At 41.4% G+C, this 127,500-nt stretch overlaps 2 protein-coding genes across 8 annotated transcripts in view; both read right to left on the bottom strand.

Annotated features, from left to right (window-relative positions):
* gnai2b (guanine nucleotide binding protein (G protein), alpha inhibiting activity polypeptide 2b) overlaps nucleotides 1-26,300 on the bottom strand; it is a 104,641-nt gene extending 78,341 nt beyond the window's left edge. Inside the window, exon 1 of one of the 2 annotated variants that reach the window (XM_037534778.1) lies at nucleotides 25,483-26,300. In XM_037534778.1, the coding sequence (XP_037390675.1) occupies nucleotides 25,483-25,600 (118 nt within the window). In that variant the 5' untranslated portion in view covers nucleotides 25,601-26,300. The remainder of the gene's footprint in view (nucleotides 1-25,482) is intronic. The other variant, XM_037534777.1, reaches the window with a different exon arrangement.
* An 11,340-nt stretch (nucleotides 26,301-37,640) lies between these two features.
* slc38a3b (solute carrier family 38 member 3b) lies at nucleotides 37,641-83,015 on the bottom strand. Of its 6 annotated transcripts, none has more exons than XM_037535061.1 (18): nucleotides 82,807-83,015; nucleotides 79,248-79,591; nucleotides 67,902-68,033; nucleotides 67,470-67,487; nucleotides 67,250-67,331; nucleotides 64,666-64,781; nucleotides 58,612-58,685; nucleotides 58,171-58,263; nucleotides 55,433-55,514; nucleotides 49,191-49,273; nucleotides 47,834-47,892; nucleotides 46,322-46,498; nucleotides 45,949-46,028; nucleotides 44,892-44,992; nucleotides 43,954-44,078; nucleotides 43,691-43,835; nucleotides 40,758-40,861; nucleotides 37,641-38,665 (listed from the first exon to the last, which is right to left on the bottom strand). In XM_037535061.1, exons 3-18 carry the CDS (start codon nucleotides 68,003-68,005, stop codon nucleotides 38,561-38,563), a joined length of 1,548 nt encoding a protein of 515 aa, XP_037390958.1. In that variant the 5' UTR covers nucleotides 68,006-68,033; nucleotides 79,248-79,591; nucleotides 82,807-83,015; the 3' UTR covers nucleotides 37,641-38,560. The 6 variants fall into 6 exon arrangements, with proteins under 6 accessions (XP_037390958.1, XP_017538914.1, XP_017538915.1 ...); XM_017683425.2 differs by lacking the exon at nucleotides 79,248-79,591 and adding an exon at nucleotides 77,744-77,929; XM_017683426.2 differs by lacking the exon at nucleotides 79,248-79,591 and having other exon boundaries at nucleotides 82,834-83,015.
* Nucleotides 83,016-127,500: the final 44,485 nt, after the last annotated feature.

Here is a 127,500-nt window from a genome sequence, read left to right as displayed (position 1 = left end):
GAGATTGTCAGTGAGGTAACTGAATGAGTGATTCAGGCAACAGCCAATGAGAGAGCTGGCAGAGGGAGCATAAAAAGGCAAAGAGATGTGCAGGCATGCGGAGAGAGGAGAGCTGCCTGGTGAGTTCAGGCAAAGAGTCCCTCTCTTTATCATTTTAAGCCAAATGTCAGTTTGCAGTGAAATATTTCTCCAGCTCTCAGTGTGATATCTGTGTTTCTCACCACTAGCAGCAAATCAGCACTGTAGCATCCACCCATTTTAAATCTAGACAATCTACTAATCATGGCAGATGAGCAATAAAATAATAATAGAGAAGCAATACATTGGATTTTGGCACATGGATCATAGAACATATCCTTGTCTGGAAAATATGGAATTTCTACCATGCTAGCCTAGTGAAAGTAAAAAAAAAAAAAACGTTAATTTGTGGCACTGAGATATAAAAGCAATCAGGTGATACCAGTGCCAAAGTTCCTGACCAATAAACAAACCCCCACATTATAATTTGGTCAACTTTAGGCGTTGCAATGTGAAACCAACCGAATCTAATGATAAAGATGTGATCTCACAAAAACACAAACTCTGGTACGGACCTCAGCAAATGATAACGATGTGAAAACAGCTCTAATTAATGTTCTGCTAATGTGATGAACTACACATTCACATAGTGCAACAAAAGTAAGCTTTTATCTTGTCTAACAAGATGCTCACTGATGACTTTTCACTTTGAACGCAATATTAATCACAACATGTAGCAGTAAAACTCCAATATTTATTTTGTATTCCTAAAGAAAACAGCTTATTCTAATTATTGGGTCAAAGCTGCTTCTGTTGGCAGATTTCGGGAGTCTAGAGCTTTGCCAACCAAATGAACCAACTGCCACGATGGGAATTAAATGGCTTTTATGACTGTTTCCAGTTTTTCACCTGTTATCATAAAACCGCATTAGATAAGACACTAGAGCATCAACAGCAGCCACTGGACTAACAAATTCAGCTATTCACTGGGATAATTGCTGTAATGAGATCAATAAAAGCTTCATTAAATTAGAGTGAAAGTGACTGATAATCTCTCTGCAGAAGAGGCTGTGGGTGCCCCGCTGAAAGAACAACTACTTCCTGCTGCTTTGAGCAAACTCTAGCGGGTGGAGACAGAGACTTATTTGGAAGAAAAACAATTTAAACCAAGTTACCAAGCAGAAACCATGAAGGAAGGAGGAGAGTGGGAACAGACGGTTGTTTCTCATTCAAACATTCTCATTTCTCACATCTTCATTCTGATACATTCTTTGAGCATCTTCCGTTAAGATTCTGCTAATTCTAATCATCTACAGCCCATGTGTCAAACATAAGACCATGGGCCAGAATCCTACCCAGTCTGCAAAAGGGATTTAATTTTCTATTAATGTTAGTCGTTTCACAATGCTCTGAAAAACAAACCCAGCATGCACTGCAATGTAATATGTGCTCTGACTCTCCAACCCCAACAGCAGTCTATGGGACAACAGTTACACCTCCGATCTACACAGTGCTACACAATTCCACATCAGTCATACCACCAAACACACTAGTCAATACACTACCTGCATTTCAGCTGTAATTGATCAGATTAACGAGTTTCTTTTTATTGTTTTGATGTTTATTTGAATTATGAATGTGACTTTATTCTAATGTATATTGTGATAAACTCACTGCTGAGGTCAACTGTTTAAACATTTGCTTACATGCCTAAAACTTTTGTAGGTATAAAAGACTGAGCTCCTGGAAACATTTATTTTTTTAATATAATATTTCAAGGTCCTGCAAGTGCCTGTATTATAAATTGAAGTTTTGAATAAACAATGGCCAGATTGGGTTATAGCACAGCATTAGTTAAACATTAAATAAAACCTTTTTTTTTTCTCAGGCACACAGATTTGTTGAGATTTTTAATGTGGCCTCTTGGTCGAGTTTGGTACCCCTGATCTACAGTAATGGGCGCGCCCCTTCTTTTGTTTAATTTCCAGTCAGAATGGTCTTTTAGTACAAGTTACTCACTTTTAAGCATCACAAAGAAAGCAGAAAGGACAACTCAATGCTAAGGGATGAAAGGACATGCAGCTGTCAAGAAGATGTTACTGAGAAAAAAGGTCATAGACAAAAAAGAACAACAATTGGACCAGAACACCAAAATTTACGGACTGTGAGAAGCAAAAAATGCAACCAACTTCTAAGACTGAACTTTGGAGGTGTGGAAAAACATTCCTGCAGATTTCTTTGAACAAAATCTACTTAAAAACCTTTTTGACTGGACATTAAACCAATGAAAGGGTGGTGCCTGACTGCATGTATCACACATTCGTTTTTTCACTTTACTGAGTCAGAAAACACACCAAGGTGGTGCGAAAGAAGAGGCATTTAACCACGACAGTAACTGATTTCTCAGTGATCTGGTGTGTCTGTAGTTCATTACTTTGCCTTGCAAATCAAACAAAAAGTTAAAATGCTTCTAGAAAAACAACCTAGATTATCTGGGCACAAGAAACCAGCGGAGAACCAAGAGGAGCCAAACATGCCACGTTGGACTGACTGTGGAAGGTTCTACAGTAGGCCGTGCAAGGCTGGGAACACTTCCAATTACAGCTACTGCCATCGCTCTCTCTCTGTCTCAGATTACAAACCCTCGCCCTTCGCTCTCTATCTTCTTATGAGCTAGCTACTAGCCACATCTGCTGAACAGCTGCCTCCATAAACACAGGGTCCAGCTGCAATTTGTTCAGTTATATATAAACCACCTTACATCATCCCTGTTGAGAAAGGGGAAATAACAGGTTTGCTGCAATGAGTACTGAGAGCTACTTGCTACTTGAAATTAGCACAGCTTTCGTTATAACTTCTAAAATAAAAACCTTATTCTAAAATAAAAAAAAAGAATCTTTCCCACGCAGTCGTGTGTGCTTATTAAGGATTTGTGATTTCGAAAACGCAGCACAAACCAAGAGAGATCTCCATGCCTTCCGACTGGGTAAATGTCTGTGGAGTGGTCAGAGCTTTTATCTCAGACCTGAGAAACAGGACTCAGAATGCAAGACAGGTAGTGTGACAACACTAAGGCAGTAAAGCATCCTGACAGATCTTATCTGACATTACTCTCTGCAGGTTTTATAGGTAGCCGACACAAAGAATGGGCACCTTTACAGGCAAATGTGTAAAAGAAAAGCCCAAAACCAGCACTTACATTTTATTTGTGAGTTTACGTAATATTCTGCAGGGCAGCATCACATCCATCAGCATCATCAGTTTCACGGAATTCATGACTTTGTGTCCTTCTTATGCTTTTATCCAGCAGTGTTTTCACTACAATGTCTATCATGCGTTATGTAAATGCATCATACAACTATTGGGAATCCAGTAATTACATGGCACTGGGCTTCCTAGATCCAGTTATCTGGCCTTTTACTGCCAGCTTATTCGCCAGCTAGCAGCCTGACCTCATGTAGCGCTTGTAGTCTTCAACATGTCATCAGAAGAGGGTTTCACTGTGGTACCACTGTAGGATGCAAGTAGCAACACTGAGCACAGATATGAGTAATGATGGTGGTAGTGATACATTTTTCATTTTGGCCAAAGAATCATTATTCAGTAATTATTAAATAATTATTTCAAAGCTACTAATCTGTCACAATTATTGCATAACTGCCTTTTCACAACAGTTTAAATGAATCATTTTTCCCCAGTTATGAGCGTTCACAAACATGTTTACAGCTCAATAAACAGAATGTAAATTGGATGGATTTCCATTTAGTGAATTCATGCAAATGCATATACATTAAGATTTAGAGAAAGAACGATGTTTTGTGTCTTAGGAAAACAACAAAACTTCTGACTGTTGCTAGAACACTTTCATTTATTTATTATTATCATTATTATTATTATTATTATTTTAGAGGGCAGCGGTGAGCGATGTTTGTTTATTTGATGTTTGTTAATAAAACCTTTAGAGGGCAGAGCTGACTAACATTTATTTGATGTTTGTTAATAAAACCTCTAGAGGGCGGAGCTGACTAACGTTTATTTGATGTTTGTTAATAAAACCTCTAGAGGGCGGAGCTGACTAACGTTTATTTGATGTTTGTTAATAAAACCTTTAGAGGGCGGAGCTGACTAACGTTTATTTGATGTTTGTTAATAAAACCTTTAGAGGGCGGAGCTGACTAACGTTTATTTGATGTTTGTTAATAAAACCTTTAGAGGGCGGAGCTGACTAACGTTTATTTGATGTTTGTTAATAAAACCTCTAGAGGGCGGAGCTGACTAACGTTTATTTGATGTTTGTTAATAAAACCTTTAGAGGGCGGAGCTGACTAACGTTTATTTGATGTTTGTTAATAAAACCTTTAGAGGGCGGAGCTGACTAACGTTTATTTGATGTTTGTTAATAAAACCTCTAGAGGGCGGAGCTGACTAACGTTTATTTGATGTTTGTTAATAAAACCTTTAGAGGGCGGAGCTGACTAACGTTTATTTGATGTTTGTTAATAAAACCTTTAGAGGGCGGAGCTGACTAACGTTTATTTGATGTTTGTTAATAAAACCTTTAGAGGGCGGAGCTGACTAACGTTTATTTGATGTTTGTTAATAAAACCTCTAGAGGGCGGAAGCAAGACTTTTTTGCCATGTCTTCCTTTATATTTATATTTACAGCTACATAAAATGAACTGAAAAAAAAATACAATTGTTCAGCACAATTATTTGTGGCAAATAATCGTCACCTAAAACTTTATTGTGACAGGCCTACAACTACTATGAAACTAATATGTATGCTATGTAGTTACAAGACTGAAGAATCCATACAGTTTAAGGTGTTAAAAGTATATGTAGTTAAAAATATTGACCAGAGGCCATGAGGTCTGACATTCAAACACCACTGAAGACTATAAAATAGTCAATGGAAACCAGAAGAGGCAAAAGACACTCATAGGGTGTAAAATCTATAAGCTTTATTAACTGAGGTTACCACAACGAATGACTCCACTAAACTTTCAGTCTTTAAGTCCTACTATACAATTGCTAGAATGACTCTCAGCCGCGCTCAGAGAAGACGTAGTGCAATGTGTTCATTTATCTGTGATGGGTGGGCTCGTGACAATGCATTGATCACTGGCCTTGGCTGAACTCAGCTCAAGTAGAGACACATCATGCTCTCCTAGAGATGGATACACGTCTCCATAGCGACTCAGACACAAATTACCAGGCTCTGTGCTGGGACGCGGTAGGGTGGTTATATAATTGAGATGTGTGTGCCCTCACGACACATAAACCAGCTTGTTTATGAATCAGTGTTCATCTGAAAAGTCTATATTCACTTTGTTGACACTCTTTAATGAGAACATAACCTGCAGACATGTCTTACATTTACAATGATAAATATACGTGAATTAAAAAATGCAACACATATAATAATTTGCCATTTGCCATTTCAACTTCTTATGCTCAGTGAGAGTCACTGTCACTTCGACTTGATGTTCTCCTCTTGCAAGCACTGCTGTCACTCTTGAATCTGTGTCCCGTCACCTCTTCAGCGTACTTCTCCATCCATCCTTGTTTCCAGAGTGGTGATCTTCAGCATTCCTCCTATGGCTTTGAGCTCTTTATGGCCTGTAAGGACTAGGGTTGTCGTCTTCTGCCACACTGGTGATGTCCCTGGGCACAGTGGATTGGGGGTTGTTGTACACGGGGTACCATCCTGCCATGCAGCCTTCACCCGAGACGTTGAAGGTGAGCCCCGAGCCATCTGCATCCCAGCCTAACATTTCTAGCTAGGGAGTTGAGTAACTACCTCGAAAACCTCTTGTACCCCTAGATGTCTGTAAGCAGGTGCCTCCTGTGAATGTCCTCCAGGAGCTTTTGGAGCACATCTTCAACACTGAAATCCAAAGGAGAATCCAGACGTTCCTGCCCAAGTCAGAGGAGCCGTGATATGCTCTCCTGAGCCTTGTTTAGCACAAACTCTGTCTTCTCCAAATTAGTGAAGGGTGAAAACCGGTGCTCAAAGTCCCCACCAGGCACTATAAGAAGGTCATTCTTCCCAGAATCTTCAGTGGCATCCCACACCTCCTCTCACTCCTCATCACCATTGTCTTCATCGTCACCATCATAGTGATGATCCTCATCATAACCAATTTTATAGCTCTCTCTCAGTGTCTCCTCCTCTTCCTCCCTGGGCATTTCAATCGGGACGGCTCTCTCAAGCTCCAAAAGTGCCAAAGCTGGGGGGGTCAAGGCTTCCAGTCCTTCTGCCCAACATCAATCCTACATGCAAGATAATCCACTCAATGCAATCGAACAATAGATTTGAAACTAAATTTCTGGCTATGAAACCAGAGCAGCACATCAGAATGGAACAAGCCGGTGTGTTTCACAAGCTTAATTAGTGGAATGATAATTTTATCATGCCAGTCTGAGATCGCTCGAAAAATGACAACATTTGGTTGAGAGTTCCACCAAATCAGATCTCATTGATTTGAGGTCAAATCATTCTCTCTTATCCTGTTTACATTATGATGGTAGATGGTTGACAGCAAACTGGATATTCTATTGTTTTCAGTGGAGCCTCATGGAACATTCTGCCAACGTCATCAGCAGCCAGAGGAATGTTCCTAGAGTTACTCTTTTTTCTTATGTTATTACTTGTCAAACAAGCTGACCACAAACATGTAAGACGACTCTTAACCCAACAGAAACCGTATATAAACAAGCCGTGAAAGTCTCAGACAAAAAGTCAAATAGACATTATCACTGTAATACGTGTGTTTTGTAATTAAACATTTTGTAATGCTGTCTTGTGATATCTCTTTTGCCTATGTGAGAAGCACAGTTTACTTTTAATATTAACTTGCACAGGTCCTGTAGATGAAAATTAGCCATTTGGCTAAATCATTATAATAAATACATTATGAAATAATAACAGCTGCTTAATGTGTTTTATCCCTGTTACATAAACAAGTAAAGTAAATAAGGAGCTCGATTTTCCCAGTGTTTGCTGTCAACACCGGTGATGGAATAAAGCAGAAGTAGATTACACAACAGCAAAGTAAAAGAGTACATAGCATCTTCCTGCCTTTTTCCACCTTAAAAACAATCACAACAAAAAATTAAAAACATTATTTGCATAGCTGTGTGCCACCGTCAGCTGCGACTGCGGCATTAATAATTCGTACATTTATATGTGCCCACAGTTTACCCTGCAAATATGTCATTATAACATGTCTTCAGTGATAATCAGCCTCAGCCACACAATCTTTTTCCATGTCTTTCCACGTTACCCTGTATGTTTTAATTAGCTTTACCTGGGTCATATACAAAAGCAACAACACACAAAGGAGTGGCAAAGGAGATTTCTTTCAGGAGTGAAGTGTCCATGTACTTCATCACCTTTTTGAATTGCTATGGATTCAAACTATTTTGTCTCTGTCTGGCATAAAACCGACACAGAGTGACAAAAAAAATTAAGACAAAGGCTTTTAAAGTGAATTAGCAAGAGTGATATTCACTCCACCATCGTTTCCAATCGAGACAGAAACACACACCCCATTTGTGGAGGATGTGGGTGTGCTGAAGACATGCTTCATAAAATTGATGTGATTTCAAAATAAGCTCAAAATACTTTTATTGACGACAAGCTACTACAGAGCCTACTGAGCAACAATATTAAATTACCTCACACAAACATTATTACATTTATCAGTGTTAGGCAAGGCAATCTAAACTACAGGACTTCATTAACAATGGCATGGGTACAAAATAACCTCATGGATCCAAAAGTAACCCCATCCCAGTCCTAACTTATACTGCAGTATTATATAGGGACAGTTAAAAGCATGAAACGACCAGATGTCACCATAGAGAAAGAGTGCAGTCTAATACTTTGGAGACTTTTTGAAGGCTGATAAAACTTTTTCGGCCGGTTCTGACGGTTCTCACAACTGGACCTTAAAACCACATTTGCACCTTTAAGGAAACATTTACGTTGTTCGTACCTTGATGATCAAAAACTGTACCTGCACAGAACCTTTACTTCTAACAGCGTAAATGGTGGTAGTGATTGAGGGCGAATATTTTCAGAATATTTTTTCTATCAATATTGTGCTGTATGGGTTTATACCTCACGGGGTCTCTTAACCTTGTCCTGAATCTTTGAGATTCCGCTCAAGATCAATAGTTCTTACCTATCAATCTCTGAGTAAGTACATCTTGATGAATGACAGCAGTCAGTATATTAACAGACAGACTGCTGGGCCTGACAGAGTGGGCATCTGCACTGCTGTTGGGGTCATTGATCTGAGGCTTTCTATACACTGCCACCCGTCAAGTGGGCTAATCAGGGCTCGAGGCACATTTGCAGTTCTGAGCAGACACTTCAAAAGGCTCTCCTACAGAGCTTGGTTCATCCCTCCACTAGAGAGACTCAGTCCCGGTGGAGCCTGTAGGTGACCTGATATCATCGAACATGCAACTGAATTTGGCTCTTGGTTTTAGAACAATGTCTATGGATTCGAACTCAGAGCCTGCAGTTTATGTGCAAAACGGAAAGCCATTTCTAGCTTCATAACTTCAGAACGGTTTAGGGTACGAACATGATCCACATATCAGGACGTTTAGCTGACCTGCCCCTAACCAGTAAGCACAACCTCAACGAGCAGCATCAGTGAGAAATTCGGCTCGGAAAATCACCTAAAATCTTGGTATTATTCCTCTGCTGTTTGGTCTTCATTTTCCAACAAAGTGTTAAACAGCGATGATTCACACATCAGAAGACTCATCTGACTCTGCCTCACCATCCAGAGTTATTTCATCCACCTGTGACCATCCATCAGCCAGCAATCCAGCTCCAAAATCATCCAAACCCCACATGCCATTGTTATATTGCATATGACAAATATGAACATAACATTTATTATATCTAGCTGTCTTTCAGTTTACAATGATTTTAAAAATTCACTGTTTTGCTGTGCATCGGTTTTAGCACTCAGCATGAATCTAAGACAGAAAATCAATAAAAAACATGTGCACCTTACGCTAATTGTTTAATTTTGCTCATAACAACCAATAGTATGAATCATCTTCAAAAATATTATTGTACTTTCAGTTCACAGACACTCCAGACTAACAATTTCTGAAAAGGTATCTGAGGTGCAACTAAAGGGAAAATTACCAAAGCAGGTGCTAGGTAAACGTTTTATCAGAAATTACCCAAATTCATGAAGATATCAAATTTCTCTTAGCATTTAGGCCTACATGTCAAATAACGGCATATCTGAGTAGCCCAGGATCTCATGAATACCAAAATACCAAAAAAAAAAATACTAGGGTTCTACAGGTTAGAGAAAACAGTGACAGGAGATGCTCTGATGCTCTTCTCAAATTAATTGGCATGTCTGAGATGTTCATCGATGAGGAAACATGCTCACTACAGCAAAATACAGCTGCACTGGAATGAGGCCTCTAGAGCTGCCCATTCGATGCTGCCACAGAGATCTGATCAATACCGGGTGCATTCAATTTGTGCTTTCTTTAAAATGCATTACTGGATTTCAGATCCACCATAATGATGCAAGCAAGACCACTTCATTATGACAGAAGCCCAGTAATAGTATGTGTCAACGTGAAATGTGTCAACGTGAAACTTAACTACTGCCATGACACAGTGTTGCTATCCCTCCCTCTGCAGCTCGGCATGAAGTGTGGCTTAGAGAAATTTACTAACCTGATCTCGTGGAAATGTATGATGGCAGTGATGACAGCCTGCGAGAACTCATTCCGCCTGCCGCTTTATTCAGGGCACTGCTATGAATTAATTATACAGGAGAAAATCAAACTAGGGGCAGCTCAATAAAGGGGGTTGTATTTCAGCAGAGCAGATTAGGTCTGTCTTTGTCCTCTCCGTCGCTTTCCTTCGTTTTGTTTTTTATGTAACAAGAAGTGTAAATGTCGATGCAGACGTATTCGCGTCTGATGCAGGTTTCTGTTCCGCACATGTTCTCCTTTATACACAATATAGAGCCTCCGAAGACCTACAGGAGCCCCTTCCTTAGAATCAGACAGGTTTGTGGATGGATGTAATCATGCATGCATGGTGATATTTTGTTATTTTCATATATATATATATATATGTTTAAAAAAGGTATTGGCACTAGACAAATATTTAGATTTGACTGATATTTCAAACGTCCAGGGTGTATCCTGCCTTCCGCCCGAAGACTGCTGGGATAGGCTCCAGCACCCCCCCGCGACCCTGACGGAGAAGCGGCTTAGAAAATGGATCTCCTACCTCGTATCTCCATTTTTGCCGTTTTTCAGTTTTTGACGTAATTTGAAAACGCATGTTGGTCTTTACATTGTGTATAAATTTCATGATGAACGGACAAAAAAAGAAACGACCCAAATTTACAACAGCGCTTTGATGATTTATTTAATGTCCCCTAAAGAGCAGAAGATTTGGGTGCCACTGGGCTACTGAATTAAAACATCTGAATTTTATTCATTTTAGAAATGAAGATCCTGTAGATTTAGTCCCCCTTTTCAAATTTTGGTCGATGCAGTCACAGATATGTACATAAAAATCGTCAGATGTCAGCCAACAATTGTCACAGTGCACAACGCATCATTCCTTAAATACAGCAGCTTGCTGTTAAGAATGGTGCATTCTGGGACATACAGGTCAACTTTCTTGTCAAAATAGTTTAAAGGGCCTATGTCCTACATTTTTCTTGAATTTAGTTTTTCTCCCAGAAGTCTACTTATAACAATTTTGTCATTCACGTACCAAAATCAGTTCTGATTCATTTTTATATGACCATTTTCCAGCTTCCCTGTATGCCTTAGAATTAAACAGCCAGTGTTTTGTTACTGTGCCTTTTAGACTGATCTATCTAAATGAACTACACTCTCATTAGCCAACCTGTATCGCGTTTCTGCACTCAAACACTCCTTATAACTGCAGTTTGGATGGACAGAGCTAAACTACTGTACATTGAATAAGTGGATAATGTAAATCTGTTGGTTTTTGTGACATCACAGAAACTGAACTGAGTAGTGAATGGTAGGCTTTAAACTTTAACCGTGTAAACCTACTACATGAAACTCTTATTTCAGAAAACAAGCGCATTCGCAAAACTGACTAGTACTTTGAACCGTCTTAAAGAAAGCCCATCTCTTAATATTGTAATTAAAGGGGGGGGGGGGGGGCGTGAAGAGCTTCCCAGCATTCCTTGCAAATTAATTAGCTTTGTTCATTTGCTTTTGTTTTTATTTCCCTTTACTGTGGATTCCACATGTTTTTGTTTTGATTTAAGGTGTTATTATGTGTTTTGGCATTACAGTCATAAAGGTGTTTTGTGTTTCAGTTAATTAGTCCATCTCATAATTGAACAATTTATAGATATTTAGTTACTGCCATTTCTATATGGAAAAGTTTCTGCCATGCCTATATGGAAAACCTCATACTGCAAAAACAAAAGGGCATCATGAAAACTGTGCATTACAAAAACATACAAGGAAGATTCCAGGCAGTAATGTGAAAGATTTGAGGCAGTGATTACACCAATTAACAAGCATCTTCAAAGCCAACTCTAATGCAAGCACCCTTCTAACTGCACATTGCATAAACAGACTTCCTTGTTTGCCACAACTGACTCACAAGCCATGAGACACTCACAGAGCATAGCACACGTATACATGTGCAGACGTGACCCATACCCAACATGTGTCAATCACACACATGGCCTCACTCAAAATAACGAGGCCCTACCACAAATCCGCAGCAGAGGAAGGAGACATCTGTGCACTCTTCCGCTCATGATCAGTAATAAGCAGCTACTAAGTGCCAAGTTCATGGATAAATAAGACTTTAGAAACGGGTCCTCCTACAGTTCTTTACACCTATTATTAAAACATAGTTTTCTGTATCGGCTGTGAACAGCCATGATCGCATAATAAGCGGATGCTACTTCCACGTTTACGTCTCGTATTGCGCGGTGCTACATTGTTTTACCACAGACTTTCTGAATTAATCAGCCCTGAGAACTGAACATGTTAAATGGCCCATATAATGCAAAATAAAATGTTTACCCTTTTTAAAATAAGAGTTTAATGTAACATTAAACACTTAAAGATTCAACACGGTTCCCTACCCAGTGCATTCAGTCCACAGACAGAAACGTTTTGAATTCACTGTCTTTGTGATGTCACAAAAGTCAAACACATATCCAACTATTTAGCCTACAGCACTTTCGCCACACCCAATTTTGAAGTTATAGCCACAGTTTCAGCCCAGACAATAAGAACGGAACTAATTTACATATTTCACTGTTAAAGACACAGTAACAAAAACAGCCTGTGTAGTTCTAGGGGATAAAAAGATGTTAGAAATTGATCACGTAAAAATTAACTGTGCCTTTTTTTGGTAAATAAAAAAGTCCCTTTATTACAGGGTGATTCAAAAAGATTCATCCAAAGTCAAAATGATTTATTTCACTTGTAAATCATTACAGAACAATGTGGTAAATTGTAAATGGTTTAAATGAGCATAAAGTTTATTGTGTCATAAGTGCTCAGTATGAACCTCCTCCAGCTGTACGGACATCAACGCCAAAGTCAAATTCACCCCATACTGGACTGAGCATGAGGTTTTGGAACCAACGCTGAACGCTCTGAGCTGTTGGAGCTTCACTGCCAATGAAAATCCCGCCGCACAGTTATGACGGATTCATTCTTATTGAAGTGAAGAACGCAGAACACTTTCTACTCTGGGGTCGCATCTCCTTGCAGACTGAAGGGAGTCATCTTCTAGTGACACTCGTCTCAGGTAACCCTGATAACCCTGTATGCGTCCTACACACTTAACGCATCCTCAGCTTCAACAGGTGGATAAGGGTTAGAAGCAAATGTGTCTTTTGTAAAACTACACTTGATTATCTGGATCTAATCTCAAGCATATTTCAATACTAGGTGTAAGTGATGTCTGAATGTTGAGAGCTCTTCAGAAATATTTAAGGACCTCAAGGTTGGGCCTTTCTCAAATGCTCATATCTTCCTACCACAAACAAGATACAAACTAAACACCTCCTTAAGTCTCCTCCCTACAAATTACTAAGGCAATGATGTTTATGTATGATGAGATTTCAGAAGTGACTCTCCTGATAACTTTTAACACTGCAGCTGCCTGTGTGAACATAGGTAAGCAGAGGTGTGAGGAATAGTGTTATCACCTGTTCTGGGAGCTGTCACTTCAGTGAGTCTCTTCTACAGACTCCAGAAGGTAGAGGAACAGGTGTTATTTTTAATCAGTCTGCTTCATCAGTGTCAAATTTTCACTCCGCTGCTCGTATGATGGGAAAAGCAAACCACTGTCCTTTGTCAAAACTTGACCTTCAGGTTCCACACTAGATGCAAAAGATATCACGTTAACTGAATGTAATAATAAGCACTGCAAACATCAAGTACTGTCTGACATTATAACATTGAGACGGATCGCGATAGTAAAGGATCTGAGTAAGGATGTACGATGATATCAGAATCATACCGGTCGGTATAGACAGACTGTACATTGGTAATTGTTTTTAAAAATATTATCTGCATCGGACCAATGACTGATATTTCAAAGCAACATTCGAGGACACGTATATTGTATACTGAAAGAGCAGAACATTCAGGGGTAGCTGAGCTGCTTTTTACTGCATTTTTAACCCTACTGACATTTTTCGGTAAGGCTAATCCAGGTAGATGCAGTCCAAAGTGTGTACATGTATTTGCATCAGCATCACCAGACATATACGCATAAAAAATACTGGCTATCAGAATCGGCCCCAAATTCCCCTTCAGTGCATTGCTAGCTCTAAGACATAATGCTAACCATGATCATAAACCGACCGCTGCGTAGAATGCTCAAAATATTTAGGATCTTGGGCTGGTTGTGTATACAAATGTTTGGGCATCCTTGAGTAAATTCCATGTTTTTTTAAGGATTGTTTAAATGAAAAGAGAACAATTCTGCACAATGTAACGCATGATTATTGTTTATTTGCTGAATTTAACATATGGGAGGAAAAATAACTACTAATAAGGTTGTATTTTTCCTAATCATTATTTATTTAATTATGGTAAACTCAGCAAATAAACAGAAATAGTGGACTTAAATTGCCAGAACAATGTCATATTTAAATGTGTTCATCATAGAGGATGAACTTATTTTAACGAAACGTGTCATTTGACCAGGGGAGTTCAAACTTTTGCATATGACTGTATACAGTGTATCACCATAGTGAGAACACCCCTCACATTTCTGCAGATAATTGAGTTTATCTTTTCATGGGAAACACTGACAAAATGACACTTTGACACAATGAAAAGTTGTGTGTGTGCAGCTTATATAACCGTGTGAATTTATTCTTCCCTCAAATTAACTCAATATACAGCCATTACTGTCTAAACCACCGGCAACAAAAGTGAGGACACCCCTAAGAGACTACACCCCTAAATGTCCAAATTGAGCATGCTTGTCATTTTCCATCCAAAATGTCATGTGACTCGTTAGTGCTACTAGGTCTCAGGTGTGTTCGAATCTGTAGTACAGCTCTCACAGTCTCTCATACTGGTCACTGAAAGTTCCAACATGGCACCTCATGGCAAAGAACTCTCTGAGCTACATGAAGATGGCCAAGACTACAAGAAGACTGCCAACACCCTGAAACTGAGCTGCAGCACAGCGGCCAAGATCGTCCAGCGATTTAAAAGAGCAGCATCACATCCAAATGCTGTCTTTGAAAAAAAGGCCCAGGAGTGCTGTCAGCATTGCTGCAGAGATTGAAGAGGTGGGGGGTCAGCCTGTCAGTGCTCAGACCATACGCCACACACTACATCAAATCATGATATCTGCAGAAATGTGAGGGGTGGACTGACTTTTGTGATGCACTGTAAATGATTAAAGTAGTCATTTCAAATCCGAGAAAATATTCTTAGCAAGCTAAATACACATGTAGGTTATTGTGAAAAGTCAAGATTAGCTCTAACTGTTCCACAGTATCAGAGCTTTATTTCAATATATGAATTATCCATAAGCTGCAAGGCTACATAATCTAAGCATGTTTCATGCATAAGCTGTCTGTTTTGCACAGGGGTTTCTAGCCTTGGTGGTCTCGTACAGGACCTTTTTTTGTGTTTACTCCACTGAATCACATCGTGATCTAATTACAGAGCCGGTAGTGAGCTGAACCAGATGTGTCAGTGAAAGAAAAACATGAAAAATGATGTTAACTCAGAGGACACCTAAAGCCCCATTCATTCTCTGATGTCAGCGCTGAGCTTTAGGACATCTGCACATATTCTAGAGTTTCACTCTCCGCCATGAGTCCCTTTAGCCAATCAGAACAACGTAATATGTATAACTGCAGGTGCATTGAGCTCTCAATCACAGCAGGAGCTCTGAAAAAGGGCAGAAGCCCTGGAATAAATGGACAGCTAGAAATACACCAAAGCAATTTTTGAATCGCATGTGAATGTGTTAAATAGACCACAACAAATGATTTAAATGAAAAGAAAAATGAAATATTAGCAGATTTTTATCAATTTTGTTATGTTGTATGTGTGCAGTCTAAGCTACATTGTTCAGAATCAATATACAAGGTGATTCATTCGATTTCAAAATGATTGATTTCACTGTAAATCATCACAGATCAGTGCAGTGAGCTGTAAACGGTTTAAATGAGCATAAAGTTTATTATGTAGTTCTACAAGGTCTCAGTCTGAATCTCCTCCAGCTGGACGGACGACATCAACACCACAGTCAGACTCATCCCAGACTGGACTGAGCGTGTCGGGCGTCGCTGCTCTCACGGCTCTTTCAGTGGGATTTCGGGGGTCATCCAGTGCTGTGGAACCACCGCCGAACGCTCTGAGCTGCTGGAGCTTCACTGCTGATGAAAATCCTGCTGCTCAGTTCTGACGGATTCACTCTTATTGACGTGGAGAACGCAGGACATTCTGCTCAGGGGTCTCAGCTCCTCTCAGACTGAAGGGGGCCATTTTCTGGTGACAGTCACAACTCTAAGACCACCACTTTCAGTTGGTATGAGATTGGTTCCTAGACGCCTCACGATGTTCAGATTAATCTTTTTGAATCACCCTGAAGTTTGAACCCTAAAAATATTGACACCAGAGGTTCCAACTCCAAAGAACAAGGTTTATGCTACATTCAGTTATCCTCTCAGTGGTGCCCTCACCGTTTATACTGAACCCTAGAGTTGCGTTTCGTTGCAAGTGCTACTGAATATCAATGTCGGTAAATATGCATCTGTGTAGTTGTAGCCATTAACATGTCTGATCCTCCAGTTATGCGACAAAGCTGCAGTTCTGTTCATATCAGATGGCACTGAATCCCTGACTCATCACTCCATCTGGAAATAAAAATCCTCTCACAGACCTTAAATGCAGGGACTCAACAGGAATAAGAGGGAATTTCATATAGAGAATTGTTTCCATGGTAAGAACATGAAAAAACAAGAGTTCTGGGTTTAAGGAAGATAAAATGAAAGCATCTAACATCTAAAACACACATCTTCATGTGTATAGACTGTTCTGTCTCTCTCTTTTCGCGTAGATCGTAGATCGTGGGTCCTGCAGTGGAAAACAAGTACAACAATACTGCGAGGGGTTAGACGGCTAATGTGTGTAGCTGGGCTTTGTACACTGGACCAGACGGCCAAGCAGAGTCACATGGTGTTTGGTACAGCTGTAAATTAAAAAGAAACCGGTGCTATATGTACCACTCAACATCCTTGAGCTTATCGAGATGATATTTAGAGGGGTGTGCTCTAGTTGCGGATGGCAGAAACTACATCCTGTATCTTCAACAAGCACAAAATGTCACTCTGCCCTGAGCTTCTTTAACATCCGATGCTGCACTGAAAAATCAGCACTGCGGTTCAGGATGCAGCTCCTGGCTCTGATGTGCATGTGTGTGTTTCAGTTTAGTGCACAGGAGCAGTAACCGCCTCCCAACAACTTTATTTAAGCAACCACAAGAACTTCAAGCTGCAAATACTCATTAGAGACTCCTCAAATAATGGCACTCCATTTTGAACTACAGCTGTCTGAACGCTGCTGCTGATCAGCTCTGCATACACTCGCTCGCGCTCGCTCACTCCCTGTGCACTCTCCAGACAAAGACTCCATTAGGAGAGAGTGATGCACGGTAACTGGTGCCCTTGGCCAGAAATAAAACATCCCAAACCCTGAGAACATTCTCTCCTTTCAGTGGTTTAGCCCACATGCAGGCCTTTATGTGCGACTTGCCTTCCAGAGCTTTTTATCCACTTTATCCATCATTCAAATTATTGCCTTAAAACAAGTGACCTATTCAATAAAGAGCCTGTACTTCTAGCGGTGGGAAAAAAAATTCTTACATGCATCACATCTTTTTCTTGAAAGGTTCTGAATCTATTTACAAAACATCGTATTCAGATGAAGCTCTGTAAACGCAGACACAGCTTGGAGGAGGAACAAAGGAGGATACAGGAGGAACAAAAAGGCTACATGGCCCAAAGCATGTGGACAACTATCACAGCTAAATGAGCTGCTCTACCATTGAAGCCCATTTCATGTAGCTCTGTGAGCTTGTACTGTCTACCACTTTGTGGCTGAGCCATTGTTCTTTCTTCCATTTCATAATAGTAGCACTTACAGTTGACCAGGGCAGATCTAGCAGGTCAGAAAATTCATACACTGACCGTTAAAGTTGCAGCGTGACTGATACTGGCTGCCGAACTTCCCTCGGGAAGTAAGTATCATAATACAAGCTATAAAAATGTAAAAAAAAAATAGATTGCATCAAGAATTATTTTATAATCACATCTTGACACCCTAAATGAAAATCAAATTTAAGTGCACAGTGAGCAACAAAATTGGCCAACAACCAGCACCAATCCACACCAGCACATTTATGTTCTATGTTATGTTAAGTTCTACAAAAACATGTAGTCATCACTTTTCTTTATTTGAACTTAAATATGGCCAGAATATCAAGATGGACCACAGTATTGAGAATTAAATCAAGTCGTGGGCTGAGAGTGTCGTTATTCCCCTACTACACTTTAAGGTATGCACCTATGATACGAAGCTGTGCACGCTTGAAGAAATTCAACAGACTTTGTTTTAAACAACAGCACTCCAGCTCTTTTTGTTCTGGGTCACAACCTTGACACATCAATTGTTTTGAGAAGCAACACTTGCTGCTAGTGTTGTGGGCACATTTCTGGAGGCAACTAAAAACAAACCTTAAACCTCTTCTTCTCAGAGACGTTCTGAATACATAATAAATACCCTGCTCCCCAAGGACCTCCAACGAGGACAAGAAGTGGTCTATTCGTCTTCGATTCATCTTTTTTTCTCGAGAGGCCGCTTTAACAGTAGCTGGTGGGCTGGTTGAAAACAGCACCTCATGGACATGAGGAGGTAGTAAGGGCATGACTCAGTTCCCTCACACTGAGAAGTCATGTTGTTCTCTGAACAACCCACAATCGAGAACAGTGGGGCGAGAAGATGCTATAATAAACATGTGACACATCCGTTCGAGCCAAGCTGACCCCCTTCAAGTTAACAGTCTATACGGTTGCGATCAATTTGCCCAGAAAAAGGCACCAATAAATTACAGTCTAAATACAGGCCTTTAATTTGTCTATAGGAGCCACTATAAGTGGTACCCACCATAAAGAGGACACTTGTTCTTGCAAAGTGACACTTGAAAAGGTCACAGTGGATTAAAGTCAGAGGATGAGGAAAATAAAGGTGCTAATGGGACTGCAGCAGACCTGAAAACATATTTCAAATAATAACAAAATAATGGTAAAAATAATCAGAACAATAATAAAAAACTGAAGAAGAAGCACTTTTCTTCAGGACTCCTAGTGTCCATACCAGTAGCAAAATAGAAAATTACTCATTAAAGTTTTGTTAATGTAATCACTTCCAATTTAGTTCAGAACATACTTACTGTTGTAAGGCTGGGTCGACGAATCAAGACATTCACGGATAAAAGATAAACCATGGGGTTTATTAAAAACAGGATAAGCCGAAATAACGACTGACACCAGACGAGGTCAGAGACCAGATTAACAAAACACAATTCACAGGCGAGGGCGAGAACAGAATCAGACAAGGGTCTAAACAAACGAGGGTCGTAACCGAAGAGCAAATACACAGGTAGACTTAGACAAAGGAGCAAATCCAAGAATCAGGAACAAGAAACCCAACAAAGTCATAACCAGCTCAGCAGGCACTGCCAATACTTCAGAAAGAAAGAAAGAAAGAAAGAAAGAAAGAAAGAAAGAAAGAAAGAAAGAAAGAAAGAAAGAAAGAAAGAAAAGAAAGAAAGAAAGAAGAAGAAAGAAAGAAAGAAAGAAAGAAAGAAAAGAAAGAAAGAAAGAAAGAAAGAAAGAAGAAAGAAAGAAGAGAAACCACGCACGCAGACAAGTTTATATACACACAGGTGTTGATTATCAATACTCAGGTGATTGAGATCTGCTGGGTGGTGTGCGATTGGTTAGTCGTGCCACATGACAAACTGGGGCATTCTGGGAAGTGGAGTCCACAATGGACTAATAGTCCAACTGAGAACCAGGAAGCATGACAAATTAGAAATTTTACAAGTATTTTTAATTAAAATGATTAAAATTCAAGGCAGAAATTCTACATTCTTCTTCTTCTTCTTTTGGCTGCTCCCTTTAGGGGTCGCCACAGCAGATCGGAAATTCTACATTAACGGCTGAAAACAGGTGGAAGTCTCATTTTAAGGCTACTGTGAAAGGGGTTAATATAACGTGGGCCCAGTAAGTGCCTACACAGTCAGACGAAAGGTAATGTACAGGTACATTTTTGTTCATAAATGTGCAAACAATGTAAATGTAAACGGCGTGGGCATCACAATCGGTCACCATGCCATGTATCAGCAAACTGACTGGTCATCGCTTGGCTCACTGGCTTATATTTCGTCTAGAAGGAGAAAGAGCAGAAGATATGCATCTCAGTCCAAACTTGGTGAAAGAGCCGCCTTCCTAGGATCCAAATGACTGATCTACTATTGCCCATCGGGCCAGACCTTCTTTTTGAGGCTGTGCATGTGACGTTAATATGTAAATATGCATGACGTGCTCCGAATATCTCCCGCCAAGTCAGACCCGACGCCTCTGACTACTAAACTGTTATTTTGAACTTTGTAGGGAGACTTTCGGCAGTGCATGTTCACCATATCAAATACACCATACTCAAAAATGCTATTTCAATTTCAACTTTAACAACTAAATCTTACACAGCACAACTTTAAAACACCTTTCCTCATCCCTGCTCTCGAGCTGCAATGACGTCTGCAATATTTTGAATTACGCAGGGACATCCACTGCTTCCACATGCATACAACCTTCTGAGATGCCCATCTTCACTCCTGACCTATTCAAGGCTTTGTGATTTCGAAATGGACATATTAAGAAACCTCCAAGGCATTTGTGTGAGGAAACTTCCATTCTAGTCTTCTGAGGAGCATCACTGTTGCACCGCGTTACTCAACAAAGACCCTGCCCTGAAAAGCCGAGCAACAGCATAAGACAAAAAGAAATGATCTAATTCAACAGCAGAATATGTGTAGAGGGAATTTTAATGAGGCTCTTACTGATGAGACTCACCAAAGCAAAATGTATTAGTCACCGAACTAATGAGAAACATTTTAACAGTATTACTGCGATTCATCTGAAAGAAAACTGAAGTTAAAAATGTTTACCTCAGAAATACTTAATGATGTAATTCCACAGGTGGCAAACACCACATTACTGTACTGGGTGAATTATTCCTTCAAACTTTAAAGGGCTAATATCATGGATTTATTTACTTTTTACAAATAAAAACGGCAGGTAAAATTCTAAATGTTGTATGTGTCCTAGTACATACTATTCACTCTCCAAGCCATACATGGAAATTAAGTTTCAAAAACAGCCTATTTTGAATTCAGCCTTTTTGTGAGGTCATAAAACCAGCATATTCACATATATCTGTCTATTCAGCTTACGTCACTTTAGCCTGGCACACTGAACAGCCTGGACTGTTTTTGAACTAATGTATAGGATACAGAAAAAGCAGCCAATTACAACATAGGTAATTTGCACATATTAGTCTTAAAGACATAGTAACAAAAGCAGCATGTTTAATCTAAGGTTGAAAATGGACATGTAAAAGTGAGTTTTTGGTGTCAGTGAGAAAAAATAAAATACAAGAAAAATGCTGGATATGGGCCCTTTAAGTTGCTCAACAATTAGAAGACAGTGACGTTTGTACGGTGTGAGCTACAGATGGGAGAAATGCAGAGCGTACGTTTTCCTGGTTGAACTAGTGCAGTTATTTACATTCTGCTGACAGCAGAGAGCCTGTTTAATTCAGACTCTGCCTTATATTGCTCATGAATTTCTCCAGTCCTCTGTAGCCTCTTACTGAAATGCATCTACCAGGTTCAACTGTCATACCTGTCCTGGCACCTGCCTGAAATAGAAGGATCTCAGCAAAGAGCTAAAAGGATATAAAAAATAATAGAAATAACCGGCATACAAGAATTTGAAAAGTTCATGCCATAAAGGTGCTATGACTGCTGCCATCTAACCGAGGGATGCCCACTGTTCTAGTGGAAACGTTACAATCAATTTCAGTCACCGTAATGCTGTATTAACCACTGCTACTAGGAAGGTAAAAGAAACGGATTAACCTTTAACAGAAATTCATTACAGACCTCTGAAAACTATTTTTTTTTAATAAATTTCCAATAGGCACTAAAAATTCCTACTTACATATGCTGGTTTATCGCTCAGGTTGAGCAGTATTTGTTAACTGTGAACAGGAGGGCGCAATATGTGACTGTTTTCGCTCGAGACACCTCCAAAAATAAGAGAGAGAATGTTGGGAATTTGGAGTCCTATCTGGTCGGAATGTCAGAAATGCTTTTCTCATCATCAATATCTTCATCAGCATAGTGTTGATTTTCTTCTGACTCAGTAACTTAATTCATTTCTAACAAAAACACATCACACAGTGCAGAATTCACAAAACGTGCTCATTAATGTGTACATAATTCAACTATTTTACAATGGAAGTCCAGAACCAGCCGGGCCATCAGGCTGATGAACAGCCAGTAGTGCTGGTGGATCAGACTATAGGCCCGTCACTGCACCTCTGAGTCATCATCATGATGATCTCCAAGGATAATCCACACCTCATCCACACCTCGAACAGACTCACTCTGACCTTACTGCACCTCCAATCCAGGAAATCTACACCTACACAGAGATTGACATCTTGTAGATCTTCTATCCATATCTTGTATAATCTGGGAGATTTCTATATATTCTATCTTCTGGGTACCGGCATCTCATTTATTATCTACCTCATAATAACTGCACACACGGACCCGTGCACAACAGCACATTTCATAGTTTCATTTCATAAGTTATTACTGTACATTGGCCATAGTGCAGTGCTCGTGTATATTGTGCAAGAGAAAGTGGGTGTTGCTGTAAGGCTAGAATCAGGTTGAAGAGCGTTACAATTATTGTCCATTTCTGCAAGTAAAGGCAACATATTTAGCTGCAGTTCAGTTAGAAATGTACGAGACTGCTCCTCAGCAAGATGCCCTCGTTTTTCCATTCATAGTTTTCTGAAGCTGACACACTTATGATATGGTCCTGACCCTACCCTAGCAATTACACACCACCAAAGGCAAAGAAACCACCCGAAGTTAAAAAGAGCGCTCTGCAGTGTAATTTTACATAGTGCTGCACACCCATGATCTATACAAATTATAGGCAGAGCAAAGAGTCAGCCTTATATCTAAGGGTCAGGTGTTTCTCATAGGAATCCTGTCGGCCTTCATGGAGCCATACAGCAGGTCTGGTAACTGCATATCACTCCTACCTGAGGTTCAATAAATAACCAAGGGATTTCACCCTTTAACTCAAGGGTATGCACTAATTTACGCTGCCTCTTCACCAGCACAAAGGCAGCACGCTAACGAAATGAGTAAGGATTTAGTGGGGCGGCAGGAGCACTTAGCTTTAATGAAGTGTGGGAACAAGAAACTTGAACTCTTGTGTTTGGCTAAACGCTCGTCTAGGCTAATACTCGGCATGGGCGTAGCGGAGAATTGTGGTTTTCTGCAGCCAGTTATTTCTGACCTGGCCTCCTCACAGCTACCACTGTCTGTCTGCCGGCCTACTCGCCATACTGAAGTACCTCACGGTAATGGCATAATGACAAGGTATGAAAATACCACAGAAAAAGCGAACAGAAAGTAAGCGCCTTGCTGCCTCGGCATCCTGGAGTCCTGGAAGGCTCATGCATACACGCTCTAATAAGACCAAGGGTCACTGCAGTCTGAAACAGTGCTGAGGAGACAGTCCAGCAAGTCCAGTCACATTCTCCACTGGACTGCTGAGGAATTTGAGGGCCAGTGAACATTCCAGCTGCACCAGCCCTGCAGTGAACGGCACAGATGAGGTTCTGCTGCGCAAACATCAGTACTGTGGTTTTCCTGTCACATGCATCCTGCACATGCATGACTTTGAAAAGAAAAAAGGGGGAAGAGGCGGGTGGTGCTCTTTTATGCTGTACTTCTAAGTGGCCTTGTTAATGAGAGCGACTTTAATCGGGGAGTGTTTGGGGGTTAATTAGGTGCGTAGGAGACCACACCGCTCTCGGCACACGCACACGCACACGCACGCGCACATGACGTACAGATTCCCTCTGCCGGTGCTCGCTTTCATCTGCTAGCTAGCCTCTAGCTTGTTCCTGCAGCAGGCTGAGCCTTTGAGCTTGTGATTCTCACCCATTAAGTCGAAAATCAAACCGTACATGGTTTTTGAAAGAAAACGATTATGTTAGTGAGTAAACACTGTTAACGTTCCGAATTACAGTCCATATCCGGAAACTAGGCCCGTTTTGAAATTCGCTGCTGTCAGAACAAAACCTTTCATCTCCAAAATGAGAAGTTTACAGGAGAAGGAACGACATGCTGTATTTCTAACGCAAGTGAATGGAAACGGATGTTTTCACAAGTGAATTCTGGCCGTTTCTTTTGGTCCATTTATCATGAAATTAACACAGAATATAAAGAGCAAAAGGCATTTTCAGATTTTCTCAAAAACTCAAAAAGTGGAGATACGAGGTTTTGCTCTGACAGCAGTGAATTACAGCTTTTTGTGATGTCACATGTACATATATCTGCCTACTCAGCCTAAAGCCCCGCCCACTCACACTGAAGTTACAAGCAGTGTTTAAACCTGGGCTGCTTTTTGAATGATGCACAACACCCGGTGGCCAATCAGAGAAAAGGAAATAATTTGCATATATTTGCATATATTGTCTCTAAAATAAAGAAGTGGGTGGAAAAAATAAATTAGGACTGATACAAAAACACAAACCGTCCTCAGGCCTAAGACGACGTAGATGGGTAAAGAAACAGCCTGCACACTTAAGAAAGACGGTTCTTCAAGGTTTCTTTATGACCTATTTAGAACCACGAGTTATACACGGAACGGTCTGCACTCTAAAATGGTTCTTTCCACGGTGTGTCCCTCAGGTAGATGGAGAATTTGTTCACTCAGAGAACCATTTGCTTGCTTAAATAGTTCTTTACGTGGCGAAATGGTTCTCTAGACTGGTGGAGAACGTGCTGCATATGCTTCTATACAGAACCTTTTTGAAAATGTTCTATTTAGCACTGTAAACAATAGCAGAACCCCTTTTGGTGCTATGAACAACCATTTTCAAAAGGTTCTACATAGAATCATATTATCTGCGTTCTCCATTAAGCTGAAGAACCGTGTCACCATGCAAAGGGTTCAATGTAGAATTCATGGTTCCACACTCTCAAATAAGATTGTGCTTCAGTGGTTCTTTAGCAAAGAAAATGGTTCTACCTAGTGCTCAGAATGATTGAACATGTGCTGTGGGTGGTTCTGTAAAGAACCATGTTGAAAATAGTTCTAACTAACTACATAGCACCCAAAGGGGTTCTTCTGTTGTTATGATGTCAAGCTAACAATATGAGAACCCTCCTAAGGCTAAAGAGAACATTTTCAAAAAGGTTCTGTACAAAACCATCTATAGCACATTCCAGAACCATTTCATGATGCAAAGGGTTCTTGGAGCGTCCATCGTTCTATATAGAACCGCTTGCTTTACTGCAGAGCCGTTGACGCACTGCCTGTGCAGAACCACTGCCTGTGTTAAAGAGCCCTTTTAATGAGTGCAGAACGCTGAGAACGGTTCCATACTGGCCCTTTAACTTCCACGGCGCTGGCCCGGCGGTTCGGAGCAGCTGGTGCTGTGGAGGTTATGAAGGCGGTCAGCAGCGCAGTGGTGGAGCGGCCGCTGGCCGCCGGCCGCCGCTCCTCCACGCGGCCGCTGTCACTCACTCACCGAGCAGGAGCAGCTTCACCTCCCGCGCCGCCTTCTCGCCGTCTTCACGGAGGTTTTTGTCGATCATTTTCGACCTTTCGGCGGCCGCCTTGTCCTCGGCGCTCACCGTACAGCCCATGGTCAGCGAGGAAGACGAGATCCCGAGTTATTATAAAACAAGAAACGGGAAAAACACACGGCGAATAACGGACGCGCGCGCGCGGTGTCTCGAGCTCTCAGCTCCGAGGAGGCGGGAAAGCGAGCCGCTCGAGCGACGGTTTCTGTCACAGCGCGGAGCCGCGGCGGAGAGGAAGGAGCGCCGGGGGCGGTGCGGACGCGCTGACGGAGAAAAGGCCGATTTTAAACGCGTTTCGGCTCCATCGGTCGCCTGGCGTCAGAAATCCCGCAGCACGGCAGCAGCACAGCGAGTCCTCCGGCCAGCGCTGAGCGGCGAGTGGCCTGGAAGTTGCCGCAGGCCAGATCGATGGACCGGCTCTATCGACAGTTGACAGCCCGTCACGAATCCGCTGACAGCCACATCCAGATGTCGGACGGCGGGTATCACGTCTCTCACACGCTGGGGCTCAAACGGACGACCTGACGCGAAACGCCCACCAGATCAGTTCAGTCAAAACGGAGGAGCCGCTGGAGGGACGGGTGCCACCCGAGCGCCGTGCCCTTCTTCGCTTTCCCTCTGTCCTCTTTTCCGCTAAACCCGCGGCATCGTGATCCATACGAAGTCCAAATCAGCTAACCCGTCCGAACCTCCGAGCCCCCAGCTCCGCACTGCCGCTGCCACGCCCGCAGCGCCTCACAACTTCTGCGGAATAAACGGAGCGAGGCTCTCCGGAGCGCCCTGGACCCTCCCACCCGCACACCCACACCGCCGCCGGCGCCACCTGCCGGTCGACTGGGAGAACCGCAGCGAGGGATGGGCGGTTCGATTACGGCGAAAATCATAATCACGATTGTTTTGGTTAATGTGGAGATCACGATTATTTAACGCGATATGCATTGACGTTGGAAATATCATGTATTCACTGGGGAAAAAACATTTAATTTCAGGGGTCATGTTACACAAACATTTTAAAATCGTATCTCTTTGGTCACCATGACAGCCAGTTAGGACTGAATTAAGGTCAGAAGCAGTTCCAGAACGAGAGTTCGTAAGCTCATAAGTTCATCCTAAATCCAGGTGAGAAAACAGTATTACAGAATTCTGTCCCAACTTTAGCGCCGCAACAGCAGTGTCCATCTAATGTTTTAAAGCAGCTGTCATGGGCAGCTTTATTCGCTACTAGCATAATGATGTAACATTTATCAAAACATTTAGAAAAGATGGTTCTTCAAGGGTGCTTTAGTAAAGAAAATGGTTCTATATTAGACCCATGAACACTCAAAGAACCCTTCGCATGAATGCAGGATTTATTCCATTGTGAAAGTGTCCTTCAAATTACTGGAACATTTGTGTGGATGGTTCTATATAGAAGCTTTTTGAAGAGGGTTCTATATAGAAGCTTTTTGAAGAGGGTTCTATATAGCACCAAAAAGGATTACAGGCTTAACATTCTTATAATAGCAGAACACTTTTTGGTGCTATATAGAACCATGTAAAACACATTCTCCATCAATCTGAAGAACCACTTCAGGGTGCAAAGAATGGAACCCTTTAATTGTGTAATATAATATATATATATATATGTATATATATCAGCTTTTTTGAGTGTTTATATTGCAAAACATTGCTTTTATTTACGAGATGTTTTTCTTTTCTAACTCTGTATTAGAAAGAAACTGCAGATACTGCAGATATGATCTCCGCTGCCGTCTTATTACCTTCGTGTGTTAATGTTAATGATAAAATATAGGGATTTGGTGAATAATGAGAAGACAGAGCTGAATGTGTGTCTGTTTATTAAGAGGAACAACAGCTTGCTCAGCTAAAGGGTTTTGAAAACTGAAACTGGACAGCGGTAACACTGTTAAACAGCAGGGGGCGCTATCACAGTATTGATAATGTCAATTTTATTGCACTTAATTTTGATCATTTTTTCTTTGGTAGTGTGAGCTGTAACTTACATATTTAACATGATTTTGAGTAAGTGTGTACGTTTCAGCTGTGTTCATCAGATTGGTTGCCAGGTAACTGACATGACAGCTGATTATCGACTTTGAGTAGGTTAAGTTACCTGGAGATGAGGTGCTGTAAGATGCGGCTCATTCTGTAATACAAATTCTGAAAAATCTTATCACCCCTGTCAGATTTTAAAACAAAAAGATAGGAAGTGTCTGTGGTGCTGCCCCAGAGGAAGAAACAAGCTGCTTGTATTGCAGGTGCAGACACATCTAGCACGGCTTTATTGTTCTTCCTCGTCTGACTCCTTCAAACCAAACTGTTTCCTAACAGCTGAATTGGTTTTTACCTTTCTTGTTGCCAAAGGCTCTCTTTCCGTCATCTTGGCTCGAGCTGAGCTAAACGTGCAGCAGCCTGGCTGACTGTTGGAAACAAAACCTTGTATCTCCATTTTTCAGTTTTTGACATAATTTCAAAGGACCTGTTCTCCTTTACATTGTGTGTAAATTTCATGATGAATGGACCAAAAGAAACAACCCAAAATGACTTGGAAAGACGTCTGGTTCCACTGACTTACATTAAAACTGCAGCAGGTTTTTTCTTTCTCCTGTAAAGATAGCATTTTGGAGATACGAAGATTTGTTCCGACAACAGCGACACGTTTTGTCAATATTGTGGGTGAAAATAACTAAATACATCCTCTACATTTTCTGAAAATTCTAGTGCACAATTTCAGTTTAACACACTGGACTACAAAATCAAACATATAGTACAAAATGTGCTGTAACACTTATTAAACAAACTGAGTGTGCATTAAAATGTTCTCTGTTCTCTGTAAAGGGTCTGTACTGTTTTTTAACATCAGCAAAAAGTGTATTTTGACCAGCAGCGGCCGAACGTTTCATATGACTGTAACTCCAAATGAGCTGCCATTATAGAGCATTCACAGCGTTTCATGTGGCTGTTTGTGTGGGAAACAGCAGGAACAGTAGTTCCTATCTGACACCTTTAATTGCTGTTGTGCAAATGGAACAGACAACAGGTGGAAATTACTGGCAAGACACACTCAATAAAGGAGTGGTTCTGCAGGTGGGACCACAGACCACTTCTCAGTACCTTTCTGCTTTCTGGCTGATGTTTTGGTCACTTTTGAATGTTGGTGGTGCTTTCACACTCGTGGTAGCAGGAGACGGACTCTACAACCCACACAAGAGGCTCAGGTAGTGCAGGCCACAATGACCTCCAGCAGGCCACAAATGTCCATGTGTCTGCACAAACGGTTAGAAACCGACTTCATGAGGATGGTATGAGGGCCCGACGTCCACAGATGGGGGTTGTGCTCACAGCCCAACACCGTGCAGGACGCTTGGCATTTGTCAGAGAACACCAGGATTGGCAAATTCACCACTGGCGCCCTGTGATCTTCACAGATGAAAGCAGGTTCACACTGAGCACATGTGACAGACGTGACAGAGTCTGGAGACGCCGTGGAGAGCGATCTGCTGCCTGCAACATCCTTCAGCATGACCGGTTTGGCAGAGGGTCAGTAATGGTGTGGGGTGGCATTTCTTTGGAGGGCTGCACAGCCCTCCATGTGCTCGCCAGAGGTAGCCTGACTGCCATTAGGTACCGAGATGAGATCCTCAGACCCCTTGTGAGACCATATGCTGGTCCGGTTGGCCCTGGGTTCCTCCCAATGCAGGACAATGCTAGACCTCATGTGGCTGGAGTGTGTCAGCAGTTCCTGCAAGATGAAGGCATTGAAGCTATGGACCGGCCCGCCCGTTCCCCAGACCTGAATCCGATTGAGACATCTGGGACATCAAGTCTCGCTCCATCCACCAACGCCTCGTTGCACCACAGACTGTTGGCGGATGCTTTAGTCCAGGTCTGGGAGGAGATCCCTCAGGAGACAATGCACCACCTCATCAGGAGCTGCCCAGGCGTTGTAGGGAGGTCATACAGGCACGTGGAGGCCACACACAATACTGAGCCTCATTTTGACTTGTTTTAAGGACATCACATCAAAGTTGGATCAGCCTGTCGTGTGTTTTTCCACTTTAATTTTGTGTGCGACTCCAAATCCAGGCCTCCACTGGTTAATAAATTTGATTTCCATTGATGATTTTTGTGATTTTGTTGTCAGCACATTCAACTTTGTACAGAACAAAGTATTCAATGAGAATATTTCATTCATTCAGATCTTCTTGCCACAGCTTGCATTGATGTGCCATCCTGGATGAGCTGCACTACCTGAGCCACGTGTGTGGGTTGTAGAGTCCGTCTCATGCTACCAGGAGTGTGAAAGCACCACCAACATTCAAAAGTGACCAAAACATCGGCCAGAAAGCAGAAAGGTACTGAGAAGTGGTCTGTGGTCCCACCTGCAGAACCACTCATTTACTGAGTGTGTCTTGCTAATTGCCAGTAATTTCCACCTGTTGTCTGTTCCATTTGCACAATAGCTGTGAAATTGATTGTCAGTGTTACTTCCTAAGTGGACAGTTTGATTTCACAGAAGTTTGATCTACTTGGAGTTATATTGTGTTGTTTAAGTGTTCCCTTTATTTTTTTGAGCAGTGTGTATATATATATATATATATATATATATATATATATATATACACACACACACTGCTCTTGTAGTGGCCTTGTCGTGGCAGAAGGGCTTGTGTGGACATCGGATATCCATGCATATCGGGCACAAGAAATTGTGTACCCTGCCCAGGAAAGGGTCACCGGGACCTACCCTTGGAGCCAGGCCTGGGGGTAGTGTTTTCCACGGCAAGCGGGTCACAAGTACCCGGCTGTTGACCATGCAGTTGGAGTTTGTCCTGGTGGACGAGAGGGTTGCCGCAATGCAAATTAAAATCGCAGAGAGGAAAACTGACTTATGTGCTTATGCACCAAACAACAAGGTCAGAGTATTCGGCCTTCTTGGAGCGAAGTGGGCGGGGTTCTGGAAAGGGTCCTGCCTACAGACTCCATAGTCCTACTGGGAGACTTCAATGCTCATAGTTGGCAATGACTGGGAGACCTGGAGAGGCAGTGATTGGGAAGAACGGCCTGCCTGATCTAAACCCTGAACTGGTGAATTGTTATTGGACTTCTGTGCCAGGCATGGATTGTCCATAACGAACACCAAGTTCGAACACAAGGATGTTCATAAGTGTACATGGTACCAGAGCTCCTTGGGTCAAGGATCAATGATCGACTTTGTTGTCGTTTCATCTGACTTGGGACCATATGTCCTGGACACTTAGGGTGATAGAAGAGTGCTGAGCTGTCAACTGATCACAATCTGGTGGTGAGTTGGATCAGATGGCAAGGAAAACTGATGGTCAGACCCGGTAGGCTCAAGTGAATAGTGAGGGTGTGCTGGGAACGACTGTTGGAGGCCCCTCTCGGAATGATTTCAACTCCCACCTCCGGGAGAGCTTTTCTCATGTCCCAGGGGATGTAGGGGACATGGAGTCTGAATGGACCCTGTTCAAAACCTCCATTGTGGAAGCTGCCAGGCATAGCTGTGGCCAAAAGCTTGTGGGTGCCTGTCGAGGCGGTAACTCAAGAACACCAGTGGTGAGGGAGGCTGTCAAGCTGAAGAAAGAGGCCTTTAGGGACTGGATGGCCCGAAGGACTCCCGACTCAGCAGAGAGGTACCGACAGGTGAAAAAGGTGATAGCTGCAACGGTGGCAGAAGCAAAATCCAGGGCATGGGAGGAGTTTGGCGTTGCCATGGAAAAAGACTTTTGGTCAGCTTCAAGGAGGTTCTGGACAAGTGTCCCGTGACTCAGGAGTGGTCGGGGTGGCTGTGCCCAAGCTTTATTCGGCAAGGGTGGAGAAACTCTGACTTCAAATGAGGATATTGTCATTATAAGAACTCCTTAATCCGGGAGACATGCCACCCTGAGAGGAGTCAGGGCTGGAGGCCTCTGGCATGTCAAGCTCCATTTCCCTGAGGTAGTTGGCAAGCTCTTCAGTGGAAAGGCACCAGGGGTGGATGAGATTCATCTGGAGATGCTTAAGGCTCTGGATATTGTGCGGCTGTCATGGCTGACACTCCTCTGCAATATTGCATGGACCTCACGAAAAGTACTCTTGGACTGGCAGACCGGGGTGGTGGTCCCCATTTTTAAAAAAGGGGACTGGAGAGTGTGTGCCAACCATCGGGGTGTCACACTGCTCTGCCTCCCTGGGAAAGTCTATGCCAAGGTGCTGGAAAGGAGACTCCGACTAATAGTTGAACCTGAGATTGAGGAGGAACAATGCGGATTCTGTCCCAGCCGTGGAACAATAAACCAGCTTTTCACCCTCTCGCGGATTGTTGAGGGGGCACTGGAGTTTGCCAACCCAGTCTACATGTGTTTTGTGGATTTGGAGAAGGCTTATGACCAGGTTGCCCAAGATGTCTTGTGGGAGGTCCTCTGGAAGTATGGGGTACCAGGGCTACTACTCCGGGCCATTCGATCTCTGTACTCCCAGAGTGAGAGCTGTATTCGTATACTCAGCATTAAGTCGGACACTTTCAGTATTAGCGTTGGGCTCCGGTAGGGTTGTGCCCTGTCTCCACTCCTGGAGGCTGGAGGGTGGCATCTCTGCTGTTTGCAGATGATGTTGTTCTTTTGGCTGAATCACATGGTTGCCTCCAGCGCTCACTGGAGCGGTTTGCAGCTGAGTGTGAAGTGGTTGCTATGCAGATCAGCACCTCCAAATCTGAGTCCATGGTCTTAGCCTGGAAAAGGATGGCATGCCCACTCCAGGACTTGCCCCAGGTGGAGGAGTTTAAATATCTCGGGGTCTTGTTCACAAGTGATGGGAAGAGGGATCATGAGATCGGCCACAGGCTGGGACAGGCGGCAGCAGTAATACGGTCACTGTACCAGACTGTAGTGGTGAAGAGGGAGCCGAGCCATAAAGCAAAGCTCTCTGTTTACCGGTTGGTCTACATCCCAACCCTCACCTATGGTCATGAGCTGTGGGTAATGACCGAAAGAATGAGATCGCGAATACAAGCGGCGGAAATTAGCTTTCTTCGCAGGGTGGCGGTCTACACTCTATTTGATAGGGTGAAGAGCTTGGCCATCTGGGAGGAGGTAGAGCTGCTACTCCTCCACATTGAGAGGAGCCAGCTGAGGTGGTTCGGGCATCTGATTCGGATGCCCCCTGGACGCCTCCCGGTGGGGGTGTTCCAGGCACGGCCTACCGGGACAAGACCGGGGTCGTCCTAGGACCTGCTGGAGGGATTTTGTCTCCAAGTTGGCCTGGGAGCGGCTTGGGGTCCCCGAGAATGAGCTGGAGGAAGTTGCGGGGGACAGGGTCATCTGGGATTCTCTGCTCTGCCAACTGCTACCGCAACCCAGTCTGGACTAGTGGTCAATGATGATGGATATATATATATATATATATATATATATATATATTGGGGGGGACACATTTTTCTACATATATCAAATATTATACTATACATATATAAAGTTCAGCAGACACAAGTTATTTTGTTTACTCAATGTCAGACTGATTTTATAACATTTATAGATTTGATTGAGAAGTACAGTTATTATCGTACAGGGAGGAACATTAAAGAAAATCACCTAAATAACCAGAGAAATGGAACGTGAATCTTTGGCACCCTCATGTGGTCGGAAATCATTTACTGTCCCACTGAGAGCCACTATAGAAGTTCTGTTTATTGGACTATAATTTCTACATGGTCAGTAATGCAAGCTTGGTCTGACACTTTTACAATGGGGTGCGGGATGTCCAGTCTTTTAGTTGCACCTACCTTGTTGGTCCACTTTGTGTTTGTCCTTATAGTTCACCTATATGTACCACACAGACTCTCATAGCTTTTCTATAATCTATAATCACAGGACAGATATTGTTTTTACCTGTATTATGTGCTTTGCATATATGTAGTGCCTTTTCTGGCAAAAGAGAAACATTTGACCTAGAAACAGAATAATATAGCTTCAGAAATGGGTAAAACTTTACTCCCAGAGAAAAAAATGTAATGAGATTGTACTGATTAATTTTTTAAACAGTACAAAAGAGTTTCCTCCAAAAGACATTAAAGACTTGCAATTTTATTTATTATTTTAAGTTGTTAGTAGTGGGCTTTACAAGAAATGCTCATTATTTGTTAATTCCTTCTTAATTAGAGAAATAAAAACATATTTTTAGTTACGTCAGCTGTTAGTTTTTGCTAAATTGTTACAAAGTGGATTTGCAGCATTGTGGAATAAAACTCTTCAAATTCACTCTTAAAAATTAAGGTGTCAAATGCAACCAGAAAGGGTTCTGAAGCGATGCCACAGAACAACGTGAACAGCCCACAGAACCTTTCAATGGACGGTTCTTTAAAGAACCATTTTTGGAAATGAGATGCGAGAATGTGAAGAACCTTAAAGAAAGTTCTGCTAATGTAAAGGTTCTTACAGCAATTCAAGATCCATTCAAGTCCCTTAAAGAACCTAAAAGAACATTTAGGAGTACAGTTGTTTGCAAAAGTTTGAACAACCCTTTTAAAATTAAATGCTTTGTTGATTTTCTAGGTAAAAACTATTTAACACATCTTGTAGGTAACAAACTTAAATTAGGTATTTTTCATCTGCTGAGTTTAGCATATTAAAATATATATTAACTTCTGCACTGAGCACATTTTATGTTTAATATGTCAAACTCAGCAAGTAAACAGCAACTTATTTTCGCTTAAAAAATGAACGTCCTTTGATCCAAGGGCATCCAAACCTTCATATGACTGCATAAATGAGAAAAAGAAACAACAGACACAGGCTTAAAAACAAATATATTTTATTTACGGTCAAACTAAAACCAGTCCTGCTATTTACACTATACAAACTAGATATTAATATCAGATAAGAAGAGATAACACTTCTGTACATCATGTATGTATGCATTGTGTTTAACCATATAGCCACAAAATAAATGGTAAGCAAAAGGTTATTCATGTTTAACACAAATCATAAGGCAGGAACCGTGTAGTGGTTCCAAAAGCAAGATCTCAGGAAGATGCAGCAACAATGTTGCTTGGGTTCCTGACGAAGGGCTTGTCTAAGCTGCACAGAAATGAACAGGCCATTTCTAAACCTAATATGTGAATGAAAGAGAACCGCTTTAAAACAATCTGTCTTGAAATGAACCTAAAATCAGGTAAGAATAGTGAAATGAATTATAATAACAAAATGTATGTTATTCAAAGTGGAACATAAATGACAATCAATTCACTTTTTCAATGAAAAAAATAATTATAATCACCAGCTTTATTAGTTACTGGAAAAGTCATTTAAATAGGAGGCCTTTTTTCATTCTTTCTGTAGTTACACAATGTTGAATACTAAAAATATAAATTAAAAATAATTCACAAAAATGTATCACGAATATATATTCTCAGTAAATTTATATGTAAAATAGACGGAGGCACGTTTTGGCACATGGTAACTTGTCTGATGAGAAAGTACGGAAGTCAGTACTGCTAATTTCTACTTCGACTGGATGTGGAAGTAGGTCTGAAAGCCGAGCCTACCAGGGACTTTTGAGTTCTTGCTTTAAAATTCAGAATGAATATTCTCCTTTTGTGTCATGAGCTATTATGAGATAACGTTAGCCGTTCTCATTTTCAAGTAGTTAAAATCTTTCTATTCTTGACTCTGTAACACTTCAAATCATCATATTTGTTGTGTTGATGCATAAACAGCTATTTGTTCTGTAGGTATTAATGTTTACAGTGTTTCTGAAACATGTGGGCTAAAGCTGAGACAGCCAGCTGTTTTCTCATCTGTATGACGTCAAAAGGCTTCACATCATACTATTTTTTTAGATCTACAAATGTCACACATGTAAAAATACCTCTCGACTGGCACCAGCGACCAATAACGAAGGACATGAAATACTATTTAAACAGTCATTTGAACTGGTACCTTTCAAATTTACCTGAAACCAGCATATTAGCAGACATTAATCCAGTAGTACACCGCATCACTAACAAGTGCACTGCAGGTCACTTTGCACTAGTACCAGTAAGGAACAGGTCATAAACATCAAAGTGACACACAGAAAGCATGGTGGACATGGTGTGAGCTCTAAATAGAAATTACCTTAAAACTTTTGCACACCAAGTAAATTCTAGCTTTTAGGTTTGGGTAGGTTTAAACACTCATGTATATGGCTTAATGCACACTGTTCACACATAAAGCCGCCAACACTTTCACACTTTCAACATATGTTGCCTTAAACATAGATTAATTTAGCTGTTGTCGGGACAAAACCTCGTATCTCAAAAATGGTACCTTTACAGGAGAAGCAAAAAACCTAGTTTACTTTTATTGTAAGTCAACGGAACCAAACATTTTTCCCCCAAGTAATTTTGGATTTTTTTTTGGTCTATTCTTCATGAAATTAGTACACACAATGTAAAGGACAACAGGCCTTTTCAACTGAAAAACGACAAAAAAGTAGATAGAAGGTTTTCTTCCGACAGCAGTGATATGTACTGTATGTATATGTAGAAATGAACCGTTTTTCATTCTAAGCTTTAACAGAAAATTAGACCATATGGTGAAATACACTCTACACTCTTATGTGATTCAAAAACTCATCTAGTGACTTAAAAAACATCATACACCTCAATAAATACATGTTAACTTATTGTTATCTCAGTATGAACAATCTCTGTCACCCCTGCTGTGCGTACTGTAGCTGCAGAAGGAACTTATATACTTTATGATAAATAATCTCAACCACAGAGCGATTGCTTGGCATTGTTTGGCAAATAATACAGCGAAATTAACTGTACTGCAAATCAACCTAAGAGCAGGACTGACTACAGGTTACTGGCAGTAGGTAATAATGTGATGGCTGGTTTGATCCACTGTGATGCACTCAAGACTGGGGTGGAAGATATGGGAAAAATACAGTATAATATTGCGATACTTCAAGACATTTCCAGAAAACACAATTTGCTTCATGATATTTAAATGTTCAGAAGTTTGATAAGTTGGCACAGAGGGAAAAGCCACAGTAGTGCCACTTGATATATCTGTCACCTTTCTTGAGTCATTAGTTTCATATGTGCTCCTCATATACTCATGAATCAGCCGCTCAACTGAATGGGTTAATGTTAGAGTCAGAGGCGTAGAGGCGCAGGGGTGGCCAGGGGTTTTCCAACTATGGAAAGTGAGACAGTAAACCATCATCCGTCATCTCCTAATCAGTAAAGCATCAATTACATTTTATGGTACAAATCTGCTATTGTGGTAATTGGTAATTACCAATCAGTGGTAATTAATCATTCTGCATTTTATATTTAATCATTTGAATATCATGATGGGTTAATTTTCTCAGCAATAAGGAGACAGAATGTGCACCGGGTCAGCAGTTCTGCTGTGTAAGGCCTTTTTTCACATATACTGCTTCTGAGTGGTATGAGCGATGCAGCAGCATGAATGCTACAGCTCCAACGCTCTGGCCTTTCATACATACAGCGTTTGCGCTGCGGAGCGGAGCAGCGAGAAAGTTCTACACACACTCCTTTTTCCAGACAGATAAACGGTCACAGCCGTCACTCTGCTCAACAAAAATCCAATTTGTGAAAGTATATGGTATATTAGTCTGACTTTGACAGCATTCTGCCTTCTGATTAGTCTAAAGCCTGGTGGACCAACTGGGAAATCTGTCTGGAGCACAGAATGTTTAACTAGTATTTATTTAGTATTTAACTAGTATTGTTTTTACATTTTAAGCTGATTTTATGGCTTATTTTGTTTCTTTTTGTGTTTTATGTGTGAATATGGCCTAAGCTATATTGTGAAGTTGGCTATGCAGTAGTAAGATGATATCAAAAATTAGTGAGCAGGAATCGTTTATCATTCTGACCAATCATTTTTTTTACTGTCTGCTTGAAATGTTTTTTTTAAGTTAATCACAAAAAGTGATGGATTTAATTTACTTGGTTCAAATACAAAATTTTCTCATGAATGACCAAAAAATATTTTACATCAACAGTTTTTTTAGTTTTACTTACTGCAATAGTTGTACGACAGGTTTAGTTGTGTAAGGAGAAAAAGTTTTATTTTAACACTATTTTAACTTTTTTTCTCTCTCAGTGTGTCACCCAAATAAAATCTGAAGTCTTACCCTGCCACCTCATTCTAAAGGTTCTAGAAATGTCCCTAGTTAATGTGGTTTGTGCTGTTTGTATGTCACATTATCTGCATTTGTTTGTGGCATACTTGCGTAATGGTTGTGAATTTTAAACCAGCCTATCACCCAGTACTAACGATAACAAACACCATCATATTTTCCCACCCCTACTTGAGACTATACGTGCACCACAGACCTGTTTCTCCAACAGCAACTGCTACGTGTCTATACACACGCATGTCCATACGCCCTTCTACATTCCATGAGAGTGAATGGCACTACAAATGATTTTTTTGTCTCTGACAAATAAAACTAAGCAGTATTTTTCTATATCCTACTAATGTGTCAAGAAAAAAAAATAGAAATCGTGATATTTTTACAAAGCATGTGCCGTCACTATTACAAAATTGGAAAGGATGTGACTGTTTTTATCTCCAGAACTGGCTGTAGATCACAAAGAAGCTGGAAGCAAGATGAGAAGATGGAGAAGCAGAAGACAGCTTTTCTGTATGACAGGTGAGGATGCAGTAGCCATCAAAATTGCTTTCTTGGCTAACTTGAACCACTTAACACTCTTATTCTTGGAGGGGAAGTGCATCCCCTACACCAGAGGTTCCCAAGCCAGTCCTCGTAAAGCTGGTCTACATTTAGTTCTTGTTCCAGTGTTTTAGAACCTGGTTCAGGTGTACTGTGAGCTAGAACAGAATACCAATGTGCATCCTGAGGACTGGGTTGGGATACATTTCTTCGCATCACACTGAAAAGAGTAAAAAATTAAGAAACAAATTTGCCCAACTCTCAATACATCATCAGCTCTTCCCGAGTACACTCATTACAAACACATACGCGCACATCAGAGACTGCCCCCTAGTGGCCGCCAGCAGCATTGCTGCTCCCCATTGTCCAGTCAATGATAATAAAGCTCAAACTCATAATCATAAACAAAACACCCAATCCAGCGAAACAGGCAGCCTAAGGAGGGAGAGAGAGAGAGATATTCACAAGCTGTATGGCTCTGGTAGAATCAGTTTGTATATCAGTCATATTTTGCTGTGACATTGATCACAAAAACACAAACGAAATCTTAAACCAGACTGTACCACTTGCCTGAATATTTTGCATTAAAGACAAGGCTCATTTATTTACATAGCACCTTTCATTCGCTGCTGTCATTCAAAGTGCTTTACGAATGAGAAAACACCAATTTAAAAAAAGTAACAGAAATTAAAAACATGATTAAGACAACAGATTTAAAAGAAAAATCACTAAATTAAAAATCAAATTAGAAATTAAATTAGGATAATTAAAAGCTTAATTTAAAAAATGAGGATAATAAAGTGCCGTTACAGGACAGAAATGCAGTAGAGCCAACAGTGTTTTAAACTGCGCTGAAAGAGGCTCAAAAAGAAACGTTTCGAGACTGGATTGAAAGTGTCCAGTGTCGGGCTCTTCTAAAGGCTCTCTGTCAACTGGTTCCATTTAAGCAGCATAGTAGCTAAACGCTGCTTCTCCTTGTTTAGTCTTTACCTTCAGCAGGACTAATTCCATAAAAGTGCTGACAGAATCTTAATCTGTTTGAAAGGCACAATTTAAAAGATACGTTCTTAGTCTATTTTTAAAGATGCTTGGAGTCTGGGCTCACAGCTTCAGGAAGTTTATTGACGCAGCATGATGGCTCAATGCTGCCTCACCATGTTTAATTCTGGCTCTAAAGGGGTAAAAATGTAACCATAAACACTTGACCAAGTTACATCGGCTGTAAACATGTGCATTTGCATCCTAAAGTGGTGTTGCAGTAGATTCCAGAGGAGGATGTTCTGGTTTAAAGGTACAAAAACCCCCTGCTGACGATGTGTCTTGAGAGTGGGAGGAATTTTTGCAAACGTCATACACTTTAGGGCGGATACGAGAGAGTGAGCTGTCTGAAATGCTTCCCCCTGCTAGCTGTTGAAGCAGAAAGAAGCCAGACAGCTGCACTCTTAACCCTTGAGTGGTGCTGATGTGTTTGTTACTCAGTGGTCTGGTCGACCCACCGCATTATTGTTTATGTCAATACAGTCAGAACAATTTATGTAAAAATAACATGTTCAAAATATCATAAGTGGCCAGCGTAGGGTTCTCCTGTAGCAGCTATAGCCAGTCAGCAGCCTGTCCACATTGTCCACCCACCCGTCCACCCACCCACAAACACACACACACACACACACATACACACTAACAGCAGGCCATGTAGGAGGAGAACAGAGTGAAGATCACTCTGCATTTTTATTCCCTGCAGGTTCAGCCCAATACCTCATGTGTAACATAAATGGGGGGGGGCAAAGGAAAAAAAAAAGCAAAGACCAAGAAATCTGAGGCTGAAATAATAAACTGCATCATTTTTTCTTTCGGTAAACACTGAAAATGGGTCCCACAGACCTGAACACCACACAAGGGTTAAAAATGAAGGCAGCAGAAAGTTTTTTTTCATGATTCCATCAAAGAACCATTTTTGTTTTTTAAATTTTTGTTTCCTTAAAGAAACTTTCACTTCACTTTTACACCTTATTTTCAAAAATGGTTCTTTGATACTCTAAAAAGTTTTTTCTATGGTATTGCTCAAAGAACCACTTCTTAAAAAGTGTCATGTAACTGCTAGGAAGCCAAATACGGTGTCTGTATTTATCGGCCTCTACATCAGGGCAGTTCTTTATCGTGGAGGAGTTGGTCACATACTTTTCTACAGTGAAAGCTGGGTATAGCAGTGAGATAACACTGATGGACAAAGACATGAAAATGATATAAAATCATGAATTCTGTCAAACCGATGAGGCTGACGGATGCAGTGCTGCACTACACAATAAAATACCATGAAAAATAAGATAGTACCATATTAAATGCCCCTTTAGACTCAGACTTACCTAACAGCTCATTTAAGTTTGCCAGTGATTGTTGACATTACTTGAAATCTAGAAAGTGGACCCAATGTAACTAAAGGCAAATGCAGAGGGTTCATGGGAAATTGTAAATCATAAACCTTTTCAAAGCAGCTTCTCTTAGAGCTGTTCAGAGAAGAATAACTCACCACTAATTTGGGGGTAGAGCGCATGGGCTCTTCGTCTTTGGGGACGATGCGTATGTAAAAGACAGCAGGAAAGATGAAGATGAGGCAGGGGGCAGATGTCGCACCTTGAGGAAAAGAGAAGGACAGGCGATTATCTCATCTCAAACGATGCATAAACTGTACATCCAAAAGTATCCAGACAGCCCTGTTACCAACATCAACTAATCAACTCTTCCATAACGTACTCATATTACCACAAACACACAGATCAGCATTTGTCTTCTATACAGGTTCCACTCTGTAGTTCTACAGTTACAGACTGTAGTCCATCTGTTTCTCTGATACTCTGTTACCCTGTTCTTCAGTGGTCAGGACCCCCATGGACCCTCACAGAGCTGGTGCTATTTGGATCATTTTCAGCACTGCAGTAACACTGACGTGGTGGTGTGTTAGTGTGTTGTGCTGGTCTGGTGGATCAGTCTCAGTCTCACTGCCGGACTGAGAATAGTCCACCGATTGTAAACCTGCAGTTTCTGGGTTAAAACTGGCTCATGGTTTACACTCATTTGTATTTGATGATACCCCCCCTGTACAACATCTTGCTGTGGTGTACACGTTCAGGAAAATGTCACAGGATTGGCAGAGGATGAGCAAATCCCCAAATACAACATTTTGTACCCAGACACAGCTCATTTTTGAGCGACTGCAGGGAAATATTGACTTAGCATCCGTTTTATCTATTTCAAAACAAGGAGTGGTTACATTCAAAGCACTCCTCAAGGCCGGAGACAACAGCCACTTCGCTGTCTATAGAACAAGTTCAAACAATGAGTGAAGTTTAACTAGCATGTCACTGTTGTCGGAAGAAAACCTTGTATCTCTAAAGTGGAAACTTTACAGGAGAAGAAAAAACCTTTACTTTTAATGCAAGTCAATGGAACCAGACGTCTTTCCAAGTCATTTTGGGCCATTTTTTTTTGGTCCATGACATTTACACACAATATAAAGGGCAACATGCAGTTTCAAATAATGTAAAAACTGAATTTTTTTTTTCTTCTGACAGCAGCGAAATAATGCAGCACAAATCAGGCATATAAATGATAAAACTAAGACTGAGACATTTAGCTCTGTTTTGGTATATTTGCCACTAAAAACATTTATTTACTGTATCCTGAATGACCCAGGAACTGCTGAATCCTGTATGTTCTTTGACTGACCAGTATTCAAAAGTAAAGGGGAGAAAAAGTGTGTTTTAGAGCAAAGTCATGATCCCATTTTTGGCTGCCTAAAGAACTTTTATATAGATGATTCTTTGAAGAATAATTTTGCGAATAACATGAATAAAGTAAAAAAAGGTACTTTCCACATCATGTAAAAGTTTAAAGAAAAAACCTCAAATTTACATAAAACCTGTGCGCTACGTGGGTTCTCAGGATTTCAAAAGTAATTCCCTAGCATGTCAGGCTCAAGCTGAGTTCAAATGTTCTGCTCGGTTTCAACAGATCTCCCCCTGTGTCACGATTGGCCCCTCCCAGTCCTGTCCTTGTGTTCGTGTTTCGGTTTAGTCCATGTGTGTTTGTTTTGGTTGAGCCCCCTTGTTTGTTGACTCCGCCCGATTGTTTTCACCTGTGCCTTGTTATCCCTGTTTCATAAGCCCTGTGTTTGCGCTTGTCTTTACTGGTCTTTGTTCGGTCGTGCTGTTCGTTTGACGTGTTGTTGGTTGTATCCGTTGTTTTCTCATGTTGGGTTCTTTGTTTGAGGTTTTGTGTCATTTATCATGTCTATTGTTCTATCCATGTTGGCTCTTTGACCCTGGACCGTTTTCACCATGTCCCTGGATTTGCCCATGATAAAAGTCACTTATCTCAGCAGGTGCATCTGCCTCTTCGCTCCACCTCACACCCTGGATTTCGCTCTGCTGTGGTCATTACCTTAAGCGTTCAACGAGGCCCACACTTGTCAGTAAATAAATGTGTGGGAAATAAAATTAAGGACTTTTATCAGACTAAAAAACACTGCGATGTTCAGAAGAATTTGGCTTGATGAACAAATTCACTCAAATGGATTTTCAACTTAATTTTGGACAACTGATTCATTTATTATATAATTTCATCATATTTTTTTATCTGTCTGTGATCTAATGATAGCTATTAATATTGCTCATCATTATCCTGTCAGGTTTGATGGCACTGGGTGATAATGGGCTGATATGGAACACTTTTGGACAGAATTTTGTTGTACTCAGATCAGTTTTGGATTCAAATGCAGGTCAAAAAAAAATTCTCAGGCTGTACCTCGGTTTGGACCAAAATTTCAGGCCCAACTGAAGGTCTAGTTGTTCTAAGTCAGGCAGGCACAAAAAGGATTTTTGGCATGTTATATAAGAAAAGTGATAAAATACATGTTCGAACCGCTGTAACATGGACCCCTGGTGGGCTGCGAATCACCCTTTGGTGGTCCTCGGGGCAATACTGAGGGGGGAGGCAGTGGTCAGTAGTGAGCCAGCGATAGCATTTTGTTATTAATAACAGTGACAAGCTGCAACAACGGCACACAAAGGCAGCTTTTTGGCCCCTTGCCTCTAAAACCAAATATATACTCCCCTCGACATTTCAGTTGTCCGAAGTGTTCATTCAACTTAATTTGCTTAAATTGCAGATTTCTGATATCTAACAAGTTCACTTTCTCCTAATATGTTATTTTATATTCACCAATTAACTCACTCATGTCACATTTGGAAGGCTTAGACACCCAAACCAAGAAGTTTTTAAAAATGTCGAAATAATGAACATTTTAAGTCTTTGAGTCATGTTTTCCTGTTCACCTGGCCTTTCATGCTTTGTAACGATAAACAGGTGGGCCTTAGAAGAAAGGTAGAAAGGTTCAGATCCCCTGCTCTGGTCTTGAAATGTTACACCTGTTCTCTCCATTTCTGTGTTGTCAGACAGACTCACCAATGATGCCAAAGATGCCCAAGATGTTTGGGGCGAAGATAACAAGCATGTTGATGAAAATGAGGAGGACGACAGCAATGGCGATATGACGGAGCCAGTGGAAGGTCTTATTGGGAAAGATCATCTGCTGGATGGCCCTGCGCACCTGAGCATAACAACAAAAAATGTTTCTTATCTCCTTTAGTAAAGGGCTACGTGACATGTATGAGTGTTAAGCAGCAGAAGTCTGTTGTGTGGGATTGAGCTATAACCTTTGAACTCACCGGGAAAAGGACGATTGGCACAGTCAGTGTGACCGCTGTGAGCACAGCCAATCGCACGCAGAGGATTAGGGTGTCATAAGGGTCAATGCGGCTGTAGGTGTGCAGCAGTTCAGCCTCCACATTTTCTATAATGAGAAAACAATTACATTCTTTCATCTGCACCAAGTAATTATGTCAATCAGTGAACTGACCTCTGATGGGAACTTTCTAAAAGCCTCAAAATGGTTATTAGATGATAAAAAGAAATCTTAAATCCTCCACCTAAAACTGCTAATGTGGATTATAATGAATGAATGTGTTAGACTAGCGTGATTTTTCCTAATGACAGATGCCTCACATCCTCATTTGCATGTATTCTGCCTCTTAAAACAGTGAAAATTGTAAATATATACATTTGTGAAGAAGGCTGTCCTGCAAGGTGCAAAATACAGGGGGGCCTGGGGAGGTCCAGAACCCCCTAAACAACCTCTTGGACCTCTTGAATGTCTCAAAATCAAAATATGGGGGTCCCTGAAAATGACTTTATGCTATTTGTTATGGAAAAACAGATGCTCAAACACAAATTTAGGGGAAAAGGTCATTGCTCAGCTGCTCCACCCACAATCAGCAAGCTTGTCTTTGGCAGAGCTGTGGCACTGGTCTGCCTCAGGGCGGCGCTGTAGCAAACTGGTTAACCCAGTTTGTCCTTCATAGCCTTGCAAATGTGACTATGCCAGGGATACCTATAAAAAGCCTAATAATACACCACAGCATGTCTGTAAATCTGGAAAGTTACCCAATTTTCCAAGAGATTGGAGAAAAGGGGAATTGTTACTTATTTCTCAAACTGAAGACGAGAGAGGAGGAGTAGCCAGTCAACATGGAAACCCCCAAATACCAGGAATTATTTTGCACACTGCCCTCAGGTCAGAGAAAGTCAAATGTCAAACACATCTCACCTTTGAATGTCAGATACCCAAAGAGGGCAGCGAGGAAGTACATGGTGTACATAATCAAAATGGAGATGTTGGAGACCTGCTGCATCTTCTTTTGAGAGGGGCTGCAATCAGAGAGATGGACTTAAATTTACACACCCATATCGCAAAGGTTTAAAATCACTGTTTTCAACAATAATAACATAAAATGTGAGCGATACATGCAGATTAATACACACCAGTTTCAATACTTACAGTCAAATTACATGTTTTGCTGGGTTTCAACATTAAAACGTAATTTGACCACAGCTGGCAAACATTTGCATGTGAGTGGGTAAAATTATTTGATTATGAAAATGTGATGTTTTACAACTTCACAGACTACTTATAAAAATGTGTTAGTTGTGTCCAGAATGACAGCTAAAGCAAAGTACAGTGCAAAACACAGAAATCAGTGCTGTTCTTTCAGTTAATGTATGTGTTTAGTTATATCTGTAACCTGTTAAAACTACACACAACTGAAATAATAATAAAAAATATAATGCAACTGAAAAAAATTATTTGCATTTAAATGATATATTCAACAAAGAATTATTAACTAATACATATTATGCATATTATTACAATCAATTTTATACTTATTATAATTATTAAGCATTAATAAATTATATCAATATATACATTATTATTAAGATATAATTGTAGTATATTATCTATCACTAAATATCTTCTTAATGTTGTCAAAGTTGAGATATTGTATAAAACATCTTAAAATACTTATACCTATAATAATCTATAATACCTTGATATAATTTGAGTGGTTGGCCACTCTCAGCACAGCAATGCCATCAGCATGGTGTGATCTGCAGCACTGGTATCTTTGGTATCAGGCATTGCAGCATTGCTGGGGTTTTTACACTGTAACACCTTATCCCAGCGATGCCCACAGTGCACCTATATGGTAGCTGAACTTTATAGAATGTCCAATAAATTCAAGAATTTAGCAGGTGTGCTTAATAAACTGGCAACTCAGTACACGATAGAGTGGGCTGTTAAGAGAGAGTGCATGTCTCAGACTCACTTGCGCAGCTCAGTGTAGATGGGGAGAACTTCAGGGTGACAGACAAAGGCAAAGGCCAGAATGGGGATGGTGTACGCCGTCTGTGGAGCAAAAAACGTAAACATGAAACACAGCATATTTTCTTTGTTCTCTTCATGCCATCCTGTAGTGCAGGGGTGCTCAATCCTGGCCCTGGAGATCTACCACCCTGCACGGCTTAGTTCCACCTCTAATCAAACACACCTGATCCAGCAAATAAGGGCTTCAGGAGCATCTGAATATCAGAGCCAGGTGTGCAGGATCTGAACTCTCCAGGGTGGTGGATCTCCAGGACCCGGACTGAGCATCCATACTGCAAGGCAAGTAATATTTAAACTATATCAGCGCAGAGTACCTGAGAGTTGATGGTGAACATACGAGGAGAGCAGTGGTCTTCGTCCACCACGTGTCCATTGTCATAACTGTGGGCGTGGTCAGTAAATGCTGAGACATTCGAGTGCAGGTTTATTGCCGTGCTATTGTGAGAGAACTCTTCAAATGGACAGGAGATCTGGAACTTTTTATAGATGACCTGAGGGGAGATAAAGGTGCTCTGTTTAGACAGCAATATAAAAAATTATAGCAGATTTTCCCACTGGCTGAACTGACTGCCGAGTATATAAATGTGGTCCAAATTAAAATGTTTTACATATCGCTGCTGTCGGAAGAAAACCTTGTATCTCCATTTTTACTTTTTTCAGTTTTTGACGTACTTTTTTTTTTAACGCCTGTTACCCGTTACATTGTGTGTAAAGTTCATGATGAATGGACCAAAAGAAACGGCCCAAAATGACTTGGAAAAAATTCTGGTTCCATTGACTTACATTAAAACTAAAGTATGTTTTTTCCTTCTCCTGTAAAGTTACCATTTTGGAGATACAAGGTTTTCTCCCCAAAACAGCGATATGTTCTTTTAACATGGATGCATAAATAAGTAATCTCCACAATGCAACTTTTATCAATACAAATGAGTATTGAGTCTCCTATTGCAAGACCTGAACAACTATATACTCATTATATTGGGCTGCTAGGGCCCACATTACATAGGAATAAAAATACTTTTTATAGACCGCTTTTATACATATAGCAGCTCAAATTGAGTTAAAATAAAATAAACAGCACTGTGTAAAACTCTTAAGCACCTGAGAAAATACTATTTCCAAAGCCATTTATCCTGGCTTTTTTGCTCAGAAAAATACCAATATAAAATTAAAACAAATGACATTAATAACAGAAGTATTGATTTTGTGTATGTCAACACGTCTGTTAAATTATTTCCAAGGCTGTCCTAGAAGAAGCCCAGTAATATCTGTAGTCATCATCCAACACCTGGTTTAACTAATGCCTCATTCATTAAATTACACAGGTACCGCTGAAAGAACTGAACAAATCCATATGATAAATCAAGTCCAGCAGAAGTCACAAAATGTGTGTTCTTCTAACCAATAGCTTTTACTTTTGGGAAACAAGATTTTTTTTTTACTTTTTACTACATGCATTTGTTCTAATGTTTTCTTTTTTAACAGCAAAAACACAGTTATTGTCCAGATGAATGTTTCATTTGCTTAGTCGCCCTTTTTGTACAATACTGTATATTATTTGGTGGCACACACTTCACATTCTGTCAACAACCTATAGAGGCGGCTAAACAATCCATGAAGCTGCAAACGTGTTTCTTCCTGCCAGCGGGTTTCCTGTCACACTCACTCAGTGCTGCTGGAGTCGGGTATGCAGAACATCGGCACTGCTCACATTAACAACATATTACTTCCATTTTCCATTAACACCGACTCATTATTATTTACATCACATCAGACGTGCGACATGAGACAGACAACAAGACGGAGACGACGGATCATCTACATACCGCACTGAGGAAGAAGACCATGCAACTGAGAGAGAAGCCACTGGTGTAACCAAGGTAACCTGCGGGATACAGAAGGGGCGGCATGTCAGCGTGTCGTAGCTGATAGGCAGAGCAGAAAGCTCATAGCTGTTACGTTCCATTCTAAGAAAAGATCAACTATGGGAACAAAGCCAGATTCCACACGGCAAACAATTTCACCACTAATCACCCGCGGCGAGAGTCGATGGCTTTTACGAGCAAATATTAAAATATATATCATTCATGAGTGTGTAAACAAAACAGGCCTGCCAAGCCTCGATGGATATACAATAATATACTCACACTGATTATATAATGTATTGTGCATTATATAAAAATGAAATTAATAAAAATTAAAGCCTTACCAGCAAAGAGGAAAATGACCATAAGAAGTTACAGCTAATATAAATAGCAAGCATATCATTGCTCCTGTAATAAAACCTTAAACATCTCCAACACAGTAACTTTAGTATATGTTTAGCTTATAATAGAAGAAAAATAAAGTTTTTTTAAAGTAATTTTGGACATTTTCTACTAATTATGAAATGTTCACACATTATAAGGGACAGCTGTTTATATAATTTACACACACACACACACACACACACATATATCAAATATTATGTATTGCCACGTCAGACTGGTGATAAGAGACGGACCCCCTGCACAGCGCAATAAATGGCAACTTTACAGGAGAAGGAAAAAAACATACTTTACATTTAATGTAAGTCAATGGAACCAGAATTTTTCCAAGTAATTTTTGGTCTTTTATGGTCTACTCATCTTGACATTTACAAGCAACGTAAAGGGCAACAGGTATTTTCAAATTATGTCAAAAGCAGAAAAACATAAAAAAATGGAGACAAGTTTTTTTTCTGACAACAGCGATATATTAATATTTTATTCATCATATTTTATTCACCTGGACAAAAGTATATTAAAACATTCTTGTTTTACAGTCACATGCAAACGTTTGGGCAACTTGGTCAGATTACATATTGAAAAAAGTACAAAACAAACTATAAAATGTGCCATAGCTTTCACACAGGCCTCAGTTTATGTTTTATTTATTTCTAATGTGTTAAACCCAGCAAATAAACAGGAACGGTGCCTAAAATTTGCAGAACAATGCTGCATTCAACGTGTTAACTTATTTTCACATAAAAATCAACGAAACATTAACAGTAATTTGAATTTACTACTAATTGAGTTATCTAATTATAGGCCTGTCATTTTAATTAGAAATGATTAAATAAACACTTTGCTTAATCACGCTATGTTATTAGTTCTGAATAAAGGTCGATCCAGTTAATATGATCTCTTGAGTAACTTCACTTACCCAGCTGCTTCATTAAGGCCAGCGGCAGAATCACGGAGACGGTAACCAGAACCACCAAATAGTTGCCATTCAAATACCATTCTCTAAAGGAGAGGCAGACAGAGATGTTCTTACAATTCTTTGTAATGTTCCATGTCTATTTTAGACCGTTTTTGTCAGCTCATGCCTTTCTTTTTCTGTCACAGCAACATGAGCATCATCCATGCTTGTGGAGATGATGGAAACGCCATCATTCACTTAGTTAACAGAGTCAAGCACATAGCCCAATGCTGCGTCTTCATCTGATCCACTCTGCTCGAGTCCGTCTAGCTTATGTAATTCTGATGATGGCAGTTTAACATCGTTACTGAAGCCAGGGGGCCTAATTTGGCCTTCTACTGACCAAAATCTGGCTGCATGCCCACATAGGTCCTTAGGGTCCCCACCATATAGAAAGCGGCACCCTATGTTAGGAGCAGATCTTTTAGGAGAGAGCTCTACTTACAGTATCTGTTTGGGCCTCATTATGCTTCTGTGTGACTGATTATAGCAGTGCTAAGACCCTGCTAGCTATATCTGGTCACCCATATATACATACATATCCTAGCTGGGTAGCACTTTATAATAAGTCGATCATTTTAAAGGGTTCACTGATGGTTTAAAATTAGTTTATCAATGGTTATTAATTCATCATTAACACAATTAATAAGTATAAATAAAAAGAGCAACTGTGACTGTTTTATATGAATATCTATTCATGCAGACTGATGGAGAAAAGAAAGTAAGATAAGTAACCAGGAAGAGCTGAGCTTCAACACTAGATGAATGTAGAGCTTACGATTTGCCAAGCCACAGGTCTTTTTATTTATAAATAAATAATTCAGAAACCCTTCATAAGGGTGGTCTTATGGTAAAATGGTACCTATAGCTGCCTTACAGTCATAATATGCAGTGCCTTTGTTGTGACATAAATTGCTCCTTCAAAACTGTTTGCATTTTAACCTTTTCCACTCCGTCCTGTTCTCCATAACGTTCATACTCCATAAGCTCCATTCAGAAGCTGGGCGTCGTGTGAGGCTGTAGCTCTTCTCTCCAGTCTAATAGACGGTGACGTCATTTTAAACCCTTATAATAAAAGAAGCTGAACTCAGTTTGATTTTCTACTGAAAGTCGACCCGTTTTTCCCCAAATCTGGGCTCTAAACTATAAACAGACGGCGTCTCTTCAGTGATCTGCTCTGGAAACATCACTTTTAGAAAACAACACAAAGAGCGGCGCAGATTTTTGGCTTTCAGCAGTGAATTGTGAGCATATAGTGAAATGTGGAGATCATAAAACACATTGTGAGGGGAGGTTTTACAAAAACATACAAATAAATAAAATAAAAATTGACATTTATTTCATGAAGTTACTGAATAATTTGCCTCATGATTTGATCATGTAAATTCAGATGTACAAATATACCCATAATGTACAAACATCTACCCATAAGAGGTTAACTAAATACTACCATTATGGAAAATTGACATCACATATCATTGATTGTTTCTGATATTTTATACAATAACATTGTACAAATTTTAAATACTATGAAATAGACACTAGAAGGTATTTTAAAATGCTTGATTCAATACTTTATTTTTTTAGAACATTAAAACATTATTAAATTATTAATAATTTATTGCAATGATCTATTTACAGTAAAGCATTTGATATGTTATCTCCCTAAAAGTTTGATCACCACTATTTAAAAAACAAGACACTGTGGATGTTGTGAATGTCATACTCCATTCTTAACGTTATACATGGTTCTCATTTTGGAGTCATCTAGAGCCCTGCTCATCGTTCTGCATACTTACATTTCTTCAGCTTATACAGCTTCCTAGAAGTTACTTGTAGAGTAGCAGCATCATAACAGAATTATTTTAAAATGTTTCCCTGCAACAAAGTGGGTTTATGTTATTGACAGTGGCTCCAAACTTTTGAATGGTACTGACTCTTCAGTTATTATTGTTCTTTAAAGGTTCTCTAGTAAAGAACATGGCTCTATATAGAACCATGAACATTCAGAAAACACTTTTGCACAATTAGCAGGTTCTTTGCATTGTTAAATGGATCTTCCGATTGATGGAGAATGTGCTGTATAGGGTTCTTTATAGAACATTCTATGAAAAACATCAATCTGAAGAACGCTTTTCTTGATGCAAAGAACCCTTTAATCGTGTAAAGGGTTTTCTGAATGTTCATGGTTCTATATAGAACAATTTTCTTTACTAGAGAACCTTTAAAGAACAATAAATTTAAGAATGTATAAATTCTTAATGGTTCTTTAGTAAAAAAAATAAATAAATAAATAAAAATTTTATAGCAAACCATAAGTTCTATACAGAACCTTTTCCAAGCGTAATGGTTCTTTGCATAGCAAAAGGGTTTTTCAGATTGATGGGGAATGTGCTGTTGAAACAGGTTCTATTTAGCACCAAAAAAGGTTCTGCTGTTGTTACAATGTGAAACAGCAGAAAAAAAACATTTTTTTGCTATACAGAACCGTTTTCAAAAAGGTTGTACATCTACAACACATTCTCCATCAATCTGAAGAACCCTTTCATGATACAAAGAACCCTTTAATCGTGCAAAGCGGTCCTTGAGACTTCATTGTTCTATATAGAACCATTTTCTGAGGAACCCTTGAAGAACCATCTTTTTTTAAATATGTATAACACCAAAAAGGATTCTTCTAATGTCACACACTATAAACGCCATATAAACAGATGGTGCTATAGAACCATTTTCAAAAAGTACAGAACCATATACAACAGCACATTCTCCATCAACCTGAAGAACACTTTCACCAAGCAAAGATCCATTTAAGCATGAAGTAACTCATGGTTCTAAATAGAACCATTGCCTTTACTAAAGAACCCTTGAAGAACATCTTTTTAGTGTACAAAGGTTTGTGTGTAGTGTATAAAGGATCAACACATTGTCATTGGAAATCCGACTTGTTACAGGAAGGAGATTCCAAGATTTGTTATTTCAAATCAAACTGTATACACATTGCTGAGTCACATAAGAACACCTGTGTTCTCTTTGGAAAACTTACTGCTGCGTTTCCTATATCTTGAGCCCACCATTTGCATAATCAACACAGGGATCCTAACTAAGCACAGTACGTTCTAAACATCCAACAACGGTCAAATACCAGTTCGTTTGGTGCTCTTCTCCACGTACATGTACTGCTAACAGAGAAAAGATATACTGGGTGATTCAAAAAGATTCATCCAATTTCAAAGCAGCATATTTTTAATAACAGTGAGGCACCTAGGAACCAATCACATACCAAACGAAAGAGGGGATCATAGAGTTTCTGACGGTCACTGGCAGGCGGCTCCCTTCACTCTGCGGGGTGCGAAGTGTTCGCCGTTCTCCGCTTCAATAAGAGTGAATCCGTCTTAACTAATCCCACTGAAAGAGCCGTGAGAGCAGCGACGCCCGACACGCTCAGTCCAGTCTGGGATGAGTCTGACTGTGGTGTTGATGTCGTCCGTACAGCTGGAGGAGGTTCAGACTGAGACCTTATTACATAACAAACGTTATACTCACTTAAACCATTTACAGTTCACTGCATTGTTCTGTAATGATTTACACATGAAATCAATCATTTTGAAATCAGATCAGTCTTTCTGAATCACCCTGTATATTTTGGGTAAAAATCTAGCCCAAATTTTAATATACTGGCAATTAGCCAAGTTTCTGAGCTAGTATACATGGTTAAGAAGATCATACACGTGGCTCTAAACAGAGAACACAGAGAAGGCAGGTGACTGATGTTCCCGCCAGGTGTCTGTTTTTAGCTCAGGGGTGGAGGCAGCATTATGACTAAAACAAGACCGGCTGTCTCCTCAGATCCTCACTAATTTTTACAGATGCACCATCGAGAGCATACTGACCAACCATGTGACCATGTGGTACAGTAGCTCCACTGTGGCGGAAAGGAAATCCCTGCAGAGGGTAGTAAGGACTGCTCAGCGCATCACAGGCATGCAGCTCCCTGCCATCAAAGACATTCACCACCAGCGCTGTGTGCGCAGAGCACACAGCATCATTAAGGACCCCTCCCACCCCAACCACAAACTGTTCAACCTACTTCCATCCGGGAGGAGATACAAGAGCATCCGGGCCAGAACCAGTCGGCTCAGGTCCAGCTTCTTTCCCTCCACAATCACTCTGCTGAACTCCACACCTCGCTGATAACACTACCACTCATACTGCACACAGCGGACTATGAACACTGCCTTTCATACTACACTCACCAATCAGAGCTGTTGTTTTATTCATTATTATTACCATCGCACAAATTTAACATTCTACTGCCATGTAAATAACACATCGCAACAGTTATTCAATACAGTGTACATCTCCAACATGTTCATGTATATATCTACACATCTATAATCTATTTTTTTGCATATCTATAAGTAATTTATTCTATATACTGTAATGTTGCACTATGCCTATTTATTGCACACTTGCACACTCTCTTTTTGCACTATTTGCTACTATTTGCACTTCTGGTAGATGCTAACTGCATTTCGTTGCCATGTACTTGTACTGAGTAATGACAATAAAGTTGAATCTATCTATCTATCTATCTATCTATCTATCTATCTATCTATCTATCTATCTATCTATCTATCTATCTATGAACACTCAGAGTGACTGGTTGTAGTCAAAATCACATCGTCATGAAGACGGCCTTACTTCCAACAACTGTCTTTACCAGCAGGTCAGACATGTGGTGGGAAAGTGATGGCAGGAGCCAATCAGGTGCTGACCTACGACTAGCTAGCCAATCACTATTACATGCTGCTACCCCACCTCCTTCAGATGCTTTGCGATCTTCGAGTGGTGGCCATGACAGCTAAGGTATTTGCACTGTTGAACAGCTGACAGTGAAGAAACACCTGACCACAACAAATACTGACCTGCAGGTTTTACACTCACTCTAACAATGAACGAGCTCACAGTTATCAGAAACAGACAGACAGCTCGGACCTGTGAAAACAGCAGCTCTGATTCCTCTGAATATTAAAGCCTGGAACTCTAGAGGACCACAGGGTACAAGATCAGAAAACCAAACAGATTTTTATGTAGTTCCGATTTTTATTTTATGTAGTTCAGATTTTTATGTAGTTCAGATTTTTATGTAGTTCCAATTTTTATTTTATGTAGTTCTGATTTTTATGTAGTTCCGATTTTTATTTTATGTAGTTCAGATTTTTATGTAGTTCAGATTTTTATGTAGTTCCAATTTTTATTTTATGTAGTTCTGATTTTTATGTAGTTCCGATTTTTATTTTATGTAGTTCCGATTTTTATGTAGTTCTGATTTTTATGTATGCTTCATCCTTTCTGTTCACACAGTATCACTGCCTGTGAATTTTCAAAACAAATGGACAAATATTTCTTAAAATTTACCCTGAAGAAAAAAAATCTTTTTACTATAAATGTTTCCAGAATACTTATTAGGTGTACGCAACCATGTGCAAAAGTGTGAATACCCCCAGGAAAATTATATTTTGGTTGATTTTCTAGGTAAAAACAAGTTGCACAGGCAACATTTTATGTTTTTTATTTCAGAATATGTTAAATTCAAATAATTGTGCAGCAGCGTTAATGTGTTTTTTTTTTTTTTCACTCAAAAAATCAACAAAATATGTCATGAGACCCAAACTTTTACATATAATCCTAAACAGGTGGGTTAGTTATATCTAGGGAGGTGCTGGATATTGCAAGGATATTTCAATCCAGACCATTTGGGGTAATTTGGGGAAATTACACCGATCTTTTATCTTGCACAAATTGGTCAGTCAAATTATGCACAAATGACATTACTGGACCTGCTCTTGGAAAACTAATCCAGCTCACATAGGGCTTCAGTCACAGAATTCATATCTATAATATTTTCATCACCCTCTTGGGGGTTGTAATATAGCACCACTTTGAAGCAGATAAACAACTCGCAGTGAAAACCAGCCAAGATAGCATTTCAGCCTCCACATGGTGGGGTTAGAAGACCCCCAAAAGTACAGAGTAATAGAAGCTACAAAAATCTTCTAATTTTATCTTACTGGTATTTACTGTTTTGTTTTGTCACAGAGAGTGAACGGGTTCAAATTTGGTTGGACGCATAAAGAAATAAATGGTGTTCATATTACAGCTACATTACTTTAACACAAGCATTGAAGATTTCAGTTACTCACCCATGGTTGTTGTCTGCCCTCAGAAAGGCCTGGATGACCAGAGGAAACTCTGACTTAACGATGAACAAGTAGCTGGACATAGCTGTGGGCAATGAAACACAAGTGTTAGAGCTGAAAAAACAAATTTGTCTTATCTACTTCTACTGTCCTCTAGGACTAGCATTTGCTCAGTGGATGTTTCCATGAATCTGCTGGCTGCCTGAGTGAATATGAGGCAGAACGATCGGGTTCTTAGGTGTATTATTCTGCAAACCCATGATTTGTATTGATTTTGAACAACAGTCGAGATTCAGCCACAGTATGGATGAAAGCTGGGAAATAGTGAAGAGAAAAAGAAAGGAGTGTAAATGGGAGAGAAAGAGAAGAGGATGTAGAAAAAAGTAGGAGAGAAGTAAAAGAAGCCAAAAACAAGAGAGTCAAGGAGGCAGAGAGAAAAAAAAAACTGTCCCTTTGCCAACAACAGCATACTAGACTGATCCTTTAAGAGCGCGCTGACCTTTTGGAAAAGGTCTGTCTCTATCTTTGAAAACAAACCTTTCTTTTTTAAATGTAGGATGGTGATTTCTCCCTGGTGGTGTTGTAATAAATCCCCTTGAAAGACTATCTATAAAAAAGGGACTGAGAGATTGGTATTTATTATTTATTTGCTCTTTCAGACGTGTCCTGTGTTCAGGATCCTGCATCAGACCAGCAGAGGCTGTTCACGGTGGAGGGTCAACCAGTTTTTTGAGGCACAGATAGTCGTAGTTCTTAACTGAAGATATTGGATGGATATTGTGGATATAGATGTTCTCCACTAGTACTGGGTGTTATTGATAAAATTCACAAACACAATATTTTCCAAATATATCACGGCATCACAGTTTAACTTTGCATTAATAAAGTTAACGAGTCTACACTTTCTAAAAGAATGTCTTACAACCACCTCAGCGTTTGTTTTGATTGGACTTTTACATGGTAATGTAAACAGTAACCAGACAGAAAACATACTTCCAGAAACAAAACTTACTCTTTATTTACTTCGTAAGGACTTTAACTTGTTCTTCTGAAACAACCTGAACCAAGTTGCCCATTTGGAGGTTAAAGTCAATGTCAAAGGGATATCATAATTCATTTCCTTCTATCATCAGGGACACGGGAAGTCAGCAACACCCCCTTATTTCAGCAGTGCAACTTTTAAAATAATAATAACATTAATAAAACATTCTTTACTTCATAATAATTTCAGAATAGTAGAGATTCACGTGAGCTTGTTTTAGAGTGCAGTTTGTACTTTTATACACTATACAGACAAAAGTATTGGGGCACCCAAGTTCAGATGTTTCAGCTACACGCTTTATTAACAGGTGGATAAAATGAAGCACATAGCCTATAAAGCATGCCGCTGCTGGACTCTGGAGCAATGGAAACTCATTATGTAAAGTGATGAATCACACTTTTCTATCAGGCATTCTGATGGATGAGTCTGGGTTTGGCGAATGCCAGGAGGACGTTACCTGCCTAACTGACCTCACAAATTCTGGATGAATAGGCAAAAATTACCACAGACACTCCAAAATCTTGTAGAAAGCTCCCCTTGAAAGAGTGGAAGGGGGAACCAACTCCATATTAATGCCTATGGATTTAGAACGGGATGTGATAAAAGCATCTGTAGGTGTAATGTGTAGGTGTCCCAATACTTTGTCTATATAGTGTATTTGAAAAATCTATGGCGGTCATGCACTGTTTAAATGAATGCTATATGTTCGCTGTAGTGAGCCAACAACACACACAGGTTGAGGTTCAAAGAGAGAAAGTCTGCACAGAGTTATAGCTCAGTTCTGAATTTCAAACCTAACAATGTTTTTTACACTTTAAACTAGTCCTGCAATGGACTGGTGACCTGTCCAGGGTGTATCCTGCCTTCCACCCAATGACTGCTGGGATAGGCTCCACCTCCCCTTGTGACCCAGAAGGTTGAGTGACTTAGAGGGTGTGTGTGTGTGTGTGTGTGTGTGTGCTTTAAACTAATCAACTGCTATCACCCGCTCTGTGTTAAGTTGCACCGTGTGGCTGTGGGTGTGACATAAGTCACATATCAACAATCTGATTGGTGGCCACTCAGCCCATTTGCTTTTGTTGTTAAGCAGGGGACTTGCATCCATGATTTGATATGTCAATTATTATATATATATATATATATATATATATATATATATATATATATATATATATATATATATATATATACACACACACACACACACACACATACATACACACATATAATGTAATTAACACCAATTGTCAACAGGAACACCATGGATAGAAAGCTTATCATCTATCTAATCTACCCACTTTCTCCCCTTTTCTTCATTTTAATATGTTAAAACCATATTTTCTGCTTATGTTGCTCTTTTGTTAGTGTCTGCTATTCGGTGTAGACCAGAATCTGCTTCCTTACCACTGAGTGCTGCTTTGTGACAACGCCTGTTGTAACAACATTGCACTATTTAAATAAACTTTGACTTGGCTGCTAAAGCATCTCTAAAATATCAGTGAAACTGAAAAGCAGCATCATAGTCCATCAATGTCATGGTATACTGGTATTCCACTGATCATGCCCAACAATGCAAAGAAATCCTGCCCCAGATAAAATCATTCGTTCCAAGCTTGATTTTCTTTTTTCTTAATCAAGAATTATCTTCTGTATCAAGCAGGTGGGATGCAGTGAACAGGCTAATCCAGACTCTGCTCACCTCCAATGTTTTGCAGTGTGATAGCAATTCCAGCTGCCATTTTGCCAGGTGTTCCAAAGGCCCGGTAACCCAGCTGCTCGTAGGCTCTGATTCCTGGAAACATCACAAGAAAGTGAAAACAATGTCAGAAATGACTAGAAATTTGACCTGGTCACCAATCCGAAACAAGCAGCTCAGCTCCACACAGGTGTGTGAGAGAGCCCTACGATTCCTACACTGAACCATGACTGGTTGGTTCAGGTGACCATACGCTGTCTTACAATACTATTTAATAAGGCAATAATTCTGAATATACCATTTAATGTGATTTTCTGCAGGCTGACATATTTACTGATGAGATCTGAGATCAGGTTTGGGCCTAAATATCACTACTGAGTGAGCAGGTTCAGGATCTGAGCTGCTATCCTCAAGAGAAGGCAGCTAAAGCACAGACTAGCTTACCCACAACACCAGAGGCTTTTAGCAAGAGGTGAATGGAGTAAGCCGATAGGGCAGCAACCGCTGTGAGGAGGAACCTGGGAAAAGACAAAATTTATAAAGTAAGCCAAGAACAAAAGAAGAATTGTAAATATATCAGCAGACAACTGTAAAAAAAATGACTAAAATGTCTGTTTTACTGAATTTGTAACCCAATAGAAATGTACTGAATCTAATCTTTCTCTGCAAATTTACTTGGATTAAGTCCCAATTTCCACATTTTATAAATGTACATATATCTCCGCATCAACAGACATGCACATGAAAAATATCAGATAACAGGATGGGTCCAAAATTCTCATATCAGCACATCCTTAGTAAGAAGCACTTCTCTTTGAGAATAATACTATTATATACAGGAGTATGCAAAAGTTTGGGTGACACTTAACTTTGAGTGGTCCGCTTTAGATTCAATTTGTTCATAATCTGCTGAATTCAGCTGTTTCTCACTTTATTTGGAGTGTGTATGTTTAACCTGACATGTCATTAAAGATGTAACAGGTTTAATACAGACCATTTCAACATCTCCAGCAAGCTGTTCTAGACACACTGCTGCCACCATTCTGTATACAGAGTTTAACTGGATTAGGTTTCAGTCAAGGTTAGGGCTGGCATTAGTGCCAGGGTTAGGGACTTATTCTGCTTAATGGAAGCACCATATTAATTTACTTTGTGTATATTAACAATACTACCTAATGTAAGTAATGTATCAACAGAACATCTACAAGATATTTACCTCAATGTGTTCAGATGCTGCACTACTGCTACTTCACTGATATGTCACTGATACTCTTAAGAGTGTAATCATCTACTGAGGACCGCTCCAATTAAACTGTTACCAAAGTTTTGGCACCTCTGGTTAGCTGACAGTTTTTGTTGATTTTCTAAGTGAAAATCGTTTAAATCCTTCACAGAGGACACACTTCTGCACATTTTAACATGAAATTACTGTTTATTTGCTGAATTTAACATATTGGGGAAATGTAAATAAAACATAAAATATAGCCTGTTCAAAACGTATGGAATATTTTTTATGCTTTATTTTTCCAATGTATTCCACTCTGCGCACTAACATTTCTCATACTTAAGCTTGCTGCCTGTATAGGATGTGCTATCTTATCTTATTTTCCCTTAGAAGATAAAAAACGTGATTTGTCCAGAGATGTTCAGATGCTGTCCATTTTATCCACTTCTAATTTCCATGTCATCTCATTTTAACAAATTCCAAAGAGAACATATTTTATATCTTATACAGAAACTATAGCACACAGTGTCACTGACGCAAAGCATCACTCCTGTGTTCACTGAAATGAACCTTCATTTTAGCCAAGTCTATGAGGTGCTTTACATCTGAAAATCTAAGCTCTGCTACATTTCCTTCGGGATCAATAAAGTATCTATCTATCTATCTATCTATCTATCTATCTATCTATCTATTTATCTATCCATCCATCCATCTCTATCAAAAAACACAGGTCTAACATTTATTTATGGTGTCTCAGTGGTTCCCACCCTAAGTTGAAGTGGGTATTAAAGCAGAAAAACACCAAAATGTGCAGGGCAAGGCCAGGGTTTGGAGCGTGTTCCTCATTTGAATGCCCAAATAAGTAAACTACTGTTGAATTCAGATATTCATATATTCAGTCCATAATGGTGATTCATTGCAAACCTGTGGAAAATAGAGCATTGCATCACTGGTGAAGCTGAGCAATGGGGTTTGAAGTCTTTTAATAGGTTTTATAATCTACATTTCACCCCACTCAACACTGATATTTGTGTCTCCAGAGGTGCTTGAAGGAAGCAGTAATGATACCAGACTGTTGGGGATGTGAGTGGGAGACCGTTTCCTTTGACAGGAAGGACCTTACTCACTTCCTTTGACCTTACTCACTTACACTTTCTCCACAGTTTGAGTCAGTAGTCTAGACAGTTAAGGGTTCAGCCAGGTTTGGTCACTTTTGCTAACTAAGGAAGTCAACTGAGGGTTCGGTGTGAAGAGTAAATGCACTACACCATGCTTCCTTCTCTCTCAGCCTCTGTAAGACCTCACAGACCACAGCCCATATGACCCAGTTCATTTGTTTGTCCGTAATTCATTCACATGCACTCATTTTACTGCTTGTGAATGGATCTTGGGAACCATCATCTAATTTGTTGCAGTGTAACTAATGCCCGGCTAACAAGAAATACTCTGTATTCAGTGGTTTCCTTGTGATTAAAAACACCAGCAAAAAAACCGACACTGGTTCCTTTCAATCCAATGTTGGCAATAAAACCTAATTTGATGCAAATGCTCTACATAGGTGTGCAGAGTACTTGAAAATTGAAAGTCTGTGGGCAATTACGTGGGTGATGTGTGCTATTGGCTATAGACCCACTCTTGGACAGAGAGCATTTCCCATAACCCCTTGTGCCTGCAGCTTAATGTCAAGGGGAAGTTGGAGACATGAGTTGCCCACAGTGACCCACTGGGTGGAGAGCAAAGTGGTCATCATTCAGCATTCCTCAGAGGTCAAATGTCAGAGTCGCCACTTTTCCCAGACCTCTCCAGGCCAGCATGGTTAGCCCAATGTTGCCCTTGTGCTCTTTTACTGGATTGTAGCGAAAGCTTGTGAAGCCACCGCCAAGCACAGATGCCGATAACTGAAATTCCATTTACTTACTGAAAAGCAGCTGGTGGAAAAAGTCTGTTTGCTGACGATTACGGGAAGGCCACAGATGAAACACTGTTTGATTGATTCGTACTGTTGGGGAACAAGGTGGGAGGCATTTGAAAAGCTCTATTCAAGTTGCACAACTCCTGTAGAAATCGCAGTGAGGAGGAACTGCTGGCCTGCTGAGAAGAATTTAGGAATAAAAAACTAATTCAGCTGTCAGATGAAGGTGGTCTCCCTAAAAACTGTGGCAGTCAAGTCTTTCACAGTGAAACAAAATTTCCTCCTAGGCCACCATGTTGAGTATATACCAATATAGCAGGTACACAGTAGCACTGGATTGAGCTAGGGTTCAATATAAGTTCATGAAAGATGTTAATAGTCCACTATCATGGTTCTAAAACAAAGCAAAGGAAAACTATAAAGAAAAGCAAAGGACCCAAGAATAGTAGGAGGGTTCCTACCGTCATATCAGGGATGTTTCCTTGTTTCTTTACCTCTGATTTGTGGCAAAATAAGCCATTATTATATATATATATATATATATATATATATATATATATATATATATATACATAATTGCCATGTTTCAGTTGGAAACAAAAGCATTAAAATATTGAAACATTTTTTCTTTATGGTGTCTAGGTACATACATCCAAGCTTGCTCTCTTATTGGTGAGGACCTCAGGCCTTAATGTAGATTTACTACATTAACTACACATGTCATTAGGAACTGAGAGTCCCTGACTGGGAATACGAGCGCTGACCTAACTAAGGGGTTTCTATCAGATTTAACAAAGAAGTGGTAGATGTAGACCCAGGTACTTCACAAAAAGTCCCTGTAAAACTGCTATATAAAAGATCAAATATATGCCAATGTCTGTTACAAATATATGCTTCAGATGTCTGTACTTAAACTAAACTGGCCAAAACTGTTCATGTACACCACCACTAGCTTCGTGCTAGTTCTGCGTTCAACTCTGTTTCTTTCTCTCTAAGCTACTGGCAACTAGCAAAGATACTTTCTCTAGATTGACAAAGCACTTCTTGTAAGTCACTCTGGATAAGAGCGTCTGCTAAATGCTGTAAATGTAAATGTTAACATATGACCAAAAAAATCTCATAGGGTCTCCAGCTGAATTAGGGCTTACATAAGTTTTGACATTTACGGCCTAAACTGAAGGTCTAGGTCTAATAGCCATGATTGAACACACACATACAAATAATACTGACATGCTTCGAAAGTATAAGTATGAAGAATTTCATCCAGTTTTGGTTCCCAGCTGACAACTGGAGACACTGATTCACACATTACATCCATCAGTTTTTAGCTTCAAAACCTTTACTTTGGATAAAATACCACACAATAAACGAAAAGGTAGCAAGCTGTCCTTGGCTGTGTAGCAAAAGTGGTATTAGAGTCCCTTCTCCCTCCTTTTTAACTGCACTGGACTATCTAACTATCTTTAGAGGACACAGCACTGGCCTTCCAGGTAACCTGAGATATGGTACCCAGTTCTGTGTAACGTATTTGAGGCTGAGGATACTCAAGCTTGCTTTCACCCAAACCAAGTCAGGCTACACAGAGTGGGTAATCCAGCTACATGAGGGCTTCTAGGTAATTGGAGCCATGGTGTCCAGTTCAGTGTAACATGTCCGAAGCTGAGGAGTGGGAAAGAGATATGATGCCTGCATAAGGGGACGGGGTGAGACTTTTCTGAAAGGAGGGATGTGCTCCGGAGAGGGTGGTTGAGGCCTATTTCAGACTTCAGCCTTTCAAGGTGCTGGAGGGGCATGGCCTAAAGTTGGAAAATGTTAAGGGGGAGGAGCTTAGTCCGGCAGAATGGGAAGGACCAACTGATGGAAAATTTTAAGGGGGAGGAGTACAGCAGTCCGGCAGCGAGTTGTTTGACATCCTGGTGGACAAATTCGTTGCCTGCCTTTCCCTCCCCTCTTTAGGAAATTAGGTCGCTGCTTGCGCCATATGGCATTCCTACAGGCCAGAGTGCGCATGTGGTTAAGTACAGCGTCAGGTCTATTTGTAAACTCTCCTGGCCACACAGAGCATTTGGTACAGTGGAGATGTGGAACTTACACTTGAGTAGAACAAGTATGATTTGGTTTTTCACACTAGGGGAGAAGAACTGTTTTTTGTTTATCTGTGATCTGGAAACATTTCTGTAATGGTTTTCTGTAAATGAAGCATGACGTGGTCCACATTAACATTACAGTTCTCTTCAGAGCTGCATTTAGCACAACTTCCCTGCATTATATCTTTCACATACGGTCTGAGAAACACACACACACACACACACACACACACACACACACACACACACACACACAGAAAGACGTTTGAAAAGGGCGAAAAAAAACTAATCACTGATGTACATAAAACCTACGGAAGTCCATAGAGGCCAAGAGCTGTAACCATTATGTTCTGGATAGTTATCGTGAGATCACAAGGTAATGAACTCATTATCTAAAGATAACGACTTTGCAATCTCAACATAACAAGCTAATTACTTTGTTATCTCGAGATAACAATCCAGAAAATTATTACTACCTCATGGCCTTTCTGGACTTCCGTAAAAAAACACTTCCTACTGTATTAGTGTTATTTGTATTTAACACTGTATGCATTATTATTTAACATTATTAAATGTTTTATGGACAAATAATTGCTTTCTGTCCACTTAAACAGCTTTTTAAATCAACACTTCTCAAGACTTTTGCAAGGACCATAGATATTAGGCCTGGCACAATAATCACAATTATTTATGGTAAACGCAATTTCTCCTTTTTACATCACAACTTATATAATGTGAAATGGGTGCTACTCAGTATAAGCAGGTAGGAAGCAACATCAGCCAATTTGGCTGTTTTAGGCTTGTTAATTAACACACTTTAACTGTCGGTCAAAAAACCAAACTGATAATCGCAATTATTTATATGCCATTTACCAATCAGTGAAACTGTCACAATGTAAACAGTGATGAGTGATGGACGGAATAAGTAATTATGCTGATAACCTGTCGTGTGGTGTGTAGAACGGGCATTTTTCAAATATCATCTATAGCTAAATAAGATACGCCTACATAAAAGATTTACTATGGAAACATTGATGGGCTATCCGGCAGTGGAAATCTCTGTTTGCGCCTGTATGGTGAAACTGTTTGTAGTCTGAAGGGCTTCATGAACTGAATGAACGGGCAATGCACAACTAAAAGTATCTACTTTTTGAAAATGCGCATTAAACCTAACAAAAAGGAGCAATTTCAGCCTTGATATTAGTCGGTCATCACCTCGCAATATTCACAGACAGAAATACGCTTCAGACTCAGAAAATGTGTTTCAGACTTACAAAAACAGGAGAATGCCAGTGTTGGACATGGCATATGCCAAGCCCAGAATTCCACTGCCCATAATGGCATTGCCGAGATTGAAGATAGACATGCCAAAAGACGTCTTTCCTTCGAACTGATGAAAGAAGCAAGAAACATTATGAGAACATGAAGAGTTCCTCTAAAGAACTACATCAATGTATCAGACAACTGCATTAAAACACACTGAATGTATTAATTCTATAACACTTTGTTGCTTAACAGCTTTCACCCATAAACTGCCGGCTCACTGTGGGTGATTACAGCGCTACTGGACTAATGCATGTGTCTCTGCATATAAAAGTAAAACAGGAGCTTGTATTTATGTTAGTCCCATTAATTAAGCTAATGGTCCATTAATTCAGCCAACTTCTTTGCTCCATTGTGCAATTACAGCTGGTCTTTCTTCACCTCTATACATTCAGTTGATAGTAAATATGAAATGCAATGAAACAAAAGCTGACTTTATAGTTTGACCATTTACTTCTCATGACTTTCTTGTTACTATATGGATAGTAACTAATACTTACTACTAATAAGATGTATTTATTCATATATTCAGAGTCTACATATATATATATATATATATATACACACTGCTCAAAAAAATAAAGGGAACACTTAAACAACACAATATAACTCCAAGTAAATCAAACTTCTGTGAAATCAAACTGTCCACTTAGGAAGCAACACTGACCATCAGTTTCACAGCTGTTGTGCAAATGGAACAGACAACAGGTGGAAATTACTGGCGATTAGCAAGACACACTCAGTAAAGGAGTGGTTCTGCAGGTGGGACCACAGACCACTTCTCAGCACCTTTCTGCTTTCTGGCTGATGTTTTGGTCACTTTTGAATGTTGGTGGTCTTTCACACTCGTGGTAGCAGGAGACGGACTCTACAACCCACACAAGTGGCTCAGGTAGTGCAGCTCATCCAGGATGGCACATCAATGTGAGCTGTAGCAAGAAGGTTTGCTGTGTCTGTCAGCGTAGTGTCCAGAGGTTGGAGGCGCTACCAGGAGACAGGCCAGTACACCAGGAGACGTGGAGGAGGCCGTAGGAGGGCAACAACCCAGCAGCAGGACCGCTACCGCCGCCTTTGTGCAAGGAGGAACAGGAGGAGCTGCCAGAGCCCTGCAACATGACCTCCAGCAGGCCACCAATGTGCATGTGTCTGCACAAACGGTTAGAAACCGACTCCATGAGGATAGTCCATCATGTCTCGATCCATCCACCAACGCCACGTTGCACCACAGACTGTCCAGGAGTTGGCGGATGCTTTAGCCCAGGTCTGGGAGGAGATCCCTCAGGAGACCATCTGCCACCTCATCAGGAGCTGCCCAGGCGTTGTAGGGAGGTCATACAGGCTCGTGGAGGCCACACACAACACTGAGCCTCATTTTGACTTGTTTTAAGGACATCACATCAAAGTTGGATCAGCCTGTCGTGTGTTTTTCCACTTTAATTGTGTGTGTGACTCCAAATCCAGGCCTCCACTGGTTAATAAGTTTGATTTCCATTGATGATTTTTGTGATTTTGTTGTCAGCACATTCAACTTTGTACAGAACAAAGTATTCAATGAGAATATTTCATTCATTCAGATCTAGGATGCGTTATTTGAGTGTTCCCTTTATTTTTTTGAGCAGTGTATATATATATATATATATATATATATATATATATATATATATATATATATATATATACACACATATATACACACACACACACCCGGTGGTGGTGTGTTAATGCATGTTGTGCTGGTCTGAGTGGATCAGACACAGCAGTGCTACTGGAGTTTTTAAACATCTCAGTGTCACTGCTGGACTGAGAATATTCCACCAACCAAAAATATCCAGCCAGCCATTTCCTGCAGCGCTGCTTAGTCTGACCCACACATACCAGCGCAACATACACTAACACGCCACCTCCACATCAGTGGCACAGTGCTGAGAATGATCTGCCACCCAGATAGTACCTGCTCTATGGGGGTCCTGACCACTGAAGAACAGGGTAACAGAGTATCAGAGAAACAGATGGACTACAGTCTGTAACTGTAGAACTACAGAGAGCAGCTATACGGTCAGTGGAGCTGATAAAGTGGACAGTGAGTGTAGAAATAAGGAGGTGGACTTAATAAATTGGCCAGTCGATGTATATTGGTATAATCTAACATTGCATTTGGGTGGGAGGTATGGATAACAGAGTCATCTCAGTGTTCCTTTGTACTTAACTGGATATTCATTTCAAAGACAAGTTTGATTTGGGAATATTGGAACATAAATATTGTGTATCATGTGTTTTAAAACGATTAAAGCAGCACAATATACTTGGTTGGCTGCCAATATACTCTTGGGCCAAGTAAGTGGGGGAAACACTTATGATTCATCTGCACTATAAGTGTCACTATTACTCGTAATTACATCATAAATATGTGTTAAGTAAAGGCATCAGAGTTCTGCATTTAATGTAGTTTCTGTAGAAGTAGATGCGATTCGATTAGCTTCTGACTGTGCTCAAGTGGCTTCCTGTGGCTTTAGGATGAAGGTCATGCACACTTACATCCGTGAAACGTGGCTTCTTGCCCTCACCACTGGGGATGAACTCCACATTCTCAGCCAAGTTCCCCTCTGGATCATCAAATCTGTTCAAAACAGAGCATTTCTTATTCATTAATTTCATCAAAATATCTGCCATCTAATTTGAATTCCTACACTTGGAAGCATTAATCAGCTAAGCGGCTAGGGTGAAACTGCCAGCTCTTTTAAAAGCATTAACATACCTGTTCTGAGTAGCATTTCTTAGGGTTGTCAGAGAAAGAGGATCCATCATCCAATGTGAGTACAAAAACAAGGCAAACATGCATTTAGAAAACAAACAAACAAACAAAAAAACACTCCATTCCAGCAGTATATTTAAATTTCAAGTACCATTACTCGTTTAACATACTGTAAATAAAGGTATCCAACAGCCTATAGGCAGCAAAAAGACAGTTCAGATAACACTTACAGTAGAGTGGCAAAGGCTGATAATGGCATAGAAGAAAACATCACATATTTTGTGTCAAGTGATTTTAGCTGAGAAGTGTTTCCATGCAGGTAGAGCAACACACACATGCAGCGTAACTAGCCACAGCTACTTTCCAGAGAAACTGGTGAAGCCATAGAAAACATGAAATTTTACACATTAGAATAATGCGTGAACATATGCTTACTGGTCATCCTCCATCAGCGCCTTCATTGGCATGTTCATGTCATCCCCGAGGTCATGACCTTTCCCGTTGGCCAGGATGCTCATCTCTGACTGGTCAGGCTCCATGCTGTGTGTGTTCAGCGTTCTCTGTAAACTAGAGAGATATTTAGGAGTAAATATTTTCATCTCTATGTGTATTAGACATGATAATTTAATATCATGCTAATTTCGCAACTTTTATTAGTTTATGACATTATCCTTATAATATTGTTTTAAAAAATACTATTATGCTATGAAAGCTGCACTATGTAAGATTTGGGGATTTGGACCTCTCTGGTGGAAATGTGCAATTGCATGCAATGTGTATATTTTGTAACATGGGCTGTGCTACGGACCCCTTTCCCGAGCGGATGAATCTTATTGCTAACACACTGAAAGATCATTCAAAGATAACTTAGTTAAAACTTGTCATCCAAGGATGAAAGTGAATTATCATTAGACCTTCATCAGTGTAATGTTGATGTTTTGAGATCTAAATATCGAGTTGGATCTTCTTTTTGAGCTTATTTGTGTGACACTGATACTTAAAGACGTATTTAAAAAAACTAAAAAACTCCCACAAAATCCGTCCCAATGGCTATAACTTTTAAATGATTATTTCTGGCTTTACAGGAAGACCTGCAGCAGTGCATACACACCATATTTCTTCTCCTGACATGGTAAAGCTACTTTTTTCAATTTTAACAAAAAAAAAAAAACTTACATAGTGTAGCTTTAAAAGACATTAACAGTTATGACTAAAATTACAATTATAATCGAGCAGCCATATGCCTGCGATAAGCTCCTGAAGTCCCAACCAATGGGAGAGCTCACTTGGCTGTATATACGTATGGAGAAAAGAAATCTTGATAGAATTATTTTTGTTATTAAACTCTTATTACCAACCAAAACTTAACAATGAAATTGCTGAGCTGAAATAGAATAAGCATTATTATAAAATAAGCAATGATTATACTGAATAAAAATAAACTAAAAGTTACAGACCCTGAGTCTTCCCTAGTGATCTACTGCAGTGTGAACCAGTAAACTTCCTATCCTAGATGAATTAAAGTAGCATATAAAATAATTTCGCAGTTGGAAACAAAGGGCAGAATGTTAAAGGTCCTGCATGCATAAACTGGCAATAAAGCTGTCGTGTTTATGTTTCTCAGTGTGAACCTTTCTTAATTCTATTTCTTGTCTTAATAACATCTAATAACTAAGCAAGAAGAATTTTATTCTAAGACTTTAATGAGGAATTATGTGTAGGCATACACGGGGCATTTCAGGACACCAAGGTCCTACTATTTACTGACACTAGCTGCTATCTTAATGCTGAGTCACCAAGCAGTGAGAACCAGCAGCCACCCTGGGGGAGAAGCCCAGCCAAAGGTTAATAAATGTGGTGAAGGGATTATTTTACATGTATTTATATGCTTATAAATTTAGCTCTGAGCACTACTGAGGTCCAGGGTGGTATGACAGTCACGGGCAAGAGGATTCTTTCTGGCAATGGCAGAAGGTTAGTCCACGGTCAGGGGGAGCTACTGTGGTCAAACCAAGCTAAGTTTCACCACTCAACAGTAACAGAAAACTGCAGTCCAAGTGCCCTCGCTCTAACATAGGTTTACATAGCTTGACTTCAAGTAATGAGGATGCCCGGGTCAACACGTTTTATCACGTGCTAATGAGAACTAATAGGTCACTGCACGTGAGCGAGTGCTGTCTCTACCATGGGAAGATTCTAGTCACTTCTATTCTCTGACCTTCACTCTTCTCAGTTTAAGAACATGCAGATGGTGCAGTTCACGCTTATTCAGCTGAACAGCCTGGGAATAAGTTGAGGTTGAAAGCTTCAACATCAGCTGTAAAACATCTGTTTAAAGATATCAAGCTTTTATTCATTTTTAAATGTTTGTAAAACCTACAAATATGCCTATAATCCTCCTGTACTGTGGTACTGACAGTAAATACATACAGGACATAAGGGGTACAGTCTTACTTATTCAATATTCTGTCAAAACTAATGACTTCATGAGCTGAAGTCAAAGGATTCTGTGTGTAGTTACTACAGGAAATGATGAGACAAATGCAAACAGCAAAAACAAGTAGTCTAAACTCCCATTCAGTCACCCAATCCCATGCTAGAGACCTACCCACCCCTTGAGATGACCCCAAAGCTCCATGTAACCTGTAGCTGCCTCTCAAATCAGAGTAAAAAAAAATAATAAAATGAACAAAACATACAATCTCTAGACAAAAGCACTGACCATTAGAATCAATAGAATCAGATGCTCTGGAACAGCCACATATGAGCCTAATATTACTTTCCCTGACCCTTGCTAATGCTGTTGTGGCTGGATGCAATCAAACCCATAGATCAATATTCCAACATCTACTTTAAAGCCTTCCCAGAAGGATAGAGGCCGTTACAGCAGCAAAAGGGGACAAACTCCCTATTAACCCTCTTCAATTCAGAAGAAACGCTATGGGTTTGGAAGCTGTGACACTTTCCACTGTAAGATCACGCTGTACAGGCTATTTTCACAAATCATCTCAATTCCTGATGCCAACTGCAGTGCAAACACACAGTGAGTCACCAGCCAGCTGGTAACTTGGTGCCAGAGAAATTCAATGTCAGTCTCTGGACATCAGCTATGTAAGTGTGGTGGCCATATGTGGAGCACGACCGTTAGCAATCATGAAGACAACAAGGCAAGGCAGGTATATTTGTACAGCACTTTTCATACACAGTGGTAGTTCATAGTACTGAGAGACAGTGGGTAACACCCCCTTACCCAACCCTAGTTACCTCTGCCCTCTCCATATCCCCACCTTACTGACCCCGACCCCATACCCCAAATTGGTATAACTGATCATTATTTTTCTTTTAATATAGTCAACAATGTTATTCTTATGCATCTCATTATTTGATATAGGGTATATATGTTTGATATACAGCAATACTGGTCCTTACAGTGAAAGCTACAGTGAACTTTATAAAAGACAATGAAATAAAAATTAAAACCATGAATTGAAGGAATTAAAATTAGTGCTAAGATAAAATGCAGTGCTGAACAAAAGCACTAGACAACAAGAACGGCTTTAATCTGGACTTTAATCTGGAGTAATCTGGACTGGCTGGGAGTTTGTTCTAGGCTGTTGGCAGCATAAGGACAGAATGCTGCTTCACCCTGTTTGGTTCTGAATCCAGGCACTACTAACTGACCGGTCCCTAGTGATTAGAGAGGCCTATTAGGTTCGTATACTTCAGGCAGATCAGCAATGTATTTTGGTCCAAGGCCACTCTGAGATTTATATACAATTAGAAGTGTTTTTAAGTCAATTCTGAAGAAAACTGGCAGAAGAATTTAATCAAGCGGAAGAATATTGTCCCAAATGAACATTCGGATGCGAGTTGTGAAAAAGCAGAATGCAAAGATGAGAAAAGGGGAAAAGACATTGTACCATAAAGGTGGGCACCATGATATTGAAAGACTTCTTCTCTATATACAATATGTATTATTATACCTAAATATTAAGTGTCATACTTAATTGATGACTTGATTAGTTGAAACAGAACCTCAGAGTCGCGCTGGCGGGGGGTGGGGCTGGAGCCTATACCAGCGGTCAGTGGTCGGAAGGCAGGATACACTCTGGACAGGTCGCCATTCCATTGCAGGGCAGACAGACAGACACAGTCACTCACACCCAGGGGCAGTTTAGCACATCCAATTGGCCTGACTGCATGTCTTTGGACTGTGGGAGGAAACCGGAGAACCCAGAGGAAACCCACGCAGACACGGGGAGAACATGCAGACTCCACACGGAGTTTCGGGGACCCAGAAACATTTTACCTTTTTAAATAAAAGGTTTTGATACAGTATGTAGTTCCAAAACATACCTGGCCATATAAGGAAACTACGCTGCAAAACAGCCTGCTTTAAATTCACTACTTTTGTGATGTCACCAAAAAACAGCACATTTACATAGATCTGCCTACAGCAGTTCATCTCCACCCATTCATGCTGAAATTATGAGGAGTACTTCAGCCCTCAGGCACAATAAAGGACAGCCAAGCAGCACAGAGATCATTTACATATATCTGTCTTAACAGCATAGTAACAAAAACAGCCTGTTTAATTATAAGGGATAAAAAGAGAGTGTCATGTGGACATATAGAAATCTCTCTCTCTCTCTCTCTATATATATATATATATATATATATATATATATGAAGCCTTTATTGCCACATAGGTATATGTTAATTAAACCCAACAAATATCCTACGTGAACCTCAGCAGGCAAAAAGATATGATATGGGCCCTTTAATGAAGTTAGTTGGTGTTCTTTAAGTAGAGACTGATATGCTCAGGCTGTCATGCAATTTTTGCATTATGATAAAATATAATACCGTATCTTCTGTTCAGGAGTCAGTGTTTAAATATAAACAATACTGTGGGCCTCTGAGGTGTCATGTGGCTTTCCCCCATCACAGGTTGGCAGGAAATGAAGTCATTGTGAAACCTTTTCATGCAGACATGCCACACCATATACACTCACAGTGCATTAGTTCACCACCTTCTAGGCAGAGGTTCAAACTCGGCCACACACTGGTCTGGCATAGTGAGGACAGGCTGAATTAAATGGGTCTCATACCAAACCTTGCACCTCATAGGCTTGAAGAGACTTGCAGGAGGACGCAGAGAACCAGGGACCTCTGCCAAATACACCTCATAAACATCCCGCTAAACAGCACCCTCGCTGAGCCATGTTGGCACAACAAGCAGTGGGTGTCCACAGGCTCTCCACCAGACCCAAAATAAACCTCTCAAAACATTTGGACATGGTTCAGCTGGAGTGCACAAGGCAAAGGCAGATCATATAGGACAAGCCATGTCTACTATTAAAGGCTATCTACCTTAACCCTCCTGTGCTCAGTTGTTATGCTCGACTGTAAGGAACAGCAAAAATGTTGCTGGGTCAAACTGACCCGGTGCATGTTTAACCACCCAATAGCAGTTCAAATATTATATGTAATATATAAAATATATATTAATATATTTTTATTAGAAAAGAGAATGACCTCTCTTTTTGCTGGGTGTCCTGCTTCATAACTCATTTGAAAAGCAGTCTAGGCTTAAATAATACTCATAAAGTCAAAGGGGCAGAGTTTAACTGCCATATGTTGAATAGGTGGATATACAGTATGGACATCACAAAAACAGTCAATTCAAAACGGGTTGTTTTTGCAGCTTAATTTCCATATATGTCCTGAAATATCAATGTTATGTTCAGGAACTACAATAATGACTGTGTACAACAGTCTTATGCGCAAGTGCCGATTGCCAAATTTCACCTTATTTACTTAAACGAACTTAAAAATGTAATTTTTCTGCTAAGTTTAATCCACACTGCCTAGTTATTTTCTGAGTTTAATGCACTGGACCACAAAACAACATAAAATATAAAACATGCCACAACGTCTACACATTCTACATTTTATGTTCATTATTTTCCCCAATAGGATAAATTCAGCAAATAAACAGTAATTGAGCATTAAAATGTAGAGGAGTGTGTTCTCAGTAGTAGATGTCACAGCGGATAGACGGACACATGGTTACCAGGCTGAAGCATGCATGGAAACACAAGTGAAGTGTTTATCAAGAAGTGTCCACTGAAAATGCCGGGCGCGTTGAGCATGTCAGGGTAAAGACAAATTGTCCGACAGCTCAACTTGCTGAATGTGTTCTGACAATGAGACAAGCACAAGAAGTGGTGGAGGTGGAGGGCGGGGGGCCGAAGATTACAGAAGTTCAATTCCAAATGTGGAACAGTGAACTGAATCAAACTCATATACATATAACTCTCACAGTTGGTTTCCTCTCCTCAAGATCCTCTGAGCCTATAATAAGAGAGCTAAAGACGTCCCACGGTGAGCTCAGGTCTGGTGTCATTAAACCAGGAGTAAATACCACGGATTAGCCCAGGGAAGGGCAGAAACGCTCTCGCTTTTCTTCTGTGCAGCAGGGGAGCGAGTCAGCCAAGGTGAGCATCTGGTCGAGGACTGCGAGTCTGCCTGCCCACCTTTCAGCACCAACAATGCTGAATAAATGGAACTGCTCTTGCAGGCAGCGGTCAGAAAGCAGCCTAGGCAACACAGCGGTGTTTCTGCAATTACACGTCATTTGTGAACACTACCTGGATTGAGATGCACAGCTAGAGACACGATATAATACTTGATATCCGTTATCACAAAATGAGCGTCTGCGTCATTGTATGAACAGCACACCTGTTACATAGAAATCAATCATTCACCATCATAACAGCCGCTCAGCACCTAATTATAACACTGCAGCTCAGCCGCACCGTTTAGCTCTGCTGCACGCGGGGACCCTGCGACAATGAGTGTTCCAGGTGTTCTGCCAAATCACAGGCACTCATGAAGGCTCTGCTGAAAGTGTGCAGAACTGTCTTTATGCATTTATCAAGCATATAATATAATCAATATATAATCGCTGTCAAAACAAAATGCCCATTTTTGTCATTTTTCATGTTTTTTTTTACATAATTTGAAAATGCCCTTTAGATTGTATCGCGCTTTCATGACAAACTGACCAATAGAGATGGTCAATTCATGAGATACAACATTTATTCCGAAAGCTATAATATACTCTTTACAGTGTGGATTTCATGTTAGCTTAGCCACATTTCCAAGGGCCCAAAAGTGGTTCTTTGGAGCGGTGTAATAAAAAAACTTAGGTGAATAATTTTTGTAAAAAGATTTACAAGCATAAAGAACCACTTTAAGATTTAGGGATTATTTGCAGGTAATAAGTGGCAGAACAGACTGGTGGGCCTTGCAAGTGCTTAGAAGGAGAATTCAAGGAGAACTCGGTCATAAGGACGTGTCTTCTGAGGATGTAAATGATTATATACCACTGCCATCATATTGTCATTACTATAGTGCTAATAGGGTTTCAACATTGAGCTGGATCTTCTTTTTGGGTCTGTGCATTAATTAACGTCTGTGACGTTAATATGTAAAAACATAAGACATGGTCTGAAAAAAATCACAAAATCAGGCCTGAAGCCTCTGATTTTACATCATTAATTTAATATTCTTATTACCACACTTTACCCTTAATAAGCTCATTTTAATAACACTTAAGTTCTTTGTTTTAATTTTGTTTTCTACGATGGCTTTTGTTTTTCATCCATAGACACCTTGTCTTTTTTGTTTGTTGCGCATCTATTCATGTAAAGCATATGGAATTATCACTGTATATGAAATGTGCTATATAAATAAACTTGCCTATTCCAGGCTTTACAGTGTGATACAAACCATATTTCAGTGTTTTTTCTCTTGACCAATACTGCTTCTTTCAACTTTTAACAAAGAAATCTTCTAGTGCATAGTTTTAAACGGCTTCAAATGTTATATTTTTGTCCGACATTATTTTTAGAAATAAAGGACATTTTTCGCTCATCATATTACAAAAAATGTAAATGTTCCCTTAAAGGTACAACAGTGCTTTTAAGGTCCAGCTGTGCACCTTAAGTAAGTTTTTTTCCCCAAGTAAAAAGTACATATTTGTATCTTTTCATAATCGAATGTTTTGAAACCTGGAGACGAGACGGGGTGTGTGACAGCTGTGGCCTGGAGGTTAGGGAACTGGCACTGTGACCGGAAAATTGCCGGTTCGATCCCCAGAGCCAACAGTACACGACTGCGGTGTCCTTGAGCAAGACACCTAACCCCCAACTGCTCCCCGAGTGCCGTGGATAGGGCTGCCCACTCTGGGCAAGTGTGCTCACTGCCCCCTAGTGTGTGTCTGTTCAGTGGAGTGTATGTGGTGTTTCACTTCACGGATGGGTTAAATGCAGAGGTGAAAGTTCCCTGTTGTGGGACTAATGAGGGTCACTTAGGTCCAATCCCATTTCTTATTTTTACCACGACCGCTTGTTTTTGAGTGTAACCCTCCCCCTTGAAACTGAGTTACAGGGTAGTGGTTGAAACCTTCCCCTTATGAAATGGCAAACCCTTCAAGAACCGGTTATGCCATCAGGTCATCAGCAACTTTTATGTAAACAGATGAGACGAGGTTTTACGGCCATTTCCAATATGTCGCCTCCAGCTGTGGTGATCTCGCTTGTGTGTCACATGACAGGACAGGTGAATCTTATTTAAAATAGCCTGAAAAAAAACCAGGAATTTTCCTGCTTTGTCTCCAGACTATAGCAATAATGGTACATCACACTGACATTTGCCGTTTATCTGAATGAGACTGAAAAGCACAGGCGCTTGCGATAAATTCACAACTTCAGTTTTACGCATCAATCAATCAATCAAACGCGCCACCGAATAAAACAGAGCACAAACAAAAAACTGCATCACTTCATTAACAGCTGCTAGCGCCGCTCTGTAGGCGACCCTGCTGGCCTGCAGTGACCGCAGGAGGGGAAAGTTCAGCTCCTCACTGCTCAAAAACATTTAGGGCATCATTTGCCTTCAAAGAGGGGGCAATTATTTATTATCTCCACCAAGAATTCTTTGCTTTCTAATCGCCAGCTTCATGACCAAATTTTCCCGTTAGACCTTAAATGGTGCGACAACCTCAGGTACCAGAACATAACTGCTTCACCATTTAAGGTGGAACCGGAAATGTCGCCAGGTAGTGACCGAGCTATTACAATGGCTCTTACAATACAATGACTTTTTAACAGAGAAATACTTACATTATAGTCTCATACTTACAACATACTCTCTTTGGTCGTTTGTGCAGCCGTCTTGCCAATGATTCGCATAGCATTCTGGGAATTTTCTCATAACACTCCGTTGTAGTGCGCCTCTGAAAAACTTCCGTTTGAAGGGCCATGTAGGCGTAACACTTCACCCTACTCCTCTATCTCAACAACAATCGGGACAACCCTACCCCTAGACGTGAACGCGTAAAACGGAGGGGTAGGGCTAAGTGTTAGGGGCAAGTGGTGAAAAGAGATTGGGCCTTAATCTTATAAAGGTACTGACTAAAGGTTTCCGCCCCACTGACAGTGTACAACCTTTTTTCTGAGAGGGTATCGTGCAGCCCTAGGTTACATATTAATTAACGGTTTTTTCCTGGAACCACAAACCCGAACCAAGAACCATTTAGGAACCTTTATTTTTAAGGGAGACTGGGGCCTGGTTTGCAACTTGTTGCACCGATAAAGAGGAATCAGCATCACCACTTTTACCTCAATAGTAGAGTCTCTTTCCCTGATAGAGTAAACAGTTTTGATGTTTAGATGTTTTAGTTAAACACAAAATGAAATTCCTTCCAATGAGACATGAGACTGATAACCGGCTGCTATTGTGCTTCTCATCAGCAAAACCGAAGATATCTACACAATCACATTATCAACTGAGGCAACATTTCCCTTCCTAGACAAAGAAAAAGGTGTGTAATGTAAAAATCCACGGTTTAGTATGAGAGCGCTGGGAAATTACAGCTTTGAGAAGCACACAGAGCGCAGATCACTGTCTGGCTTCCCAGAATCAATTCAGCACACTATCAGCGCTCTGAGAGCTGGGTGAACTTAACACCATGCTTCTGGAAAAACAGACACAGATTAGAAATTTAGAACACATGACATCTTTCAGCATATCTTGCTGCTCTAACTTCAGCTAACAAACACACATCACATGACAAGGTCAGGTCAGGTTTGGGATGATAATAAACAGGTCTGGAAGAACTTTAGTGATGTTTGCTCAGCCACACTGCCTCAAACTGGCCCACACAACCGAGTCTTTCTCACCAGACCAGACGCAGCTGCTGCACCTACCTATCAGACACGGGTCAATGACTTCTCATTTCTCGGTACACTTGTGAACGTTGATCTCAGGTGAGCGCCACTGTTTACATGCAGGGCAGAGTCTGAGACGATGACTGCACCGTCAGAGAGGCATAAGCTGATGTCACGCTTCACGATACGCCAGTTCCCAGGTTTGGGAGTGCTTCTGAGTCCCCACTGAGTACATACAAAAAGGAAACTTATTAACTATCAGATGAAACGAGTCAATTATAGGTCTGTCAAGTTGGGCCCGTGATGTCCCTTCATAGCTGGTAGCGAGTCAGTGTTGAAGGTCACTAAAATGCTGTGTTTAGTTTAATGTTGAACAAAACTGTTCACTTTAAAAAAACTTTTTCAATTAATTCACTCCAAGAATGTTAAATGCCTTTCACATGCACTTCTTCCGGCGGAATGGACAGTAAAGTGGTTACGTTTGAACACAAGACAGCGTTAAAATCCAAGTAAAGCTGATGCATCATTCATTCGGCACGAGACACAGTCCAATTTCCAGGAGGTCTCATCTCTGAACAGAAGCCAATACACTACCAGAAAATACAAAGACATCAATGTTACAGCCCGAAATGGTGAACGTTTCTGCGGTTCTTGTTTTTATAGGTGAGTTTTTTTTATTTGTTTTTCTGTGTATTTTCTACAATATTTCAGAAGTAAAAATCTGTACTGCCTGGCCACTACGGCACAAAGACGACACTGCAAAGTGTTTGTGTGATGCTTTTTTCAGTTTTCATGAGAGGAATAAAAATGACAAAACTGCATTCTGTTCATGATTCAGAAATGAAGGCGCTGTTGTCCATCCACACTGAGGTTGTTAACAGTCTCCAACTCTGGTCCTGGAGAGCCACCTTTCTGCAGAGTTTAGATTGGGGCTGCAACTATCAAATATTTTTAGAATCAAGTGTTTTTTTCACCAAGTAATCAAATAAATCACACTTTTGTGTTTTTAAACAACTATATCTATAGTGTATTAGGCAACATGAAAGGTTGCGAGCAGTTGGCTGTTATTCCTCATAAAACGTTTTTATTCGAACTCAACACTTTTACTACATCAAAGCTTAAAACCTTTGGCTTATTGGCTCCAGAACTAAACCCATTTATTCAACCTTTCTGTGAAACTTTTACGATGTACATGAAAAAAACTATGAAATGCAGCTTCACAAACGGGTCAGCCTACTTGTCCTTAGTTTTACCTGAATAAAAAAGGGGAAAGGGTTTAGTGAATGTAGTCATAAATTAATTTGTCCTTCTGTTGCATTTATTATTACTACCTCGTGTCTGAGGAAGGCGTGTTTTGAGATGTAACCTATCAGAGAGAGAGAGCGAGTGTGTGTGTGTGTGTGTGTGTGTGTGTGTGTGTGTGTGTGCGGGAGAGAAAGATGAGCAGAGATAAGTGACGTGAGTGAGATCTTGGTGCATTGGTGTCTTGCTCCTTATTATGCCTGGTCACTATCGACTCATAACACGGGCTACGAATAATTACAGATGCTGGACGTTCTTCCGAGCGCTGCTGTTCGTATCGGTCAGCAGTCGTAACCGCGCGCTGTAGAGGCTCCGACTCCGCCTGGAGAAGTGCCGCTCACGTGGGGATGCTTTGGGTTCAGGTGCTGCAGCGCTGATGAAGTGCTGTTCTGGTGGGCCGGGTCCGTTTTACAGTGTATGCGCTGTACTGCTCGGTCCGCCGTCCGCAGCGGGAAATGGTCCCACACTTTAGACGTTTTCGGCCTTTTCCGCACGCCGGTGTCTTTATTTTCCGCCGTTGCCACACAGAGCAAAACAAATCGCACCGCCTCACAAATCTTTGAAAAGTGCGTCAGTTCCAACAGCCTGTGGAAAAGAGTGAGACGGGAGCTGCGCATTAGTCTGCCAAGCGGGAGTGATACGACAGCAGAGACGCTTAAACAGATGGACTTTGGTGACATGAATTAAACGAAGCCTCGACGCAAATGTTTTTAACATTTTTTGTAATCGAATTATTCGAGTTACTCGACTAATCGTTTCAGCCCTAGTTTAGATACAACCCATATCCAATAAGTTGCCTCACCCCTTACCTAACTTTAATACATCTGATCCAGCCAATCAGGGACTTGGAAAGAGGTTGATTAGCTGGAGCAGGTGTGGCAAATAGTGGTTGGAACTAGGCTTTGCAAGAAGGTAGCTCTCCAGGACCATGGGTCGGTGACCACTGCATTAACACAACTTTCATGGTAAGTATGAGCCAGAATTTTAGTTTACATAACTGTTGAATTCACTTCACTTTAATTTGGTGTCTTTTTTCAATGAACCCACTCCAACAGTAATAAGCCCCTTTCATACATCGCTGCAGACTGCAGAAAACCTCGTATTTCCATTTTTGTTGTTTTTCGGTTTCTGACATAATTTGAAAATGCCTGTTTCTCTTTACGCTGTGTGTCAATTTCCTTAACAATGGACCAAAAGAAATGATCCAAAATGACCTAGAAAAATTCTGGTTCCGTTGACTTACATTAAAAGTAAAGTAGGTTTTTTCCTTCTCCTGTAAAGTTATTGAAGTTATTAAAGAATTCACTCTTAATTAAAGGGGTTAAGTGTGAACACAAGCCAGAGTCACAATCCAATAAAGCTGACAGAGCAAACGATTGGTATGAGACCCAGTACAGCTCCCAAGAAATTATCAGGAGAGATCATGGATGAAGAGAAACCAGTGAATTACTACAAAACACACATTTTAATGCTGGCAAACTGGAACAGTTAAGTTTACTTCAATTTTAGTGTATTTGCTATACGATTTTAATTAAGAAGCGGCTAAAATCTACACTGATTGTGTGCCTGGCCATTACTGCCCAAAGCACCACTGGCAAAGCTTTGAGAGAAAAACCAGGAGCCATTCATGCTGAGGACATCATGTCTTGTTTAACAGGACTTTCACAGGAAGAATGAACATGTGCTTCATCATAAATACTGTTCCAAGGCTGTGTATGTGACTGACATAAAGCCTGAATATTAACAGTAGAAGTGTCCCTATAATGTCTCAGGTTTTCTGAAGAGGACTAAGATCCAAATGCTTGTGGTCACTATAAACCATTTCAATTAAAACGCATCCACAAATATGTTTAATATCTAAACAGCGGTTTCGCACTCTCTCCCTGACCCCTGACCCCAGGGGCCTACCACAGAGTCACTGCTGACGAAGACCCTCTCAGATGATGTGCTCTGACCATCTGCTGTAACCTTACCACAGGGTGCAAGTCTAGCACCCTGAATACTCATTTTTCTAAATTTCTGCACAGCTCAGTCGTTGAAAACAAAGTCATTTGGTGTGCTTTGATGTAAAATAGTCCTTTTGTAGAGAAACTCTGACAGTTTAGAGTGCAGTCTAGAGTTTTCTGTTGCGTTACAAATGGTAAAGCAGTTTTAAACATGAAGAAATACATTTTCTTTGGGCAGCATTTGGCAAACAATGATTTTGTGCTAAAAATTAGACTTTAGGACAGAAGTTTGTCTCAAAACCTTTGTAACACTATCTGGGGCACTAGGCAGAGTATCTGAAACCATGCTAACCCTGGAAAATTTCTCATTTCTAATCACACATTTCAAATCAGACCACTCGGAGTGACTTTAAACCTTGCCGGTTTAATTATACAGACACGTTTAAAAGTTGGTGGAATTGCTCTTTACCGGCAATTCTTTCCAAATTTCTACATAATTAAATGGTTAAGCTATAAAAACCCTCACAGTGGTCTTTAATTCTAGGGAAAATGACTTGGTTAGAATTGTTCACAACCAGTCGTGTGAAGAGTTTCACGCCTCTTAAAGTTCCCTGTGCAAAACTGCACAAAATGGCTATGAATACATTAAGCCACCTGTGGCCTAAGACATTAGTTCTGTGATGAGGATTTGGTCTAAAACGTCTTGTTAATCAATGTATTTCAGTCCGTTCGTGGCGGAGGGATACATGCAAAGCGTCGCAAGGCAAAATAGTCCCACATGGCACTTATTTGTTCATATTTTCCACTATTTTATGATCATTAACAACTACAAAAATCACAGACAGTTGAGAAAGCACTTGTGAAGTGTGGTGCGCAGAATAAGTACTGAGCGAGTTCAGTAAGTTACCGCTTGGAAATAGTTCCTTCCATTGATATAGAGGGTTAACCCCTCAACCCTCATCCAGAACAAAACCCCTTTACGCTTCTGCTCACCGAGGCGATAGACTCTCTCATTTAGCATCAGAATAGAGCACATGGTCGCTGATCGCCCTCCCAGCACAGCTGCCTGGTCTCTCTGGGGTTAAATGTATCGGAGCTACGCTTTCAGTCGGGTTTGAGAGCGCGCTTTGACGTGCGCGCACCCGTCCTGCAGATGGAGTGACCATACCCCCGCCCCCCCCCCCCCCCACACGTGCTGCAGGACACCGAGGAAAAGCTTATAGCGCTTTTTCTGAGGTGAAGTTTATGTGTAAAATTGCTCGTCCTGAGTAAGTTAAGGGTATGTCGTTTTGTCAAAGGTTAAGGTTAAGGACATAAATCCATATGATTAGGGCAGTTATAGACAAAGACACAAAGGAAGATGGTCCAAATGATTCGGTTTAGGGCAGAGAATTGACCAAAAAGGACTCCAAATGGGGACTTCAGAGTATTTTACTACTCGAATCGCTGTAGTTTCCAGCCCAGAAAGCGTTCAAACAAAGCTGAATCAGCTTTCTTGTTCGAACTTTCCGTTCCACCTTAAATGGTGCAGCAGTTACATTCTGCTGCCTCAGCCTGAAGCGCCAGAATGGTACTGCTGCACCATTTAAGGTGGAACGGAAAATTCGAACAAGAAAGCTGGCGAATAAGAAGGTAAACCGTCTAAAAGAACAAGCATTAGAAAAAAGCAGAATATCTCGGGAAAAACACCGTGTGTCCACGCAAACAGAGACAGTAAATTGAGTTTCCACGCCTGATGCAGCACAAACGAGTGTCATTTCTCGAGATGACTATCACACATACATGGAACAGCATAAAAGCCACGTTTCTAGTGATGCAGAATGAATTATATAAAACCTAAAGAAAAAAGCTCACCAGTCGGCAGAAAGATAAGAGATGCACCTCAGTCTCCTGCTTATTTCCTCTGCTGTGGCAGAACCGGGTCACTTGGCGTTTCCACAGCGCTTCTTCCTCCTCTCTGTGGTCTTCCTCGCCTCTGCTTTAGGTTAGTGTTGCTCTCCCCCGCTTTCCCAGTGGCTCTAATGTTGTGGGTGAAGTGAGCAGCTTTGAGAATCGCCCTGTAGCAGCAGGGGTGGACCTACCACACTCCAGCGAGGTGGGGGGTGGGGTGGGATAGGACGTGTCGTGGTTGGGGGACTCCACCCCTATGACCACCCCCTTAAATATCATGCAAAACTTCATTCAGCACCGTGTGGCTGTGTTAAAGGGCCCATATCCTGGGAAACTGAATTTCCCTCACTTGCATGAAAGAAAGCAGCCTTGTTTCGTCACAACCATTACATCCACATAAGTCCGCCTAGTCAGCCTCGAGTAGGTTAGTCCTGCCCCTTTCACTCTGAAGATATGTGAAGTATTTCAGCATAGACTGCTTTTTGGCACACAGGACAACCAATCAGAGCAGAGGTCATTTACATGTCAGTCTTAAAGGCTCAGTAACAAAAACAGCCCTGTTTAATTCTAAGGGATGAAGAGAAGTTGGAAAATGTTTCCAATGGACCCACACAACTGTAGATATGTGGACAGGATGTAGGATAATGACTGATGAGCACTTTACAGTTTAAATTCCAGATCCTTTTTTCCTGTTTAATTCCACTTTGTTTAGCACTTGATTTGCTGTTGCTCACGCCCCTCACATGTCAGCTGGTCTTATTTTAGATTGAAGAGGGCATAACAAACATCAGGCAGAAGATGCCGGATGCTCTAAAAGTTCCATTGCAGTTTTCTAAGTTGCTCAGTACGTTTTTGGTACTCTTTCTCATGAAGTTCTTTGGTAGCTTCTTGTACTTCTTGTGTCTTTATTTCACTCAGTTAACACTGTAAGGTGGATTTGAGAGTCCCTGTGAGGGACTGGCACAACCTCCTTTATATCCTCTTTGGGTTGTTCTCACGAACATGACAGTACTGGGACCCAATGATCACCAATTAAAGTGACTAATAATTTTATCTTTTTCTTTTTTGGATGTATCAACAGGGATTTTTCAGTTTTTGATATTATTTGAAAATACCTGTTGCCCTTTACATCACATGAAAATTTCATGATGAGCGGACCAAAAGAAACAGCCCAAAAAGAACTTTTGAAGTTTTTTCCTTCTCCTGTAAAGTAACTGTTTTGGAGATAGAAGGTTTTGATCTGATAGCAGTGATATATTAATGTCACTACATTACTCTGCAAAGTCATGCATGAAGAGGGTGCTTCTGTGAATGGAAAAAAAAGACGTATACATTCACACCCACACCTAGGGGCAGTTTAGCATGTCCAGTTAGCCTGACCGCACATCTTTGTGCTGTGGGAGGAAACCCACATAGACATGGGGAGAACATACAAACTCCACACAGAAACGTTCCTGGTCGCCCAACCAGGGAACCGAACCCAGGCCCTTCTTGCTGGGAAGCGACAGCAGCACCCACTGTGTCGCCACAGACCGGCGAAGCATAAAGGTAACATGTACCTTTTTCTCCTGTGTTAAAAACACGTGAACCCATAAAATGAAATTCTATCACTGACTAAAGTTCATGCTTGGTGCCAGATTTGGAAGACAGTGATTTAGGAACAGCAGTAAATTCAGTGGAGGTTATTTTCCAATCACAGTTTATCAGACACTGAAACAGCTGAAAACCTGTTAACACTGGTCTTGTTCATTCTGCTTATTGAGGAAAGCATTGGTTTTACGCATTAGGATCACAGTTAACATCTACATGGATATAGTACCGTACTTTTTGTGTTGTCATGCTCTGTGTGGATCACATGACATGGACTGTGTGATGATTTTAAATTGCTTTTGCTTTCCCTGAGTTAAAACAACAGTTAAAAACATGGCTAACTGGACAATAACGTCATTTTATTAATCTACGCAGAGTTATGACCACATGAATCATTTGCCCAGTACACTCTGCACTGCACGCTGTGTGTCTTTAGCAGTGCTGCTCTGTCAGCCACATTACATGAAGTAGGCTGAGGTAAGATGTGTCACCTATTGCTATATAGAACTATTTTCAAAATGAAAATATTACAGCATTACAGTTCTCCACCAATCTGAGGAACGATTTCATGATACTGAGAAGCTGTTAATCATGCCGAGAGTTCTTTAAGTGTTCATGGTTCTATATAGAACCATTTTCTTTACTAAAGAACCCTTGAAGAACCATCTTTTTAAAGAGTGTACTCGTGTTTGCTAGCTTGTACTGTTTGTGCTTCTCACTGAGTCGTTAAAAAAGGTGAACAAATGTCAAAAAGGTAGGTAAATCATTAAAAATAGACATTTCAACTTATAAAAAATGTCTGTGAGTTCAGTCCATGCCTTCAACATGATGGTGGGAGCACTGAATTGGGGGGTGGGGGGCTCTGAGAACTTGGGCTGGAGTTCTAGGCAACTTCTGCCTGTAGCTAGAAGGCTGGACTCCCTCATAGCTGGAGTGGGACTGATGTAGCACTGAGGAACAGAGAGAAGATGGGGTGGCGGTGGGGACTGCGATCTCTTCGTTACGGCAATGGAAGGTGAGGATGTGAATTTATAGGGAGTTGGATTGGAAAAAGGAGGGGTTTCAAGCATGTTCCTCCCCCCAAACTTTAGTTATAACTACGTTATGTACATGCGTTTAATCTCCACTACATCCCTGCTCCCAGCAAGGAACATGAAACTGAATTTTAAGCAGTCAGTGAAAACCATAAGTGTCTACTAGGAAGAGAGAACAGAAGAAGATATAAAAGTGTCTAAAAGCTCCTTCACATAAAATACATGAAGTGGTTAAGATAGAGCGCTGTCGCCTCACAGCAAGAAGAGCCTGGGTTCATTTCTCCGGCCGGGTGACCGGGGTCCTCTCTGTGTGGAGTTTGCATGTTCTCCCTGTGTCTGCGTGGGTTTCCTCCAGGTTCCTAGGTCCCCCCCCACCCCACCACTTTGTTTACACCTCACCAGTTAATTTATGCAGAAATTTTGAAAAGTCATGGGACAAAAGGGTAAGGGGTAAAGACAGTGCCATGATGTGTTTTACAAATTGACAAATTCCCCACCACTATTACTCTTCTCCAGGAGGCATCTTATTAAAGTAATATATCTAGGACTCAAAGCTCTCCATGTGACTCTGCTTCTGCGGTTCTACAATGTATGTCCAAAAGTTTGTAGACACCTGCTCCCCCAGTGTTTCTTTTGAAATGACGGGTGTTAATAGTGAGTTTGCCCCCCTTTGCTGCAGTGACAGCCTCTTTTGGGAAGGCTTTACACTACATGCTAGAACATTTCTGTGAATATTTGACTGCATTCAGCCATAAGAGCTTTAGTAAGATCAGGACGCCACTCCAACTCATCCCAAAGGTGGATGTTTGGTTTTCCACAGAGACTATGCAAGCTGGTGTATGCCATCTGAATGACTGTCAGTAACTCATGCACCTTAAAGCAACTAAATTCTCTGTCGGGATACTTTAGGACAGATAGTGTATATATAGGTCGAGGACAAGTGTGCATTAGTGTTGTGTGTGTATGTGTGTGTGTATGTGGTGGCGTGGTTTTCCCATGATATGCTCTCCTCACTGCAGCTGTCTTCATTCTATTTGCGCTAAGGAATGCTGCCTGATTTTAGCAGTGAGGCAGCCATAGACACTAACCTGTATAAAAAGCATTTACAAGCAAATGTGAGGTGCATTCAGTCTTGTTTTTATTAGTGATACCAATGTGTAGCTCAGGGCTGGTCTGACAGTAAGCCTTACCCCACCCCCTCACCCAATAGAAGAACCCGTTTTTATCCTACATTGCTTATCCTATCCAATACTTATTTGGATTTCTTTAGTATAATATTATAAAGTACATTTTTAAAAACTTAATATGCTTGTGTACCTTTATTTGTTTTTTGTTTTTTTTTTCTAATTTTGGCCCTTGGCCCACCTCAAGCATCATGCTTTGGCACCGAGACAAAAAGCTTTGCCTAATTCAGGGGTTGGCAACATGCTGCTCCTTTACTGCGCTGTTGTGGCGCCTCAGCAGAATTAGATTTGTAGGTAAAAATAAAATAATCCTCCTTTACAGTAAAATAAACTCTGCTGATCATTCAACACAGTTTAACAATAAATGGTCTTAAACTCTGGAGTTGATGTATAAATACTAATTCACCCTTTAAACCTGAAGTTTGGTGCGTAGACTGCGGGTCACCATAGCAATACAGACAACAATCCCTCCTAGCTAGTAGATAATGAAAAGGCAAAGAGAGATTTAAGATGAACATTGATAATCTGGAGACAAATTGATTTATTTGCATTTATAATCACTCCAGCTTGGTTCCTGATATGTTTAATCTGCAATGAGAAACTGTCAAACAGTAAAAAGTCACAAAGCTGATGTCGGTTTCCTGTTCACCAGCTTCTTATTTGAAATTCCTGTTCCACCTTAAATGGTGCAATAAGTACCATTTAAGGTGGAACAGACAAATTCAAATGAAGAGATTGAGAAGCAACTTCAGCCTCGTAAAAAAACCAAATGGTAAGAGGCATTATTTTACAAGATTTACAAGAAACTATTCCACTTTTGGAAAAGCTTCCAGTTGGGAACGTTTGAAAAGCAGCTATAGCTGAGCTAAAGCTTAAAACAGAGCAAAGTAAGTCTGCCTTTTCATTTATGTTAAATTTGTTAGCATATGCTAGTACATCAGCCATTTTTATGGACATAAAATGTTGTGGCTCCCAAACTTCCCCTGGTCTAGTTGATTGTCATTGGTCCTTAAATCCTCAAGCCCCTACTCACATACACACACTCCACTGCTGTAACTGGTTGCCATGCCAGCTCATTAGATCCCCATTAGATTCTGAGCGAAGCTGCAGTTCCTTGCTTTCGTCTCACAGCACTGCTGAGAGCATGAGCAATTACTTTTCCATTAGGGAGAATTACAGCAACTGGACAGAGCTCTGTTTGTGTATGAGTGTGACAGTCACAGTAAGCGGTACATTCTCATCCAGCTCAGTGCTCTGCTCGCTGCAGTAATTGCTTTAATTGAATAGTTTGGATTTAGCCCTGGTGCATCAATGGATCTGCCCCTGCCTGCATTGACCTCAGCCGTGGTTACTCAGGCCAAAGTGCCAGGAAGTTATCTAACCCTATGGGAAAAGAATGAGTCTTACAAGTAATCTGTAATGTCATGAGACCTTATGCTGGCACGCAATTATAATAATTAGTGATTCAGTTTAAAGCAGATTTTAATTATTACACTACAAAAAATATCTTTTCAAGTAAAATGATCTTAAATACAGTCAATATCTAATATTTCTCATCAATGGATGAACAAAATATTCTGCATCTAAATTCAACAAACCTTTGTATGTCATGGAAACAAGCCAATGAAATGATCAGTTTACCAAACACTTAGCTTTCAGAAGCAGTAATGCCAGTCAGCACTGGATGTCTACCAGAGAACTTATAGAGAGGAGAATTACCATCCTGTAATGTTTTCTGAGTTTCTGAAACACTAGAGGGCGCTCTCAAGCGTGTCCAAAATGAATGGGTTAACGTGGAGCATTTTTGTAATATCACAGTTTATAAATGCCCAAACATTTTAAAGATAAAAGAATACATTCACAACCTAAAAAAACAGCATAAAATATGGTAACACTGCTATTATATCATAAGAGCTTTTAAACCTAAGTTATAGGAGTTTAAAATGGTGCCTCATTTACGAACCTGATGTCAGTGAGCAGGAATAGCCAGTGAGTCCAGTCGCCAGCCAATCAGCACTCAGCAGCAGTAATGTTAGTGTCCTGCTGCCCAATACCTGTTTGCTGTAGAAAATAAAGAAACATGCAGGTGGGTTTTCTCTGCTTTTTTTGTGAAATGCATCCTCCTAATTTCTAAAATGAAAAGAAAGTTCTGGGCAAGTAATAAGAAACTATTTCAACTATTTCGTTTCTAGCTGTTTAGCTCCATTCAACCCCATTCATTGAGGACTCGCTGGCGCCCTCTGCTGTTTAGCAGTCCTATTTTCGATGTAACGGTGGAAATAGGAAGTGGCCAGGCTTCTCATAAACTGACTTTGATCCAGCACCCCAAAACCTGTTTGCTATGGGAAGATATTATGCTCATTGGTTTTTATGTAGACCATCCGTTTACTTTTTGTAATGTATACTTTTCAAAATGTAAGAAAATTTCTGTGTTTTATTTCACTTGTTTGTAGGTGTCCTCTAGTTTTGTCATTATGTTTTTGGTACAATGGGAGCAATAAGAAGTGGACAGGCTCCCCATAACTCAACTCTGACATAACCATGGACGTAACTACCATGTGACCCTGCAGTACAGTGCAATGGTAATTGTTGTATCATGTATTCTGTGTTGAAATATAACATGCATTATACAGTATTTTGATGAGCTGAAACATTATGACCACTTGCCTGATGTACTGGTCCTCCCTGTGCCTGCCAAACACCTTCACTGCCGAGGCCTGGACTTTACAAAACCTTGTTGTTATCTCGCACCAAGACATTGGCAGTAGATCCTTTAAGTCCTGCAAGTTGCAAAGTGGAACTGCTGCAGATTAGGCTTGCTGTTCCAGCACATCCCAAGCATAGTCGATCGGATTGACATCTGGGGAATTTTGCTTCATCTGTGAGTGGTCATAATGTTTTGGCTTGTCAGTATATATTGGTACAGTATACAGTGCAAAGTATGCTATTTTGAGCACAGGCATTATCAACAGAAGCATGATTAGCTGGGTGGCCATTAGCAATATCTATTTTTGTGTTTCCAGTGAACCAGCAAACTGTTCCCCCTGGTGTTTGTGGGGTCCCATATTGGCTCACTAATCCAGCTGCACACTTGCCATAGCAGCGTTGAGGCTAGTTTTGCTCATTCTTTCCAGCAATTTCTTGGCAAAACTGCCAATTTTCAGGTTCACAAATATGTTATGGCGTAATGTAAAGTTTTTCAGAGGAATCAGAGGGCATAGCTACAGTTGCTAGGCTATGAAGGACCAACTGAGTGAACTTATTTGCTACAGTGCCACCCTGAGGCAGACTAGTTAGTTCAGAATACCAAAGATAAAAGCTCGCTGATTGTGAGAGAAGCAGCTAAATGATGGCAGCATTTTCAGAGATTCCCCAGAATTTTGATTTTGAGACATTAAGGGGGTAAAATTAGGGGGGCCCAGACCCCCCAGGATCCCCAGTATTTCACAACTTGTTTCCAACTAGCTCCACTTCACTTACAGTTACAGTCAGTCAAGGAGAGAAGATGAAAGGTACTAAAGCAACTACAGACTAACTATAGAGAGGAAGGCAGAATATGAGACTTTAAAGCCAGTGCTATGTCTTCTCCCTCTGAACTAAACTGATCTCGAAACACAATCCATCTAAATGTCCTTGTAGAAACCAAATGGCTTGACAAAGAGTATCACTGTGATCACATTTACATTTACATTTATGGCATTTAGCAGACGCTCTTATCCAGAGCGACTTACAAAAGTGCTTGTCATTACTTCAGAATATCCCATGTTAATAAAGGTTGACATAATTTTAAAGAGCTTTGCTCTAAATTGCTACCTGAAGTTATCTGTGCATTGAGACCTAAACAAATACAACAAGTAGAAAAATACCTACAACTCAACACAGAGTCTACACAACACTAAACCTGCTGAAAAAAAAAAAAAAAAAAACACCAAACATGGTGTTTTATGCAACATGACATCTGCCATCTCCAACAGACCGGTTACCATGGAGATGGACAGATAGTGGAGTGTATTTTTTATGGCAGTCCAATAACACTGACGCTGGCAATGAAAAACTGCTTCATTACAGACACCTGCGCTAATCCCATCCTTCATGGCTGCATTCTGCATTATATAGGCAGTTGAAATGAAAAGTCAGGCAGCTGTGGAGGCCATACCCTCATTTAAGGCAATGGAAGCTGAGAAGAAACCATTTATCAGATGAGTGATGCCCATTTACGCTGGTCTAATGAAAAAACTCATTGACTGTAACCAATAAATGGCAAAACCCGAGGCACTTAAATTCAGTTCAGACCGGGTAAGTCATTCTTCCTCATTGTCAGCTACCATCAAGGGACAGATGGAGACTGGAATCATATGGCTACAGTTGAAATACATCTGTCAGGGTAAACCAGTGCACATCAGTTAGATAAGACTGTAAATATATGAAAAAAGAACATCTTTGAGGGCTATTAACAGATCAGCATTTTGATTGACAGCCACAGTTGTCACATTACAGGGGAATTCCACCAATTTTTCAGAATTTTAATCATTTACATGTAAAGAAATCCAGTGCTTTGGTGTAAAATCCTCTGTTCTGAAGAAACATACCAAGTCAAAATTGTTCACAGTGGTGAGAGGAACCAGACATCCAAAGAGTTGAAGACTTTTTAAAATGATCACAGATTTAACATAAACATTACATATAAAACTCAGAAGACTTCTGTAGGTTCACTGATGGTGTTGGATAATAAATTAAATATCTACATTTGTATTGTAGACATGATTCCTGTCACCGCCACTGTAAAGAAATTCATAAAGAGCCTGTAATTTTCCCTACAGTGAACCATGTCACATCAAACCATTCAGAAGGACTTTGTTTAAATCTTATGAAGGTAGTATACAGATATTTTGAAATTGATGCAACTCCCCTATAATCTACAAGATCTACAAATGCTGGGACTTGTAAAGCTCCTCGTTCAGTGTTCCATGGTGAGGCCTTCACACTACAGTTATTTAGTTAGACCCCTGAAGTTGTGTTGTTATTCTGTAATTTCTGCCATGCCCATAATAGGAACTGATTGATGAATTGATGATGTCACACATTCCAAAGCCATAATCCAATGCTGTACATTTCCTCTAAACTCTGCTGGATACTCTAAATAACGATTTCAATAAGGAGCCAAAATACAATCACAGCAAACAGCTAAATGCAGGCTAACAATGCTGTGCACTGAATTGACATCATGAGACTGGCAGCCTCACCAAAATACCAAATACCCCACACAAACCAGTAAGCTATGGAGCCCTGCTAGTGACATCCCATAGAAATAAAAATAATGTGTGGCCATGACTCAGTAAGGAGTGGGAACAAGATAATTAAGTTGTGGCCATGGCTTAGTAAGGCGCGGGGACAAGATCCTAATGCGTGGCCGCGACTTAGAAAGCTGTGGAAATGAGTTGATTAAGCCTTGACCTCAGCTTAATAAGGCATGATCTCATTCCCAAACCTCACTAAGTTGTGGCCACAACTTAATGATCTTATTCCCACATCTTACTAATTAATGGCCCCACAGGATCTTGTTCCAATGCATTAATACGGCCACTCATGTTTTTTCATTTATACAGGATGCCACCAGCAGGGCTCTGTAGTAAGCTTTGTTAAATGTGGTAGTTGAGCTGCTTTGGCAGTTTCAGGCTGCAGTTTGAGGAGCTGGTGTTAATATATAACAGCATTGAAGTTTAACAGTAGTTAGGTGCTTATGCATGTAGCATTATCTGTATTTTAACTGCTAAATAACGTAATTTATAGGATCCAGTGACACGCCAGGAAAAAAGCACACAGGAACATATTAGAGGCATTGTTATTATAGGAATAAAAAACAGCTTAGACCCAGATTTCCTAATATGAGTACGACACAATGCCCACAACTTCCGAAGACTGTTGATTATCACTACAAAGTGACATGTCAGTAATGGGGCTTAAGAAAGACCTAAAAAGTCCTTGAAGGGGCATAAACAACTAAAAATACAAGACAGTGCAAGCAAAGAAGAATAATTAGCCACTCAGAAGGCCAGAAGGGGTTTACAACATATAAGGGGCTTTTAAGCCTGAAAAAGAACATGATGCAAAACAATATAATCAAATGACCTCATTACTGCCAGACATTGATCCAGTGCAATGTAATCACAAGTCTGATGTTCCTGGTGTCCCTTGTTGATATGCATTGTGCAAGCCTCCATGAGGATCTGGCAGCACAGGCCCTGCCGCCCACCTGGATTGCAAAATGAATTTTGCAAGGGCACCTCATCTGTTTTCCCATGACCTGCACTGCTCTGTTTGTAGAGCCAAGAGAACATACCAGACTGTTCAAAATGGCTGATTTATATAAACCAGCCAATGTACTGCAGATTAAATCGTCTCTCTCTCTCTCTGTCTCGTTCTCACTATATGTTATATATTTAGCAATCTATGTGTCTATATATATATATATATATATATATATATATATCTTTGTATGTGCATTTTGTTCATTTTTGAGTTTTTGACAATTTGAAAATGCCTTTTCCCCTTTATGATGAATGCACCAAAGGAAATTACTATAGAAAAAAAGTCTGGTACCATTGACTTACATTAAAAATAAAGTAGGTTTTTCCTTCTCCTGTAAAGTTACCATTTTGGAGATACAAGGTTTTCTTCCAACAACAGCAATGGATGAATAGATAGATAGATAGATAGATAGATAGATAGATAGATAGATAGATAGATAGATAGATGGATAGATGGATAGATAGATACATAGATGGATGAATAGATAGATGGTTAGATAGATAGATAGATAGATAGATAGATAGATAGATAGATAGATAGATAGATAGATAGATAGATAGAACATCATCATCACCATCATCGTGTCGTCAATGGGAAGGTTTTGAGTTTGCATACCAAGGAACTTTGTACGAGTTAGATTATTGCCAAGCTGTTGCGTTTGTGGTGCCAGTCGGTTTATTTCCAGCTGTGTCCCCATGGTAACCTCTAATTTCAGTCTGACGAATCAGTGTTCATCTTTAATCAAAGCAGCGTTGGGGCAGAGGTCGCATAATCACAGCGCAGCTCCTGCCTCCACAGCACACCTCAAAAACATTCTGCACGTCACTGCCTGCTGCCACACACCACCTGTGACTGACCCTGTCTCATCAATATTCATCAGACCCTCGGTGCACCGTTTGAACTGTGTTTGGTCAACCCCTAGAAATCCAGAGTTAACACTGCCATTTTGTTATGTTATTTAGGTGTAATTACATATTAATAACATATTTTAAATTAATTACTTTCCAAATAACCATTGTCTGAAGTCTGATGCTTCGAGAAGGAATTCCTTATTTGCATGTGGGCATATGCTGACACTTTCTGATAGATAAACATCCAGAATTATCATGTCACCAGGTTATATTGGCTTTTTCACATTTACACAGCAGAAAATTGAAATCTTGGAAAGAAAATTGATCTTAAGTTTAGGCAATATATCTAACATTTCTCATAATGAGGTTGCTGGAAGATTATTACAAGATTGTTTAACTTTTTCTAAATATTTTAAATATTTGTTTTAGGTAAAGGGGAATAATTTCACTGGAAAAACGATTGAGTTCCCTGTACTTTTTCAAAATAAGAGTTGGATTTGTAATTGTCATTACATAGTGAGGGTATAAGGGGTGTTTCAGCCCAGACTGCCTACTGCATGCAGCCAATTAAAATAGAGGTCATTTACATGTATCAGTCTAAAAAGCACAATGAGAAAAACAGGTTGTTTAAGGGATAAACAGAGGTTAGAAAATGGTCCTGTGCAAATTAATTATGAATGTTTGTGGTACATAAACCCACACAGTGGAGCACAGGCATGAAACGTAGGGTAAGTGACCACAACGGAGATATTTCCCCTCTACATTTAACCCATCCATGAAGTGAAACACCACATACACACTAGTGAGCACACACACACACACACACACACACACACACACACACACACGCACACAAGGGGGCAGTGAGCACACCTGCCCGGAGTGGTGGCCAGCCCTATCTGCAGCAAAAAGTAAAACAGTATGGCAGAAAAACTCGCCCCTTGGTGTAACGATCACACTCGAGCTTTAAAACAGACGGCCAGACAACTAGAGCGACTGGCGTCTGACTAAACTAGAAGTGTTCTAGTCCGCCTGGAAGGAGAACCTTATAGACTATAGAAGAGCTCTGACTGCGGCTCAGCCTGTCTCTCCTCTCTCATAGACAACAATAAGAACAGTCCCAGACGGCTATTTAGCACAATTTCTAAACTAACAGAGAACAAAACAGTCACTGAACCCCAGATGCCATCAGCCTATAGCTGCAATGATTTTATCAATTTCTTTAGTGATAAAATTGAAAAAATTAGGCAGAAAATTCAGAAACACAGTTAAACTCCACAAACCTGCTGGCTTATAATGCCAGTCTAGAGCCTAAGAATATTACAGTCACTGCAGAGGCTGGAATCGTTTACCGTACTTCAAGAAAATGAACTAGTTAAATTGTTTCTTCTGCAAAATCATCTACCTGTATTTTAGATCTGATTCCTACAGGTTTACTCAAGGAAATCTTACCAGAAATAACCAAGCCTATTCTGGCAATAATAAACTCCTCTCTTAGTCTCGGATACATCCCAAAATCTCTTAAACGAGCAGTAATTAGACCGCTGATTAAGAAAGCTGACCTTGATCCCTGTGAACTATCACATTATAGACCTATCTCGAACCTCCCCTTTATATCTAAGATCTTGGAAAAAGCGGTAGCAAAACAATTAAGCTCTGATTTGCATAGGAATCATATACATGACAAAATCAGTCTGGTTTTAGGCCACATCACAGTACAGAAACGGCACTAGTAAAAATTGTAAATGATCTTTTATTATTCTCTGACAAAGGAAATGTGTCTCTGCTAGTCCTCCTTGATCTTAGTGCAGCATTTGACACAATAGACCACTCTATCTTACTAGATAGACTGGAAAACCTTGTAGGGGTAACAGGAACAGCTCTTTCATGATTTAGGCCCTACCTCACTGATCGCTATCAGTTTGTTAATGTAAAGGGTGAATCATCTGTCCTTGCAAAAGTAAAGTATGGTGTTCCACAAGGCTCTGTTTTAGGACCTATATTATTTACAATATATATGCTACAATTAGGCACCATTATCAGTAAACACAGTATAAATTCCCCCTGCTATGCCGATGACCCTCAGGTATATATATCAAGCAAACCGGATGATGAAATTAAACTTAGCAGGATTTAATAAAAGACATAAAAGACTGGATGTCGAGTAACTTTCTCTTACTTCACTTGGATAAAACAGAGGTCCTGCTTCTTGGTCCAAAAGCAGCTAGAAACAAACTGTCTGACTCAACACTTAAACTTAACAATTTCTCAGTTGCATCAAGCTCATCTGTTAAAAGTCTTGGTGTCGTGATGGACGCTGATCTGTCCTTCGACACACATATAACTAATATCACTAGAACAGCCGTCCTGCATCTCCGCAATATCACTAAATGAAGAAATGCATGATCTCTACAGGACGCAGAAAAACTAGTTCATGCTTTTATTACTTCAAGGCTGCATCACTGTAATGTCCTGCTGTCTGGACGACCCAGCAAAAGCCTCAACAAGCTTCAGCTGGTCCAGAACGCTGCAGCCAGAGTCTCACAAGAACCAGAAAGTTCGACCATATCAGCCCAGTTTTATCAGCCCTGCACTGGTTACCAGTTAAATTTCTCATTGATTATAAAATCCTATTACTGACCTATAAAGCTCTAAACAGACTCGCCCCTCAGTACCTGAGTGACCTTCTCTCCCACTATGGACCATCACGCCTACTTAGATCACAAGCTGCTGCTCACTACTGGTACCTAGAACTAATAAAGCTCCATCAGGGGGGAGAGCTTCTCAAAGAAAGCCCCCCAGCTCTGGAATAATCTTCCTGTTAATGTTCGGGACTCAGACTCAGCCTCAGCCTTTAAGTCTAGGCTAAAAACTTGCTTGTATAGTGGAGCCTTTGGTGATTAGTCTTCCCTGTCAGATCTAGACCTGTTGGAGTCTCTGCTGCTCTGTTATACTGTAATCTGTGGTCAGCCACTCTTTACAGATCTGACTCTGTGTTTTTCTTTCCTTCCTCTGCTGAGTCGATCAGCTGCCCATCCTGAGTGTTTGATGTTGCTGCCTCTTCAGCCTTGATCGGGTGCCACTGCTCGCCAGCCTTCTGGACCAGTTTGACCACCACTGAGCTTGCTGTACAGGGCTGTGCAGTCCACACCCTCAGATGCTGTCGCTGATAAGCATAAGCTAATCAAATTAACCGCTGCACACCTGTTTTTCCCTCTTTGTACTATAATACTTTATACTAACAATGTTTGCTGTCCGGTGTCGACCAGAGGAGGATGGGTTCCCCTTCTGAGTCTTAGTTTCTCTCAAGGTTTCTTCCTCTTTTAGGGAGTTTTTCCTTGCCACTGTCACCACTGGCTTACTCATGGAGGCTTTGGACCCGGATTTTTCTTTTTCTTTTTCTTTCTGTAATACTTATTGTTCTGTAAAGCTGCTTTGTGACAACACTATATAAATAAACTTTGCTTGCTTGCACCTGGGGGTTAAATGTCTTGTTCAAGAATAAATCAGTAATATACTGTTGGCTCTGGAGATCGAAATCACAACCTTCTGGTCGCAGAGCTGGTTCCCTAACCTCCAGCCCATGACTGCCCCCTTTAATATGGACCTTTTAAAACAAGTAAAAAAAAAAGTTTAACAATTCTAATAATATATCTTATAATTTTTTTACAAAGAGAAATATCAGCATATCTATAAAGTTATCTTAAATTCATTACATTGACTACAACATGATTATTATTAAAATGTCTTTAAAAAGATCTCACCTCCTAAAACTTTAATCATGCAAAGGGTTCTTTGAGCATTCATGATTCTATATAGAACTAATTTCTTTACTAAAGAACCCTTGAAGAACCCTCTTTAAGAGTGCAGGCTCTACTCTTCTCTTTTTTGATGCGCTCCGAGTCTATAATGAAATAATAAATCTCCAGTGCAGTGCAGGTGCTGTTACCAACAAAACAGAACTGATCTAAACCCAAAATGGGAATTAGGAACTACACCCATCAGGCATAAAATTATTTAAAGTTAGATATTCTATATGCGCACATTTTGGCATCAGCATCAACAGATATGTACCTGAAAGCTGTTGGATAGCAGCATCAGACTGGAGTTCTTATGCCAGTACACTTGGATTTTCTAATAATAATGACAAAATATCTCATTTTGAAATTGGGATCACTTCTACGATTAGTGGATAAATATAACATTGATTTCTTTTGTCTTACAAATGCAGTAAAATCAGTAAAATGCAGATATTTTACTACAGTAACCCAGCATAACCTAAATGCTCTGCTCTTCTGGTGAGCAATAAATATATCATCAAATATCGATTCGACATATCAGACAAATGTTAACATCTGTCAGATGCACAATTTAAAAAATATCTTTAAAATAATTCTGATATCATTATACATCCCTACAACAGATTCTTCATAATGTTACTTATTTATAGGTAACTGAGTAAATATTACCTGGTTACTACCCAACTCTGCAAATCAGAGCTTAAAGAGAAGCATTATGGAATCAGGAGTATGGCTACTGTCTACAAATAGTCAACTCTTTTTCCCTTCTGTCCAGTTTTCCTCTCTCCTGTGAGAGGTTTCCACATGCACTGAGCAAACAGAGCAGGCTGGCAGAACGTGTAACAAAGTTCATGTTTGAAATTCTGGAGAATGAACAATGATGAAATGTAAATAAATGCAAAGAAATAATTTACTAAATGTTAATGAATGAATGATGGCCAGCCTCTGCGATTCTTACTGAGTTTGTCAACTGTGCAAAAGTCAAGCATGATACTTCACTGTGCACTGTCAGAGAAAAAGCCGAAAACATTTGACAGAAAATTCCACAGAAGCCTCAACAACTAAATACAACATCAAAATGTTTTTCAGGAGAATTGCTTTCAGATATTTTTCACACCTCTGAAGTTCAGTCTTAGAAGTTGGTTTAAGATTTTCTGCTTCTCCTATCCAAGTAATCAAACCCATTCAGTGGTGTTGAGGTCTGGACACTGGGGTGGTCAATCTATCGTTCAGCTTCTTTGTTTGATGTGTCCGTCTCCTTTTCTCAGTGAGGTTCTTCTTGATCAGCTACACATCCTTTCAGATCCACAGTGCTGGGTGGTCTTCTCACAGTGGAAGGATGGACCGAAACACCTGTGGATGTTTTCAGATCTGAAGCAGCTTGATCTTCTCCTCTCTCTCAGAGATCAAAGCTTTAAGCTGTTTATCTGATGGGGTAGTGTTAGTGTCTAACAGGTCTTCCAGGTGGTTGTTAGGAGTCTCATTTTCTCTGTAGCTTTTAATCATTTGCTGAAGAAAGTCCTGTTTTTTTTCACTTCCTTTACTTTTACACTGTTCATCTGTGGATAATCTGGTCAGTAAGAATTCCTTTCTTGAACCTGTGCCTAATGGCAGAATTGAGTGGAAATTAAATAAAGGACAGTCTTTGACTTTTCCACAGTGCTGTAAACTGCTGAAACTGGCAGCTGACTTTAAAATGAAAAGCCTATCTGTATATCTCCACCTCATTTCTTCTTTCATATGAAGAAATGTGGATCAGTCACATTCATAAACTGGGATTGCTGTTGGTCCTGAACATCCTTTATTCTCTAGTTAGGCATTTTTAGGGCAACCATGTGCACCATATGAACTGGAGAAGTTCAAATCAATATGTTTGCCGCCTACATATGAAAGAGGACGTGGCCCAGCCTGCTCCACTGCCTAAAATTGGCTTGAAGTCAAAGTAATGACCTTAAATCTCCTCATGTCATCCTAATTAAAACCATGTGCATTATGCGCCACCTGCTCCTCCAGCATTTCTTCTGGAGTTATTAATAGGGAGATTATTGCTTCAGTAAGACCCTCTACTCTTCTGCTAAAGCTTTACACTAGATGTTGGCACATTGCTGTGAGGATTTGTTTCGATTCAGTCTTGAGCATTATTGAGGTCAGGTACTGGTGTAGGCCAATCAGTGCTGGACCTCCAGCTCATCCCAAAGGTATTGGAATGGAGCTCCATCACTCCAGCAAACATAGTTCCACTGCTCCACAGCCCAGTGCCAGGGAACTTTATACCCCTCCAGCTGATGCTTGGCATTGGGCATGGTGACCACCCCGTTTTATAGGTTGATGCTTTTCTATAGTGATTATTTAAGCTGTGTGCACCATTGAACTTGTGGACACAGTATCTCTTTTTCATCACCTTCTACTGCCAGGAAAGCTGATGCAAAATTACAGCCTGCCTTTCATAGCTTATAATTAGATGATGGAGGATTACTGATTGCACCAGTAGCCTTAGATGACAATACAGGTTACATTTTACACAGCACTTTTCAGACGATCTTACTGACATGAAACATGATGTGTACAGGTTTTTAAAATGTGTTCATCTGAAATCTGCTTTAGCTTTGCCAGAGCTGCTGAATATCAGTGTATTATAGAACATTTCAGAATAATATTCTATTACACTCACAGAAAAACAATGATGGACCTCAGCACTAAATCTTACTCTCAAATGGGTGAAGACTGAAGGACAGATCAAGCTAAAACAAGAATGGATAGGACTCAGTATTGGGAGAGTGTAGTGGTCTTATTGTTAAGAACAAGTAGATCAAAGTGAAGAGAACGTAGAAGTCTAACTTTGAAAAACAAAAAAACAGGTCAGGTCAAATAGAACTCAATATCAGGAGAACATGGTGGTCTTAATTCAGAGAAAAGGCAGGTTAATGTCAGGAGAACTCAGTATCAGGAGAACACGGCGGTCTTAACTAAGGGAAAAAACAGGTTAAAGTGAGGAGAACTCAGTATCAGTAGAATATGGTGGTCTTAATTAGGAGAAAAAACAGGTCAACGTGAGAACTCAGTATCAGGAGAACTGTCACAGTTGGCTCCTGCCACTACTCCATGTGCTCCTGTGTTTTGGTTTAGTCCATGTGAGTTTTGTTTTGCTTTAAGTCCTGCCCCTTTTTTGGTTACTCCACCCCTGATTGTTTTCACCTGACCCTCGTTATCCCTGTGCATTTAAGCCCTGTGTTTGCCTCTTGTGTTTGCTGGTCTTTGTTTGATGTCTTGGTCTCTGTTTGTTGTTTGATTCTCTTTTTGCTGTGTTTATTCTGGTTCATGTCATGTCTGCCCCATGATCTATCTGTGTTGGCTCTATGACCCTGGACTGTATTGACCATGACCCTGGATTTGCCCCTAATAAATCTCGCATATCTCAGCGTATGTGTCCGCCTCCTTGCTCCATGTTACAGAAAGACCGGCCACCACAGGACGCAGCAGGTAAGCGAGACTCTGGCATGTGGTTGTTCTGTTGGGATGAAACTCCGGCTCTTTCTAAGCAGCCCAAGATCAACATGTCCCAACGCCACCAAGCCGGAGACAGCAAATCCCCTGGTGCTGATGGAAGACGAGCATCTTGTCAGTCTCGCAAGAAGGCAAAGGACCTTCCCGTCTTGTGTCCGGACGACGAGACCTCAGGTAAGCGCCTTGGGTCTGCCCGTCTTGAGCACCGCTGCAGGGAGGAGTGACCTGCAGCACAAGACGTGGTTAGACGGTTGGAACATGCAGAAAACCCATATGTTGGTACTTGGCTCGTCCTCAAGCGCCACTGCGAGACACTAATCCCTCGAAACGGCCGAGTGGGTCCCGTGTCTGTATGTTCCTCCAGGTTGGAGCCGCTGTTCCCCCGTGGACATCATAGCAGGCCCGCCTGCCCCTGTGGACGTGTTAGCAGGCCCGCCTGCCCCCGTGGACTTTACAGCCCCTTTGTTCCCGCCCATCCTGCCCTCACCTGTCTCTGTTCCCTGTGGGCCTCCCATTCTCCCTGTCTCTTTTCCCCGTTGTCCTTCTGTTCCTCCTTTTCTGCCCTGTCCGGTCCCTGGTTTTGTCCTGTTCCCTGCTGTTGTGTCTGTGTGTTCCTATTCCTGTTGTGGTTCCTGTTCCTGTGTCTCCTTTTGTTTCTGTTCCTATTTCTGTCTGTGTGCCTGTTCCCGTCTTTTGCATGGTCTGTTGTTCATTCTTGTTTTCCTCGTCCTGTTTCTCCAGTTGTTCCTCATTCGGCATCGTTTTGTGTTGTGCCTCCTTGTCCTCCCTCCATTTTTCATCCTCATTCTGTTTCGTCTGTTCCTGTGTCTGGTGTATGTCTCCGTCTGTTCCTGTTTCACGTTCTCCCTCTGTGCCTGTTTTTGCTCAGTTTTGCTTGCTAAGATAAAGCAGGTCAAGGTGAAAGGAACTCATCACTGGAAGAACCTGGTGGTCACAAACAGACACTGGCACAGAAACAGAAGCAGAGACAGGAATAGGAACCACAACAGGAATGGGAATGGGCACGGACATGACAACAGGGAACAAAACCACAACAGGAACAGAGGAGGGCAAAAACAAAGGAACAGAAACAGGAGACATAGAAGCAGGAACAGGAGGAACAGGAGACCCATGGGGAACAGCAGACACAGGAGGAACAGTAGACCCACGGGGAACAGCAGACACAGGAGGAACAGGAGACCCATGGGGAACAGCAGACACAGGAGGAACAGGAGACCCACAGGGAACTGCAGACACAGGAGGAACAGGAGACCCACGGGGAGCCACAGACACAGGCAAGGGCGGGACGGGTGAGATGGGCAGGAACAAAGGAACTGCGATGTCCATGGAGGCAGGCAAGCCTGCAATGACATCAGCGGAGGCAGGCAAGCCTGTAACAACTGGTCCGGAGGCGTGGCAACTGGCGGTGGGTTAGGGAGCTGGGCTGGGGACAGCTGCTCCAAGCTGGAGGAACACACATAGGACCCTCTCAGCCACTCCCAAGGCTCACTCAAGCTATGGGCAGCTCGCATTGGTGCTTGAGAACATGCTGAGGACCATAGTAAGGGTTATCTGTATGCTCCTTCTGTCTGACCAAGTCTTGTGCTGCAGATCACTCCTCCCTGCAACATTGCTCAAGACGGGCAGACCCAAGGTGCTTACCCGAGTTCTCATCGTCCAAATTGAAGACAGGACGGTCCTTCGCCTTCCTACAGGATTGACGAGATGCTCGTGTCCCCTAAGCGCCAGGGGATTTGCTCTCACTGGCTTGGCGGCATTGGAACAGCCACATCCCAGTATGTCTCTTACTCGCTGCGTCCATTGGTGGTTGGTCTTTATGTAATGGTGGGGAGCAAGGAGGCGGACGCATATGCTGAGACAAGTGACTTTTATTGAGGGCAAATCCAAAAAGCCAACATGGAGAGATTGGGGTTCAGAAACACTGAATCAAACAACATCAACAAACAATCAGAACATCTAACATCAAATAAACAAAGACCAACAAGAAACAGGAAAACACATAGCTTAAATACAAACAGGGATAACGAGGGATAACTGGACACAGGTGGAAAACACAGTGTAAGGGGGAGCGAGGAGGCGGACGCACACTCTGAGATAAGCGAGATTTATTATGGGCAAATCCAGGGTCGTGGTCAGAACAGTCCAGGGTCAATGAGCTGACACGTACACATTTAGGGTATGACATGACAAAGACTTGAATCAACACAAACAAAGACCAGGTACAAAGCTACAAAGGTACAAAGACTGGCAAACGCAAGGGGCAAACAGGGCTTAAATACACGTAACAATGAGGGACAGGTGAAAACAATCAGGGGCGGAGTTACAAAACCAAAACACGAACACATGGACAGGACTGGGAGGAGCCAACCGTGACAGTACCCCCCCCCCCAAAGGCACGCACACCGAGGCGTGCCAACCAAAAACAGATCCAAAGCAGACACAGGAAACCAAAAACCGAAACAAACTACACAGAGACAGGCAAAGACACAGGAGCAAGAGAACACGAAACCACAGGCACAGACTCAGGAGCAGAGGCGGAAACGGGCACAGAGGCAGAAACGGGCACACAAGAGGCAGGAACACAAGAGGCAGGAACACAAGAGGCATGAACAGACACAGATGGAGACACACCAGACACAGGAACAGACAAAACAGAACGAGGACAAAAAACGGAGGGAGGACGAGGAGGCACAACAAAAAACGACGACGACCGGAGACACAGGACGAGGAAAACAAGAACGAATAACAGACCACGCAAAAGACAGGGGAACAGGCACCAAGACAGACACAGGAATGGAAACGGGCACGGAAACAGAAACAGGAACAAAAACAAAAGGAGACACAGGAACGGGAACCACAACGGGAAAGGGAACCGAGACAGACACAACAGTAGGGAAAAGGACAAAACCAGGGACTGAACAAGGCAGAAACAAAGGAACGGAAACAGACACAGAAGGCACAGAAGGACCACAGGGAACAGAGACAGAAACGGAAGGCCCAGGGGGAACAGACACAGGCGAGGGCGGGATGGGTGGGAACAAAGGGGATGTAATGTCCACGGAAGCAGGCGGGCCTGCTGCGACGTCCACGGAGGCAGGCGGGCCTGCTGCGACGTCCACGGAGGCAGGCGGGCCTGCTGCGACATCCACGGAGGCAGGCGACGTCCGTCTCTTGTACAGGAGACAGCAATCTTCGCATCCAAAGGAGAGTCTCTTGTAGTGTGAGACTGCTCTGATGCATGAAGGGCACGTCCGGAGGTGCGGCGACTGGCGGCGGGTCCGGAGGCGCGGCGACTGGCGGCGGGTCCGGAGGCGCGGCGACTGGCGGCGGGTCCGGAGGCGCGGCGACTGGCGGCGGGTCCGGAGGCGCGGGCTTGCCGCGGGGTGCGGCCACGGGATCAGAAGTGCCGCGGGGTGCGGCCACGGGATCAGGAGTGCCGCGGGGTGCAACCACGAGATCAGGCTTTCGGGCTGGGGACCTCTGCTCCAACCTGGAGGAACACACATATACTGGACCCACTCGGCCGTTCCCAAAGCTCACTCGAGCGATTGGCAGCTCGCAGTGACGTTTGCGAATGAGCCGAGTACCAAAAAACGGGTCATCTGAATGCTCCTTCTGTCTGACCCCGTCTTGCACTGCAGGTCGCTCCTCCCTGCAGTGGCGCTCAAGACGGGCAGACCCAAGGCGCTTACCTGAGCTCTCGTCGCCCGGACACAAGGCGGGAAGGTCCTCCGCTTTCTTGCGGGACCGACGAGACGCTCGTGTTCCCTCAGCGCCAGGGGATTTGCTGTCTCCGGCTTGGTGGCGTTGGGACACGGTGAACTCGGGCTGCTTAGAAACAGCCGGAGTTTCGTCCCAACGGAACAACCACATGCCGGAGTCTCGCTTACCTGCTGCGTCCTGTGGTGGCCAGTCTTTCTGTAAGGGGGAGCGAGGAGGCGGACGCACACGCTGAGATAAGCGAGATTTATTATGGGCAAATCCAGGGTCGTGGTCAGAACAGTCCAGGGTCAATGAGCCGACACGTACACATTTAAGGTATGACATGACAAAGACTTGAATCAACACAAACAAAGACCAGGTACAAAGGTACAAAGACTGGCAAACGCAAGGGGCAAACAGGGCTTAAATACACGTAACAATGAGGGACAGGTGAAAACAATCAGGGGCGGAGCTACAAAACCAAAATACGAACACATGGACAGGACTGGGAGGAGCCAACCCTGACACACAGGTCAAATGAATCAGGGTTGGAGTCAAGGAAACAAGGGAGCAGGACTGAACCAAAACAAACGCATGTGGAATATCAAAAGGTAAACAAAAAGCACATAGGGGAGTGGGAGGAGCCAAGCATGACACCTGCTCAGTCTGCTGTAAGCCTTGCCTTTTAAAGTACAGAATGAGCCATAAAACTGCCACAATATCAGGTTTAGCTCAGTTTTGGTCATTTTTGCCAGATCAATATTATATTTTGTTCCAGCCAGTCTGTAAATCTTCTTACAACCCATTTAGTTTGGCGGATGGTATTGGGTTCATTTATGGCTGATTCCAGGTTATTCTGCTGTCGACTGAAAAGCTGCTCAGTGGTGACGACAGTTTGGGAATTTAGTGTAGTCTCATCATCAGAGTCGGACCAAATCAGCTGTCGGTCAAATGTGGTCTTAAAAGTGTCCTTTTTTCTGTTTGTGGAATAGCAAGAAGTAAAAACGTTCAAAGAGCTTGGGCGTCTCCTACAGCTGTGAAAGTCGTTACTTAGCAACGACATCTCAGCAGAGTGATACAGTGTTCATGAAAAAAAAAAAGATGTTCTGGTGAAATAACAGCACAGCTAGAACGCTTCTCAACCAATCAGCTTGCGTGGCTGGAACTAACTGTTGTATAACTGTAATGATATTTTAATTAACTTGTATAGATGCACAGGACTCGTATATCAGGATCATCTTAACCATTTATCTTCCACCATACTGATTTTACATTATTGAAAACAGATATATACACACACATATATTAGAACTATATCATGCAAAATTCAAACCATTCAAATATAAAATCATACCCTCCTGGAGTGCTCAGTGATGGGAAGAAACTAAATGCACTGCATATTAAGTAAAGCTGTGAATATCACGGTAAAATGCTAAGTTAAATGTATAAAGTTAAAGCTGTTCCTAGAGAGTAGAGATTAGTGCAGGTGACCTCAGCTGAGGCCAGTTTGGCTTGATGGGATTTAATTCCATAAATACTTATTCACTGCAGTACTGTGCTGGTGTGTAAGTCTATCAACATGGTAGCATTATAGGAGAAGAAAAAAACATACTTAACTTTTAATGTAAGTCATTTTTCCAAGTAATTTTGGGCCATTTGTTTTGACCCATTCATCATGAAATTTACATAAAATATAAAGAGCAACAGGCATTTTCAAATGATGTCATAAACTGAAAAAATGACAGAAACAGAGATACAAGATTTTGCTCTGACAGCAACAATGTTTGTATTTATGAACACAGACATGATGCAAACTCTGAGGTGATTTGATTAATATGCAGCTTAATATGAAGTATTTGAGCCAAGCCTGCCTACATTTCATGTAATACTATAACCAAATACACTTGTCTTACTTATTCTTATTAGGGAATCGGCCAAGATTCAAATCTGAAGATTTTTGCTCCAAACATGCAATCAGCTAATTATTATTTTTTATTTTGGCTATTTTTGATGCAAATAATATGAGGCAGATGAATGCATTTGCACTGTGATGCAATGCTACTGCCACACCAGTACCAAAATGTCATAGCATAGCTATTTAGGGCTTGATCTAAATATCTAGATGTCTCTTACTTTTAATATACCACTTTATTTAATTCATGTTATTTAAATGAGCAACTAGTTTTTCATTGAAGAATTTAAAATGACAGTTCGGCTTATTAAAGAACCTTGGCTAACAGAGAGTATTGGACATGTGCTGGTGTGTGTGCATGTATTCCTTTAGCCCTTTAGCCAAAGAATCTCACCTTTAAGTGTAAAGAAATCAAAACCAGCCATGAAAAATAATGGTCAGTGCACCAGGTTGAATCCAGCATCAGTTGAATGATTAAACACACAGATGAATCAACCTGTGTCCACTGTTGCTCTACTCTGATTGCTCCCAGCCTTTAAACATACATGCAGGCACATACAAAACAAATGCAATTGCAGAGGCCCTTTGCTTAACTAGAGGTCAAACTGAGCCAGTAAAGGGGACCTGAAGCCAAAAAACAACAGCAATGACTCAGGGGGAAAAAGTGCTCCTGTTGTGATGCTCCTCAACAGGGCAATGAGTTCTATCAGCAACACATCAACAGGCCTCAGGCAGAAAGGCTGGCCAGGTTCTCAGGCAGAGCCAGCAGATGAGATAGCATTAGGCAGTCATTCATAAATGCTTTTAGCCGGGATGTTAACTCCAGCATAATGGACATCATACCATCATGCCAAAACTGACTGACAATGTGAGCAGGAGTCAGAGGTCTAAATCTCCAACTTCAACAGTTAATATTAACTATTGTTATTTAATCAATATGTCGTGTGTTCAGTGTGGTGCAGTGTGTGGTGGTGTGTTGTGAGGTGTAGTGTGGTGTGTGTAGTGCGGTGTGTGTTGTGCGCTGTGTGATGCAGTGTGTGTTGTGCGCTGCATTTTGTGTGTGCAGTGTGGTGCAGTGTGTGGTGGTGTGTTGTGAGGTGTAGTGTGGTGTGTGTAGTGCACTGTGTGTGTGGTGCGCTGTGTGGTGCAGTGTGTGTTGTGCATGTTCTGTGTGCAGTGTGGGGTGGTGTGTTGTGAGGTGTAGTGCACTGTGTGTGTGCTGTGCACTGCATGTGTGTGCAGTGTGTTGTGAGGTGTAGTGTGTTGTGTGTGTGGTGCAGTGCAGTGTGTGTTTTGAGGTGTAGTGTGGTGTGTGTAGTGCGCTATGTGTGGTGTGGTGCATTGTGTGTTGTGAAGTGTAGTGTGTGTTGTGGTGCAGTGTGTTTTGTATTGTGGTGTGTTGTGTGGTGTGTTTCGTTTTAGTATTTAGTGTTTAGTTTAGTGTTGGGATTTTAGTTTAGGTTTGAGATAGCAGATCAACAGATTTATGATGAAAGTTATGATTGTGTAGGGGCTATATTTTAGTGTTATTATATTGTAGGAGTTATGTTTTAGTGTTTTGATAGTGTAGGGATTATGTTTTAGTTTTTAGGGTCTTTTTAATTTCCATGGGTCTCTGGGAGTTCTGAGTCCCATAATCATGGGTCTTTCTAATTTCCATGGGTCTCTGGGAGTGCTGAGTCCCATAATCATGGGACTTTTTAATTTCCATGGGTCTCCTGGAGTTCTGAGTCCCATAATCATGGGTCTTTTTAATTTCCATGGGTCTCTGGGAGTTCTGAGTCCCATAATCATGGGTCTTTTAAAGTTCCCTGGATCTCTGGGAGTTCTGAGTCCCATAATCATGGGTCTTTTTAATTTCCATGGGTCTCTGGGAGTTCTGAGAGCCATAATCATGGGTCTTTTTAATTTCCCTGGGCATCTGGGAGTTCTGAGTCCCAAAATCATGGGTCTTTTTAATTTCTCTGGGCCTCTGGGAGTTCTGAGTCCCATAATCATGGGTCTTTTAAAGTTCTGAGTCCCATAATCATGGGCCTTTTGAATTTCTCTGGGCCTCTGGGAGTTCTGAGTCCCATAATCATGGGTCTTTTAAAGTTCTGAGTCCCATAATCATGGGTCTTTTGACTTTCTCTGGGCCTCTGGGAGTTCTGAGTCCCATAATCATGGGTCTTTTGACTTTCTCTGGGCCTCTGGGAGTTCTGAGTCCCATAATCATGGGTCTTTTGACTTTCTCTGGGCCTCTGGGAGTTCTGAGTCCCATAATCATGGGTCTTTTAAAGTTCTGAGTCCCATAATCATGGGTCTTTTAAAGTTCTGAGTCCCATAATCATGGGTCTTTTGACTTTCTCTGTGCCTCTGGGAGTTCTGAGTCCCATAATCATGGGTCTTTTGACTTTCTCTTGGCCTCTGGGAATTCTGAGTCCCATAATCATGGGTCTTTTAAAGTTCTGAGTCCCATAATCATGGGTCTTTTGACTTTCTCTGGGCCTCTGGGAGTTCTTAGTCCCACAATCATGGGTCTTTTGAATTTCTCTGGGCCTCTGGGAGTTCTGAGTCCCATAATCATGGGTCTTTTAAAGTTCTGAGTCCCATAATCATGGGTCTTTTGACTTTCTCTGGGCCTCTGGGAGTTCTTAGTCCCACAATCATGGGTCTTTTGAATTTCTCTGGGCCTCTGGGAGTTCTGAGTCCCATAATCATGGGTCTTTTGACTTTCTCTGGGCCTCTGGGAGTTCTGAGTCCCATAATCATGGGTCTTTTAATTTCTCTGGGCCTCTGGGAGTTCTGAGTCCCATAATCATGGGTCTTTTAAAGTTCTGAGTCCCATAATCATGGGTCTTTTAACTTTCTCTGGGCCTCGGGGAGTTCTGAGTCCCATAATCATGGGTCTTTTAAAGTTCTCTGGGCCTATGGGTGTTCTGAGTCCCATAAGCATGGGTCTTTTGAAGTTCCCTGGGTCTCTGGGTGTTCTCACTCCCATAAGCATGGGTCTCTGGGTGTTCCAACTCCCATAGCCCTGGGTCTTTTGGAGTTCCCTAGGTCTTCTTACTCCCATAGCCCTGGGTCTTTCGAAGTTCCCTGGGTCTCTGGGTGTTTTGACTCCCATAATCATGGGTCTCTGGGTGTTCCGACTCCTACAGCCCCGGGTCTTTTGGAGTTCCCTGGGTCTCTGGGAGTTCTGACTCCCATAAGCATGGGTCTCTGGGTGTTCTGACTTTCATAAGCTTGGGTCTTTTGGAGCTCCCTGGGTCTCTGGGTGTTCTGACTCCCATAAGCCTGGGTCTTTTGAAGTTCCCTGGGTCTCTGGGTGTTCTGACTCCCATAGCCCTGGGTCTTTTGGAGTTTCCTGGGTCTCTGGGTGTTCTGACTCCCATAAGCTTGGGTCTTTTGAAATTCCCTGGGTCTGTGGATGTTCTGACTCCCATAGCCCTGTGTCTTTTGGAGTTCCCTGGGTCTCTGGGAGTTCTGACTTCCATAAGCCTGGGTCTTTTGAAGTCCCCAGGTCTCTGGATGTTCTTACTCCCATATCCCTGGGTCTTGGGTGTTCTGACTCCCATAGCCCTGGGTCTTTTGGAGTTCCCTGGGTCTGTGGGTGTTCTGACTCCCATAGCCCTGGGTCTTTTGGAGTTCCCTGTGTCTCTGGGGGTTCTGAGTCCCATAAGCTTGGGTCTTTTGGAGTTCCCTGGGTCTCTGGGTGTTCTGACTCCCATAAGCTTGGTTCTTTTGAATTTCCCATGGTCTGTGGGTGTTCTGACTCCCATAGCCCTGTGTCTTTTGGAGTTCCCTGGGTCTGTGGGTGTTCTGACTCCCATAGCCCTGGGTCTTTTGGAGTTCCCTGTGTCTCTGGGGGTTCTGAGTCCCATAAGCATGGGTCTTTTGAAGTTCCCTGGGTCTGGGTGTTCTCACTCCCATAACCCTGGGTCTTGGGTGTTCTGACTCCCATAAGCTTGGGTCTTTTGGAGTTCCCTGGGTCTCTGGGTGTTCTGACTCCCATAAGCTTGGGTCTTTTGAATTTCCCATGGTCTGTGGGTGTTCTGACTCCCATAGCCCTGTGTCTTTTGGAGTTCCCTGGGTCTCTGGGAGTTCTGACTTCCATAAGCCTGGGTCTTTTGAAGTCCCCAGGTCTCTGGGTGTTCTTACTCCCATAACCCTGGGTCTTGGGTGTTCTGACTCCCATAGCCCTGGGTCTTTTGGAGTTCCCTGGGTCTGTGGGTGTTCTGACTCCCATAGCCCTGTGTCTTTTGGAGTTCCCTGGGTCTCTGGGAGTTCTGACTTCCATAAGCCTGGGTCTTTGAAGTTCCCAGGTCTCTGGGTGTTCTTACTCCCATAACCTTGGGTCTTTTGGAGTTCCCTGGGTCTCTGGGTGTTCTGACTCCCATAAGCTTGGGTCTTTTGGAGTTCCCTGGGTCTCTGGGAGTTCTGACTTCCATAAGCCTGGGTCTTTTGAAGTCCCCAGGTCTCTGGGTGTTCTTACTCCCATATCCCTGGGTCTTGGGTTTTCTGACTCCCATAGCCCTGGGTCTTTTGGAGTTCCCTGGGTCTGTGGGTGTTCTGACTCCCATAGCCCTGGGTCTTTTGGAGTTCCCTGTGTCTCTGGGGGTTCTGAGTCCCATAAGCATGGGTCTTTTGAAGTTCCCTGGGTCTGGGTGTTCTCACTCCCATAACCCTTGGTCTTGGGTGTTCTGACTCCCATAAGCTTGGGTCTTTTGGAGTTCCCTGGGTCTCTGGGTGTTCTGACTCCCATAAGCTTGGGTCTTTTGAATTTCCCATGGTCTGTGGGTGTTCTGACTCCCATAGCCCTGTGTCTTTTGGAGTTCCCTGGGTCTCTGGGAGTTCTGACTTCCATAAGCCTGGGTCTTTTGAAGTCCCCAGGTCTCTGGGTGTTCTTACTCCCATATCCCTTGGTCTTGGGTGTTCTGACTCCCATAAGCCTGGGTCTTTTGAAGTCCCCAGGTCTCTGGGTGTTCTTACTCCCATATCCCTTGGTCTTGGGTGTTCTGACTCCCATAAGCTTGGGTCTTTTGGAGTTCCCTGGGTCTCTGGGTGTTCTGACTCCCATAAGCTTGGGTCTTTTGAATTTCCCATGGTCTGTGGGTGTTCTGACTCCCATAGCCCTGTGTCTTTTGGAGTTCCCTGGGCCTCTGAGGGTTCTGACTCCCATAAGCATGGGTCTCTGGGTGTTCCAACTCCCATAGCCCTGGGTCTTTTGGAGTTCCCTGGGTCTTCTTACTCCCATAGCCCTGGGTCTTTTGGAGTGTCCTGGGTCTCTGGGTGTTCTGACTCCCATAAGCCTGGGTCTTTTGAAATTCCCTGGGTCTGTGGATGTTCTGACTCCCATAGCCCTGTGTCTTTTGGAGTTCCCTGGGTCTGTGGGTTTTCTGACTCCCATAAGCCTGGGTCATTTGAAGTTCCCTGGGCCTCTGGGGGTTCTGACTCCCATAAGCATGGGTCTTTTGAAGTCCCCAGGTCTCTGGGTGTTCTGACTCCCATAGCCCTGGGTCTTTCGAAGTTCCCTGGGTCTCTGGGTGTTCTGACTCCCATAAGCTTGGGTCTTTTGAATTTCCCTGGGTTTGTGGATTTTCTGACTCCCATAGCCCTGTGTCTTTTGGAGTTCCCTGGGTCTCTGGGTGTTCTGACTCCCATAAGCCTGGGTCTTTTAAAGTTCCCTGGGCCTCTGGGAGTTCTGAGTCCCATAAGCATGGGTCTTTTGAATTTCCCTTGGTTTTTTGGGAGTTCTTAGTCCCATAAGCATGGGTCTTTTGAATTTCCCTGGGTCTCTGGGTGTTCTTAGTCCCATATGCATGGGTCTTTTGGAGTTCCCGGTGTCTCTGGGTGTTCTGACTCCCATAAGCCTGGGTTTTTTGGGAATCTACCCAGGGAGGTTAGAACAGAAGGGATGGTCTCATAGGTGAGATAAAATAGGAAGAGTTAGACTTGTAGATTAATTTACACTTTTATTTCTGGACTGTAAGAGAAAAAAAACAGGAGGAGCATGACTCATTTGGAAAGAGAAAATCAATGCTCCTGTACCTGGAATCTCCAGCAGGAGCCGTTGTACTACAACTGTAGGTGAGAAAATAGAGTCATACAAAGACAGAACAAGCAGTTGGGTTATCCATGCGCCATCTGGAAAAACAGAATCAGTGGACCTGTATCTGGAATCTCCAGCAGGAGGCGTTTCACTGCAACGGGAGGAGTATTAACCTTAACAACTCCTAGGCTTAACCTTAAGCTAACCCTAGGCTCTAAAACCTAACCGTAACACTTAACCTTAACCTGACATTAACCTTCAACCCAATTCCTTAACCCTAACCCTAACCGTAATCTTAACCTTAATCTAACCCTAACCCTAACCCCAACCCTAATCTTAACCTTAACCTAACCATAACCCTAAACCCAACCCAAATTTTATCCTTAACCTAACCCTAACACTAACCCTAACCCTGACCCTGACCCTAACCCTAAACCTAACCCCAAACCTAACCCTAATCTTAACCTTAATCTAACCCTAACCCTAACCCTAACCCTTAACCCTAACCCTAACCCTAACCCTGCCCCTAACCCTAACCTTAACCAAACAACCCCCCCCCCATCCCCCCCAAAAAAAACTTTATGAAATTAAATCTGTCCTTAAACCTAAAATCTAACCCTAAACCTAACCTTAACCCTAATCCCAAAACACTAGCCCTAAAACCTAACCTAACCTGAAATCAAATCTGCCCTTAAACCTAAAACCTAACCCTAAACCTAACCTTAACCCTAATCCCAAAACACTAGCCCTAAAACCTAACCTAACCCTAAACCTAACCTTAACCCTAATCCCAAAACACTAGCCCTAAAACCTAACCCAACCTGAAATCAAATTTGCCCTTAAACCTAAAACCTAACCCTAAACCTAACCTTAACCCTAATCCCAAAACACTAGCCCTAAAACTTAACCTAACCTGAAATCAAATTTGCCCTTAAACCTAAAACCTAACCCTAAACCTAACCTTAACCCTAATCCCAAAACACTAGCCCTAAAACCTAACCTAACCTGGAATCAAATCTGCCCTTAAACCTAAAACCTAACCCTAAACCTAACCTTAACACTGGTCCCAAAACGCTAGCCCTAAAACCTAACCTAACCTGGAATTAAATCTGCCCTTAAACCTAAAACCTAACCCTAAACCTAACCTAATCTTAACCCTAGTCCCAAAAGAAACCTAACTATAAACACTAGACCCAAAACCTAATCTTAACCCTGCCCTTACCTTAAACCTAACCTTAACCCCAAACTTAGTTCTTAGTCCCTTGTGGCCATGGCCCTAAATCCTAAAATACCCTAATCCAGCCAGTGCCATCTACAGTCATTGGATTACAGAAGAATGCCATCTCTCCCTTGTCTCTTCCTTTTCCTGGAACAAGAAAAATCTCAAAGGGTTAAATTAAAACACATTGGACATTTTAAAAAAAAATAATTATTTACTTAATGGTTTAAATTTCAATGGGCATTTCCATAAAAAAGAAACTTCATATAGTTTAGGAACACAGAACATTCATTCATAAATATAATAGCAATTGACCTCTAAAAACAATGGATTAAAATAGGAGACATAAATTAAATATTATCTTCCAAATTAATATATTAACATCCACTTTAAAAACATTTAAACATTACCTTTAATGATCTTTCATCTTTCTATGTAATTATTTTTCCTTATTTTTCATTAAAAAGAGAAAAGATTAGGTGAAAAGGAGCCTTTTCTGCTCATCAGAAAAAGAACCTAATTTAATAACCTCCAACGGCCACTAGATGGCGGTCGAACAACACAGGTGACGGAGAGCATCGTTTAAAATTTCAAACGGTCAACTAGGGGCGGTCCTACAACAGAGCTGAGCAAGGAGCTGAGTAGGACTCACATTACACAGCCAGATCCACTCGGAGAGAGACACGGACAGACAGTCATCTACTTCTCTACCTTTCTCCTGAGACAAGACCACAAAAGCTCTTTTTAGAGCTCCAACTTTAAACTTTCTTTTGATTTATTTCATTTCAGACTTCAATTTGATTTAATTCAATTTACTTTGTTGATTTAAATATTTTTTCCCTATTTGGGGAAAGCTCATTTCTCTCCACTTGGGAAGGAGCATTATTTGAATCCTCCTTCAATTCCCTCTCCCTTTTTGGTAAAGAGAAAAATATATATTCTTTTTATTTATTTTTTTGTTTTCCCTGTTTACTCTACTGAGTTTATCTGACTTTTCCTACTTAGGAAGAGCCAGACCTGAAATTTTTCCCTTTAAAAAGCTCTCTCCCTATACGAGAAGAGAATTTTTTTTGGAAGGGGATTTTTGTTTTTTTATGTTTTTGTATCTTTTCTATGTAGGAAAGACCTTTTGCTACAAAAACAGATTTTCAAAAAAATTTTTTATACAAGTCTGTGCCTGAAGAAGGTTTTGTTAAAAACCGAAACGTTGCAACAACAGACTTGTATCTCAAAATTTAAAAATGTTTCAGTGTAGACCTGGTCAAAATATGCAATTTAAAAGACAGGAACCTCGATTCTGGATGAGGTCTTCTGAGAGAGAGCCCCGTTACCACTGGATCAGACCTGACGTACGGTTTTTCCGGGCTGACAGTGGACCCAGGTCTCAGTATAGGAGACCTGAATGGCGTGATTATCGGCCTTTTCCGCCTGAAATCACAAGGGTTCGGGGACCTGTAAACAGATACGGCTACTCACATTTTCCCAACCGTGGGAATAATGTAAATTTTTCGAAACCCCAGGAACGGGATACAATACGTACCTGGACCAAAAACCACAGTGCTCCGGCACTGCAAAACCCAAGCGGCAAACAGGGTGCCGCACCTGCAAAACAGAGAACAAAACAAAATAACAAACACAAAAATAGGAAACACAACAAAAAGAACACAAATACAAATCTAGCTAACCCACAAACAAACACACAGGACAAAAATAGTGCTACTTACAAAAGATTTACTGGTCTGGTGAGGATTTTATTTAATCTGATGCGGTCTCACCACCACATGGAGATGGTTGCGGCTAACGCTGAAACAGAGCCCCCAACTTTCTCCAGACTAACTGCTTACCTTTCTAAAGTGGTGAAACCAGCAAACATAACACCCCAGACCAGAATCTTGTTAGAGGGAAATGCTAGAAACTGGGCCTACACCACACGGCTCATACTCACAGAGCATTACCAAACACACATTAGCCAGGAAACAGCAGAGCTAATAAAGGTGGGGGTGCAGGACATGAGAGAGGCACTAGAGGTCGCCACTAGATGGTACCAAAAAAGGTACCCAAAGAAATACATGGGGGATGCAGTTAATAGTGTAGAAAAAATTATCTCCACACTTCAAAGCACACCTGAGGCTGTAAGGGAGGAACAGGGGATAAATATGACCTCAGTGCAGGAGATTCCTCTAGATGAGGAGGATTTTCCACCTTTGCCCCAGCGGGTGGATACTCCCTCGCCACAGTCCACATCATGGGGAACTTTAACCCCTTTTCCTATCGCTCTGCCACCTCGTCCACCCAGAAAACAGTCCCGACAAAGGATCAAGAGACGAGAGTCTGCAATTAAAAATCCAGCAGTCGCCCATACGGAAGACTGTCTGGATTTAATCCAGATTCTGCCCTGTGCTGACACACAAGAGACTAGGAACCCGCCGCTTATTGAGGAGCCGCGGAGGGAGTCCTTGTGTTTGTCACCAGCAATTGTGGAGGTGCATGCAGAGAGCAACACTCCCACGCACACCCAGGGAACCGATGAGGACCCTCAGGTGAGATTGCTGGCAGAACCTGACTCCGCATTAAGCCCTGAAATACCCTTCACTCCAATGGTGAGGACTAAAGGGAGTGTACTGGATGAGATCATTTCACCAGTCGATCCCTTAGGCAGTGTTCCTAGAGAGGAACGAGAGGTGAGCCTCTTGCCGAACCCTCCCATGGAACCAGTGGTGGTGAGTCCAAAGATAGGAGGGACCTTTAGGCCCACCAGACATATTAATACTAATAAGAAACTTTCCACTTGGAACTTCAATGCTCGTAAACCTGTGTGCATCCTGGGTGATTCTAATTTGGCCAAAATTCCAGAACACCCATATGAAAATATTCAAATTGACAGCTATCCAGGAGCTACATTTAGGCATGCAGAGAGCATACTAAACAGGGCAAAATTTGAAAATAAGGTGGAAACAGTTATTCTGTCATTTGGCATCAACCACCGCAACCAAAAATGTAAGGAGACAGCTGTAAAACAGATCCAGCGGGCTTTAAAGGTGGCAGAAGAGAAATTCTCAGATGCCACGATCTGGATCCCTTTAATTAATTTCTCCAGAGCCCTGAAATCAGAGGAACAAAACACTTTAACAGGCATTAACAAACACATGACGAAAAATATGCCTCACCTTCCTCTCTTACCAGCAGCCCAGTTCAAGGTCAAACCGGACAGAGTGCACTGGACACCGGATTGTGCCAGGGCTATGCTGGATCATTGGGTGAATCACTTAAACTACCCAGCCCTGTGAACCTGAAAAAGGGTCTAAAGAGGGGGGAAGAGGTCTTAAACCTATCCAAACATTTTACCCCTACAAAAAGTCAAATTAGACTATTAAACAAGGGCTTAACTTTCATACCCACTCCCAAAATAGACCTTGACATGAAAAAACAAATTAATTTGGATGTACAACAATACCATAGAAGGCTACTTTTAGCCTCTTACTTTAGATATGATGAAGGGTCTGAGCCCCTTCCATTCACCCCCAAGTCCGCATGGACTCCGAGGCTGTCTCAGGTACCTAACACCGTGAGAAAGATCATTAGAGCAGATAAATACGCAGTAAAAAACTTACCGTGGAATTATAGAGAAGTTCCAAACCTGGATAGGGAGGAACAGCGGGCTCTGAGACAGCTTCGCTGTGACACGTCCCTGGTCATCAAACCTGCTGATAAGGGAAGTGTCACGGTGATCATGGATAGGGACGCCTATGTGAGGGAAGCAGAGAGACAATTACATCAGGAAAATTACAGAGTTCCAGAGGTGCACAATATCCTGGCAGAATTACGGAAAGGAGGATTTATTAACAAAAAACAGGAAACTTACCTTAAGGGCCCTGACAGTCCACGTCAGAGGTTCTTCTATCTCCTTCCTAAAATCCATAAGGACCCTCTGTCCTGGAGTGTTCCTTTTGAAATGCCACCAGGCCGGCCCATTGTATCTGACTGTGGTAGTGAGACCTACGCCACAGCAGAATACATAGAACATTTTCTGAATCCAATTAGCACCAGACACCCAAGCTACATTAAGGACACATATGATTTCATTGATAAGATCAAGAACATCCACCTTCCACCTGACTGCCTCCTGTTCACCGTGGATATAGACAGTCTCTATACTAACATAGAGACTCCAGCGGGACTGGAGGCGGTGAAAGAGTGGTTCACGCGATACCCTGATAAAAGCAGACCTGACAATTTGTTACTAAAATTATTGGAAATAAATTTAACTAAGAATGATTTTGAATTTGACTCAATTTTACCTTCAGGTCAAGGGTACTGCGATGGGGAAGAGGTTTGCCCCATCATATGCCAACATATTTATGGCCCGATGGGAGGAAGCGGCACTTGCTGCATGGCACACCAAGCCTCTCTATTATTTTAGATTCCTTGATGACATCTGGGGGGTCTGGTCTGGAACAGAAGAGGAATTCACACAGTTCACAGACCATCTTAATCGATTTAATCAATCGATTAGGATTAAATACACCTTACACAAAACAGAGGTCAATTTTTTGGACACTGTAAACTATAAAGGTGATGGTTTTCTAAAAGACCATAAACTTCATGTCAAGGTCTACTTCAAGGAAACAGATACACATGCCCTTCTATTTAAGTCCAGTTATCACCCTAAACATACTTTTAGGGGGATTGTGAAATCTCAACTCCTGAGGTTTCGCAGAATCTGCACCCAGGAGAAGGATTTCTGGACGGCAAAAGAAACCCTTTTTCAGGCCCTCAGACGACGCGGGTACTCCCGTTCATTTCTTCGGGGATGCCTGGAGGGATATCTATCCAAAAAAGAAAAAGAAACCACAGAAATGATTCCATTGATTACCACATTCTCGAAAGGGAGTGTGGATCTAAATAAAAAATTAAAAGATAATTTTGCCAATTTTACCACGTCGGAGGGAATGCTGAAGGATCACAGGATAATCTCGGCCTATCGAAAGAATAAAAATTTGAAGGATTTATTGGTACACACTAAATTACACCCATTACAGGAAAACAAAAATAAATCTAATAACATTTTGGAATTTGAACCAAAACGTTGGATTTCCAACCCAAATACTAAAACCTTATTTTCAATTTGGCCACCTCTAAAATCTGACGTCTCAAACTGTGTCTACTTAATTTATTGTTCTAAGTGTAATGCACAATATGTGGGTGAGACTAAAAATAATTTGGCTACCCGCATGTACCAACACAGACACAATTTGAGACACGAAAAAGAGGCTCATACCCTGTTGATTCGGCATTTCCTCAGACATGGACCGGAATCACTGAGGGTTATGGGACTGGAGTACAGTCCTCTGTGGTCCCTCAGCACCAGAAAGAAAAAAGAGAGGGAATGGATAGAGAAACTGGGATCGATGCATCCAGGGGGCCTGAACGAACAAAAAAGGATAATTTTGTAAACCTGTACGGGAATTAAGGAGAATGGGAGGATGGATAGTTTGTGATTGATGACAGTGGATAGGCCAGTGCACAACACAGGCACCAGACCAGTGGGGTTTACCTAATTGGCTGGTGGCCGTGGGGATTTGGGACTTTGGTGATGGGGGACTATCTAAAGGATTGCACCTGATCCTTAACCCCACCGCTAACCCTAATTTGGACCCGGGCCCTAAACCTAGACTTAATTTTGTCCTTAAACCTAACCTTAACCCTGCCCCTAACCCTAACCTTAACCAAACAACCCCCCCCCACCCCCCCCAAAAAAAAACTTTATGAAATTAAATCTGTCCTTAAATCTAAAATCTAACCCTAAACCTAACCTTAACCCTAATCCCAAAACACTAGCCCTAAAACCTAACCCAACCTGAAATCAAATCTGCCCTTAAACCTAAAACCTAACCCTAAACCTAACCTTAACCCTAATCCCAAAACACTAGCCCTAAAACCTAACCTAACCCTAAACCTAACCTTAACCCTAATCCCAAAACCCTAGCCCTAAAACCTAACCCAACCTGAAATCAAATTTGCCCTTAAACCTAAAACCTAACCCTAAACCTAACCTTAACCCTAATCCCAAAACTCTAGCCCTAAAACTTAACCTAACCTGGAATCAAATTTGCCCTTAAACCTAAAACCTAACCCTAAACCTAACCTTAACCCTAATCCCAAAACACTAGCCCTAAAACCTAACCTAACCTGGAATCAAATCTGCCCTTAAACCTAAAACCTAACCCTAAACCTAACCTTAACCCTAATCCCAAAACACTAGCCCTAAAACCTAACCTAACCTGGAATCAAATCTGCCCTTAAACCTAAAACCTAACCCTAAACCTAACCTTAACCCTGGTCCCAAAACGCTAGCCCTAAAACCTAACCCTTAACCCCAGCCCTAACACTAACCCCTAACCCTAACCTAACCCTAACCTAACCCTAACCTAACCCTAACCCCTAACCCTAACCCTAACCTAACCCTAACCCTAACCTAATAAAACACTAAACCATACTCCCTAAACTGATCAAACACTAAACCGTACTCCTTAAACTGATCAAACACTAAACTGTACTCCCTAAACTAATCAAACACTAAACCGTACTCCCTAAACTGATCAAACACTAAACCATACTCCCTAAACCAATCCAAACACTTAACCACTCTCCCTAAACCAATCCAAACACTTAACCATACTCCCTAAACCAATCGAAACACTTAACCACACTCCCTAAACCAATCCAAACACTTAACCATACTCCCTAAACCAATCCAAACACTTAACCACTCTCCCTAAACCAATCCAAACACTTAACCACTCTCCCTAAACCAATCGAAACACTTAACCATACTCCCTAAACCAATCCAAACACTTAACCACTCTCCCTAAACCAATCCAAACACATAACCACTCTCCCTAAACCAATCGAAACACTTAACCATACTCCCTAAACCAATCGAAACACTTAACCATACTCCCTAAACCAATCCAAACACTTAATCATACTCCCTAAACCAATCCAAACACTTAACCATACTCCCTAAATTATAATAACACTAAAATACAGCCCCTACGCAATCATAACTCTGTTCATCTACTAACACCTAGACTAAAAAACCCCAACACTAAACTAAAAACAGTAAATACTAAACGAAATACACCACAACACAACACACACTACACCACAGCACACCGCACAACACACACTGCACTACACACATAGGCAGCACACACAGCGCACTGCACCACACAACACACAACACACTTCACAACACACCACAACACACGGCACACACATGCAGCACACACACAGCACATTGCACCACGACACACCACACCTCACAACACACACTGCACCACATTGCACACACAACATGCAGTGCACAACACACACAGTGCACCACACTGCACCTCACAACACACACGGCGCACTGCACCACGACACACCACACCGCACAACACACACTGCACCACATTGCACACACATCATGCAGTGCACAACACACACCGCACCACGACACACCACACACACACACAACGCACTGCACCACACACTGCACACACAACACGCTAGCTAACCTAATCCTAAAACTTTCAGTCTAATCCCTAACCTATAAAACCAGACCCCACAACGGGCCCCCCGACTTTAACCATAGATGGTCCCCAAAGTACAGAATACAAGTCCGGGAGCCCGGCGTTCGTCCCTTTAGGGAGAACAGAGTGAGTGATCCTCTGATGAGGGGATCGAGTACATAGAATACAGCATTAAACCCAGAACCACACTAAAATGAGTAAAGCTTTAGAGGACGGTAGATTCTCAAGAAAAATATGCAAATTTTCCCAATATGCGAATCCTTCCAATAGACCAATGGCAACAACTCCACACCCTTAAATAATTAGATAGAGACTTAGAACCTATGAAAACATACCAAAATTCCCCCAAATAGGCGAATTCTCCCAATATGCAAATGAGGAACAACTTCACATCTTTAAATGTTAATAACTTTTAAACAAAATTAGATAGAGACGTAGAACTTTTTGCTGATAAAACTACACACTTTTCCCAACAATACTACATCATAAAACCATAAGCATTCACCTCGATGGAATTTACTACTGCTAAGATAGACTAGGCTTACCAAAACCACAATACATTTAGGTGGGGGAAGCGCTGATGGTAGAAGCTTGACTCATCCAACATCTTTAAAGGTAAGGGATGAGTCCGCCATTGGTGTACAACCTCAAACAGGAGAGCCAAAGCGGCAGAAGCTTGGTGTCTTCCCAGAAAAATTTCAATGTTGGCTAACACCAGCCTGGAATTCAAAAGGAAGTTATCCGCCAGCTTGGATCTCCTCCCAAGACTGTCTGGGGGGTGACGTATTGCACGGTACCTACCTTCCCGGGGCTTGGAGTCGATCACCTGGCAACGGGTGATTGCGGCACGGTTTCCGATTCTGAGGGTCCTGGGAGGCAGTGATCGGTTCGCGGCTGGCCCTGGGCCTTTGGTCTTTGGATTCCGAACTCTGGTGTATGCCAGGGTGGGCCTAAAGGCCTGTCTGGCTGACCTGGGTAACCTAGCGATGCTAACAAAGGGTCAGTTTGGCAGGAGGTAAGTATTCAGCCCCCCTGGGTCCACTAGGACAGCACGCAGGGAGCGCCCAGTCTCCTACTTATTTTAATAGCAATAACAGTGATAATGACAATAAGAATAAAAAGGAAACTAATTACTTTCTAAAGGATAAAATAACTAAATTGGACATGGGACACAAGCCTAGGCATGATCAACCTATGGCTGGCCGCCTCGGACGAAGGTGTATAGTGTTTAAAGGCCGAAACACCTGATGACTCTGAGGTACACTACTGATGATGTGTCCTAAAATTTCTTAATCTACTATTTCTGTACTCTAATTTATCCACATATAAGGAATAATTCTCTTAGATATTTTTAATAATAAGAAAAACTAAAATACCAGGCGATTAGTAGGTAAGCTAACGATAATGTGTCCTAAAATGTCTTAATGTATTATCTCACACCTGTTCGTTCTCTGACTTGCCGTTGTGGGAAGGAGAATGAATGGGTGAAAAACATAGGCCAAATCAGGCCTCGAGGGTGCCCTGCTCAGTCTAGTGGTGCACTTCTCTCTTCACCTCTTTGTTCTTTGCCTCACGAAGCAGTTAGAAGAATCAAATATAAATACAACTCTAATTTATCCATATATAAGGAATAATTCTCTTAGTAAATTAAACCTAAAATACCAGACTACTAGTAGGTGCCCTAATGATAATGTGTCCTAAAAATTTCTTAAATATATTATCTCACACCTGTTCTTTCTCTGACTTGCCGTTGTGGGAAGGAGAATGAATAGGTGAAAAACATAGGCCAAATCAGGCCTCGAGGGTGCCCTGCTCAGTCTAGTGGCGCACACTTCTCTTCACCTCTTTGTTCTTTGCCTCGCGAAGCAGTTAGAAGAATCAAATATAAATACAACTCTAATTTATCCATATATAAGGAATAATTCTCTTAGTAAATTAAAAAAAACCTAAACTACCAGACTACTAGTAGGTGCGCTAATGATAATGGGTCCTAAAATTTCTTAATATATTATCTAACACCTGTTCGTTCTCTGACTTGCAGTTGTGGGAAGGAGAATGAATGGGTGAAAAACATAGGCCAAGTCAGGCCTCGAGGGTGCCCTGCTCAGTCTAGTGGCGCACTCCTCTCTTCACCTTTTTGTTCCTTGCCCCGCAAAGCAGTTAGAAGAATCAAAGATAACTTAGCCCGAATACAATTATAAATAAAAACAAGTTTTCCAACAAACAAAAGGAGATTCATCCACAGACGGAGGAACTGAAAGGCCCGATGGCGTGACTTAACAAGCGGTGGCCCGTGCAATACCCTTGATCTTCCTATCTAACCACGGCTGTTGAGGACAGTTGATGGGGGAAGTCATTGTATGTTCTCTAAACCTAACCCTAAACCCTAACCCTAACCCTAGCCCTAGCCCTAACCCTAACCCTAACCCTATCAACCAGTAAGAATTTTGGCTCTCACAGACATGTTACTTCTTCTTTAAGAAGCCCTCCTGTTCTCCACTCATTACCTGTATTAACTGCACCTGTTTGAACTCGTTACCTGTATAAAAGACACCTGTCCACACACTCAATCAGTCAGACTCCAGCATCTCCACAAGGCCCAAGACCAGAGAGCTGTGTAAGGACATCAGGGATAAAATTGCAGACCTGCACAAGGCTGGGATGGGCTACAGGACAATAGGCAAGCAGCTTGGTGAGAAGGCAACAACTGTTGGTGCAATTATTAGAAAATGGAAGAAATGCAAAATAACAGAAAATCTCCCTCGGTCTGGGGCGCCATGCAAGATCTCACCTCGTGGAGCATCAATGATCTTGAGGAAGGTGAGGAATGAGCCCAGAACTACACGGCAGGACCTGGTCAATGACCTGAATAGAGCTGGGACCACAGTCTCAAAGAAAACAATCAGTAACACTCTACGCCGTCAAGGATTAAAATCCTGCAGTGCACGCAAGGTGCCCTTCCTCAAGCCAACGCATGTCAAAGCCCGTCTGAAGTTTGCAAATGACCATCTGAATGATCCAGAGGAGGAATGGGAGAAGGTCATGTGGTCTGATGAGACAAAAATAGAACTTTTTGGTTTAAACTCCACTCGTCATGTTTGGAGGAAGAAGAATGATGAGTACAACCCCAAGAACACCATCCCAACCGTGAAGCATGGCGGTGGAAACATCATTCTTTGGGGATGCTTTTCTGCAAAGGGGACAGGACGACTGCACCGTATTGTGGGAAGGATGGATGGGGCCATGTATCGTGAGATTTTGGCCAACAACCTCCTTCCCTCATTAAGAGCACTGAAGATGGGTCGTGGCTGGGTCTTCCAGCATGATAACGACCCAAAACACACAGCCAGGGCAACTAAAGAGTGGCTCCGTAGGAAACATCTTAAGGTCCTGGAGTGGCCTAGCCAGTCTCCAGACCTGAATCCAATAGAAAATCTTTGGAGGGAGCTTAAAGTCCGTATGGCCCAGCGACAGCCATGAAACCTGAAGGCTCTGGAGGAGATCTGTATGGAGGAGTGGGCCAAAATCCCTGCTGCAGTGTGTGCAAACCTTGTCAAGAACTACAGGAAACGTCTCATCTCTGTAATTGCAAACAAAGGTTTCTGTACCAAATATTAAGTTTCTTTTTCTGGTGTATCAAATACTTATTTCACACAATAAAATGGAAATTAATTATTTAAAAATCATACAATGTATTTTCCTGGATTTTTGTTTTAGATTCCATCACTCACAGTTGAAGAGTACCTATGATAAAAATTACAGTCTTCTACATGCTTTGCAAGTGGGAAAACCTGAAAAATCAGCAGTGTATCAAATACTTGTTCTCCCCACTATATCTTTTGGTATCTACAGAAAAGTTGGTAAATCTTAAGACATCTGAATAAATATTATGGTCTTTTGAGGAAAATATGCTTGTCTTTTATTTATTGTGATTGAACCAAATCAACCATTGTTTTAAATGGATCAAAAGTGAAAAGTCTATCCATATCAAATGTAGCTTTTGTTTGTGAATATGTTGCCCTACATTTAGTAAGTTTTGTGATTAAAGAAAATACATTGATTAAGCAAGAAATTGTAGTTTGTACTGACTCAGGATATTAACTTGAGAAAAATTAATAAAATTGCTTGTAACAAAATTAGAGTAATTTAATTAGTTTACTTAAAAGTAAAAACTATACTTGAATGTAATAGTAAATATAATTTAAAAAAAATAAGTTGAAACAAGGTTAATAAATGAGTATGTGGTCTTTATAATAAGTAGTCTTTTTACTTTGATTGCAAGTATTTTTTTAAGTTTGAGTAAATAAATATTTTAGTTGATATTAAATTAAAATATAGGATTTTGACTGAATCATAAATATACTTGGAGAAAAATTAATACATTTAAATGTAACAAATTAGAGTAATTTTTTTAAGTTGGTCCAAAGTATCATTTTTTTCAGTGTGTCTCTATCGCTCTCAGTGCCGCAGTGGGCCACTCCAACATCCTATCTGCCTCCCGTATGAACAGCGCTGTTGTGCTGTTTCTGAAATCGGTGGACCTGGCTAATGACCTGGTTCAGAGTGGGGTCGTTATTAATGGTCAGCTGACTCCGGTCTTGCCCCTTAGTACCCCCTCGAAAAAGTTCATTCTGTCTAATGTGCCCCCCTTCATTAAGGACGAGCTTATGAACTGTCCCGATATGGAAAAGTTGTTTCTCCTATTCGGAAGATCCCCCTGGGCTGTAAGAACCCTCGGATTAGACACCTGGTGTCCTTCAGGCGGCTTGTGTTCATGGTTCTGAAGGATGGGTAGGATCTGGACTTGGTTCTGAAGTTCAGTGTTGATGGGTTTGAATACCCTGTTTATGTTTCTTCTGAAAACCCCAATGAAGTGTTTCTGGTGCGGGCAGGCGGGACATCTTGTTCGCGCTTGCCCTGTAAAGGCAGATGGGAATGCTGATGCTCCGCTGAGGGCTGAGCCGGAGCAGCCAGGGCCTGTTGCTGCTGGGCCTGTGGTAGTCGTTCCCCCTGCGGCTGCTGTGCACCCAGCTGCGGCGGACCCAGCGGCTAACCCGGAGCCTGAGGCGGGTGAGCCGAGTGTGGTGGAGTCTGCTGCTGAGGAAACTGCAGGGGCTGAACGGGCCATGGAGGGGTCTTCCTCGTCTGCTCCTACTGTGCCAGGGCCAGCTGTGGTGGAACCGGGCAGTACGGATGGGGGGCACTGCTATCTCTGAGGGGCAGGCCGCTGAGGTGAGTGGCTGTAGTTAACCTGTCTCTGCTGAAGTGGTGATGCTGGAAGCTGTGGCTGAGGTGGACATGGTGGATGAGCCTGTTTTTAAAGTTCCTGCTAAACGGAAGAAGCAAGGGAAGGGGAAGAAAGAGCTTAGTGGTGCTGATGCCGACACTGAGAGTGAGGGTTCTCTGTCCGACTCTGGCTGGTCAGTCTGCTCTCAGGAGGAGAGGCTACCTGTGCGCTACACTGCTGAGGAGATAAAGAAGTTCCTGAGTGTGACTAAAGGTTATAGAGGTTTACAGGTAGAGAAGCACTTTACGGACCCTCAGCAGTTTGTACATGATGTCAAACACTTCAGGAGGGAGGGGTCTTTTAATGCACTGGAAACTTTTAGGTTGAAAAAGATGCTGACTAAGCTACACAAAGCAGGTCCTGATGAGGAGGCTTAGTGTGTTTAGTCCCTGTTTCGGACTGGCCTTCGCCATCACGTTTTATGCCCTTTTATGATCTTGATGAGTGACATTAAGATTGCTACTCTGAATATAAATGGGGCGAGAGACCGGGGGAAGAGGGCGCTGTTTTATGAGCTGGCGTGCTGATGTTTTCTTTCTTCAGGAAACACACAGTGATGGTGATAATGCAGTAGATTGGGCTAAAGAGTGGGATGGGCTGGTCATCTTAAGCCATAACTCCACTGTAAGTGGTGGAG

The sequence above is a fragment of the Pygocentrus nattereri genome, chromosome 26 (genome assembly GCF_015220715.1).
Source record: "Pygocentrus nattereri isolate fPygNat1 chromosome 26, fPygNat1.pri, whole genome shotgun sequence".
NCBI classification, from domain to species: domain Eukaryota; kingdom Metazoa; phylum Chordata; class Actinopteri; order Characiformes; family Serrasalmidae; genus Pygocentrus; species Pygocentrus nattereri.
Note: the sequence above shows the minus strand (reverse complement) of the source record. Positions and strands in the feature narration are given on the sequence as shown.

What these genes read in the sequence shown, in the direction of transcription:
- slc38a3b (XM_017683423.2), bottom strand. Translation starts at nt 76,726, where the DNA reads ATGCGAATCATTGGCAAGACGGCTGCACAAACGACCAAAGAGAGTATG. An exon ending in ACGACCAAAGAGAGTATGTT is followed by an intron (nt 68,034 to 76,676) that starts GTAAGTATGAGA and finishes ATATCTCTCTAG; the next exon opens with TTTACAGAGAACGCTGAACA. An exon ending in ATCTACACTGAGCTGCGCAA is followed by an intron (nt 44,993 to 45,948) that starts GTGAGTCTGAGA and finishes CTCTGATTGCAG; the next exon opens with CCCCTCTCAAAAGAAGATGC.